Source organism: Cetorhinus maximus, chromosome 17 (genome assembly GCF_964194155.1).
Source record: "Cetorhinus maximus chromosome 17, sCetMax3.hap1.1, whole genome shotgun sequence".
Taxonomy (NCBI): domain Eukaryota; kingdom Metazoa; phylum Chordata; class Chondrichthyes; order Lamniformes; family Cetorhinidae; genus Cetorhinus; species Cetorhinus maximus.
Window position 1 is genome coordinate 43941944 of NC_135895.1, and position 144179 is coordinate 44086122.

The following is a 144179-nucleotide window of genomic DNA, read 5'->3' on the forward strand; positions in this document are numbered from 1 at the left end:
GGTTACGTTCTGAAATCGTTGAACTCAATGTCGAGTTCAGAAGGCAGGAAAGTAAGTGCCTGGTGGAAAAACGAGATGCTGTTCCTCCAGCTTAAGTTCAGTTTCATTGGGACAGTGCAGGAGGCCGAGGACAGTGGGGTCGGAGTGGGGACAGGCGCTTGGAAGTTTGGTGGTGGGTGGGAGCGGCCTCAGGCTAGCAGGTGTGCGGAGCTGTTGCACCTTTTAACATGTGTATAATTCCACATAGGAGGCTTCTTCCTTCCGGGGATTGGGGGGGGGGGGGGAACGACACAATCTAGAAACGTCTCAACCTAACATGATAGTCACGGACGATGATTGACATACGGCGGAACCGTACAGAATCGTCGCTGTGTAGAAAAGCACCAATCAGAATTAAGCGGGCGGGGTGGCTCAACCCCCGCGGAGCAGGCGGTTTGGTGGAAGCGCGCGGACGGTTTGCTGATTCCCACCCCCCCCTTCCTCGCGCCGTGGGCTGTGTGTCAGTGGCCTAGTGCTCCAATTGTCATCCCCTCATAGCGAAAGGAACAGGCCGCAACACCCCATTCATCTAACTGGGTGGCCCTTGTTTGTTTATTTATTCACATTACGACGGACCCTGATTACGTTTTTTAAACGGTCCGTTGCAGCATTTAAACCGTTTGCAAGTTTAACCGGCTGGACGGTGTGGTCGAGGCCTTCATCAGCCGGCGGAGGTGCTGGCATCTGCCGCTGCCCGCAGGTCGCGTTAGCCCGATCGGCCGCGTTGCGCTTGTCGCCTCCTCGGGCTGTTTGGCGGGGCCTGGCCATGCCTGTGAGGAACAAGTCTAAATTGTCGAGCAGAGATACGGCTCAGAGTGCGGATAACTACACGGCGGCGACGGAGGCAACAACAGCAGCGGACACCTTGGAGCAGGAGGAGAAATTTCAACCCGAGAAAAACAGAAGCGATCCGGACATTGTCAAATCTCCCAGTGACCCTAAAGAGTACAGGTAAAATCAACCTGGCGAACCCCCGCCCAGGCTGCTCATCCAGAGGTTCATTACTTCTCTCCTCCAGAAGAGTATTCTTATTAATCATTTTTTTTTTGTCGTTGATTTAAAAGCATCTGAAGAAGGAATTATGTCCCCCAACCATTCATGCTGGGGATGGGGGAACTGAGAGGAGGAAGGAGAAATAATCGAAGAGAGATGCAACGACGAAAATCTGGGAGCAAGTTGCTAACTTGCTTTCAGTTGGGGTAGATTGCATTTAGTAGCATTTTTTAAATCGCATCTCAAAGCGTTTCACATTCAATAAATCACATGGAAATGTAGTAGATGTACAGGCAGATGCAGCCGCCTACAACGGAATTCCACAAACAGCAAGCAATCCGGAGCTGTTCTTTCAGCCAGGGTAGAAAACCGGTTACTTTTCACTCGCAAAAAAAAAACAATTGTATTGGTGGAAAAATAAATAGTTGGCACCTCCGGAACCTTGAGTTCCGGAATGTAGAACATTTTTCGAGGTATTTAAATGATATACTGGTCTCCAAATAACTTGTATCAGCTTTACGATAAGATTTATTCAAAGATACTTTGTGTGAAGAAATAACTGTGGAAATTAGAATGTTTCTAACATATGATCAGTATCTTCAAAAGTTCATGACTGACAATTTGTTTGTAACGAGTTCGGTTGTCTCTTGGCTTATGATATGTAGTGATGGGATGTTGAGCTGGGATACGATCTGCACATCTCCCATGTTACAGTGAAACACTATACTCTGATAAATTGACTCCCACTATTCCTCCACGTTTAATTTACTTAAAGTATAGATCAAGTAAAATTAAAAGGATAAAAAAAGTTTTAATATTTAAACATGACTTAAATTGAAACATGCATTTCAGAGTGGTTGCCAATGATGTCAGTATGGAATGTTGTGTGCCACATTATCACCTATTTTGTGCCAGCCCTGGCTCAGTGCTTACACTTTTTCCCTCTGTCAGAGGGTTTTGGGTTCAATGCCAACTTCTGAGAATGGAGCATATATTGTAACCTGACATTTCAGTACAGTACTGAAAGAGTGCTGTTGTCAGAGATGCCACCTTCTAGATTAGATGTTAAACCAAGAGCCCATCTGCTTTCTTAAATGGCTCTAAATTATCCCATGGTACTAATCGGAGAACAGCAGAAGAGTTCTCCCAATACCCTGGCCAACGTTTATCCCTTGACCAACACCAATAAAACAAATTGCCTGGTGATTTATTATGTTGTTTCTGGGCCCCTGTGGCTTATTTTCTTATATAGGCACCATGACTTCACATCAAAATTACTTAATTAGCTGTGAAGTGCTTTGGGATTTCCTCAAGATGTAAAATGTGCTATATAAATGCAAGTTTTTTTTCTTAATTGTGATTTTTATCTGCATAAAAACATATTTTTATGGAGTTTGTTATTCTGACATATACTCCAATAATATAGGATCAATAGTGTAGCGGTTATGTTACTGGACTAGTAATCCAAGGAGCTGTTCGAAAAGAAAATGGGGGATCAAATCCCACCTTGGCAGTTTAAGAATTTTAACTCTGTTTAAAGTTTTAGAAATCTGATACCAGTAAAAGTGACCATAAAGCTGCAGGATTGCCAACCCAATTGACTCACTAATATCCTTAATTGAGGGAAGGAGATATGGTGTTCTTGTATGTGATTGTTAAAGCTCCCTGAAGTAACCTAGCCATATTGTCACAATGGTGAATATTCCAGGTGAATATATAAATTTATACTGTTACAATGCAGTTTTTCCCTTTAGTGTTTAAGATACATATAAGTGTAATAGATCCATATCCTTAAGAATTGTTACTCCATGTGAGTATGACAGCTCTGTTTTGTTACCATATTACTTGACAGAAATGCAATAGATCCATGCAAGGTCTAGCAGCGTCTGTGGAGTTCACATTAACTGTTTCTCTCTCCAGATGTGTAGCCAGACCTGCTGAGCATTTCCAGCATTTTCAATATTTTAGATTCTAGCATCTGTGGTATTTTGTTCATGCGGTAGTTTATATTGTTAGTGCTGTTACTGAATGCCTATAAATATTCCTTCAGTGATGATACTCTCCCATGTGACTGTGATCTATATTGTTAAAATGCTGTTAACCCACTGTAGTGTGAGTCATACCTTTACAAAGCTTTGTACATAAATGTGACCCATATTGTTAAAGTGCTATTGTCCCAATTGAGTGTAATAGGTCTATATTATAATTTTTCTTAAACTACAGAATTTTGGTCAGATTTCTTTTAGCCTCAAGATGTGCCACAGGAAAGATATTGAAATGATGAAAGTGGATTGTCCTGCAAATTTTTTAATGATGTTACAAACTGTAAGCAAAGCTCGAGCAGTTTGCCAGCCTAGAATCCTCTGACTGTGGAATCGAAACTTGTTTATATATGATAGGCTGATCTTTTGATCCAAATTGACAGAATTAACATGATGGGATTCAGTGTCCTTAGGCAGTGCATGCTTTAACCTATACCCCTGATGAGCTAGTTTGTTTAGGTGGCTTTGTATTGCCCTCTGTGTCCCTATGTTATTTGGGCACCTGTCTGATTTAAAGTTCCAAATATCAGACTGTTTAAATATAATGATTTGAATTGGTGATTCTCAAGCAATGGTGTTCTGTTTCCTGGTTAGCAAACAATGGCTACCATCATGGGCTGCTAAAAACCTGGGTGGTATAAAGGTAATCTGCTAAATGCATTTGACCTTTTTCTAAATGGTGAGTTTCTAAATTATTGAATCCTGAAAGTACTGGGGATATGGTTTGGAGGGACCCGGGCTTGCACTAGAAATTGGAAGGAACTGAAAGAAAACTGGAAGCGATGGTTACACAAAAACTGGGCTTGTGAGAGCGATGCGCCCTCTCCATTCTGAGTAAGAACCTGGTCATCAAGCGTGAGGTGCTCCCGGTTTTGCTGTACGTGGTGCTGGTCTGGCCCATTCCTCAGTCCTGCACTGTGGCTATCACCTGAGCCATCGTCCGCTTTATCTGGATGTTGAAAATGGACAGTCTTCGCAAGGACAGGATGTAAATACTTCTGGATAAAGGGGGAAAAAATGTGCCCAACATCACCATCATCCTGATGGCCTTTTCCCCTCCCTCACTGCGATGCTATCAGCTCACACTTGGCAATTTGCGATGCAAAACATCATTGTAATTAAACAGACAAGTGAAGTCTAACTAACAGTGGATGCCATGTTTCCCTACTAAAGAAAATTATGGCCCACTGTGGGTGAGAGGACGGGGTGGGGACGAAGTCTCATCTTGCAAACAATGCTCGACCGATGAAAGTGGACCAAATCACAGGGGAAAAGCACCTGAAATATAACCAAAGAAATAAGAATATGAAAATACATGAACATAAAATCTCAGCGTATGAATTAAAAAAAATGTCAAACAATTACAAAATGACATTGGGTTAGGAACAAACATCACACTAGATTTAATAATGATTGATAATATTTTTGTAGAACCCTTTTGGTATGAAATACAGTTTTTGTATGAAAAGATATTTCATTTAAGATACGCTTTCAAAATATATTTCAGATATATCAAACTGGAAAATGGTTTAAGCGCGCTTTTAATCTCCGACATGTCCACTGAACGGGGAGCAAAGTCTGACTCGGCTATGCAGATTGAGGAAGAGGAAAGTGATGATGGCAGTTCTGAGAACTTGTCGGATGAAGATGATGATGATGATGATGATTCTATAGAAGAAACCGTAGAGGATTATGATGAGGATGAATTTGGATTTTTAACATGCGCTGGAAACAAAAAAAATTCAGAAAAACAGGTAAAGATTTTTTTTACATTGAACTAAGCTATTAAATCTTCACTTGTAATTAACTTCTAGTGTCATTGGATTGTGGAAATTCACATCCATGACCATAAAGAGTAGCACTAGTACAATTATAATCTGATGTGCAGCAAGAAGTAGTGGAGATAATTATGATGTCATTATGAAAAAAATTCAAATTCAATTCACGTAAATAATATATAAATTTTACACTGCCCATGCAGTTTTAAAGCACAAAGCGTTGTGATAGTGAGTAATTAAGAACTGTGTAAATAATAAATTTGGGACATTAAAAGGATTACCTGTCAATTCTATGGAATACATTTCCTGTTTAAATTGATGCTGGTTACCTTGGTGTGTTGTCCCCATTTGCAAATAAGAGTGCATTTATGTATAATTTTGCTTTGCGCTAGAACAGTTATAGTGTAATTGCAATCCAATCTGCCACTGGAACAAAGTGAATTGAAATTCCCTTAGGGACAGAGTCGCACACTCCTTCACTCCAGGGTCAGTGTGTGCCTTAACTCTGCATTAACTCTTCACAAGTTTAGCAGTGGTGCAAAATGAAATCTGTTTTACATCTTCGCTAAACTTGCATTGTAAATGTACCCTAAGATGACCAATTAACCTGACCTTATGGACTTAGCTAGCTGCTTAGCTATCACCGCCCCTCTCCATCTTCCTTCAGAGTGTCCGTTCACTTGTGAACAAGGCCCTTGACATCCATGAGCTTGTTGTGGATGATTCTGTAGATACCAGGAAACCTGACTGAGTTGTGATGACACTTTTCCCCCTAAATAAAGCCTTCCCTTCTGGCTATACTTTCCACTACTTTCCCTACCTAGAATGTTGCAGTGGAGGTGTGGCTCTTGTCACCAAATCACACTTCGGTCTGTCTGCCTGCTACTCTGGTACTTTCTTCTTCTTTTGCATCTCACATTGTTCCACCCCTCTTGTCTCTTGCCTAAAATCCTTGTTCTTTATTGCTCACCCCAATACCATTTAAAAAGTTTTGTATCAAGGTAGTTTTGCTGTTTTTCTCCCTCGGCCTCTGCACCAAGCAACTTCCCGTCGTCCGGTGATTTCAACCTCCGCCTCAATTTGTTATGTTCTCTTTTCTTGAATTCACTGCCTTCCCATCCACCATTAATCTGACCCTCCAAGTAAGGACCCCAATCCATATTCATTGCCACCCTCTTGATGTGCGATCTCATATGGCCTCACTACTCCCATTGCGTCAATCACAGATAAGGCCATTTCTGCTCACTTCCTTGTGTTGCTCTTCACCCATGTACCACATACCTCTCAACTCTACTTCCTTCTATGTCTTCCCCTGGACAAAAACTCCCTCCCGGTCCACTTAAAGCCACACTTTAAAAATCCCAACTGTCTAACCTTTGGCCCTTGATACATCACAACATTGCTGCAGCTACAGATCTGCTCAATCATAGTCTCACTTCTCTTCATTAAAACCATTACTCTCTCATCCTGGCTGTTCCCCTGGGTGTGGCTCTCATCTCTGCTCCCTTAAGTTCAGGGGACGCCGTCTTGGATAGAAATGGCCACTTAACACCAGATCTGGCTGAACTACAAAAGTCATTATCTAGTGTTGCTCTTATCTTTTATTTTTCATTCCTGGAATATGGGTGTCACCCATTCATACTTACCTTTTGAGAAAGTGGTGGTGAGCTGCCATTTTGAACTTCAGCAGAATGGTACTATTAGATAGGGAGTTCCATAATTTTGATCCATTGACTGAAGGAATGGCAAACTGTTTCGAAATCAAGATGCTGGGTGTGACTTTGGAGGAGAACATGGAAATGTTGGTGTTTCCATGCTGCCCTTGTCCTTCTAGATGATAGAGCTCATGGTTTTGAAGAAACCTCAGTGAGTTGCTGCAGTGCATCATGTAATTGATACACATTGTTGCCACTTTGCAATGGTGGTGAAGGGAGTGAATATTTAAGGCGGTGGATGGGCTGCCACTCAAATGGGGTGCTTTGTCCTGGACGCTGTCGAGCGTTCTGAGCATTGTTGGAGTTGCATTCATCCAGTTAAGTGGAAATATTCCATCATTCTCCTGACTTGTGCCTTGTAGATGTTGGAGAAACTTTGAGGAGTTAGGAAGTGAGTCAGTCACACAGAATGCCCAGCCTCTGACCTGCTTTTGCAGCCACAGCTTTTTTTGGTGGCTGATGTATTTAAGTTTCTGGCTAATTGTGGAGAATTTGATGATGGTAATCCCATTGAATGTCGAGGGAAGGTGGTTAGACTTTTCTGTTGGAGACCATGATAGCTTGGCACTTGTGGAGCAAATGTTACTTGCCACTTTTCAGCTCAAGCCAGACTTGTTGTCCAGGTCTTGCTGCACACAGGCACAGACTGCTTTAGTATTTGGGGAGATGAGAATGGAATGGAGCACTGTTTGATCATCAGTGAATATCCCTACTTGTGACTTTATGATGGGGGAAAGGTAATTGATGAAGCCATGAGAATCTCCTGCTGCAATGTCCTCGGCTGTGATATTAGCCCCCTTGAAGCACAAATATCTTAATTGCAGCCAATAGGGAGTTTTCCTCTGATTTTAATTCCATTCCCACTGACTTGAATTTTGATAGGGCTCATTGATGCCACATTTGATCGAATGTTGCCTTGCTGTCCGGGCCAGTCACTTTCATCTCATCTCCAGAATTCAACTCTTTTGTCCATGTTTGACCCAAGGTCTGTAATGAGGTCTGGAGCAGGGGTCAAAATTATTTTTTTTATCAAGGGCTCTTTTTGAGATTTTCTTGAGGGCTACCTTTTGGTTTTCAGGGGCTTCTTGAAGGTGTAAAGCCTCCATTTAAGGATATTAAAGAAACAAGGGTCGTGGTGCTGGGCAGGCAGCCAAGAATGCAACAAAAATGAAACAGTTTTCCTTCATTCAACCCTAAGCCCTCGTCCAGTGGCTGATATTAAACGCACAAGGACAGCCAAAAGAAAGCTTATATACATAAGCCAGAACTGCTTTACCTGCAATGGATCTGTTGCCATCCTGATTTTCCTCCCTCCTCTAGATCCGTTGACGGTGGTGCCAAGATCCCAATCTTTTCTTTTTCTTTTATGTTGAGACAGTAGGGTTGTGAAGAGGTCTTGTGGCACAGTGGGTAATGCCCCTGCCTCTAAGCCAGAAGCTCCGATTTAAGTCCCACTCCAGGACTTAATGGTCAAGGACGGTGTGTTCATAATGTGAACAAGTTGGGTATCAATTTGTAAATCCTTCCAACATACACCAATGGTAGGCAGTAAGAGCAGGAGAGCTAGCTACTGACTCTGTCCATCATCCTGGCAGCTGAGGCTGAACTGGACTGTTCACAACCTTGATGTCACCTTTGACCCCGAGGTAAGCTTCTGACCATGCCTGTGCCATCACAAAGATCGCCCATGCCCACCCATCTCTGTCTTGCTTTAGCTCATTTGCTGAATCCTGCCTTCATCCATACCTTTATTATCTCTCTAGTTGACTATTATAGCATGCTCCTAGCCAGCTTCCCTGTTCTACCCTCTATAAACTTGAGGTCATTGAAACCTCTGTTGCCTCTGTCCTAATTTACTACAAGTCCTGTTCACCCATCATCCCTGTGCTCACTGACTGACATTGGTTCCCAGTTAAGCAACGCCTCAATGTTATAATTCTTACCCATGTTTTCAAGCTCCTTCATGGCCTCACCTCTCCTTATATCTGTAATCCCCTCCTGCCCCACAACCTTCTGAGATATCTTGCTTCTCCAATTCCCTCAATTGCCCCTGAGCATCCCTGATTATAAACACTCTACCATTTGCAGGCGTGCCTTCAGCTGCTAAGATCCTAAACTCTGAGATTCCCTCCCTAAACCTCTCCCTTCCCTCCTTTTAAGACACTTCTTAAAGCCTATCTCTGACAAGCTTTTGGTTATCGGCCCTAATTCCACCTTGTACGCCTGGGTGTCATATTTTGATTATGTTCCTGTGAAGCACCTTGGTATGTTTTACTACTTTAAAGGTAGCATGTAAATACAAGTTGTTGTTGTGAAACAAAACCCAGCATACAGATTGCACTTTGCTACAGATGTTTAAGCCTCAAAAGGTGAGGAATTATTTATTTTGTAATGCACTCAAAATGCAGAATTGTATAGCACTCTATGTAGGGTAAAGCTGATTTCCAAACACTGAAGACATACTTTGAGGTGCATTATTTTATATTTTTACAGTTTGGACTTCCTCCTGTACCAAAATGTAAGATTGAAATAAAATTATTTCCATGTTTGTGATTTTTCTCTTCTTTATGTGGTGTATAGTAATTACCAATAACCTGTTGCCTGGGCTCAGCTTGTTATAGTTTTGAACCAACAGTTATGAGATGTGAGTCAGTGGTGGTAATGTGAAGAGTCTGTCTAATATTTTTTCTCCTCTGCCTAGTATCTTTCCAACTTTTCACCTCCATGCTCGAAATTACATGGATAAGATTGTTAATGATGAGGCTTTAGTTTCAGGAATAAGAAATAGAGGAGCTACTTGTAAATTTTTAAATACAACAGGTACATTTATATCCCAAGGACTAGTTTTGATTGTCTAGGGTAGGGGTGTGGGGTGGTCAGAGAGGTGGGTTGGTGTAGATATTGTGGGTCCAGCTGGATGGATGGATAAAAGGGTATTTTCCTGACTGTCAACAGTTTTATATAACAATTAATGTCCCAGCTCACTTGCTACATGCCTTCCTCCAATTAGAATTATGATTGGCAAAGAAAAGGTATACATTGTTGTGATGTACGATTTGTCCTTCTCCAGTTACTCCACAAAATGGAACACTTTAGAAATGGATCACTGCATTAAAATAATTACAGGAGATATTGTACTACCCAATTTTTGTGTGTTGAATATTTGTAACTATTTTAAGAGAGAAATGCAGGACCAATTTCTTATTGTTTTTAAGTGGTTAAGTATTACTTTCTGGTGAAAAATGTGTTGAGTGGACTCCTCCTGTGCTGTAAATTTATATGATTCTATAAAATCTGTGGCTTCTATGCAATGAAGGAGGGAGAGGTTTATTGATCTTTCACTTGGTATTGTCCACACTGCTGCAGGGAAGTTTCTACATATGGGGAAGGGAAAATTGTGCATGCATTTCACACCATCTTGCAGCTGGTTTCAGAGCACCATAGGCAGATGCCTATCAGCAAGTTATCTGTCACCTCTAGTGTGAAGGGAAGGAGAAAATTAATTTATTCTTACAACTAATGATTTTCTAATGACATTCATTGTTTGTAGTCAGCAGCTGCTCTTTGTGTTGGGATTGGAAGTTTTAGTGATCCTGATGATCTTCCAGGACTGGCACATTTTTTGGAACACAGTGAGTTAAGTCTGTTTACAATTCAACTTTAATATGTTTGAGACTAAATCCTTAAATATACCCAGACTGTATTAGTGTGCTAATGCTATCATAGTTTCTGATGTAGGACTTTGGAAAGGATACTATTTAATGAGCTAGTTAAGTTCAATGTAATGTTTCTCGTGCAATACTTGTGTTGACAAGTTGACCTCAGATTTCTTTTGCATAAGATATTCCTCAGATTTGTTTTAATCTGCAGGAATCTTACTGGTATGTTTGGGAAATTAAGGTAAATGCAATTTTAAAATATTTGGTTAAATGTAGAGTCACCAATGTGGGCTTTCCTGCTATAAAGTATCTTTAAAATTCTATGTCCTCAATCAATTCTTTCCTGCCTTCTCCTGAAGTTGTTGACTGCTTGCTAGGGTTTAAGGTGCCAACACAAAGTCTGCTAACCATCATCTACCAGTACAAGCACATGTTTTTGCTGATCAGCCAACTCCAATCTCTATCCATCTTGCCACAGGGATGCATTCAACTTGTTCAATAACTCCATTGCATCTCCCTTCAATGACCTCATCCTTCCCTAGTTTCTGTGTTACAGCATGCACCCTCTGCTCCCTGACTCTGGCGTCCTTTTCAACTGTACCTCCCCTACTTCACCGTTGGCTGCAAAGATGGCACACTTTGGAATACTATCCTGAGTCTTCTCTGGTACTTCCTCACAATATACTTTGATCTTGATTACCACCTTTCCTTCCATCACTACTGCTATTTTCTGCTCCATGAAGCACCTTAGGACATTTTATTATTATGAAAACACCATATTAATGGAAGCTAGTGTAAAATGCAGAAGTTAAAAGCAACATTACAGATGTAATTGTGGGAACATATATTTTGATCAGTTAAGTATTTGATATCGCTGTCCTACAAATTATTACATGGAGGTTTGACCTTATAACTGCTGGCCTACAACAGTTGCCATTTCTGACATGCAATGTTGATTTTTGACATATCGCATAAAGACTCTGCAACAAAGCAATAATTTAATTTTGAATTGCATACATAGCTATGTAGAATATAAAGTACAGATCAGGCCATTCGGCCCAGATAGTCTGTGTTGGTGTTTCTTGTAAGTCTCTTATTCCATTGAGGTTATACAGCAAGAGTGCAATTTTAACTAGAGAGAATTTATTTTTACTTAATAAAATATTACTTTTTATAATTTGAGTTAAATTCACCACTATTAATCTTGGGCATTCTATCATCTCAGTACTTTTTTACCTGTATGAATTTGATTCTTCTTGCAGTGGTCTTTATGGGGAGTGAAAGATTTCCTGATGAGAATGGATTTGATGCCTTCCTGAAAAAGCATGGTGGCAGTGATAATGCATCAACTGATTGTGAGCACACGGTATTCCAGTTTGACATCCAGAGAAAATATTTCAAGGAGGCCCTTGATAGGTAAGTATGTATTCAGTAACCCCTAGACTTTTGATGCATAATGCTATTATTAGGGATTACGTTTATCATTTTAACCCAGAGAGCATGCTGCTGATAATTCTTGGGTCACTAGGGTTTTGTGTGGTGTAATAATCAAATGTGAACATAATACCACAAGTGTGGTGTGACTAGCCTTAACTTTTGTAGACCTGCATTCTGCTTAGTTTTTTATTTGTTTCTCCATAATGTCTTTATCAGCTATAATTCACAGATTCCTTTTTAAACCATCCTGTGGTATTTTAATTCCACTTGTTGCATATTTTTGACATGTTTTATGGCCTTTGTGTAACAAGATACATCTAACAGTGTTAAATTTCATTTACTTAGTCAATCCAGTTTCATCTATATCGGATGTCAATTTATATGTTGGGCCTGATCCAAACATCCTGAGGTTTAACATGTCTCTTGGACATACTGGGGTAGAAATTGGAATGAGTTTCTCCTGTTTTTGGGTGTAAAACGGGCACAATGGAAGCCATTATCTGGGTCCAGCACCTAATCTGTGCCACTGCTGCCATATTGGCCTTCATTGTTTTTGGGCATATCCTGGCAGCTGCCTGAAATTCGTGTTGGATCAATTGAAATATCCAATGATGATCTTGCACCTATTTCAGGATCCTGCTGCAAAGTGTGTAGAAAACCAGAGGGACCATGTGCCTTGCAAGCTCCAACTAGTTTTGAAGTTATACATGCATTTCCTAGAGAACCAGGAGCAGCTGCAAGTAGGTGGTGAATGATAGTGGCACTGAGAGAAGAGCAGTGTCATGTCTAGTATAGGCATGGAAGATATTAAAAAATTTTAAGCTATATTTTAAAAAAATAGGCACAAACCTAAGGCCACTGTATACCCTGTGAATTATTTGGCATTTGAATTGGTAAGACAGTAGAGTCTGCAGCCAATACCTGATTAAATATGCACCTGAGTGAAGGAATCTTGCAACCACCTGTGAGATTCACACATCTCATTGTTTAAGAAGGAACCAAAACCTACAGGCAGTGAGGTTTGCAGACAACTGATTTCCATGTTCCATGGCTGGTAGATGAATATGAAATGGATCTCATCGACCTTTCAGTGTATTGTGATGGCTCCTCATTTTAAACATAAAGACCTTGGCTGTCTGAAACTCAGTGTAAAAACAACATGGGTTGTTTACTGGCCTAATACACCACCTTATCACATGGATAAGACAGGTTGGTTACCTGTTCTTTTTAATAGTAACAGCAGAAGCTATTCTGATCAGAATCACCGTGGCAGATACCACATGAAACACCATCTGAAAAGCCATCAAACCAGTTGCAAGGCTACCATGCAGCCTATACCTTGCAAGTGGGAGAAAAATTCTTCCCCAACCTATTCCATCTTCAAATTTACCTGAAAGCCTTGCCGCTTACTAAGAATCGTCTGCTTTACAAGACCTCCATTCCAACCAAAGCATTAATTCATTGAAGAAACTACAGGCCTGCTATGAAAGAGACTGAAATAATTACTACTTGTAAATGTACTTTTTTTCTTCATCTCTGTGTATGGTGGTGTGTATGAGATATATTTAAACCTCTGGGACAAGTATGAGATAATAAATAATCTTTATTTTTAAATGTATAAAAGCTTGCTGCTGGAAATTGTTTAAACTGGGAAAATCATTTTGAGTGTAAGAAAACACAAAATATCACACTTAAAAACACTTTGATCATGGGGAATAAATAAACGCATTAGCTCTGTGTGACAACAGTCAGAAAAGGAGTTAGTGAAACATGGAGATCTTACTGTAGGTAAATATTAAAAGATTATTTTCATTGGTAGCCAAATGGAGAACTAGGGAATGGGAAACATGGATTTTCACTGGAAGAAGCAAGAGGGAAAAGAGGAGGAATGTTCTTGAACTGAAGACTATTAAGACCATTGGATACTTCACATGGCGATTTCATTTGAAAGGGAATTGTGTATTTGAAAATGCAAAAATATGAAAAGATTTTGAGGGAAATGGGGTTACTGGAGAGCAGCAGCATCGGGATGAGTAGCGTTCTCCTATTCTGAAATTTCTGTGATTTTATGAAACCTTCCATTATTGTGTCCAAGCTCAGGGATGGTTTTGGAGTGTTGGTGCTGAACTGAATTTAGACTGATATTCCATGATAAACACTGAGCTCACTGCCCTGTGTGTGATCTCTTGGTTTGATTCAGCTTAGTCTGTTGCTTGGTTTTGACATGGGAAGTCCAACTCAGATACTGAGCTTCCTAGTTCAGAGTTATCATCTTCACATGAACTGGAGTCCAAATTAAAGAGCAAAGAGATAGGGAGAGAGATTTTGCCTGTTAAAAGTGACATCGGCTGGGGAGCTTGACCATGCCTTTTGCAGTGTAGGGTGATTTGGGCTAGGGCTTCAGGGTGAATATCAGCAAGTTATAGGATTACAGGTTAGTTATAGGTAGGATATCGAGGCCTTACTCCTATTAATACCAGTTACATGTAGACAGTAAGTGAATTATTGGTTATGATGGGAATCTGAATTTTACTACTGTTACTATTAATCTTGCAACTTGCGAGCTACCATTGCGTATCAGTAAAGTCAAAGATCCATCCTCTCATGCCTTCAGAGTTTTTGATTCCTCACCATTGGTTTCCCCATTTGCTCACCCTTGATTTTTTTTTTTCCCTGCTTTCCCACCCTCATTAAATTGCTCTATTAATATTTCTTCTTCAGTTTTGCTGTGAAATATCATGAAGTAGTTTTAGGCTTTGATCACCAGATGGCACAAATTTCTGATTTATTCCTCCCAATTCCATTGTTATCTTGTATAATATGGAAAAAAATCATAGATTTATCTGATTGAGCAGTGACACAGAAAATTTAGTAGAAACCAATACAAATTGTTTTATATATTTTTCATCGTCTGTCTGTGCTACACTTTCAGCAAATATGATCAGCTTGCAGGTTTTGGTCTTGATCATCTATGTAGATGAGAAATGGCAATCCTGATCCTTACAGGGCTGTACTCAAAAGCTTTCTTTATGTCACTTTCCTTTTTTTGACATTATGCCTCTTGCAAATAATCTCTCCTTTTATAATGGGGAAAATATAATGGCATCAGTAAGTTTTTAAAACTGAACTTTGATGTTTGCCTGTGAATGTACTGACAGCAGACACATTTCATACTAAGAAAAAAGTATTACTGTGCATTTCTTCCAGATGGGCACAGTTTTTCATTGGTCCCTTAATGATTCAAGACACCATTGACCGAGAAGTAGAGGCAGTGGATAGTGGTAATGTGCAATTTCAGCATCTATAATTATTTTTCTCTACTAGTGCTTTATATCAATTCATAGAGTTAAAAATGACCATTAACCGTAATTTACTGTTTCATCTGTTTGAACTTGTGGGCATCACAGTCTAATCCATTATAATTTCTAGCAGTCTTTGTTAAAGGTTCAGTGAAGAGTGCAGGGGGGCATGTCAGACATCCCTAAAAATTATGTGTCAATCTAGTAAAGCTACAACAAAGGACTTTGTATGTCAAGCAGCATGCGATAGCCAGAACTAAGCAATCCCACAACCAATAGATCACATCTCAGCCCTGCCACATCCAGTTGTGAATGGTGGTGGATGGTTAAACAACTAACAGGAGAAGGAGGTTCCACAAATATCCCCATTCTCAATGATGGGGGAACCCAGCACATTAGTGCAAAAGACAGTGTTTAAGCATTTGCAACCATCTTCAGTCTTCACAACTGGATATGGCAGGGCTGCAGGGCTTAGATATGATCTGTTGGATATGGGATTGCTTAGCTCTGTCTATCGCTTGCTGCTTGACATACAAACAGTCCTTTATTGTAGCTTTACCAGGTTGACACACAATTTTTAGGTATGTTTGACATGACCCCCTGCGCTCTTCATTCCGAGTGGATGATCCATCTCGGCCTCCTCCTGAGGTTCCCAGCATCACATATGCCAGCCTTCAGCCAATTCGATTCACTCCATGTGATATCACGAAATGCCTGAAGGCACTGGATACTGCAAAAGCTATGGGCCCTAACAACATTCTGGCAAAAGCACTGAAGATGTGCTCCAAAAATAGCTGTGCCCTTAGCCAATCCGTTCCAGTTCAGCTACAACACTGGCATCTACTCACCAATGTGGAAAATTGCCCAGGAAAAGCCCACAAAAAGCAGGGCAAATTCAATCTGGCCAATTACCAGTCCATCAGTCTACTCTTATTCATCAGCAAAGCAATTGAAGGTATCCTACCAAGGGGCACTTAGTCAGTAATAACCTGCTCACGGACACCCAGTTTGGGTTCTGCCAGGGCCATTTAGCTCGCAACCTCATTACAGTCTTGGTCATGGGCAATAGAGCTGAATTCGAGGTGAGGTGGGAATGACTGCCCTTGACATCAAGGCAGCATTTGACCGAGCATGGCATCAAGGAGCCCATCAAAACTGAAGTCAGTTTGAATCGGGTGAAAACCTCTCCACTGGTTGGAGTCGTATCTAGCACAAAGGAAGATGGCTGTGGTTGATGGAGGCCAGTCACCTCAGTCCCGGGATATTGCTGCATGAGTTCCTAGGAGTGCCCTGGACCCAACTATCTTCAGCTGCTTCTTCAATGACCTTCGCTCGATCATAAGATCAGAAGTGCAGATGTTTGCTGATGACTGCACAATATTGAGCACCATTTGTGACTCCTCATATACTGAAGCAGTCTGTGTCCATATGCAGCAAGACCTGGACAACATTCAGGCTTGGACTGATAGGTGCCAAATAACATTTATGCTACACAAGTGCCAGACAAGACCATCTTCAACAAGAGAGAATATAAACATCGCCCCATGACATTCAACGGTATTACCATCGCTGAGTCCCCCCACCATCAACATCCTGAGGGTTACCGTTGACCAGAAACTGAACTGGAACAGCCCTATAAATACTGTGGCTACAAGAGCATGTCAGTGGCTAGGAATTCTGTGGCAAGTAATTCATCTCCCCAAAGCCTATCCTCCACCTACAAGGCACAAGTCAGGAGTGTACTGGAATACTCCCCACTTGCCTGGATGAGTGCAGCTCCAACAACACTCCAGAAGCTTGACACTGTCCAGGACAAAGAAGCCTGCTTGGTTGGCACCCCATGCACCACCTCAAACATTTACTCCCTCCGCCACCGACACATGGTGGTAACAGTGTGTAGCAGATACAAGTTGCACTGCAGCAACTCACCAAGGCTGCTTTAACAGTACCTTCCAAACCCATGACCTTTACTGCCTGGAAGAACAAGGGTGCAGATGAATGTGTACACCATCCCTGCAGTTACTGCCACACCCCCCAAGTCAGGATGGGGGGACCTGACTTGGAACTATATCCTGACTTGGAACTATATTGCCTTTCCTCCACTGTCGCTGGGTCAAAATTCTGGAACTCCCTACCTAACAGCATTGTAGGTGTACCAACACCAGAAGGACTGCAGCAGTTCAAGACAGCAGGTCACTGCCACCTTCTCGAGCAATTAGGGATGGGCAATAAATGCTGGCTTAGCCAGCAATGCCCACATCCTGTGAAAGAATAAAAAAAAGACTAAGAAACTAATACTTAACAAACGCTTCACACTTTTTCTGTTGGGCAGAGTTTCAGCTTGCATCGCCATCTGATTCTAGCAGGAAAGAATTGTTATTTGGAAGCCTTGCTAGGCCTGGTCATCCGATGGGAAAATTCTTTTGGGGTAAGTTCTGTTTCTCTTTTGCCTTCCTGGCCTATCTTAAATGTTTTTGTTTTGTCTTTTCATAGTGTAGATTCATATTTATTTGTAATATCAATAGGAAATTCTCAGACTCTGAAACATATGCCAAAAGAGAAGAACATCGACACTTACGCAAGACTTAAAGAGTTTTGTAAACGACATTACTCTGCTCATTACATGACTCTGGCTGTCCAGTCCAAAGGTGAATATTGAATGCTAACTTTGGTGAATAGAATCTTTTATATTTAATTTTAGGTCATACAGTACTGCTTATTATGCTGTGTGGTTTACAAAGCTATTCAACAAATGACCAATGTAAATTGTAATGCAAACTGCCTATGTAAACTTGTTACTCTGTAGTTGTACACTTGCACCAGCGTTAGATAGCATTGTAAGGCCTCCACCAGTGAGACAGTGTAATTCCAGTGTGATGGGTTTACGTAGGCGGTTTCAATAATAAATGTGGCCACATGTATTTATAATGGAAAAGTTGATGGGAAGTGTGCACAGATATAGATGGGTGATCAGAAATTATACTGAACATTTGTTGAACAGCTTTCGACATGATAATTTATAATTGAAATGTAGACATAAGGACAAAATATGTTGCTAGCTGTAAGATGTGTACTGAATTGTACCTATCTGCCCTGGCTCAATTACCCCTTAAGCCTCTCATCCTGCCTCACCTAAAGACTACACTTGGCCTTTTCTGTCTACCTGCAATGCCTATAAGCAATCAACTATTAGGAAAGATTCAAGAAATATTGAGATTAATTTAGGCTATAGTTAACTGTAAATTTCATGCTTAGTTGTGCAATTTATTTTTTCCTCAGCAAATCTTTTATAATAGAGATTCTTAATGATTTTGTCAGGTTTGTGTATTGTGTTGCACTAAGGATTCAAAAATTGATTTGTAGAATGAACTGTAGCTCAATAGGAATGTACAGAATTCATAATTCATAAAGTTTAAAAAAATCCCTATTTTTAAAAAAGTGGATTCAATCAAATGTGTCAGAAGGCAATACACTAGTATACATACAAGATATTCAAGGGTATACCTATGATTTCTATATATAGGTAATTAGTCCACAAAGGTCCATTGGCATCTCTCTCCATTTGATAGAGACAGTTGGTTATAATTAGCTTGAAGGGAACCATTCCTCATTAAGTACAGGGCAAGGCGAGGAGGCAGGCCTCCAAAATTATCAAAGCCAGAATGGGGGTTGAACCCATGCTGTTGGTGTCATTTTGCACCATTCAGTCAACTGAGCTACTGACCATCCCCATGATTTCTGTAAGTCAACTTTAATTCCCAAAATTTTAGCAATAGTTTTAGTGAAACTATGATGTAATTGATCTATGACTAATTCCTTCTGAACAATTGTAGAAACCTTGGACACCTTGGAAGCTTGGGTGAAGGAGATTTTTTCTCAAATACCAAACAAGTAAGACCTCTTATGTGTATTATAAAATCTCATGCAAAAATAAATACTAGTAAAAATTCTACTTTAACATTTTAAGAACATCTGTGCTTTTTTCAATATTTTTCTTCTTGGTCTTTTCCTGAGGTGTTGACTTGTTGCTTGAATGTGGTCCCATGTGTAGTAGTCCCCTTTATAATACTTTAATCAGGTGGCTAACGCTCATGCATGAGTATTTGCAGTGACATTTAACAAGCCACTTGATTCTGAGGGCTTTCTTGGTGAGCATACACCTCCCCTGGCCTGATATCCCCCATGCATGGACTAAAGGTGTGGATCATTGGGTAGTGATCAGGACTGGAACACTGGCTATTTTCCCTCCTAATCCACTCCATCCCAACTTTTCCTCCTCAATACAGGGAGCTGAGATCTCTTGTAATAACCTTACTACCATCCTGGCTGAGATTAGCAAACTCGGTATAGACTAAGGACTGAATCTGAGATTTCTCTGGTCTGCATAATTCAGTCCTCCACTGGAGTAAATTTGCTGAGTTGTCAAAGGAAGCCCAAGAACACCTGTATGCTAATTTAAAGAATGCCTAGACTCTGCAAGTCAAACATGTTTAAAATTTGTCTTTTTTCATAACCAGCTTTGTTTTTTAAAAATTTGTTCTTGGGTTGTGTGTGTGGCTGGCAAGCCCAGCATTTAATGCCCATTCCTAATTGTGATTGAGAAGGGGATGGTGAGCTGCCACCATGAACCACTAAACCCATGTGGTGTAGGTGCACCCACAGTGCTGTTAGGGAGGGAATTCTGGGATTTTGACCCAGTGATGAAGGGATGGTGATACATTTCCAAATCAGGATGATTTATGACTTGGGAGGAAACTTGTAGGTGGTGGTGTTCCCATGCCTATGTTGTTCTTGGCCTTGGTAGAGATCACAGGTGTAGACTTGCTGCAGTGCATCTTGTATGTGATACATTGTGGCCACTGTGCACCGGTTGTGGATGTGTGGTGGAGGGAGTCGCCTATCAGGTTGGTTATTTGTATTGGATTGTGTTGAGCTTCTTGTGTGTAACCAGGTGAATGTGATCACTAGCTGCATATTGGTAGAGCAAATTAATTATTGGCTTTAAATTGTTCTTCTCAAACAGTGAGATGTGAACCTTAATGATGATTTATGAAAAACTTACAAAATAAACCTTTATTTTCTCCTAATGTCTCATGTATGAAGTGGCCTACCAAAACCAGACTTCTCTGATGCCAGGGATCCTTTTGATACACCTGCTTTTAACAGACTTTATAGAGGTATGTGTACACTAAATTCCAATAATACCATGTTTTCTTAAAATGACTTAATAGCTCAATGTAAAAATGTGACTTGGTCAATTGAGCTTGTACAGGTTGTATATGATCTGTAAACTTCAGTATTCATAAATGTGGAGTTTGCTTCTCAACTGCAAGACTGGGCTAAATAAAGGGAAAAGAAACAGCTATCATTTAAGCCCCAGTTGGGGATCTCCTGTACACAAATTAGCTAAGATTAAAAAAAAAAGACGTTTGAATGGCCATTTTTTGGGGAAAAACAACTTCAAGCCTTTTTCAAGCTTTCTTTTGGAATATCGATATCTATCCCATTTCTGACAGACAAGAGTTATTTTGAAAGCTTTCCCTGCATCTCCATTCAAAATTCATTTAATATTCTTTCACTTAAAAACATTCCAATATTTAAAATTAATGTCATGAAATAGTTGTCAATCACAAGAGTAACTGGAGAATAATAAATTTTATGTGCAACAAATTTGATATGACTGTAATGGAGCTTTTTAAACTTGCATGTTTAATAAAGATTTTTTCACAAATTGTCTAACCATTTTATCTTGCAGTTGTTCCTGTGAAGAAAGTTCATTCTCTGAATATAACTTGGGGCCTTCCACCCCAGAAGCAGTATTACAGGTACAATATTTGTTACTGTATATGAGCAAGATACTTGGATTTTGTAAGGCATTTAATTATAAAATAATGAGACCCATTTTTCAAGGATTTACCTGCACCCTTCTCATGATTTATCAATCTGAAATGTCATAATTTCTCTTTTCTCTTTACTGTTGCTAACTGACCTGCTGTGTATTTCTAGCTTGTTCTACTTTTATTTCCAATTTCTAGCATTTGCAGTTTTTCTTTTTGTTTTACTTGTTTCTTATTTTCTTTGTTCATGTGAACATCTTTGCAATAAGTTTGTTGAATTCTAGCTTGTACCTGTATTGTATATTTTGGGCTATATTGAATTTGTCCAATATGCATGGCTTCTAAGTTAAGAGCTTTGTGATTTATTCTTGCATCTCACTGAAAGCAAAAGGTTCATTGCCAGCCATCAAATGGGGGGTTGAGGCAACAATACTGCTGTTTTCTCGCAGAAGGCGTTTTTGTATGTTGTCTAATTAGTCATTCCACTCTTGTCTGTCAATAATTCTGCTTTCCAACGCTTTTTGCAAAGAGGAAATATACTGATTTTTTTTGAATTTTTAAAAGGGCTACAAAATTTTTACCTACTATATGAGGCATGGCTATGATTGCATTAATTTTGATCAGCCCTTTAATAGCTACATGTTCTTGACTCAGCAGGGTCCCCTTCATCATATGTCTGTGCAGTTTCAAGATCCACAGGGAGCACATACAAGTTCTTAAAAAAACTGAACGATCTAGTTGAATGTGGAAGATGTAATTTAATGTAAATGCATGAGTGTGTTCGCCTGTGCTGATCCAGGGACCATTTTTCCCAGGATTACTGAATAAGTCATATGGTTTTCTCTGTTTTACTATGCAAGTATTAGTAAGTCAAAATCAGCACCAACAGTCCTATAATACGATTTAACCAAGTGTCACCAAAAAAGGATTGAAAATCAGCATCATTTCCATGATTTTTGACATCATTGATATATGTTAGCAACACTTTATTTAACTTCTTCCAACAAATTGAAGTGAAGCTGAATGCTAATATATACTAGTTTTAAACTATTTATAGTTATTCTTAAAGCTGCCTTTTGCCCTAATGAATAAAAGTTTTCCTCTCCTTTTCCCTCCTTAATATCATAGGCTGCTGTTGTACTGTGGACAGGGACCTCAGGCTAGTATCTATATAGTGTAATGCACAATGGTATGCTCAAGTTAAATTTGTTAGTTGTGCTATGCTGCAGGTCACACTACCTGCTAACTTAAGCATTGTACATATGTTCTTGGATTCATGCTCCAGATCTCTGCTTCCTATGTGGGTAGGAGCAGAGCTTCTCTTATGACATTAGGAAAAGACACAGTAAGTCTTTAAACTTCTCAGGAAGTCCTTTTGAGCAAGTGACAACATTCAAAAATGGCTTCAAGCTGGTTGGAATTGTACCATGCCCTTTAGAAGATTTAAACAGTACAAGACCATGGTGTAGTCTCTCAACTTTTGCTGTTTAATGCACAATCAGAATCAGACTGTCATTTTTGATCGAAGTGCATCTGAAAATGGCTTCTCATTGATACAGTAGTAATTTAATGGCGGCCTTGGTTAACTTAGAATAAAGTTTATTTTGTTTTAATGCTGATGTGAAAACTGAAAAATGTTGATTTATATTTTTTAAAAATCTATTGTCAGGATTAAACCGCTCCACTATATATCGTGGCTAATTGGACATGAAGGTAAAGGCAGTATCCTGTCTCTGCTTCGGACGAAGTAAGTGCTAGGCATGATGAAGGTTGAATATTATAAATGTGGCAAAGATACTTTATGATGCATACTAGCTGATTAATTTTTATTGTTGACCGTGTTCATATTAATGCACTGAACATGGATATGGCAAAGGAAGAAGCTGGAGCCAGTGTGTCTTCAACAGAGGTCTATTCACAAAATCCAGTGTAATATAAGTGCACTACTTTACTCTTCCACACAGTTCTCCCCAAACACAGGTGGAAATTGGTTCTTATATGTGTGCCCTAACCTTTCCCCAATTAGTATCAGTTGCTCTTAATCACAGGAACATGCACTCAATTGTCATAGCATTTGCAACATCAGCTCAAGTTTACTGTGTTGAAAAGGAAAATTTAGCAACACATAACGTGGTCTAATGCACTTTTGGTTTCCATGTCCAAATTAAGAAGCCATTGTTTTCCATCACAAAGCACTATGGCATAAAAAAGTACATTTTCACCTCTTGTGTCACTAAAGTAGCATAGATGATGTCATTTTAAATAAAAATCTTCAATTCTGTAACTTAAAAAAAGACAATTTAAATCAGGGCTAAGAGACTATTCATAAACTGTTAAGATTTTGTTTTGCAATTATACATAATGACCTGCATTTGTATAGTATCTTTAAAGTAGCAAAACATCCCAAGGTGCTTAATGAGCATTATTAATAAAAATATTTTTGATACCAAGCTGCAGAAGGAGGTATTGGGATAGATGATCAAAACCTTGGTCAAAAAGGTAGATTTTAGAGGAGAAGAGAGGAATAGAGGGACAGAGAGGTTTAGGGTGGGAATTCGAGCTTGGGGGCATGGTTTAAATTGCTACCATGCTACATTTGGAAGCTAGTGAATTTTTATTTTTTTTTATTCCCCCCCCCCTGTTTTCAACATGCTCCAGTCTAATTCTGTATTAATTTTTTTCCCACTCCAAAGCACTAATTATTTTTTAAGTATAGTGGGCATGAAATTGGGCTAGATAACACTTGTTGTTTGGGCACTGCCAGTGCCATTTGGGGATCAAAATGGCATTCAATGTGTGTGTGCATACTTTTGCGAGTCCTGCCAAGCCTCATATTGATGAAGGCATTTGCTTGCTGGAAATGTGCATAGCAGGCAGATCATGAAGTCACTGCTGATTTGATGCCAACATTGTCATTTTTGAGCTCCTCACTCCAGTGATGCACTCTTAACCTCATTCAGCTGAATGTAGGTTAGGCAGCAGGAAGGAACCCCGCCTCCTCTCCGCCCCCCCCAACCCGCCACATGCAGTGCTATTTAAAGGGATCATCAACCGCTTTCAGGTTAGTTGATGTTTGATTTCTTCAGGCATTTGATGAGATTCTACATGTGCTTGGTGCTTTCCATATTTGTTTCAAATTGCAAAAGGCTATAGGGAGTGTTGTGGCAAGCACTGATGGACTTTGGGGAGTCGGGAGATGAGTTACTCGTCGCAGAATTCCTATCCCCTGACCTGTTCTTGTAGCCACAGTATTTATACAGCTAGTCCAGTTCAGTTTCTGGTCAATGGTAACCCCAGGATGTTGATAGTGGGGGATTTAGCGATGTGAATACCATTGAATGTCAAGGGGCGATGATTAGGTTCTCTCTTGCTGGAGATGGTCTTTGCCTGGCACTTGTGTGGTGTTATTGTTACTTGCCACTTGTTAGCCCAAGCCTGGATGTTGTCCAGGTCTTGTTGCATTTGGACACTTCAGTATCTGTGGAGTCACGAATGGTGCTGAACATTGTGCAACCATTGGTGAGCACCCTCATTTCTAACCTTATGATGGAAGGAAGGTCATTGATGAAGCAACTGAAGATGGTTCGGCCGAGGAGACTACCCTGAGGAACTCCTGCAGTGATGTCCTGGAACTGTGATGATTGACTTCCAACAACCACAACCATCTTTCTTTATGCTATGTATGACTCTGACCAGCATTTTCCCCCTGATTCCCATTGACTCCAGTTTTGCTAGGGCTCCTTGATGACATTAAGGCAGCATTTGACTGTGTATGGCAAGGGCAGTCACTCTCACCTCACCTTTGGAGTCCAGCTCTTTTGTCTATGTTTGAACCAAGGCTGTAATGGGGTGAGGAACTGAATGGCTCTGGCAGAACCCAAACTGAGTGTCCATCCACTGCTGGGTTGGTAATTAAATCTGGCTCATTACTAAATCTCATATGCTCTATCTCCTTGTTGGTTCCAAGACATATTATTGCAGAAAGCTATCTTGAATACACTCAAGAAATTCAAAGTCTTTTTGCTATGTGCTAATCTGCTTATCCCAACCTATATGGAAGTTAAAATCTCTCATTAAAACCACTGTGCTTTTGCTACATACTTGTCTGATCTCTGCATTTGTACAATCTTCAACTTCACAGTTGCTACCGGGTGGGGAGAACCTATAGTCAACTTCCACTGCAGTATTACACCCTTTCCTATTTCTTAATTCTGTCCATAGTCTTCACTGCTTGTTTGCCTCTCATTATACCCTCTTATCATTTAAGTGATACCTCCTTAATCACTAAGGCTAGTCCTCCTCCTCTACAATTTTCCCTTTCTTTCCTCTCGACCTTATAATCTTGTATATTTAGCTCCCAGTTCTGATCATCCTGCTACCATCACCATGTCATATCCTCCAAATTGAATTGCACCTGCAAATTATTCAATTTGTTATATGCTCTCTGCGTTTGTATAAAGAATGCTTATTTGGGCCACACACTTTCACTGGCCTTCTGCTCTAACGTTTTATTAACATGCTTCTTATTTCTTTCTCCTGATTTAATTGGTTTACACCTTTTAGTTTTTCTTTTTACTTGCAGTGCCAGAAGCATTCTTTCTGGCAGTTGTTCTATTCTCCCCTCTCATTTGTTTTCAAGTTTTTCCAGGTATTTTTGTTTTTGTTTTGGATTTCCAGCATCTGCAGTTTTTTGCTTTTATCTTATTATTTATACTACTTTTCCCACTTGAGTCCTCCCCCCATTTGCTAATTTAAATTTCTTTTGACGGGCCTATTTATCCTTTCTTCTCAGGTTCAGGTAGAGTTTGTCCTAATAGTACAGGTCCTTCCTATTTCAGCACTAGTGCCAATGATCCATGACATGGAATATCTCTTCTTCAGTTATGTGTTCATCTCCCAAATCTGCTTTATTGCTACATCAATTTGCACATGGCTTGGGTAGTAATCCTGGGATTATAACCCTTGAGGTCTTTTATCCTCTGGTTCTCAATACTCTCTAAACAGAATCTCTTACTCTTCACAAAGTTGTTGATTGTAACATGAATCACAGCTGGATCATCCCCTTCCCTCTCCAATATCCTTTCAAGCCGGTTCGCGTTGTACCTTTATTCTAATACTAGGTAGGCATTATACCATGTGGAACTTTCCATTCTGCTTATAAAGGATGCTCTTCATCCTCTAATTATTGCATCTCCCTACAACTTCCACTTTGTACTTCTCTTCCTCACTGTTTCACACAGTCTTCTGATCCAAGTTGTCATAGTCAGCATTCTGGCTGTCCTTTAACGATTATTGTCACAGGTAACAAGTACATTGTACTTCTTGGATAGGATCAGTTTCTGTGGATCTTTGGCTGGAATTTTCCAGCCCTCCCGTGGAAGATCCTGCTGTGAAGGGCTGGAAAATTCTGGCCTTTGTTTTTTATCTTCTCTGTGTTTCCCGTACTTGGTACACTGTGTAAGCCACGCAAAGTCCATTTTGATCCTGCACCTCCACAAGATGTGACTGAGATTTGGAGTAGACCATCCTCGTGTCAAGAGTATTTTCAATTCACACTCCAGCTTAATAGCTAAGTGGGAGAGATTCAAGACAGAGACATCAACAGGTGTGTTTGCTTGGGACAGTCTCGCTTTCCACAAACTCCCACATGTTGCAGTCTAGACACATAGGGCGGAATTGTCCCAGATTCACACTTAGTGCGGTAGCAGGCAGGTAAAAAGATGCTTTTACATCTCATTGAGTGTTCATTCACCCGCCACGCCATCACCTCGCCACTTCATCATGTCAGGCGCCATATTTAAAGTCTAGCCGCACACATACCTCTGTGCTTTCAGCCCACGACTACTACAAAGAAGGCCCTGAAAGGCAAAGAGATTGCAGGCCCCAGGTTCAATGATGCATCTGTTGAGCGCCTTTTGGATGCAGTGGTGGCTCGTCATGATGTCCTCTACCCCTAATCTGGCCGCAGGATGGCCAGTGGTGTGAGCAACTAGGCGTGGCAGCGGTGGTCAACGCCAACACCCTTTAAAAGAGGACAGCCACCCAGTACTGCAAGAGGATGAATGATCTTTTCCGTTCTGCCAGGATAACTCACTCGTCTCATCACACTCAACTCACACACTTACAAACCCATCACACATCCACTGCCGGTTCAAGAGACATCAGCATTCACACTCTCACACACACCTTCATTGTCCTCATCCCATCCATGGGACCCCTCACCACCCACACATGCCAGACATACTATCACCTGGCCTTGCAGGCATCCTGCTAACACTCTCTCCATCTCTATTCATGCAAGACAAGCTGGCATACGAGGGAGAGGTCGCAGACCGGTGGAGGAATGCTTGAAATCAAGGTCCTCACGGACTTCAGAACCATCCAGCTGGCTGGCGACGATCTGGACCGTTCTTGTGCTGATGGTGAGGTCGGTGGTGTTCTATCGAGTGAGGATCTAGCAGTGAAACATCCATCAGACAACCATGCTGTGACTAGTGTGTCCTGCTTCACAGGCCACTGCCATGCACTAATTATCTTTCCTTGCTTTTGCAGGCACACCTGCCAAACAGCTTACGGAGTCCATGACCCAGGGCCTCCAATCAAGACCCAAAGAAACCTCTGAAGAGGAATCTGGAGGCACCCTCCTTGAAGTCCAGTCACAGCGCTCACCCACACCCTCCACCAGCACAGATACACACACCTTGGTGGGACCTAGCTTTACAGTAGCCTGGGGATCACAATCTGATGAGCACATCATACTGTCTGATCCATAGCAGTTGCCAGCGGGGACTTCCCAGGTGTCTGGCACTCAGAGGACTGCTGGAGGCCAGAAATTTGCTGAGCCCGAGTCAGATGATGAGTCTGGACTTGGTCATGTCACAGTTGCTGGAGCTGCAAAAGGCAAGCTCGGGAACATCACCAAGGGATGTCCGCTGCACTCCTCAGATTGCAAAGCACGTTGGAAGAGTCTGTCTGCCTTCATGCCGAGGAGATAGTGCCAGCATGCCAATGAGCCGACCTCAACACTGGTAGGATGGCGGCCATCGTGGAGACCTTGGTCCAGGATGTTGCTCCTGCACTGTTGCGCAGGCTTAACTTCATCGCTGACGCCATAGTTGGCCTCCAGTGTGTACGTGAGAGGGGTGTGGGGCAGCTCGATCTCACTCCAGCTATCCCCCTTCTCCTCAAGTAGTCAGCCAGAGTCCCTTGAGCACCCATATGGAGGAAGATCACCAAGTGCACCCCCTAGGGCCACCCATCCAGATGACTCCATGAGTGTCCAGCCTATCCGAATCCCCTCTTCCTGTGACCTCTGCAACTCCAGCTTCACAGGCCGAGAAGGGTGCCACTGCTACACAGCAGAACCCCGAAAGCAGGCTGGGGCCTTCCAGGTTTTGGCCCTCCAGAGGATGCCTGCTCAAATGTGAAACCTTTCTGCATAAGATCAAGATAGGTGTCTCAGTCCAAGGCCTCTTCCCTATGCTTTGTGCGGCCTTCAGACCAAAGTGATGGTCCGGCCTCACATACCCTGGACACATTACAGATGCCTGCACCTCGATGGTGGTTGTCATTGCTACCAGAATGTTGTGGGCAGGCATCACAGAGTACTGTTATTCTCTGTTGTGTGCTCTCAGCAGCTTTAAAGTGGGACTGGCCCCCACCTCTTCAGCACTGTGCTCCTGAAGGGGTCCGGTGCTGAAGGCGGACAAAGGAACAGATGCTTTTAAAGTTTCATGGTTGCGTCTCAATGACATGACCCTGATCACAGAACACAAGTGAGCTGCCCTCGGCCAGATAGGAGTCAGACATTCTCAGAGGCTATGTGAAGATCGATGGTGTGACCTCACTCCATGTCGTCATCATCATCATCCTCCTGCAATCGAGCAACTATTAGGACCTCCACTGCATCTCCATGACAGGAGCATTATCACAGAGGGTATGTGCGCTGCCATAAGCCAGACTGGAGTCAAATGTTCATGGATGCAATGTGAGGATTTATGGCGTCTCCTCACTGCATGTTGTCATCATACTCCACAAATCTAGCAGCTATGAGGGCCTCCTGAGCTGGCCTACCTAGTCTGACCTGTGCGAGGGCTTCATCCCCGTCATTGTTGCCTTTGAGGACCTCCTCACCCTCATCCCCGTTGGCATCCTCCTCATCAGAGGAGACCTCCAGCTCTTCCGTCTCCTCAGCTAGCTCCTCTCCCTGTTGCCAGGTTGTAAAGGGCGCAGCAGACGACGACGATGCATGACACACTCTGTGGACTATATTGCAGGGCTTCACCAGACAGGTCCAGGCACCGGAACCTCATTTTTAGCATCCCGATGGTCTTCTCCACCAAGATGCGAGTTGCAGCATGAGCCTTGTTATACCGTCGCTCTGCTGCAGTCTGAGGCCGCTGCACAGGTGTCATCAGCCGTGTCCTCTGTGGGTAGCCCTCCCTGAGGAGCCATCCCTGCAGCCTCTGTGGACCCTGGAAAACTTCAAGGATCTGTGACCGACTGAGAATGTAGGAGTCATGCACACTCCCTGGAAACCGTGTGCAGACCTGCTGGATGCGTTTGTGGTGATCGCATACCTGTTACACATTCAGCGAATGGAATCCCTTGTGGTTGACATAGTTGACCGCATGTTGCGATGGAGATCAGAGAGCCACCTGAGTGCAGTCGATAGCACTCTGCACCTGTGGGAAACCTGAGATCTGGGCAAATCTGGATGCTCTTGCATCCTGGCTGTCGTGGTCGCGGGCGGAATGCACAAAGTTGTGTGCCCTCGTGAAGATGGCATCTGTGACTTTATGGTTGAGGCTTGTGATGTCCCACAAATGTCACCTGTGGAGCCCTGAAAAGAACCACTGGCGTAGAAATTGAGCACCGCGGTCACTTTCTCAGCCACTGGCAGTGGATGCCCTCCATGCACCCGTGGGGCCAAATCCTGCAATAACTGGCAGATGTGACCGACCAGTGCCCTCGACATGCATAGTCTTCAGCAACACCAGTTCTCGGACATCTGCAGGAATGAAAGGCGGCATCTGTAGACCCAGGATCTAGCTAGGCACTGACCAGCGATGGTTCCCTGTGGCTGTTCGGCGGTGTGTGCGGGAGCCCCAGCTGCCCCTTCTTCCAGAGGATGCTGCTCCTCCCTCTGCACAGCAGGTGCCTCAGTTGCTCTTTTCTCCGTCATCTTCACACTCTGTAAGCCATGAGGCATGCAGCTAGGTTACCAGACTCCATGATCCTGATGTTGTACTCCTGCAGGATGAAACGCAGACACACGTGGGTTAGCATAGGTGTATTAAGAACCTGTTTTGGTTAAGCCTGAAGACCCCTTAATGCATCCTGGATAGTGCTGGCCACCACTTGGATTAGTATGCTGCATGTCTGCCTGAAACCCTACCCACCTCCGCCGTACTCCACCTGACCGATTTAGCAGCAGCTTTGCCCATTGGACAGCATGCTGTGCATTCCACTAAAATGCTCATTAGTTTGCAGCCTGTGCCCAAGGGGTGAACAGCTCTGGAGCACCTGGTGGCATTTTGATGCCTCTGCGTTGCTTGAGTAGGCAGAGAAGCTAGAGGCCCAACTCCAATCATATCAGTGTGGCTGCATCTGAACTGTCTCAGCTGCAGCGAAATGGTCACTTTAGGGAAACCTTGTATGATGTGTGGCCACCCACCCGCGCCCCCACTCTGCCCGTGCATGTGTGTTGCCTTCAACTGCAGGGCAGCCCTTAACCCCCCCACCCCGCCCCCCCAACATTGCTCTATACTTGCCTCTGAGCTCCCCTCAAAGTGTAGCCCGCCAAGTGGATGCCTTTTATATGCTGTTGTAAAACACATGGGCGGACGATCTAGCGGAGTGGATGATTCCGCCAGGCTGGCCTTGTAATGATATGCATAATAACCAATGGTGGGCTGAGCAGACGATCGCAAACTGGTTTCATGATGTTGTGAAAACTGATTTTTGGACTTCTTGCCATTTCGTCCACTCATGCCACCGAACACACCCAACGTCAGCGGGCACGGAAAATCCCGGCCATAGTCTTCTCTGCTATAGCTTATTGTCGATCATTTATATCCGTCTTTTAATTTGGTTTTTTCTCACAGTAACTTGCATTAAGCACTAAAACAGTGTTAATTTTAAATATTTACTGCCCCAAGCTTCCACGTAATGGAGGCAAAAAGCCGCACCTCCTCCCCATCTGAACTGAAACCAAATTCCAACTTTTACACTCTCTTACAATGCACTCCATTTACTGTTTAGTTTTATACATTTTTTTGAACCACGTCCAAGTCACAAGTACCGCCTTCTTCACAGTCCACATGAAGAAGTCCATTCTAGGGCAAACATGCCAAGCATGCTAGCGCTAATCAAACAAAGATGGTTTCGCTGGCTTGGGCATGTGCACAGGATGGATGATGGTCGTATCTCCAGGATATGCCACTTGGAGAGGTAGTTTGTTCCGAGAGACCAGGGTACCATTTTTCCACTTCAAAGATGCTGTCAAAAGAGCATGAAAGCCCGTAACGTCAATCACTACAAGTAGGGAAACTCTAAATGACAATTGATGCAAATGGTGATACCAGGGCGCCAGGGAGAGAAATTTTGGTTCCTGGTGTGCTTCTCCCTTTTCTGGGCCCCTTACCCACCATTTTGGCCCCCCCCCCCACCCGACTTTCAATCCTTTCTCTCACATCCTTCTGGTGTTCAGAAGTGTGAACCACAGTCATAGTGGGATCGAACTATTTTATATAGGTTTAGTGGAACTTCCTGGCTTTTGTATTCTATGCTTCTATTTAGAAAGCCCATCAAAAGCTTACATTTCAGCGTGATATGCTTTACAATCACTGCTTTATTAGATTATTAAACACAACTTGGTCGTTCATATTATGTAACCAACTCTGCTTCTTTGAACATGGCCCTATGCCGTATCAGGGCAGCAACATCCAAAAGACTTGAACCTCAAAGCACTGCAAAAAACAATCCCACATACATATGAGAATACCTTGAACTAACAGTAACATATTCTATTGGTGCATGACTCCTGGTTTCACTTACAATTTAAAAATGCCAAAAACTTCCAGTAAATTAGCCCCAACCAATTCACCCGCAATAATGTGCTATTTCTATCCACAAAAGTGGGCTTTGTTAACAGTAAAATTACACTTTGCATGGAGTGATAAATATTTTCTCATTTTAAATTGAAACTAACCACACTTGCAGATGCCCAGCATGGAACATATAATAGGAGAGCAAAGTACTGCAGATGTTGGAAATCTGAAATATAAACAGAAAATGCTGGTAATACTCAGCAAACCAGGCAGCATCTTTGGAGAGAGAAACAGTCAATGCTTCAGGTCAATGACCTGCACTAGTTCTGACAAAGGGTCACTGACCTCTTTCTGCACAGCTGCCACCAGACATGTTGAGCATTTCCGACAGTTCCCATTTTTATTGGAGCAAAAATAACCCCTTTTGCCAGCTCTTTTAAAAAAACAATCGGACTTCTTGTGAGCCTTTCATTTCCCTTTAACGAGAATGTCAAAGCAACACATTGATAATTTTAAAAAGATGAGTAATTAATACAAATGACCATTAAAAAGTGCCAAGCACCTGAGTTAACTAATAAAACCTTTTGTGCCTTTTCGCTTTAGAAGCAGAGCTGGAGAGAGATGAGGCCCCAAGTCCCAGGGAAAGTGGGAGGGGACCAGGGTCAAGCTAAGGAATCGGGTGTAACTAACACTGACCTTAAATTCGCTACTGGTGGCACACACTCTGAGCTGGTCTCGGCAAATTCATACGAATTTAGGGGTCGAAAGCTGCTTGTCTTTCAGCCTGGGTTTTCCTCATCACCTGGCCTGATGTGTGGTTGGGTTTTTGGGGAGTGGGGGAGGAAGAGAAGGTTGGGGAAGCGGGTGCGCGCGCGTGTGTGTGTACACACGTGTACCTGGCTCGCTCGCAGTCCCCAGGATCTCTCACTCATTTGCACGCACGCGCATGCACACACACACACCCCCCTCGTCCTTACTCACTCTCTTACATGCACACGGTCGCTCATGCACCCTCAAGCTTCCCTACCTAACTCTGCTTCCTCATCCTTCTTCATATCCTGGTGAACCTAAAAAGCCCCTTTTCTATGACTTTGATATCCTTTCTATTTGAGAGTTCTCAAATGCTCTCCGTCTTGCCCTTCGCCCCACTCTCCCTGCGCTCTCTCTTGCTCACTCACATGCTCCCTCTGTCTTGTGCTTTCCTTGGCTCATTTCCTTGCAGCTCATACTCCTACTGGGAAAGCCTGCTGCTCATGCCGTGGTCATTGGCTACTTTTCTTTGTATGTGAAAAAACCTTGCACATCATCTCTGCTCTGGTGGGTAATATACTGGGGTTCCCAATCTCCTGGAATGACCCAGAGTTTCCCAGAATCAGGGGGTTCCTCCCCGTGTACTCTCTCCAATGGCCCAGAAGATCAGCGATATGTTTCTTGCCAAACTGCATCCCAAATCTGCACTCCTACCCACTGTCTGATGGCATCCCATGACCATCGCTGCATGGAGTTGAAACCATGTGGAGTACATGGGTAGGAGAACCAGGAATTTAGGGCAAGGAGAGGGGGGTGCACTGCCACTGGTGCATCTGTCGGGTAGATCTCCATGGAGGGAGCCAGTTAGGATGTCGGTCCAAGAGCTCTGTATAAACAGAAGAATGGGAAGACTGGGCAGTATTTACCACCTAGAGGAGCAGGGGATAAGAAGACCTGGAGGCAGTCAGCAGCACTCAGAAGAGTTGGTAAAAAGAGGACCTGGAAACAGTAACCACCAGCCAGAAGAGCAACCCAATCCAGTCCAGTCTGTGGCTCTAGAGTGGAGCAGCCATGTTCTGAGAGAAATCAAAGTGTAACATCACAGGAAAACAAATAAATGATTGGTTGGTGAATATTTTGATCATTTATCTTTAAAACCCATGTAATTTATTAGTAATTGTAACATTTTAATTAGTTGTAGTGAAGTATACTAGCAGTAGTAAAGGTTATTGGGGATAGCAGTGTTTAGCTATTATAAATTACTTAAGAATAAATTAACACACAATAAAAATGGCAGGGCAGGTCATGTGTTGTGATTGCAGGATGTCTCACATTCTTGGACACGGGGTGATCCGGGGCAAACACGCCAGCTGTAAGTGTCTGTGGCATGAGGATCTTTGACTCAGAGTCATTGAGCTAGAAGCTGAGCTGCAAACACTATGATGCATCAGGGGAGGGAAAAGTTACCTGGACGTTCTGTACTAGGAGGCAGTAACATCCCTTAGGATAGGGTCTTCTGTTTTGGTCAGTGGTCAGGGACAGGAGGGTGTGACTGTGAGTGAGGCAGGTAAAGGGGCCCAGAAAGTAGAAGTGGAGGAGCCTCAGCCTTTGCAATTGTCCAACAGGTTTGAAGTTCTTGCAACCTGTATGGATGAAAGTGGTGGCTGCAGGGTGGTTGAGCAAACTGACTATGGCACCATGGTACAGGAAGCCAGTCGAGGGAGTGGGAGTTAATAGGAATGTAGTGGTAGTTGGAGACAATATAGTCAGGGGGTAGACACCATTCTCTACAGCCGAGAGCAGGATTCCAGATGGCTGTGTTGCCTGCCCAATGCCAGGATTCAGGAAATCTGCTCTGGGCTTGGGAGGAACTTGTATTGGTAGGGGGAGGCCCACGAAGGTACCAACAACATAAGTAGAACTAGGAAAGAAGTTCTGCTGAGGGAGCATATGCAGCTAGGGGCTGAATTAAAAAGCAGAACCTCAAAGTAATCTCTGTATTACCATAGGACGAGGGAGTGGGCAAAAAATTGGCAGATGGAGTGTAGTGTGGGAAAATGTGAACTTGCCCATTTTGACAGGAAGAATAGAAAAGCAGCATATTATTTAAATGGAGAGAGATTGCAAAACTCTGAGGTACAGAGGGATCTGGGTGCCCTGGTACATCAGGAAAAGTTAGCATGCAAGTACAGAAAGTGATTAGGAAGGCAAATGAAATGTTGATGCTTATTGCACGGGGAATGGAATATAAAAGGGATGTTTTGCTGCAGTTGTACAGGGCATTGGTGAGGCCACATCTAGATTACTGTGTACAGTTTTGGTCTCCTTATTTAAGAAAGGATATAAATGCGTTAGAAGCAGTTCAGAGAAGGTTTGCCTGACTGATACCTGGGATAGGGGGTTTATCTTATGAGGAAAGGTTGGACAGGCTGGGCTTGTATCCATTGGAGTTTAGAAGATTGAGAGGGGATCTTTTGAAACATATAAGATCCTGAAGGGACATGACAGGGTGGATGCTGAAAGTATGTTTCCGCTTGTGTGAGAGACTATAACTAGGGGACACCGTTTAAAAATAAGTGGTCTCCTATTTAAGATGGAGATGAGAAGAAATTTTTTCATGAGTGTCATGAATCTTTGGAACTCTCTTCCTCAGAGAGTGGTGCAGGTAGGGTCAATTAATATTTTTAAAGTAGAGTTAGATAGATTCTTGATTAACAAGGGAGCCAAAGGTTACTGGGGGCAGGCAGATTGTGGAGTTGAAGCCATAATCAGATCAGCTGTGATCTCATTGAATGACGGAGCAGGCTTGAAGGGCTGAATGGCCTACTCCTGCTCTTAATTCGTATGTTTGTATGTTTCGGGAACAATGGTGGCCACGTTACAGAATTGGGATGTTCAATACTGCCTGTGGATATGGCTGTCTCCCACCTGTGCAGTGGATCAGTGCTGCCAATAGCAAAAGCTGCGAGTTGAGCCCATCCCTGCCCCCAAGGGCATGCAGCACTCACTCACTATCTCTGGGGTGTGAGACAGCCACTTGAGACAGAGGAGGTACTGTTCAAGACTGCATCCCCCCCTCCCCCAGAAGGCATGAATCCTGGTGATTAACACCATCTGCACCTCTCCCAGACCCTGGGTGGCATCACTTGTGGGCAGGGATTTGCCACTGTGATGACATGTGGTTTCAGAAGCTCCAAAGCATTCGCCAGCTCTGCAAGAAAGGTGTCAGCAGAGATCATCCTGCACCACTGGCAAGGGACAATTCATGTGCGGCACTTGTGGCAGACTTTGCCTTTCCACAATTGGCTTGTTCAGAGATCAAAAGAAGTGCAGCAAATGATCTCATTTGACCTCACCAAAGTTCTGAAGCTGCACTCCCATCATCTCCTGCAGTTGAAAGGATACCAGTTATCCTCTTCACAGTAATTAGCCCCTATTCAGGCAATCCCTTGCATGACATGCAGTTTCTTTTAAAGTTTTAAGTTAAATTCAAGATGTGAAATTAAATTTCATTTTGATATGTACTCGCCCACTGCTCACCAGAGAAGTCCACTCTCAGCTATACTCTGCTAATGTTAGCACTCCATTTATTATGACTCTGTGCATCAACAGATACTGTTTACTTTTCTACATCTTGTTGAGTCACTTAACTGAGCAAATGGCGCAGTTGATATTTATTTGAAAATTGTGTGACTTCCTTGAGCATTATGGACAACCAATAAAGAAATTTGCAACATTTGTATTGAGCTTGTGACAATATTCTAACAGTAATTAGTTTTTTAAAAAACAATTGACTAGTGACTGAATTAAAGAAACCTCTACAAAACTAAAACAAAGTAGAACTGCATTTTTGTCTCTGTTAAACTGGTATAAAGGCCAGAGAAAGATGCAGGAGGTATTATGATTCCATTTTGTCATTTAATTATTAATTTTGCTGCTTCCATTTTCCAGCAATTAGGCCTAATGGGAACAAATTGAAACCCAAGATTTCCCAGACCTCCGTTCATAGTGTATTGTGTCCTGTGAGCTGGTTCACACAGAGCACCTCTGGCATACATATTTGCCTCATTGTGTACTAAGTTTCCTTCATGAAAATGTCTTGTTACATATTTATTTATTCACACAAGTAAAGTAAATATTTTTTCCAGATGCTTAGCTCTTGCCTTATTCGGAGGAAATGGTGAAACTGGATTTGAACAAAATTCAACATATTCTGTGTTTAACATTTCCATTACATTAACTGATGGTGGCTATCAGCAGTTCTATGAGGTAAAGTCAATCACTAGTGATTTTTTATTCATCTATATTCATTTTCAGTAATGCTCCCAGAATGTTTTATTCTTTGACCTACGAAATACTAATTACTAGTAAATTACTGAAATTCAAAACAAATTATTCTTCTTGCTTATTTATGGGCAGTAAGTGCCAATCAAAAATGTTCACTGCATAACGACTATTGTTTTGTTTTTAATATAGGTTGCACATATTGTGTTTCAGTATATGAAAATGCTACAAAAGCTTGGCCCTCAGGAAAGGTAATTTTTTTTATTTGTATGCTGTTTATATATTTGGTCATAAAATATACACAGAAAACCTTACTTGCCATTGTGATTTACTCAGATATGTAAACTGCTAGTGAAATTGAAAAAAGTGTACTGTATGTGAGTTTCCGCTAACCTTTTGCCACCTTCCTTTATACCATTTACTCAGGCTGGGGTATCATTCACAATTGCTGGCAACCCTCTGATACCTACCCCAGTGGACCCTTCATATAACAGTCTTGGTGACTAGCATTGGTGGGATACTCAATCATGGAGGAGGGGAAGGGAATCACGAGATGGTTACAAATGAGGAATCCCACTCGCACATCTTACTTCACCCATCCAAAAGGAACGGTTGTCTTTCCCGACCACACCTTCCCCCCCCCCCCCCCCCCCCCCCCCCCCCCCCCTAATCCAACCACACCACATCAGAATGTAGCTGTTCTTAAGAAATTTCAGCGTTTTTTGTTTCTACTAGCCTACTCAGAAATCTGAAGAGCAATGGTCACTTTTTTTTTTGAAGGAAGAGCTACTTGCAATGGAACCTAGATTTGACATTTGTTAGTTTGACCATATTATATTCGTGGTTTAGACGTAAAATTCTAGATTTATACTTTCTATGTATTGTATACACATGAGGTTCATTCTTGGTTGCTTTTCAATGGAAAATAGCCAGAATTCCTCATAATTCAAGCTTCTGATGTTGGGCATTATATTCAAGCCCAATTTTGTACTCATTGGAAATCCACACGTGTGCTTTTCAGCAGAGGGTAGCAATTAAGAATGAAAGTGATGACGGTTTTATCTTTTCCCTGGTCTAGTGGCACTATGACCATATGTAGTTATCTAATTCAGCCTCACACAGAAGATTGAGCCTTGAACTTCCCGGTCAATATTGTTTTGTATCATATTAGGAACTGCTATATCTACTAAGCCATTAGGGCTGCTTTATTTTCTGTTCTAAGGAGTAATTAATAAATACGTTTACATATAATGGTATAATTTAACACATTTATTTACATAATTTTCCCCTAGAATTTATAGAGAGATTCAGAAGATTGAAGACAATGAATTCCATTACCAGGAACAGGTATACACTGTTCTACTTCCCTTCCTTCACCAGTTCTATAATTTTCTACCAATTGATTAGCAAGGTATTAAAACAGAGCTATGATCCTGACCTTCTGATATTCTTTCCTTAGACCGATCCCATTGATTTTGTAGAAAATGTTTGTGAAAATATGCAGCTTTTCAAAAAGGAAGACTTCCTTACTGGAGACCAGTTACTGTTTGAGTACAAACCAGAGGTAAATTATATGGAGTTAATTGTTACCTCTATATAATAAAAAATGCACTGAAATTTGCTTACATTTGGGAGAATTTGCCTTCATTAGATTTGTGTCATAAAGTCTCAATATTATTTGTTTGTGTGATTCAAGCATATCTTAAATGTGCTGCTGGAAAGCATGCCTTGAATTCAACGCTGTTGTGCTATGAGGTGAGGCAATTGTTCCACCCTCCCAAGCAGCAGTAGTGTCAGTAACTTTGGAAATGTTTTCAGATGAATTCCATGTACATATAGAGCAATGATTCCTAAAACCTTTTGCTTAAAGGACCCCTTTTCAAATGAATTAGTAATCACAGACCTGCCATCTAAATTATAGTACTCATAATAAAGTTCTGCATGTAAAGGTTGTTTAATAATAATTTTAAGAAAAAAGATGTTTACTTACAGATATCAGTGAGATTGGGTGTGCCTGCTTCTCACTGCAGAGTCTATCTGTCCTTAATGTGGTGATTGACAGTGACACCATTCTCCACTTGCCAACGTTAGGGAAGAGCTTATGTTTTGCCACCCTTTCTTTGATTTTAGGTATGTAGTACCTAAATATTCAAAAACCTCCCTTCTCTTGAACAAGGCTGAACTCTCCTGGTGTCCACCACCAGCCTTCATAACTCCGGGTCTGCCTAGCAATCTTTGTGCCATTCTCAGCACCCCTCCATGCACCTTCCCCTCTTAGGTGAGATAACCAGCCAATCTGTGTTGCACATGTGTCAGCTGCTTGCTGCTCCCACCTCTTGGCTCACAAATTACCGCCTGTGAGGCTGGCCCTGATCGATAAGAGCTTTCAGATTATTTTGCAGACTCCCTGGAAAGTCTATTTATAGAGATGCTGTTCTTGAGATTGGAGAAGTTTCAGATTTGTTCTGAAAGAATTCTACCTGAAAACTAACTTTTTCTTGAGAACAAGAGCTAGCTTCAAACAAAGTGTTCCTCTGGCTTATTCATCTCCTATCTGTTGACAAACAACTTAAGCAAAAGTCCTCACTTTATAGAGGTGGCATGATTTTGCTTTGCAATCAATTACTTAGATTGTTACAACTTCATGCGCTACACGTCATGTAGCATCTCAATTATCATTATTTGGAGCTTGTACGTGAGAACCCATTTGGAGCGCCTGACCTAGTAATTCAGCAATTTTACTGCTCTTGATTGTTCTGGGGTTAGTGGCTGGTTGATGTGAAGCGAAAGAGAGAGAGACTGGGGTATTTGCACTGAAAACATTTCATTGAACCTTTCTTTCACCTCCTGGTGATACAGAAGTAGCTGGTCTTTGCTTGGTGTTTACCCACAGCTATACAGCCAAGATTGGAAACTGTGTGGATTTGGAGGCATCAGACCTCTTGTGTTTGATTTTGTGACACAGTATGTTGGTGCTCCAGAGTGCTGATTGCTATTCTAAACCTTTCAAACATTTTTAAATTTGAATGTATTTGTGAATTTTGTTATGGAATAATGCTTAGTGGTATTTATACACAAGTTACAATGGCGGTGGTTTTCTAATTGAAGAGTTAGCTGAAGGTATGGAACACATGTCAATTATTTTGTGATAGTTTTACAATAAGTTGTTGAATGCTGGAAGAAAGGAATTGAAGTATCTTATACCTCTCGGGAACATCCCAGATACTTCAGTTAATTACTTAAAAATGCTATAATGTTTCTATGTAGATGAAATCTCTCTTTAAATATAAAGTAGGTTTTCTCTTTTTGACAGTTCAGTGAAAGAGCATTTAGATTTGTTCATTTTTGTTTACAGGTGATTGCTGCTGCTTCTTCGCTCCTCACTCCACAAAAGGCAAATTTGATTCTCCTTTCACCCAATAATGAAGGGAAGTGTACGCTAAAAGAGCGGTGGTTTAGGACTTCATATGATGTTGAAGGTAAAGTGGCCAGTGAAAGGGGTAACTTTACAGCAAGTGTTGAACTGTGTCTGAGCAAAGAGTCAATGATTTTAAGAGGGTATAGAAATAAAGGAAATGGACAAGCTTCTTACTGTATATGGAGTTGGAGACATTGGATTTGAACAAATGTAGGCTGGAGATGCGAAGGTGTTAGAACAAAATGTTTCGAATGTGGTTTTACAATACAGATTTTAGTGAGATTTTTCATAAGATCAAAAGATAATTTTCGATGAGGAAGACCATTCAATTGAAGTCTTGCACTGAAGCATCCAATTGTTCAAGGCTTCTTTTTTGTAAATTTGTATAGAGTATTGCATGTAGATCTTTATGCCCTAAAGATGGTCCCAGAACTAACTTGGTATCCATGAAATGTGATAACGTGCAGAACTTCATGTTGCCTGGCGGTTTGTTTATATGCTTGACTTGAGACTATATATTTTCTCACCAGTTTACCAAATTACTGACAGAATTACTTTACCTTCGTGAATGAGAACATTTGTGTAACTGAGCAAATTTAAAGAATCAAATGTATATGTGCCCATTTTGTTTCGAAATAACCTTAATGGACTTCATTGCATGTGGCTTAAAGTCTGCTACTTGTGCATAATTTCTTTTTTCCATTTCCCCATGGATGAGTGTTAGTATCCTGTCTATTCTGTCTCATTTAAGAACCAAAATACATCACAATGGGTTTCCTCTGGAGCTTATTTATTCACAGGATATTTTCATATTTCTGTTGCTGATAGACGTTGACAAATATTGGGCTGACACATGGGCAAGTGACTTTCAATTGAACCCTGCTCTTCATCTGCCAGAAGAAAACAAGTATATAGGTGAGTCGTGTATTAAAGTTTGTTTTACAGCTAACTAAAAATCACAAAATAAAACCTCAAGAAAAACATTGAGCAAGAGAAAGTTGGTAAGAGAAATTTAATTTGTTCATTTATTGTCAACAATAAAATTAATGGCTCCCTTTTTTTCCCCAGCAACTGATTTTACACTGAAGAGCTCGGATTGTACTGATACCACATATCCTGTGAAAGTTTTAGATAACAAAAATGGTCGCCTATGGTACAAAAAAGATACTAAGTTTCAAATTCCTAAAGGTAGGTTACTTGATATTCTTTTCTCTACTTGATTTACTGCAAATGAAAGGGGCAGCAGCAATTCATTCACTTGTACAGTTCTAAGGGTGCTGATTGCCATGCTGTAACACGAACAAGTGACCATTACTGATTTGAAACATCACAATAAGTGCCAGTAGGCTATTTCACTTGAAAGCTTCACAGCCAAGTGTCTGAAATCCACGTTTGTGCTCTAGTGACTGTTTTCTGAATCAGAAGCAGAGGTGCCAGTTAATTTTCACTTCCTTAACTAACATGTTGAGGTCAATTGTAGTCTCTTACTGCTGCAAACCTACTAGCATAGCCTGAGACTGAACCTAGAAGATAATTGGTTTTAAGATTCAACTATTCATTAAAGGAACTCACTGAAACAGTGAGGGATTAAGATTCTTTGTCAGAGGTACTGGAAATCAGATAATTTAAGTCACTTTTGGTCTATTTATTCCTCTCCAATTATAGGGCAGATTATCATTTTAAATTCCTATTCTGTTGAGGGAGCAACTTCCTTTCCCCTCTCATTTCTGTTTCTTTTTCTCTTTGACCTCTAGTTCTCTAATGTCATACAGCATTCCTTCCTGAGCAGGTGTTATGGTTTTGGGTTGTTTCACTATTTTCAATGGTTTGATGGCAGTTTTGATGGGCACATTTCTTGCATTCTAATGTCTGTGTTCTTTCTGCCTCTGCAGAGCACTTGTCACCAAGGATTATCCTACTTGGAATATTGTTACCATGTGAAATGCAGTGTTGCAAAATCAATTGCTATATATTTGATTTTTAAAATTTATTTTGGTAAATGTGTAATCCCCGTGGGAAACATTATGCCACAAAGGGGAAGCACATAATTGTTTATATTTAAATAATCTAGGATAATGTTTAGTGTTTCACAGTATACATTTTTAGTTTTTTATATCTGGGGTATAAGTAAATATTTTCAGCAAATTAGGTACAATGTTACTTTTTATAATGTTCATAGAAATTTTTGCTTTACAGGTTACATTCGATTCCACTTGATATCGCCTTACATTCATAAATCTCCAGAAAAGTAAGCATTTGTATAAGAACTTGTATAATTATATAACCAGAGAAATTATAAATGTATCACAGATTAGGTCAATTGAAGCTTAGAATTACTGCATTTTTAAGTAAACTAAAGTGGGGTGATCAGGTGAAAGATTTAAAAATCAAGAGAAATGTTGAGGTAATGGAGCAGTGTTGTGATTTGAGTAACACAAGTAGAGTGGGACAGGAAGGGACAGAGAGTTTAATGCTAACAGTGATTTGCTAACAGCAAATTAAGTGCATGCATAGAATAGTAGTAAAAAAATATAATTAAAGACTCATTATTTGAATGTACAAAGCATTTGTATTAAGATAGATGAACTAGGAATACAGGACTTCGGAGCAGGAGTAGGCCATTCAGGCTTTTGAGCGTGCTCTTACATTCAGTAAAATCTTGGTTGATCTGGCTATGGTCTCAATTCCACTTTCCTCTCTCTCCTCCATAGCCCTGGACTCCCTTTTCTGTCAAAAATCTGTCTAACTCTACCTTGAATAAATTCAATGATCCAGCCTTCACTGCTCTCTGGGAAAGAGTTCCACATACTAATGACCCTCTGAGAGAAAACATTTTCTCCTCATCTCAGTCTTAAAAGGGAGACCTCTTATTCTTAAGATGTGGCCCCTACTTCTAATTCCCCCACAAGTGGAAATATCCTCAGGATAGATACCCTATCAGGTCCCCTCAGAATCTTATATGTTTCAGTGAGATCACCTCCCATTCTTCTTAACTCCAATGGGTATAGGCCCAACCTGTTCAACCTTTCTTCATCCCAGGAATGAACCTTTCATCCCATGAATGAGTTGATTGAACCTTCCCTGTATTACTAGTAGCACAGTTAGATTTTTTTAAAATAAGGAGATTTGTTCTCCAGATATAGTCTCACCAATGCCCTGTATAACTCATGACAGTGATAAATGGTTTTGATCTAATTGCCATTACATGGTCAGGATTTTCACTCCCAGATGGAGATGAGCATGGAGGTGGGTGGGCATGAAAATTAGCACCCGTCAGCCATCTTCATGGCCTTTCTGATCACTGGTGATTTTTCTCAGGGGGAAGGTAGGACCCAGCAACCTGCCTAATCCAGATAATAGGCAAATTGACCTTGTTAGCAGGCTTGTTGTCAGCACATCAAGGGCTAGTTTTGTATTATTGGAGCAGAAGCAGTCCTAGTGGAAGGAGGCATTAACACAGCAGAGAGCCACTCTCTGTGCCATTCAATTAGATGGGCCCATAAAAGGGTGCATGGCTGAGAGAGACACTCATTCATTTAGTGAGCGCAGTCAGGGGAGCAAACAGTCATGAGGATCATGGATTATGGGGAAATGTGGGGGTCGGGGGGTGGAAAAGGTGGAATCTGTAAACTTTCAGAGTGCAGCTGATTGCAAGCAAGGCAGCAGTTGGACATGGGATTAAAGGTACTCGAAGATAGGGATGAGTCATGATGAGGATCACCATTCTCCAAAACAAATGCAAAGCTCTGATCATGAGGAGAGGAATGAGAGGCAGAAAGGCAAGGGGGGCTATACCCTCAGCATTGAATATATCACCAAAGAAGAAGCTACCTAGACATTTCAGAATCAGTGCTGCAGGAGACTACCTATCTAGGCAGAAGGTCACTGAGATTTGTGTCCTCGTTGAGGAAGACTTCAGACTCTCAGCACTGCTTGCCATGTCCTGGCAGTAGCTCTGAAACTCTGTGGCCTTGAACTTCTTTGTCTCTAGCTCATTCTAAGGATCTGCAGTGATCCTTTGGTGTCTCACAAGCAGCAGCATACCATTGCTTTTGCAAGCCACTGATGTCCTATTTGAGAGAACTGGGCAGTTAATACAATTTCAGGCATATAGGGCCTCGCAGGCACAAAAGGCAGCGGGATTTGCCTCCATTGCTGGATTCCCGCAGGTGTAGGGCATCATCGTTTTCACCCATGTGGCCATCAAGGTGTCAAGTAAGAGGCCAATGAGATTCATCAGCAAGAAGGACTTGCACTCCTTCAACATTCAACTGGTCTGTGACCACAACTAGAGCTTTATGTATTTGTGCACTCAGTATCATGGCAGCTGCAATGCTACCTTTACCCTCTGGCAGTCCAGGGTGTCGCAGCTCTTAATGCCATCATCCAAACTTTGTGAATGGATTCTAGGGGACAAGGGGTATCCCTTTAAAGAATTGTTTTCCCACCCCTGTATGTGACCCTGAAACGGAGTGTCAGAGGTGCTACAACTGAAGCCATCTAATTGCAAGGATCACAACCAAGGAGGTTGTTGGACTTCTGAAGATCTAGTTCTGGTGCCTGGACCATTGGGTGGTGCCTGTGAGACCTTAGAGAGTCTTGCGCATTGTGGTAATCTGCTGCGCTCTCCTTAACATGGCCCTTGGAGTGTTAGGCACTAGGTTGACACAACTTATCAGGTGAAAAGATGGGAGGAAGAGACGGCTGAGGGGTGAAAAATGCAGAGCAGAGATGTGCCCACACAGAACAGGGAAGTAGCCCAGGCCAGCCAAGCATCTAAGCCCTCATAAGGATGGTAAGGATGACATGAATGCTAGGGGATATCTGATCTGTTCCAGGCACATTTCATGTGAGTGCTTCTCATCCAGCAGGACTGCATGCTCAAGAAATCACTTTGATCTGCCTATGAAAACACTTCCATTGAAGACACAATTTTGAATAGGTCCACTCTTAATGCCTATGCATGGTGCATATCTGTCTAACAGTCTCACTATCAAAGACTGTATTTTGTGCATGTCGGCACATTGTTCCTTCACCCAATTTCCTTTTGAAAACCATGATTGAATCTGCCTCCACCACCCTTTCAGACAATGCTTTTCAGATGCTAATCACTCATTGCATAAAAATAGTTTTTCCTCGTGTCGCCTTTGGTTCTTTTGTCAGTTTAAATCTATGTTCTCTGGTTCTAGACCCTTCTGCCAACGCAACAGGTTTTTCTCTATCTGCTTTGTGTAGACCCTTTGATTTTTTTAACACCTCCATTAAATCTTCTCTGCTCTAAGGAGAACAACTCCAGCTTCTCCAGTCTAGTCGTGTAACTAAAGTCGATCATCCCTGGAACCATTCTTATAAATCTTCACATCCTTCTCAAAGTGCAAAGTCCAGAATTGAACACAATACTCTACTTGAAGCCAAGAAGTGGCTTCCATTTGCTTTTTAATCACTTTCTCAACCAGTTCTGTCACCTTCAATGATTTGTGCACATATACCCTCAGGTCTTTCTGTTCCTGTACCCTAATGCTTTTAAGAACAAAGCATAAGGGTATGGCAGCTTTGCAGGGCAGCTATTTAGGTAATGATACCCAGAGTGTGACAGGTAGGGACAGAGTGTACAAACATTAAAAGTATACAGCAAATAGGGTCAAAGGGGGAAAAAATGGTAAAAATGCAAAATTAATGGCTCTTTACTTAAATGCATGTAGTATTTGGAACAAAATAAATGAATTAACGGCACAGAGGTTAATGGGTATGATCTTATAGCCATTACGGAGACGTGGTTACAAGGAGATCAGAGCTGGGAACTAAATATTCAGGGGTATATGGCTTTTTGAAAGGACAGGCAGGAAGTAAAGGGTGGAGGGGTAGATTTCTTAGTACAGGATGGAATAAGTACGATAGCAAGAAATGATCTTGGATCGGAAGATGTAGAATCTATAAGGGTGAAGGTAAGAAATAACAAGGGGAAGAAGACACTGGTGGGAGTAGTCTATAGGCCCTTTAACAGTAGCTATATTATACAGTAGACAGACAAATCAGGAGATGATGAGGGTATGTAAAAAATCATGGTGACTTTATAATCTTCATGTAGATTGGGAAAATCAGATTGGTAGAGGAAGCCACCGGCAAGATTTCATAGTGTATTCGGGACCGTTTCCTAGAACAATATGTTGTGGACCCAAGCAGGGATCAAGCTATCTTGGATCTGGTAATGTGTAATGAGGCAGGTTTAATAAATGATCTCAGAGTAAAAAAAACCCCTAGGAAACAGTGACCATATCATGGTAAAATTTAGCATTCAGTTTGAGCGTGAGAAACTTTTTAAAATTCATCCACAGAATGTGGGCTTCGCTGGCTGGGCCAGCATTTATTGCTCATCCCTAGTTGCCCTTGAGAAGGTGGTGGTGAGCTGCCTTCTTGAGCTGCTGCAGTCCATGGGTCGAAAACAACTATGTTAAACTTAAATAAGGGTAATTACAAAGGAATGAAGGCAGAGTTGGCTGGACTGGACTGGGAAAGGAGTTGAGCAGAAAGGACAGTTGATGAATAATGGCAGATGTTTAAGAAAATAGTTCATGACTCACAACAAAGATGTATCCCAGTGAGGAAGAAGGATACTAGGAAGGGGGTAAACCAACCATGGTTAACCAGGGAAGTTAAGGATAGTATCAAATTGAAAGAAAAAACATACAATGTGGCAAAGATTAGTGGTAAGCCAGAGGATTGGGAAAGTTTTAAAAACCAACAAAAGATGATTAAACAAACAATAAAGAAGGAGAAAAATTCCGAACTCCGTTGTCGGTCTGAAATATCGCCCAGGGTCCAGGCTCGGTGGGAAACTCAGTTGCAGGCTCAGAGTCTAAGCCCTGGCCTCTGTGAAATGGCTAGCCAAAAAAAGGGAATTGGTCGTTGGCTGAGACACTAAGTGCTGGCCTCTTGAAATGGTTAACCAAGAGGACTTGGCTGCTGGCTGAGAGAGCAGTCAACGATGGTGATATAATGGTGAGTATAGCTGCCTTCCAAGTAGTTGACCTGGGTTCGATTCCGGTCTATTGCAGGTTGCTGGCTTTTAAACCCCTCAAATCAGGAACCCCAGCTCGGAGCTGAATTTGATGTATTTAGCAGGGAGGTTATGTTTGAACTATATAAAATGCTGGTTAGGCCACAGCTAGAGTGTTATGTACAGTTCTGGAATCCGCATTATAGGAAGTATGTCATTGTGCTAGACAGAGTGCAGAGGAGATTTACCAGGATGTTGCCTGGGCTGGAGAGTTATAGTTATGAGGAGAGATTGGATAGACTGGGGTTATTTTCCCTGGAGCAGAGGAGATTGAGGGGGGATATGATTGAGGTGTATAAAATTGAGGGGCATGGATAGGGTAGACAGGAAGGAACTTTTCCCCTTGGTGGAGGGATCAATAACTGGGGGCATAGATTTAAGATAAGGGGCTGGAGGTTTATAGGGGATGTGAGGAAGATTTTTTTCACCCAGAAGGTGTTGGGAATCGGAAAATCACTACCTGAAAGGGTGGTAGAGGCAGATACCCTCATAATATTTAAGTATTTGGATATGCACTTGCAATGCCATGGCATACGAGGCTATGGGCCTAGTGCTAGAAAATGGGATTAGAATAGTTAGGTACTTGTTTGACCTGCGCAGACTCGATGGGTCTTTTTCTGTGCTGTAGACCTCTAGAAAATAAACTTTGAGGGTAAACTCACAAAAGTACTATAAAAACGGACAGTAAGAACTTCTTTAAATATATAAAAAGGAAGAGAGAGGTCAAAGTGAACATAGGCCCCTTAAGAGAATGAGGCTGGGGAAATGGCAGAGGAGTTGAATAAATGCTTTGCCTCAGTCTTCATGGTAGAAGACAAAAGCATTCCAAAAATACTAAATAATCAAGTGGCAAAAGGCAGGGAGGAAATAACTACAATAAGAATCACTATAGAAAAAGTATTAGGGAAACTAATGGGGCTAAGGGCCGCTAATTCCCCTGGACCTGATGAGTTGCATCCTAGGATATTGAAGGAAGCAGTTACAGAGATAGTGGATGTACTGGTAGTAATCTTCCAAGAATCCTTAGATTCTGGAAAAGTCCCAGAAGATTGGAAAACTGCCAATGTAACACCTTTATTCAAAAAGGGAGGGAGACAAAGAACAAGTAACTATAGGCCAATAAGCTTAACATCTGTCATTGGGAAATTGTTAGTCTATTGTAAAGGATGTAATAGAGCATTTAGAAATGCATAATATAATCAAGCAGAGTCAGCATGGCTTCATGAAGGGGAAATGATGCCTGACAAATTGATTAGAACTCGTTGAGGTAACAAGCAGGATAGATAAATATATACAAATATATTTGTATTTCAAAAAGGCATTTGATAAGGTGCCACACATAAGGCTATTTAACAAGATAAGAGCCCATGATGTTGGGGGTAGTATATTAGCATGGATAGAGGACTGGCTAACTAAAAGACAGAGTTTGGATACAGGGGGCATTTTCAGGATGGCCACAGGGATCAGTGTTGGGGCCACAATTACTTACAATATATATTAATGACTTGGATGATGGAAATGAATGCACTATTGCCAAGTTTGCGGATGACATAAAATAGGTGGGAAGGCAAGTGGTGAGGATAACAGCGTCTACAGAGGGATATAGACAGGTTAATGAGTGGGCAAAAATGTGGCATATGGAATATAATATGGGAAAATGTGAGGTTATGCACTTTGGCAGGAAGACTAGAGGAACTAAACATTTTTTTAAATGGAAAAAGACTGCAGAAAGCTACAGCACAGAGATTTGGGGGTCCTCGTGCATGAATGCCAAATAGCTAGCATACAAGTTCAGCAGGTAATCGGTAAGGCAAATGGAATGTTGGCCTTTATTTCAGAGGGAATGGAATATAAAAATAGGGAAGTCTTGCTAAAACAATACAAGGCACCAGTTAGACCGCACCAAGAATACTGTGAACAGTTTTGGTCCCCTTATCTAAGGAAAGATATACTGGCATTGGAGGCAGTCCAGAGAAGGTTCGCTAGGTTGATCCCAGGTATGGAAGGATTTTCTTAAGAGGAGAGGTTGAGTAGGTTGGACCTGTACTCATTGGAGTTTAGGAGAATGAGAGGTGACCTTATTGAAACATATAAGATTCTTAGGGGGCTTGACAAGATAGATGCTGAGAGGTTGTTTCCCCTTGTGGGAAAGTTGAGGACCAGAGGGCATAATCTCAGAGTAAGGGGTTGCCAATTTAAGACAGAGATGAGGAGGAATTTCTTCTGAGGATGATTAATCTGTGGAATTCTTTACCGCAGAGAGCTGTAGAGGCTGGGTTGTTAAGTATATTCAAAGCTGGGATAGACAGATTTTTAATCAGTAACGGAATCAAGGGCTATGGGGAAAAGGCAGGAAAGTGCAGTTGAGGATTCAGATCAGCTATGATCTCATTGAATGGTGGAGCAGACTCGATGGGCCGAATGGCCTACTTCTGCTCTTATGTCTTATAAGGAAACAGGTATTTACTTAACAGATATTTGTGAGCTGGATATGCCTGTTTCTCTCACACAGCAGAGTTTGTTTATCCTGTGTGTAACGTTTACCGCTTCCAGATTGCACCAAGCCTGGCACAATAATACTTTCATGTTGTTTTGTGGATCCCCTGTAAAGTGTCTATGGAACCTAGTTTGAGGAATGTTGCACTAGATGATGTGGGTATAATTTGGCTACGGTGCACAGGGATAATTCAGTCCCCTATCTAAAGGCATGCATTTTGTTTCTTATTTTTATACAGTCCTTTGATTTTGTATTACTTTTAGTTAATTAGTAAAGCTTAACAGCAAAATAGGGAGTAGAATTGGACTGAGTTTTTCTGTAGTACATGCTGGGGAGCTGAGAAATGCAAAAAAAACTGTGGCACAACAGGCCCATTGCCCAGGCAAGGCGTGATTACAGCGTAATAAGGAACTTATTGACCTGGATTATCCGATGTCCAGAGAAGCAAACTCTGGACATAGATTAGTGTTGCGCGTTGGGATCCTGCAAAAGTCCCGTTGCACCCACATGCACTGAAATTGCCCGGGGAGTTTAAACTTCCAATGGGCAAATCAGCTCTGCCCCGGACCCTCCGTGAATGACTCTGACACTGAGCTCAGTATCAGAGACTTGGGTCAGATATGTGGGACTTATCTGAATTTTACCCAGAAAATGTTATGTTGGTTAATACCTGATGACTAGCCACCGTAACTGAACTGATCACCACAATCACCCCTTCCCCGATCTGACCAGACTTTCATCCACCACCACCCCATCTGACCTGATCTGATTTTTCTCCCACCACGGCCCTGACCTATCTCCCACCACTACCATCACTCCCTCTGACCTCTTCTGACTACCTGCCCGACCCAACTACTTGTACCCATCCTGCCCACCAGCTCACTCACCCACACATTAAAAAACTTTAGGCCTTTAAAAACTCATCTGAATATGGCAGCTAATGTCATAAAAAGGGGGCATGTCCTCTTTGCCTGTCTTCTCCTGTGCTCGTTGGCCTTCCAATGTCGGGGATGTCGGCACTGGCCCGTTGCTGTTACAGCCGGAATCGCAAGTCCCAGCTGAAATAACGCAATGTGATCTCGGTGCAGAACCTTCGCGGGCAGTGGAAATGTGCACAGCCTTGACGCTGACTGGAAGATTTGGGCCATATGAACGTATGAAATAGGAAAATGAATAGAACATTCAGCTGATCGAGCCTGCTTTGCCATTTGATAAGATCATGGCTGATCTGATTAAGGCCTCTTTCTGGTCTACCCCCGTACCCTCCAAGAATCTATCTAACTCAGCCTTAAAAATATTCAATGACCCAGCCTCTTCTGCTCCCTGAGGACGAGAATTCCACAGACTGACGAACCTTTTGAGGGAAAATAAATTTTCCTCATCTTCATCTTAAATGGGAGACCTCTTATTTTTAAACTGTGTCTGTGGTTCTAGTCTCTCCCATAAGGGGCAACATCCTTTCAGCATTCACTCTGTCAAGTCCCCTCAGCATCTTGTATGTTTCAATAAGATTACCTTTCATTCTTCTAAGCTCCAATGGATACAGGACCAACTTATCTAACCTTTCCTCATAAGACAATCCCTTCGTTACAGGAAGCAGCTAAATAAACCTCCTGCTTTGAATGCAATTATACCCTTTCTTAAATAAGGACCCCAAAACTGAACTTCCAGGTGTGGTCTCACCAACACCCTGTACAACTTTCACAAAACTTCCCTATTTTTACATTCCATTCCCCTTGCAATAAACAACAACATTCCATTTGTCCTCCTAATCACTTGCTGTACCTGCATACCAACTTTTTCTGATTCGTGTACAAGAACACTCAGATCCCTCTGTACGCAGAGTTCTGCAATCTCTCTCCATTTAAATAATATGCTGCATATTCTATGTCCTCTCGACAACTTCTCCTACCTATCTTTGTGTCATCAACAAACTTAGCAACCATACTGGTCCTTTCATCCAAGTCATTGGTCTAGATTGTAAATAGTTGGGACCCCAGCACTGATCCCTGTGATACTCCATTGGTTACTTCTTGCCAATCTGAAAATGACCCATTTACTCCTACACTCTATTTCCTGTTAGCTAACCAATCTTTTACACAAAAACTGATAATTCTGAAGAAGGGTCATACGGACTTGAAACGTTAACTCAGTTTCTCTCTCCACTTATGCTGCTAGACCTGCTGAGTTTTTCCAGCATTTTCTGTTTTCATTTCAGATTTCCAGCATCCGCAGTATTTTGCTTTTAACCAGCCTTTTATCCTTGCTTATGTGCTACCTCCTACACCATTAGCTCTTATTTTGTGTAGTAACCTTTGATGTGGCGCCTTGTCAAATGCCTCTTGGGAAATCCAAGTACACCACATCTACAGGTTTCCCTTTATCCACATTTCCATGGGCCATTATATATAACCTAGCAGAACTAATGTTAATTTCAAAGAAGAAAAGGTTGAAAGGCATTCATAATGCAGACTATTTAACTTATATTGAGAACAGAGCTAAAGGATTAGCTCAAGTTTTTTTTTAAAAAAACGTGGAAATATATTGCTGTTCTTTCACTGTTGCTGGGTCAAAATCCTGGAACTCCCTCTCTAACACCACTATTGATATACCTCCACCACAGGGACTACAGCGTTTCAGGAAGGCAGCTCACCACCAACTTCAAGGGCAATTAGGGATGGGCAATAAATCCTGGCCTAGCCAGCAATACCCAAATCCCTTAAATGAATAAAAAAAAAAGCAGATTCTTTGAGGCCTGCAGCAGAAGTGAATTTCATGGACTAAAGCAGCTGTTTCTTCTGTTTTCATCCTTATGTTCTTGCACTATTAGTCCATGAGGTCTATTTGAAACAGCTATGAGTAATAGCAGCTCTAGTAACATTTTTAGTGTTACAGAGGGTTTCGATGTTGCATTCAGTAATATGTAACCTTTTTTGCCCCTAGCTTGGTGCTGTTTGACTTATTCGTCAATATTGTGGCTCACAACTTAGCTGAACCTGCTTATGAGGCCGATGTTGCTCAATTAGAGTACAAATTAGTGGCTGAAGAGCATGGGCTAGTCGTCAAAGTGAAAGGATTTAACCACAAACTTGGGGTAAGTAGGTGTCGATTTGAATTCTATTATACTACTTGTGTGTATACTTCAGTATATATTTAAGTATAGGACTGATGCAGAGTGAATGCCCCCTTTAATGTACCTCAGCATAACCTTTGAGCACTCCTTACAGCAGAATTGAGATTTTTTACAATTTCTAATGCCCAATTATCCTTTGGCCTTACTAAAAAGATTTATTTTCAATGAGAAGCTAGAGTGCTGGGTCAGTGATCTAGTGAGGACACTATTTTTCCTTAGTTCTGTTGAAGAGTCACACGGACTCGAAACGTTAACTGTATTCCTCTCCGCAGATGCTGTCAGACCTGCTGAGTTTTTCCAGGTATTTTTATTTTTGTTTTTGCTATGCACTTCCTATAGCTTTAACTTCTTTTCAATAATGTGTTGCCCAAAACTGCACAGTATTCCAGCTATGACTTAACCAATGTTTTCTATAAATCTGACATGATTTCTTTATGTGCCCCTTTTATAACATCTAAAATGCTACTAACATTTTTAGAACTCTTTCTGTACTTTTCCTTTCAGGAAATTATGTATTTGAACCCTCTATTCATTCGCACCCCACAATGTCTTCTGCTGAGTATATATTCACATTCACTATTTTCCCTCTGAAAATGTATTGCCTCGCCCTTTTTCACAGCAAATTGCACCTACCACTTGGTTGCCTATTCCATGAACCTGTTTGTATATTCCTGAAGTCTTTTACAGTTCTCCTCTCTGTTCATCAAAACCTCGACTTTTGCAAATAAAAAGCAAAAAACTGCAGATAATAGAAATCTGAAACAAAAACAAAAGATTCAGAAACATAACAGATCAAACAGCCCCTGTGGAAAGAACTGATGAGTTAACATTTTTTTGTCATTGGCAAATTTTGAGATTGTGCTCCTTATGCCCAAAATCAAATAATCTGTTTATGTCAAGAACAAAAATGGACCAAATATTAACAACTTAACCTTTCTCCAGTCCAATTAATACTCCCAATTTACTCTAACTCTTGGAAAAACTCAGCAGGTCTGGCAGCATCTGCAGAGAGGAACACAGTTAACGTTTCGAGTCCGTATGACTCTTCAACTGTTGAAGAGTCACATGGACTCGAAACGTTAACTGTGTTCCTCTCCGCAGATGCTGCCAGACCTGCTGAGTTTTTCCAGGTATTTTTATTTTTGTTTTGGATTTCCAGCATCTGCAGTTTTTTGCTTTTACTCTAACTCTTGTCTGCCATTAACTTTTTTTCATATTGTTACAGTTTTTTCATACCGTAAACTTGAATTTTTCTAACAAGTTTGAGATACTTTAGAGTCTTTTGCAAAAATTTGTATGTATCACATCTATTGCTTTCACTTTAATCTATCATTTATATCAAAAAACTTGCGATTGATTTGAACCCTCAAAAATGACATGCCTTTCACTGCCATGCTGCTGTTCTTGATTAATCTATATATGTGTAAATGTTAGCTAACTTTATGCAATCATAGTCATTTACAGCACAAGGAGGCCATTCTGCCCATCAAGTCCATGCTAGTTCTCCCATGGAGCATTCAAGTCAGTCTGACTCCCCTGCTCAATTCCGTAATCCTTCGTAAAGTTCATTTCCTTCACGTGTCTGTCCAATTTCCTTCTGAAATTATTAATGTTTCAGCTTCTTCCACCCTCGTAGGTAGCAAGTTCCAGTTTATGACCACTCCCTACGCGGGAGGGGGGGGAAACAAAAGTTCTTACTCACATTCCCCCTGCATCTCTTGCTCAAAATCTTAAAACACTATTCCGTGTTCCTTATACCATCAGCTAATCTAGGCTGTCATAATTTTGCACATTTCTTATCAAATCTCCCCTCGATCTTCTTTACTCCAAGGAGAACAAGCCCAGCTGTTCCAATCTAACCTGATAATTAAAACTCATCATCTCTGGAACCATTCTAGTAAATCTCCTTTGCACCCTCTCAAGGACCTTCACATCTTTCTGAAAGTGCGGTGAACAGAACTGGACATAATACTCTAGCTGGAACCTAACCAAGAGTTTTATTAAGATTCAGCATGACTGCCCTGCTTTTGTACTCAATGCCTCTATTTATGAAACCAAGATCCCATATTCTTTGTTAACCACTCTCTCAATATATCCTGCCACTTTCAAAGATCGATGTACATGCATCCCTAGGTCTCTGTTCCTGCACACTTTAGAATTGTGCCATTAAGTTTATATTGCGTCTTCCTATCTCTTCTCCCAAAATGTATCACCTCACGCTTCTCTGTATTAACTTCTATCTGCCACTTGTCTGCCTATTCTGCTAGCCAATTTATGTCCTGTGCAGGCAATTCGTATCGCCCTCACTGTTTGCCACTCTTCCAAATTTGATATTATTGGCAAATTTTGAAATTTTACTTCTTATTCCAAGATCCAAATCATTTATATATAGCAAAATAAGCAGTGGTCCTAGCACTGACCCTTGGGGAATACCACTGTCTACCATCCTCCAGTCTAAAAAGCAACCATCTGTCATGACAGGTTTACTGTCCTTCAGCCATTTTTTTTCTCCATTTGGACACTGATCCTCCTATTCCATAAGCTTCAAACCAGCTTTTTATGTGGTACTTTGTCAAAGGCTTTGAAATCTACATAGATACCATCCACTACATTCTCCGAAATCAATCTCTGTTACTTCATCAAAAAAATCAAATCGATTAATTGAGCACGATCCACCTTTTACAAACCTGCGCTGGCTCTCCTTCATTAACTCAAACTTCTCCAAGTGCCTGATGATATTTATCCCCCTGATTATGGATTCCAAAACCTTTCTGTAGAAACACTCTCGGAGGCTTCTTAGTCAAACAAAATTGATTTTATTTACACGAGAGTTTCTGTGGCTGCTTGTATCCAGCCAGCCCCTCATAACAGCCATCTTTTCCTAGGAAACCCCCCTTCTTAGAATTTATTCCTGTACTAGCCACAAATTGGTTGAACAAATCACGTGACACCCTACCCAGCTGAACTGATCTTAGTGACAGTCATCACATCCCTTCACCCCCCTTAACAGCTTTGTACATCTTTTCAGTTAACAATTGCTATATACAATTGAACCAAGAATTTTCTGAATTCTAGAAATAATTACATATGTTGTTAGCTTGGACTTCAACTACACAATACATACAACAGACCCCCATATTATAAATTAAGTCTTTGGGGTGGTTTTCGAATTCGCGTTGAGTGGCGGAATTCGACAGGTTGTGAGGCTTCTACTGGATCGACGTTTTCTGGAATTGTACTAACTGGTACATCTTGGAGGACCACCAGCTCCTGCTCTGTCCTGGCCCTTTTGAGTGGGCCTGCGGGCTCTGCTCCCCCCTGCCCTGAACTCCTTTCGTGGGAACAGGGACAGGTTGCCTCTTACTCCATGGCAATCCTTCGCTCCAACTGCCCTGGGCTTACAGCCACATTTGGTACGGATAATTCATTATCATTAACTTCCACAGGGATGTCCTTGATGTTTACTACAGGTCAACCAAAATCTTTGGTGTACACAGGTTCACCAACACTTGGTGGTATCACTGACTGCGAGAGTGCCTCGCTACCCCTGAAATGGTCAATGTGCTTCTGAATGATCCGTCCCTCTATCCTTGATACGAAAGAGGTCCAGTCTCAGACTATCCTTCTGGGAATCCACCTAGGACTGCTACCGAAGTTTTTCACGTACACATTTTCATTAGTCAAGAACTTCCAAGCTCTGTGAGAATCATGACTTGTCTTCTGGTTGCACTGACTTGACTCTACCCTCCCCTCAAAAATTTCTTCCACTTAGAGTGTGCATCAATTACGAAGAGAAACATTGTACCCATAAATGGTTCTACCTAATCGACATGGACGCAGACCCATGGCTGCCCAGGCCATTCCCAAGGGTGTAGTGGAGCAGTGACTGGCAGTTTTTGCTGCAGCTGGCACTGTTGGTAGTGCCTTACAATGTTCTCAATATCAGTGTCGATTCCGGGCCACTATACATAACTCCTGGCTAACATTTTCATTTGAGGTACCAGTGTGGCCACTGTGTAGTTCCATCAGGAATAGCTTCCAGCCCAGCACAGGAATGACCACTTATGCTCCCATAGCACAATACTATCTTGACAAGTAAGTTCATGTTTATGGATGGAGTAGGGTTTCATGTCCCCTGAAACTGCCTCATTCCCCCATCCCGTGAAGATTTTATCTCAACTCCAGATAACAGTGGATCCCAAGTGGTCCAGGTTTTGATTTGTTTCGCACAGACTGGTAGCATATCCAAACAGTTTAAGGCCAAGACAATTTCTTGAGGAATAGGTGTACATGTAATACTTTCTCTCAAGGGCAAGTGACTTGTGTCCGCACTCGCAATATGGTCGGTGTTTGAATGTATGCAGCCAGGATCATTGCCCATCTCTGAATCCTCGCAGAGACTATTAGTGGAATAGCCTCGTTCTCCTTAAAAAGGCCCTACAGTGGTTTGTGGTTTGAAACAATAGTGAAGTCAATGTAGATATTGATGAAACTTTTTGATGCCGAAAACTAAAGATAGGCCCTCTTTTCGATTTGTGAATAGCTTTTTTCAGCTACTGATAGGATATGTGTGAAGAACACTATCGGCCTTTCCGAGCTGTCAGCCAATTCATGGGGCAACATTGCCCCAACGCCATATGGAGAGGTGTCACACATCGGTATTAGTTCCTTCGATAGGTTGAAGTGTACAAGTAGGTTTGAAGCCTGCAGCAATTGCTTCACCTTGTTGAAATCCTTTTCCTGAGGAATTCCCCAAAACCAACGGTAGTGCTTCTTTAGTAAGGCATGGAAGGGGGTCAGCACAGTGGATAAATTTGGCAAAAAATCGCCCATAAATAATTGATAGGGATAGTCAATTATTAAGTTCAGTCGCATTCGTGGGGGAAGGTGCTTCTTTTATAGCCCTGACTTTCTCCTCTGCAGGGTGTAGCCTTGAACTGTGTCCCAGGTAAGTCACCTTCCTGACTTGAAAAGTGCATTTTTCTTTCTTGAGGCGAACTCCAGCCTCCTGAAATCTTTTTAACACCTCCTCTAAATTTGCCAGATGTTTGGCCTCCATGGCCCCCGTGATGAGTATATCATTGAGGTATACCACAACCTGTGGCAATCCCTGTAGTAGGTTCTCCATTGTGTGTTGGAATATTGCGCATGCCGACGAGACACCAAAAGGCAGGCACATGTACTGAAAAAGCCTTTTTGGGTGTCTATCATGACATATCCTCGGGAACCGCCATCTAACTTGAGCTGTTGATGAGCGTGACTCATGTCCAGCTTGGTATTTGACTGGTTCCCGGCAGTTTTGTATAAAGATCTTTGATTCATGGAAGAGGATACTTGTCCAGCTTTGCGGCCTGATTGACGGTTTGTTTGTAATCACTGCAAATGTGGACAGTATTGTCGGGCTTCAAAACGGGGACGATGGGTGCAGCCCATTCTGAAAACCAAACTGGCTGGATAATACCTAGTTCTGCTAACCTCTTTAGTTCAGCTCCCACTTTCTCATGTAAGACATATGGTACGGGTCTTGCTCTGAAAAATAGAGGGGTGACATCCAGATTCACGTAAACTTTGGCTTGTAAGCCTTTAATTTTGCCTAACTAATCCGAGAAGAGACTGTCATATTTTCTTAACAGTTCTGACAATCCCCGTGTCCTCATCTGAAAAATGTCAGCCCAATTTAACTTTATTTTTTTGAGCCAGTCACGGCCCAGAAGGCTTGGTCTTTCATCCATTACTACTGCAATAGGTCGCTGGGCAGACTGTTATCCATTGCTTACAGGTACAACGGTGGTAACCCTCACCTTTACAACTTCTCCAGTGTATGTTTCCAGTTTGGCTGAAGTGCTCTCTAAACTTAAAGGCTGGGCACCCCCTCTCAAATATTGGAATGTGTGCTCACCCATCACAGTGACTGATGCACCTATATCTATTTTAGAGGCTTCCCATTTACACAGTGTTACAGTGAGTGGGTCTGACTTAACATCCTTGAGGTGGGAAAGAGAGTAAATATCCGACTTACTGGCACCAGGGTCTTCCACACTGTACATGTAACATCTTGTTGGACTGGCTGTTTGACTGCCTGGACCTAGCCCTGCATTGTCTTTCCAGGTGTCCTTTTTTCCCCCCACAATAATGGCACTCAGCTTCCTTAAATTGACAAGATCCAGGAGTGTGGTCACTCCCGCATCGATTACATTGGACCTTAGGAATCACTGCCTGACTGCCTCCACTGTATCTTTTAGTTCTATTTTTCCAGTGGCTTCTGCCGATTTGGCACCACAGCTGGCTGCCAGTTCCCACCTCAACTGGTGCACAGCGCCACTTTGCGTGCTCTATAGTTCCAATGCATCTGCCTCAGTGCTTTCCATAATGAGTGCAAACTCCATCATGCATTTGAAATCTATATGAACTTCCGCTAACAACTGATGTTATATGGTATTGTTACACGCCACAGACTAATTGATCCTGCAGCATATCACTTAGGGCCATGCCAAAATTGCAATACTCTGATAATTGTTTGAGTTTCACAATGTACGACTACCCGGGGCTGTCACTTGCGAATTAAACTTAAAACATTGCATTATGACTGAAGGTTTCGGTTGGAAATGACCCCATTCCTCTGTGGAGGTGTCTAATCGGTCTATCCAGCCAAAAAGTGGCATCTCAGTGAGTAATATAATTTCCTATTCACAGTTGTCGCTTAAATACGATACTCACAGATGCAGGCGGGAGACAGTGGCAGGATAGTTTTTTCTCCTCATTGCCAAATGTAGAAATATACTCTGGGAGGCTTCTTAGTCAAACAAAATGAACCTTATTTACACAAGAGCTCCCATGGCTGCTTGTATCCAGCCAGCCCCTAATACAGCCATCTTTTACTAGGAAACCCCTCCTCAGAATTTATTCCCCTGCGTTAGCCACAGATTGATTGAACAAGTCATGTGACCCCTACTCAGTTAAACTGATCTTAAAGTGACAATCATCAGACTGATCCACCATTAATGTTAAACTAATGACCTGTAGCTGCTAGTTTCTTGAATAAGGGTGTCACATTTGCCACTCTCTAGCACATACCCCACACCTAGGGAACATTGAAAAATTAAGGCAAGCCCTTCTGCTCTCTCCCACTTCCTTTAGCAACCTGGATGTAAGCCATCTGGACCAGGAGACTTATCTGCCTTAACCTTAGCCTAACTTTCCAGTACCACCACCTTTTCAATTCTGTCCATTGCCTCCACTGTCTATTGATATTTTGTAGGGTTCCTCTTCTTTAGTAAACACCGATACAAAGAGCTCTTACGTATTTTAGCCTTGTTCTGCATCTCGAAGCTTGTAACACCCTCTTTGTCTCTAATAAGAGCCACTCCACCACTTAACTACCCGCTTACTATTTACATGCCAGTTGAAGATTTTTGGGTTCTCTTTTATGTCGACTGCCATTCTATTCTCATACTTTCTCTTTGCCAGTCTTATTTTCCTCTTCACCTCCCTTCTCAACTTGTTGTATTTGACCTGGTTGTCACTTGAAGAATCCACCGGACATGCATCATACTCCCACATTTTTGCTGGTTCATCATAATCTCTATCCCTCGTTACCCAAGCAGCCCTGTTTTTGGCTTCCTTACCTTTTGCCCTTGTACTTAGCCTGTACCACCTGTGCATTATGGATTCTAAGGAGAGGCAGCTTTAATTTGAAGACTCGCTGCAAGAACTCCCTGGTGTCTTAGCTGGCCTAGCAAGCCTCTCCTCTACTACATTATAGCAGTTACACTATTTCAAAAGTACTTCAAGTAAAGCGTTTGAGGATGTCCTGGGATTGTGAAAAGCGCTATCTAAATATAATTCTTTCTTTATGTATTTGTTTTTAAAAAATGGGATGTCAGAGGAAATACTGTTGAAAATACAATATTTGCAAGATACAAATGACTTTTACGGCAAGATGAGATTATTCACTTCTGAGCAGAGAAAGTTAAGGGGGATTTAACATGAATGTTCAAAATTAAGATGGGCTTTGATAGAGTTAATTAGCAGAATGGTTTCTGCCATTCTGTAGATTACCAGGGGTCATATTTTTATAATTTGCAAATTAAGTAGGAAGGGGTTAATTTTTTTAACTCAGCGAGTTGTTATGATCTGCCTAAGAGGGTGATGGCTTTGCTGCAAGGAAAGTAACTGGGCTTTTCCCTTACTGAACACAATAAGCAGAATAACTTGAGCTCCATGGAGGTGGAGTTGGAGTGGGACTGGGAGGGAAATCAGAATGGTTCATAAAAGCAAAATACTGCGGGGATGTTGGAAATTTGAAACTAAAACAGAAAATGCTGGAAAAACTCAGCAGGTCAAACAGCACCTGTGGAGAGAAAGACAGAGTTAACGTTTTGAGTCTGTAAGACTTCTTCAGAGCTAAAGAAAAGTACTGTCACTTGTTCATGTTTTCTTTCCGGAGTGCTTACCCTTGCCCTGCTATTACCACATTCTGCTTTCTGACCTTAATGCCACCACCAGCACCTACTTTAGCCCCCACCTCTACCGTTAACACACCTTTGTCCTTTTGTTCATGACACCTTTGTCAATCTCTCCTTTGCCTCCACCTATCGCTGGCCATCTATCCAGCTTCACCTGCTCCACCCCCCTTAAACAGTATAAATTTGATCACATTTTTACTTCTCTTTAGCTCTGAAGAAGAGTCATATGGTCTCGATGTTAACCCTGTCTTTCTCTCCACAGATGCTGTCAGACCTGCTGAGTTTTTCCAGAATTTTTTGTTTTTGTTTCAGAATGGTTTGTGTCAGACTGACTGACTCCCCAGTGCATTCCTGCCTCCGAGCAAACCTGTCATTGGGAGGGTGAGACCAGCATCACCTATCCACTCCTTCTAGGCGAGTAGTTAATCATCAGCAATTAGGTGCCTGCTTAAAGACAAATTGGTAATGTTACTAGAATGCAGAGAAACCCCTCAGAGGCCAAAGTTTGGCTGGTGACCGGAGGCAGCTTCCCAGCAGAAGGCCGAGGCCCAGCGAGGCCACCTCCCCCCACACCACCACCACCACCATCCCCAGAGCCACAGGTTCAAGAGGATCTCTGCTACGGATGCAACCTCTAGCTGTAGCTGCAGTTCATTTCAAGTTTTTTATTCCACCTTTGGACAGCTTCTTCATCTTTAGGCTCCCTCAGCATCCCCCGTCTATCCTAGTGGCGCTGTCAGCTGCTTGGGGCCTCAGGCCCTCCCATTGGCCCTCCCGGCTCCCAGAACCACTTGCAGCCCTGACTTGGATAGTGAACACAGATTGGTAATTGGCCGCCTCCCGGAAGAACTCCTCTGCCAGCGTGCCACATGGTCAGGACCTGGAAACACTACCGACACCTGAACTGTTTAGGTCCTGCCCAATGTTTCATCTCACTGGCGTGACACCTGATTAAACTGTCCAACTATTAATATGGCTTGAGGTACTTTAGGTAGCTCAACCTGGGGAGAAAAATTACTTGGATTAAGCAGGAGAAATTCTTTAAGAGCTGGCCTCAAGCACTGTCATACCTCCACCTGCAGCAAGAGAACTTATATCACTGATACTTTGTTGCAAAACTAAACTAGAAATGCTCAAAGCAGTTACTTCAATTTAAAGAAATGGACAAGAGCTCAGTAAGAGGCCTGAAGAACCCTCACAAGACTCTTTTTCCAAAACCCTCCAAGCCCCAGCAAAGATGGGAAATGTCAACCTAACAATGCTTAGGACCAGTCTTTTCCTGAGTCCCAAGAGGAACCATTGGAGGCAACACAATCTGTGGCTTCTTTCTGGCAAGTAAAGGGAAGGATGTGAGTAGCAGTTTGAGATCATTAGTTTCTCTACAGCTCTGCTATCTCAGCACTGCCTCAGCATCAAATACTAAAACAGCTACAAGCCGTTAGGGTTGTCTATATATCACCTGTAATTGTACATTGTCTGTCAACTGTTCTTCATATATCACCAAGAGCACTGTTTTGCAGTAACAAATTAAGCCTAATTTAATTTCATTTCATGAAGTTCTGGAATTGTTACCTGTTTTTCAGGGATTGATTTGTGTAATTCTATTAGTTTATAATTAGGTGACTGATTTATGGTGACAGAATAAATCAAATTCCATTTCTATTACATGTAATTGAAGGTTTTCTGGGATTTTACGGTATTTTGAGGATAGTATTCCACAATTCTAATTTTCTGTCAGCATTTACACTGTGCATAATGTATGTATGTTATGAATATAATAACAATGATAACTTGCTCTTGTATAGAAACTTAATTGTGGGAAAACATTCCAAGGAAATACAGATTTTAAATTGGAGAGGGGCCAGGAAGGTCAACAGTTTAATTGGAGCATATGCACTAATTGACCAATTCCATAAGAACTGCATCACTGGCTCAAAGCCTGCGATTTCCCGTGGCGTAAACCCTATAAGCATGATCTTATTGAATGGTGGAGCAGGCTCAAGAATGGTCTACTCCTTCTATTTCTTTTGTTCTTATGAGTGTGGTGCCTCACTGGAAGCATGGGATCATGGAATAGGTATTTACATACTGCCTCAAAACATTAGAAAGAATAAAATTACTTACGCTCATTGATAAAACAAAATAAATGCTTATTGTATGAAGCCCTAGGGGTTTAAATGCATTAAAATGCATTATTCAGGCTATTCAAACTTAGAAGGCAAGTTACTTTGGGATTGCCATGACAAGCCATGATTGTGTAAGCTACATAGGTGGAGAGGTTGGTGCAGTGGTAATGTCAATAAACGCGTGAGGCTAAGGGGTATGGATTCAAACCCCACCATAGTAGATGGTGTAATTTGAGTCTAATTTAATTAATAATTCTGGAATTGAAAATTAGCCTGCCATTGATTGTTGTAAAAACCCATTTGGTTCACTAATGTCCCTTAGGGAAGGAAATCTGTCATCCTTACCTGGCCCGCCCTACATGTGACTGCAGACCCACAGCAATGTGGTTGACTCTTTACTGCCCTCCGAAATGGCTGAACAAGCCACACAGTTCTAGTATTTAGGGATGGATAACAAATCTTGGCCTTGCCAGTGACACATCCCATGAAAGAATTTAAAAAAAAGTTAAACATTTATTTAGGCCACATTTGATTGATTAAAAAAATGCATTTTGATATATTATGTCACATAACAGTAAATCTGTAGCTAGTGGAAGTATCAACCAAGGCTATCTTATAGAACTCTACTTTTTGTTTGGTTTTGCTTGGGTTTTTGGCTATTTAATATTGAGAAATAACTTGAATTAAAACTTTAGAATGCGTAATTTATTTCAGAATATTTTGAATGCAGCTTCCATCATTTTTTTGTTCGATGATCTTTTAATTAAGAGCCTATTCAGAGTTTGCAGGAGGTCAATAGTGATTCAATTAAGCAAAATAAAGAATTATTTAATCAATTTAGATGAGTATTCCTTTCCCTAGTACTAATTTGAGCAAAGACTCAGCAACACTAGATGCTAAACTAAAGTTGTGATGCTGCTTTATATTTCAGTATTAAGGATAACTTACATGTTTAATTTATAAACTTGTTAGATGTGTGTTTTGGGGCCTTCCTTTATTTGTGTTGTCCAATCCATTAACCACTCGTCATATGTGGTTAATTGGGAATCTAGAAGTAGCTAATTGCATTTCTAATGAGTAAATAAAAACAAGTAACTGTTCCTGTTGTAGAGTTCGTATTCTCAATCCTCATATTTGCATGCCGTCTGCATGTGCACTTTAACCTTTCTGTGTGTTTATTGGCAAAATGGTAAGGCAGAACACAGAGTATGCATGTGTTTTCTAATCGTTGCGATTGCTTTACTTCCTTTGCCACTGACAAAGGTAGATGTTAAGTAAATATACAGATGTGAGATATATTTACCTGTATTGAGTGAGCAAGGTGTTTTCTACTGAAATTAGTGGCTAAAACTGTATCACTAATAACCGTACCTATAACTAGTAAGAAATTTCTATTGGACAACACTACCATTTAATATGAAATAATAAGCTATACTGTGCATTTTTCCACCACTGTTGAACCACACAGTATCATTTTGATTGTTATAGCATATTGAGAAATAGATGCTTAAAGAAACAGGCTTAAGGGATCATCATTGCAATGTAAAGGATTTAGAATTTGTGTACATTTCCAAGTGCAATTTCTGTAGAGAGACATGTCAAAATGATAATATTATTTAATCATACAAATTAGTTATAATTATTATTCAGCCTTAATACAAAATGACCCTAATAATACATCCATAGTAACAGATCCACAGTGCGATGCAACATATAACTAACCATAATTGAATTCTTATTGAAAATATATTATCAGTCTCACAAAAAGGACGTAATCTGTGTGGAAAATGGGGGAAAAAAAATCACAGTTCCTTACTTGGGATTTAAAGGATACTTCTGGGAATAGACCAATGAGAGTTTCATGTCCTGTAGCCAAGCTATGGTTTAACTTACCTGGGATCTTGATGCTAATACCAGGTGCTATAATTATGGAAAGTGCTCTATTTCCCAACAGTAACAAATTCACCTTGAGCACAATAATAGTTTTGTAAAATCTACTGGAACTGATAGAAATCAGACTGTCAACTTGTTCTTCAGACTCCCTGTTATCCTGTGTGTCCTGTTACATTACAGTTTGGGCCTGATATTCAGCAGTTATTTGTTATCAGAATTTTTAAAAATTGTGAGTCTTCATTTAATTTGTCTTATCAATGAGGGGATGGTATTCAGTGTGGCAGCCCACAGATATGACCTGTTCTCCTCAATTTTCTTTAAATCTGCCATTAATTGTCAATTTTAATTTATACATTTTTCTCTCTAACTTTCTCTTACACCCTGCTCTCCTGATGACTTTGCTTTCTACGGTAGGGTACGGTTTCATAGAATCATAGCAAATTTATGACACAGATGGAAGCCATTCAGCCCATCATGTCTGTGCCAGTGAAAGCATTAATGAATCATATGAATTTTCGTAACAATCCAGTAGAAACATAGAAACTAGGAACAGGAGTAGGCCATTTGGCCCTTCGAGACTGATCCGCCATTCAATATGATCATGGTTGGTCCTCTATCTCAATGCCATATTCCAGCTTTCTCTCCATACCCCTTGATGCCCCTAATATCCAAAAAATTATCAATTTCTTTCTTGAATATACTCAGTGATCCAGCCTCCACAGCCTTCTGTGATACAGAATTCCACAGGTTAACCACCCTCTGAGTAAAGAAATCTTTCCTCATCTCAGTCCTAAATGCCTGCCTCATATCTTGAGACTGTGGCCCCTGGTTCTAGACTCCCCAACCAGGGGAAACATCCTCCCTGCATCTAGTCTGTCTAGCCCTGTTAGAATTTTATATGTTTCAATCAGATTCCCTCTCATTCTTCTAAACTCTAGTGAATACAGGACCAGTCGAACCAATCTCTCCTCATATGACAGTCCTGCCATCTCCAGTATCAGCCTAGTGAACCTTCGCTGCACTCCCTCTATGGCAAGTATATCCTTTCTTAGGTAGGGAGACCAAGGCCAGGGTATTGAGGTCGGGGAGCGGGGCCCGCTCGCCGACACGTAAAATGACGCGGGATGACGGCGGGCAGAACTCCTGACGTCACCCCGCATCATTTCAATTTTCAGGTCGGTGGGGGGGCAGCCGAATCAGCTGTATGCCTGCCAATCTGTCAATGGCCTATTGAGGCCATTTAAAAAGTAATTCAAGTAATTAATGGACCTGCTCGTCCAACCTTAAGTTCGTGGGCAGGCTGGGAGCCCTGGCGGGCTTCAGAGAAAGCATGAAACCTCATCCATGGGCGGGATGAGATTTCATGATGGTTTTTAAAAATTGAATAAGAGTTTGATTAAAAGTGATGGACATGCCCCAACTCGTGTGACAGGGAAATTTCATTTCTGTACATTGACCATTTTAAAATTTGGCATCAATCTCCCTGGCAGCACTTAGTCTCAGGGAGATGAGTGCGCTCTTCTGTGCGCATGCGTGAAAGAGTGCACTCTCGGTTGAGGGAATCATCCCCCCCCAGCCTGCACAGGGAGCGCATAGTGCTTCCTGGTGGACATCACTCTGGGCGGGCCTTAATTGGCCCGCCCACGTAAAATGGCGGCACGCCCTCGATTGGGGGTGCTGATCAGAGGTGCGCCTGCACGCTCCCGCTCCTGCACTCTCTCCTCCTCTCCACCGCCCCCCACGACTGGGGGGAAATTCTTCACCAGAACTGCATGGAGTACTCCAGGTGTGATCTCACCAAGGCCTTGTATAACTGCAGTAAGTCATCCCTACTTCTGAACTCAAATCCTCTTGCAATGAAGACCAACATTTGCATCCCTGATTGCTTGCTGCACCTGCCTGTTTACTTTCATTGACTGGTGTACAAGGACACCCAGATCCCGTTGTACATCCTCATTTCCCAATATATCGCCGTTTAAATAATACTCTGCCTTCCTGTTTCTCACACCGAAACGTATATCTTCACATTTATCCATGTTATACTGCATCTGCCATGTGTTTACTCACACACACAACTTGTCTAAATCGCCCTGAAGCCTCCCTGCATCCTCCTCACAACTCACAACCCCGCCCAGTTTTATGGTCACCATCACTAATACTAGCATTTTGTTTCAAATTTTATTTAATTGAATTTTAATTTCTCCAGCTGCTGTGGTGGGGATTTGAACTCTTTTCTCTGTGGATTATTAGCCTAGATCTTTGGATTAGGAAAAAGTAAAGCCATTGCCCTCAAGCACCCCCTATCCGTGACAATTCATTGAATGCCTAAAGGCTGTTTTACCACGGAAAACATCGCAACATAATATTCAGACAATTTATATGTTTCTACCCATAGCCTGTTTAATTTCTTTCTGCACTTTATAACTTAAAATGTTTTTTCTTTAAATGAGCCATAGCACCCTCAAAAGGAATTGACCAACTGCACCCTTCAGAGAATTAATTCTGCATAAAGTACAAATGGCTAATTACTTAACAAAATACCTATCTCAAAAACAACCCACCAGGCACACCCAAGAGTTAGAATGAGTAGTCTGTCACTGATCATTGAATCAATGATATAACCTGATCAGAACAGCCCTAGAATAGTCAACATTTGTCAAACAATGCTTGCTTTACTGAATACATCCTAGAACTTGCCTATTGATGAGAGTGTCCCTATCTCAGGCTAAATTCTCAAAGGCGCAATGTGGAGTGGAGACGGGGTGGGGTGTGGAAAACCCGGAAGTTGGTGCAGCGTGCCTGGTAGCGGCTTTTTAATCCAGCATTTTTATCTGCCTTCCGGTTTCCTGACCAATTAAATTAAATGGGCATGGTGACAACCTGCATGAGTTGATTTCAACTCCTGTACTTAATGGAGCACTGCAAAGATAGAGAAGTTATGCTGAACCTTTATAAAGTTCTGATTATGCCCCAACTGGAATGTTGTGTTCAGTTCTGGTCACCACACTTTAGGAAGGATGTGAGATTACAGAAGAGATTTAAACAGATTATTACAGGTTTGGATAAGGTAGACAAGGAAAAATTGTTCCCATTGCCTGATAGTATAAGGACAAGGGGACACTGATTTAAGGTTTTGGGTAGGAGATGCAGGGAGGTGTGAGGAAGAACTTTTCTATCCAGCAAGTAGTAATGGCCTGGAACTCACTGCCTATGAGGGTGATGGGAGTCGAAACTATCAAAGATTTCAGAAGGAAATTAGATGGGCACTTGAAGGAAATTAACCTGCAGAGTGATGGGTATTACGTGGGGGAGTGGGACTGACTGAATTGCTCTGGCGAGAGCTGGCATGGACTTGATGGGGCAAATTCCCTCCTGTGCATTAAATGGCTCTATGACAGTTGATGGATTCTGGAGTTAGAACAAAAGAGGGAACTATCGGAATGGAGTCCTAATGTTCTAAGTCTGTACCTCATTTAGTGATGTCCCACTAGATGCAATGCTGAGAGCTGGAAAGGTCTGCAGAGAGATATTGTTCCTTAATGATGGGAGCAAGAAGCATGCACTGAAAATGAGAAAGTGTGGTTTCAGGTTGCTCAGGAAGTGAGCAACGGAAGTGTGGTGCCATGCTCATCAATTCAGTGCCAGAAGTGGCATGATACATCAGTATCAAACCAACCCCCTCACTTGGACTTTTTAAACCTACTTCTGCACATCAGTCCTCACACACCACCTTATGTTGTAGGCACATCCATTCCTCGGTCTTTGCACTTCTTCACATCCCCATCTGTCTATTCACCACTAACACTTGCCCTCATCAATGCTATGCTTTTTCTCTCATAGTCACCCTCAAATACTGTTCATTCTTCTGTTCAACACATTGCTCTCACTCACAGCAGAGGAAGAAAACAGAAGTGGTCCTCCATTAATCTTGCCATTAACATCTACAGAGAAGGCTGTGGGGACCAGTGAAGTCTCAGCGTGTCTGGCTGTTGGAGATTGGAGTGTTATAGCTATCTGGTAGCAGAATTAAATAGCACACAGCCACATGGCTTGCAACAATTACTCATGTTTACTTGATGTCAGCAGCCAATGTAATATGATTATGCATAGTAATCCGTTAAAACATCCTTACCTTGACAGTTCTGCTTCATGCTTTTAATCTTTCACGGGGCCTTCAAGCATTCTGCAGCAGCTGATCCAGGAGAAAGATGATAACTTCTCAGAGGTGATCACACACTCTGGGTGCACCATTACAGGATTTATGCAGACTATACACCAGCTCTGATGCTCACAATTTGGTGGGACCCATGAGGAAGGTAGATGGGTTTTCACCTGTTGACTTACATATCACAAGTAAGAAAGAGCAGATGGCGGAGATAAGGACAGCAGTAAAGAGTCTGTGCTGGAGACCAAACAACTCCAAGATCTGCTCCTGTGGACCTTGGAGACCATCGACAAAGGATACATTTGGAACAGCAGCAAAGGATGTGTGATGTACTGGCACTGTGCACGCTTGCAGATAGATTGACAGAGTCTGTCTCAAGAATGTGTGGCATGATGACACAGGCATTTGTGATGATGTCTTTTTCTATGGAAAGAGGGCCACCTGCATATAGAATCAGACATGGCTATGAAGTGTGCATGTAGGTTGTCACCAATGGCTAGCACACAATGAATGCCTTCTTAAATAGGTTTGATGAAATCATAGCCATTAATTGCCCCATTGATCTAAAGCAAAGCACTCTGCAGCACATTGCTAACAGGGAAGTGCCAGTGGGCAATGAGAGAGATAATGACAAGAGGACATGAAAGAAGGGACTCTGCTCAAAGTGCTTCCACTTTTCATCCATTGACCCTCCCTTCCATCTATTTCGTGTCCCAGTGGTGAGTCTGATTCCTCACAGATGCAGGTGCAGAAGGCTTTGGCATGGCCTGGACGTACTTCAAAACCCAGATGACATTAGCCAAGAGTACCGCAGCAGTTGGAGTAGGGATCTAAGCTGCCTGCCTCTACCTCTGCTGATAGAAGTCACAGGTTTGGCAGGTACTATCATCTAGAAGAACAAAGGCAACACCCCATGGAAAAACCACTACCTGCAATCCCCCCTCCAAGTCATACACCATCCTGTCTTGGAACTACATTGCCTTCATTCGCTGCTCTGTGTCTTGCTCTTCATGCAGATCCACTGCTATGTAATGTTGTGCAGTGCACAGCGCAGTATGACTATTTTGGAAACCCTGGCTGGTGTGCATTGAAGGGCATCCCCAGATCTGTCAAGGCACCTGAAGCACATCTTTAGCGTGCTGATTGCTTGCTCAATGACATATCGGGTTTTATATGACTTTCATTGTCCTGGCTTCATTGAATTGATTCCTCACAGGTGAATTCAGCCATGATTTAAGTGGGTATCCCTTGTCTCCAACCAGCCAATTGTAAGTATGTTTCGAGTGGCAAAGAAATCAGGGAGGGTCTTTTTCAACTCTTTCGAGTACATTCACAGTTCTTGGTTTCCGGGAGTGGGACATGAACCCACAACCTTCTGATTCAAAGGCGAGGGTGCTATGAACTGAGCCACAGCTGATATCTCAAGAAATCAGGGAGGGTGGACTGCTGCAGGACAAAAGCATCATAGCGTACACCTGCATAATCATCTTTTGTGATTAAGCACCAGCTGTACATCGATGGAGTGGAAATTCTTGTGGTTCACGAGCACTCCAAGTTGATTTGGGGATGTCTGATTATCATATAGAAGGTAATCAGTTGGTGACACCCTGCACTTGTGGGAAGCCAGCCAGAGTTCCAAACCTGATTGTTCATTAATTCTGACTAGCACAGTGTACGTAATTGCCTGTCCAAGCAAGTATCGCATTAGTCACCTGTGTAATGCATTTGCCTGCAGCCAACTAAGATCCTGCAAATGTCATAAGCAGATCCCCAGAAGACTCAGGCAAAGAAGTCAAGAACTTTGACAGCCATTGGAAAAGCTTGTCTACTTGGCTGCAGGTGATCTTCAAACAGGTTGCAAATGGCTGTAACCCCTTGATATAACTCCTAGCAAATAATGATATGGAATAAATTATCACAAAGTGTACTTGGAGCATGGACTTTCAAAGTTTGGAGTCTTGATCTTGGCTGCCGCAATCTATAAGCTCCTAGACTGAGGTTGGATGGGTATCTTTCCATAAGGGAAGGAAATGGAATAGAGTACTGAGTACTTTCTGGTGTTTAGCTGAAGAAGGAAGTATTCTGAAAAATTACATATATGAGAATGAGTTATTCTGAATGCCTTTACTTTAATGTACCAAATGATAAAAAGCACTTTATAACAATAACAAATATGGATGGGTTGTCTTCCCAGTATCCAGTTGATGGGTGTTTTGCAAAATTTTACACTTGAATCATTTAAGCAATTTTTTTTTTCTCCAGCTTCTGTTCCAACTCATCATTGATCATCTGGCTGAGTTTGCAACTACTCCTGATGTGTTTGGAATGATTGTGGAACAATTAAAAAAGAGTTACTTCAATGTTCTAATCAAACCTGAAAAACTGGGAAAGTAAGTGAAGAATTCATGGATGCTTTATTAACACTTGGATCAATTTGTGAGCTTAGACAAGGAACACTTGTGACTTTTTTGCTTTTTAATTTAATTTCTTTTGTTCATTTGGTCAGTTGATTTCACTGTTTCAGCCATGTCTTCTGCAAGATCTCATATAGCATCTAATAAATAGGTTTAGATCTGCTGTTCGTAATATATGTAAATTTTGTGCGACTAGTTTTAGATCATTGCTTTCTTTCTGAATAGTTGACCCTGCTGATCTGTTCTCCCGAATAAAACTATAATTAAAATTAGTGGTCACATCAAGAAACTACAGGTATTAAATACTGTACTCTAGTGTTTGCTAAAGCAAAGCCAGCCATTTTTCTGTCTGTCATCTGGCGCTTCCCAGCTCCAATATGACAAAGATTTTCATTAGAACTATATATTTTCCTTTCCGCTATTTTTAGCAAAATGTAGATGCATACATTTCTGATGGGTGTAAGTGCTCCCAGAATTGCCTCTTCAATTGGTCCTTGATGGAACTGCACAGTAACTGTAGAAAAATGAATATAGCCAATCAAGAGAACAACACAGAAGTCACTCATTTTCAGAGCTACCACTAAAAAGTAATCAGCACCCTGATAGACAAATGAAGAAATGCTTTGCTTGTAGGTTCTCTGTAAATTATTTATTTTTTATTTAATGTCATCCCGCCATCATAAGGTCAGAAGTGGAGATGTTTGCTGATGATTGCTGTTTCAATACCATTTGTAACTCCTCAGATACTGAAGTAGACTATGCCCAGGACATTCTTAAGTGGCAAGGAACATGCGTACCACACATTGTCAGGCAATGACCATCACCAATAAGAAAAAATCTGACCATCTCCTCATGACATTCAACAGCATTATTACTGCTGAATCTGCCACCATCAACATCCTAGAATCAGAGGATGGTTAAAGCACAGAAGAAGGCTATTTAACCCTTCATGTCCTTGCCAGCTCTCTCAGAGCAGCTCAGCTAGCCCCACACCTCTGGCTTTTCCCCATAGCTCTGAAGATCTTCTCAGATAATTATCCAGTTCTCTTTTGAAGGCCACAATTAAATCTGTCTCCAGTAGACATCATGCAGTGCATTCCAGATCCTAACCGCTTGATGTGTAAAAATGTTTTTCTTAATGTTGCCGCTGCTGCTTTTACCAAGTACCTTAAATCAGTGTCCTCTGGTTCTCAATCCTTCTGCTAATGGGAACAGTTTCTCCTGATGCACTCTGTCTAGACCCCTCATGATTTTGAACACCCCTATCAAATCTCTTAATTTTCTCTCCTCCAAGGAGAACAGCCTCAGCTTCCCCAACCTATCCATGTAACTGAAGCTCTTCATCCCTGGATTATTCTTGTGAATCTTTTCTGTGCCCTCTCCAATACCTTCCCATCATTCCTGAAGTGTGGCACTCAGAACTGGACACAGTACTCCAGTTGAGCATGACCCAGTTTTTTTTTTACAGGTTTATCATAACTTCCTTGCCCCAATTTATGAAACCCATATACTTCATTAACCGCTTTCTAAAACAGCTTTGCCACCTTCAGTGATTTGTGGCCCCACATATCAGGGTCTCATGCTCTTGTACACTTGTAGAATTGTACTCTTTTAAGTTATATTGCCTCTCATTGTTCTTCCTACCAAAATGATCACTTCACACTTCTCTGCATTAAGTTTCATCAGCCAGTTGTCTGCCCTTTCCAACATCCTGTCTATGTCCTCTTGAAGTTTATCACTATCTTCCTCCCAGTTCACAATACTTCCAAGTTGTGTCATCTGCAAATTTTAACTTTGTGTCCTGTATACACCCAAGTCTAGGTCATTAATATAAATCAAGAAAAGCGGGAGTCCTAATACTGACCCCTGTGGGAACCCCACTAGGCACGTACCATCCTCCAAAGCAACTGTTTCCTGTCACTAAGTCAACTTTGTATTCATGCTGCCACTGACTCTCATTCCATTTTGCTGACAAGTCTGTTACATGGCACTTTATCGAACACTTTTTGGAAGTCCATGTCTATCAACAGCATTACCCTCATCAACTCTTTATATTATCTTGTCAAAAAACTGAATCAAATTAGTTAAACATGATTTACCCTTAACAAATCTCTACTGACTTTCCTTAATTAATATAGATGTTGGAGTTTTAAGTTGACCGTTGAAGCCTAAAAAAAACCTTCCAAAAACAGGGGACAGCTTATAGTCCAAGTATAAAAGTGAACTGTGGATGTAGTGTGGGTGGCCACCTTTTTGAAATATCATTGGCTCCTGACGCAGAGTGGGCATGTCTTAAACTCCCATGCAAATTCGCTACACAGCCCTATTCTCTATCTTTTTATTCATGCATGGTATGTGGACATTGCCGACTAGGCTAGCATTTATTGCCCATATCTAATTGCCCTTGAGAAGGTGGTGGTGAGCTGCATCCTTGAACTGCTGCAATCCATGCAGTGTAGGGACACCCACAGTGCTGTTAGGGAGGGAGGTCCAGGATTTTGACCCAGCGACTGAAGAACGGCAATAAATTTCAAAGTCAGGATGGGGAGTGACTTGGAGGGGAACTTCCAGGTGGTGGTGTTCCCATCTGTCTGCTGCCCTTGTCCTTCTAGTTGGTAGTGGTCTTGGGTTTGGAAGGTGCTGTGGAAGGAGCCTTGGTGAATTCCTGCAGTGCATCTTGTAGATGGAACACACTGCTGTTACTGTGTATCAGTGGTGGAGGGAGTGAATGTTTGTGGATGTGGTGCCAATCAAGTGCATCGCCTTACTCTCTATCTCTTTTGTCATCCAGGGAGCTCTGGCTTTTTTGTCCCCCCCTTTCCCCTACATGGAATGTACCTCGTATGTACCCAAACTTTCTCCTCTTTAAAGCCCTCCCTCTTGCACTGTCTCTCTGGGCATCAGGGTTTGAATCTCACCATGGCAGATGGTGAAATTTGAATTTGATAAAAAATCTGAAACTAATGACGACCATGAAACCATTGTTGATTGTCATAAAAACCAATCTGGTTCACTAATGCTCTTTGGAGAAAGGAATCTGCTGTCCTTACCTGGTCGAGCCTACATGTGACTCCAGACCCACAGCAATGGAGTTGACTCTTAACTGCCCTCTGAAGTGGCCTAGCAAGCCACTCAGTTTTCAAGGACATTTAGGGATGGGCAATAAATGCTAGCCCAGCCAGCAACACTTACATCCAATGAACGAATAAAAAAAAATGTGAAATTGTACTCTAGCATATTGTAGTGTTGACAAATGCTTAAAGGAAAGGAGGGAAACACCCAATGTATCCTAGACCTGGTTGTAATCATATCAGAGATTTTCATTTAAGATAGTAAATTTGAAATATATGTATCATTAAGTAGATTTTCTGTTGTGTTGTCTCTTTGCAGAGATGTACGTCTATTAATTCTAGAGCATGGACGGTGGTCTTTGATGCAGAAGCACCAAACTTTGATGAAAGATGGATCTACAATTGAGGCATTGATGTCATTTGTGAAGAACTTCAAATCTCAACTTTTTGTGGAAGGATTAGTGCAAGGAAATTTCACAAGCCAAGTAAATGTTTTATTGTGACATTGTCAACCAGCTAGAAGTTGTTCCTATTAGCTTTGAGTATGTATCAGCATTTTGAAGACCAAAGCAAAAATGTAACAATGTGAGGGAAGTCTTCAATCTAAGAATATTAATATTCTTGATGAAGACCTGTTTCAGTACTCTACATTTACATAGGATATATGGCACAGAAACAGGCCATTTGGCCTAACAAATTCATGCTAGTGCTTATGACCCACTCGAGCCACCTCCCATTCTTCCACATGTAAATCTATCATTGTAACCATCTATCCACTTCCCCTCATGCTTGTCTAGATTCCCTTTAAATGCATTTCTCCAATTTGCTTCAACCACTCTCTGTAGTAGTGAGTTTCACATTCTCACAGTTCTTTTAGGTAAAAAAAATTCTTCTGAATTCACTATTAGATTTCTTGGTATCTGATATTGATGGGCTCTAGTTATGCTTTTGCCCACAATTGGAAATATTCTTCCTCTATTCACTCTATCAAAACCTTTTATAATTTTAAAGACCAGAGGACATAATCTCAAAGGGGCCACCCACTTAAGACAGAGATGAGGAGGAATTTCTTCTCTGAGGGTAGTGAATCTGTGGGATTCTTTACCACAGAGGGCTGTAGAGGCTGGGTTGTTAAGGATATTCAAGAGTGAGATAGACAGATTTTTAATCAGTAAGGGAATCAAGGGTTATGGGGAAAAGACGGGAAAGTGGAGGTGAGGATTATCAGATCAGCCATGATCTCATTGAATGGCGGAGCAGACTCGACGGGTCAAATGGCCTACTTCTCCTACGTCTTATGGTCTTATTCTCAGCCTCTCAAAATCAGCCTTTCTCCAATCTAATAACCTAGTTTTATCATATGGATGTCCTCCTTTATCATCATCTTAAAGTGTAATATATTATGGTCATAGTTGTCTAAATGTTCCCCCTACTTTTACTTCTCTTATTTCCTCCGGTTCAATCTCCATTACTAAATCCAATAGAGAAACTTCTTTTGTTGGGCTTTCTGCATATTGGTTAGAAAGGAGTCTTGTATCCATTGTAGGAACTCCATTCCCTAATCCCCATTACCTACCTCTTCTGTCCATTTAATATCCGATGAAATTCCCCATCACTATCATTTGATGTTTTTTACTCAATTCCCTAATTTATCTAATTATATCTTCCTTCACTTCCCTTCCACTACTTGGTAGTCTCATCTATTAGTGTGATTGATCCTTTATTCTCTATTAACTCTATTCATGTGGATTCTATTTTTATGTTGTTGTTAGCTGCAGCTCTTTTTTCAATTGCCATTATGTTATCCTGAGCATAAAAGCTAAAGAGAAAGCATACAATGTGGCGAAGAGCAGTGGGAAACCAGGGGATTGGGAAGCCTACAAAGACCAACAGAGGACAACTAAAAAAGAAATAAGGAGGGAGAAGATTAAATATGAGGGTAAACTATCCAGTAATATAAAAGAAGATTGCTAGAGTTTTTTTTAGATATATAAAGGGTAAGAGAGAGGCAAAAGTGGACATTGGGCCGCTGGAAAATGACTCTGGAGAAGTAGTAGTGGGGAACAAAGAAATGGCGGAGGAACTGAATAGGTACTTTGCGTCAGTCTTCACGGTGGAAGATACGAGTAACATCCCCAAAGTTCAAGAGAGTCGGGGTGCAGAGGTGAGTATGGTGGCCATTACCAAGGAGAAGGTGCTAGAAAAACTGAAAGGTCTGAAGGTGGATAAATCACCTGGACCAGATGGATTACACCCCAGAATTCTGAAGGAGATAGCTGAAGAGATAGTGGAGGCGTTAGTGGTGATCTTTCAGGAATCACTGGAGTCAGGGAGGGTCCAAGATGACTGGAAAATCGTTAATGTAAGCCCCCTGTTTAAGAAGGGAGTGAGGCAAAAGACGGGAAATTACAGGCCGATTAGCCTGACCTCGGTCGTTGGTAAGATTTTAGAGTCCATTATTAAGGATGAGATTTCAGAATACTTGGAAGTGCATGGCAATATCGGGCAAAGTCAGCATGGTTTCATCAAGGGGAGGTCATGCCTGACAAATCTGTTAGAATTCTTTGAGGAGGCAACGAGTAGGTTAGACAAAGGAGAGCCAATGGATGTTATCTACTTGGACTTCCAGAAGGCCTTTGACAAGGTGCCGCACAGGAGGCTGCTCAGTAAGATAAGAGCCCATGGTGTTAGAGGCAAGGTACTAGCATGGATAGAAGACTGGCTGTCTGGCAGGAGGCAGAGAGTGGGGATAAGGGGGTCCTTCTCAGGATGGCGGCCGGTGACTAGTGGAGTTCCACAGGGGTCAGTGTTGGGACCACAACTTTTCACTTTATACATTAATGATCTAGATGAAGGAACTGAGGGCATCCTGGCTAAGTTTGCAGATGATACAAAGGTAGATGGAGGTACAGGTAGTATTGAGGAGGCAGGGAGGCTGCAGAAGGATTTGGACAGGTTAGGAGAATGGGCTAAGAAGTGGCAGATGGAATACAACGTGGGGAAGTGTGAGTTCATGCACTTTGGTAGGAAGAATAGAGGCATAGACTATTTTCTAAGTGGGGAGAGAATTCATAAGTCTGGAGTGCAAAGGGACTTGGGAGTCCTAGTCCAGGATTCTCTTAAGGTTAACTTGCAGGTTGAGTCGGTAGTTAGGAAGGCAAATGCAATGTTGGCATTTATTTCGAAAGGACTAGTATATAAAAGCAGGGATGTGCTGCTGAGGCTTTATAAGGCTCTGGTCAGACCACATTTAGAATATTGTGAGCAATTTTGGGCCCCGTATCTCAGGAAGGATGTTCTGGCCCTGGAGAGGGTCTAGAGGAGGTTCACGAGAATGATCCCAGGAATGAAAGGCTTAACATATGAGGAACATTTGAGGACTCTGGGTCTATACTCGATGGAGTTTAGAAGGATGAGGGGAGAATCTGATTGAAACTTACAGAATACTGAAAGGCCTGGATAGAGTGGATGTGGGGAAGATGTTTCCATTAGTAGGAGAGACTAGGACCGGAGGGCATAGCCTCAGAGTAAAGGGAAGACCTTTTAGAACAGAGATGAGGAGAAACTTCTTTAGCCAGAGAGTGGTGAATCTATGGAATTTATTGCCACAGAAGGCTGTGGAGGCCAGGTCATTGAGTGTATTTAAGACCGAGATAGATAGGTTCTTGATTGGTAAGGGGATCAAAGGTTACGGGGAGAAGGCGGGAGAATGGGTTGAGAAGTTTATCAGCCATGATTGAATGGCGGAGCAGACTCGATGGGCCGAATGACCTAATTTCTGCTCCTATGTCTTATGGAGTAAGTACAGATATTCCACCTCACCTTTCCACCCCCCCACTCTATCTTTTCCAAATATTTATATCCTACAATGTTTAATTCCCAGTCCTGATTTCTCTGTAGCCATGTAGTATGTCTTGTTCCTCCAATGCATCATTGCCTCCAACTTTCCTGTTTGATTATGGACAGTATGTCCATTGCTGTGTACACACATCTTAGCTCAATTTTAATAGGATTCCCTCTCACTTTATGCTTAATCATCTTTTTAGACTCTTGTTCTTGAACTATTAATTGCCTTGCTTTCAATGTCCTCCCTTACTTTATTCTTTCCTATGCTCTCCTTACCTGTTTTGTCTACATCTAGGCTGCTTTATGTTTCTTGTAGATCCCTTCACCATTTTACCAGATTCAAGCCTTTGCCAACTCCCTATTCACCTTTTCCCCTACCTCATTGGGACAGGTCTTTCCTGACCGAGAGCTTGTGCCAATGTCCCATGATAGCGAGTCCCTCTTTTCCATACCAGTCCTTTAGGCACATGTTAATTCTCCTGAACTATCTGCTCCTATTCCAATTTGCATTTGACTCGAACAATAATCCAGAGATTATTACCCTTGAGGCCCTGCTTTTTAATTTAGAGCCTAACTCCTGACTGTCTTTCAGCAGAACCTCCTCCCTGTTCCTGCCTATGTTGTTTGTTCCAATATGGACAGCACCAATTGGATTTAACCCTCCCTTTCCAAGTTCCCTCCAGTCACCATGAGACATTCCTTATCTTGCTGCCAGGTAGGCAACACACTTTTTGGGATTCTTGTCCTTGGCTGCAGAGGATGCTATCTATCCTCCTCATTGTGGAGTCGCCTATTATTACCATATTTATATTCTGCTCTTTGCCACCACAACCCCCTTTGGAAAGCTATCTGAGCTACAATTTTCACAATTCTAACAGAATCACAGAATCTAACAGTGCAGAAGAGGCCCTTCGGCCCATCGAGTCTGCACCGACACGTGAGAAACACCTGATCTACTTACCTACCTAATTCCATTTACCAGTGCTTGGCTCATAACATTCAAGGCTAAGTGCTAATCCAGGTACTTTTTGAAGGATGTGAGGCAAGCCGCCTCCACCACCCTCCCAGGCAGTGCATTCCAGACCATCACCACCCTCTGGGTAAAAAAGTTTTTCCTCACATCCCCCCTAAACCTCCTGTCCCTCACCTTGAACCTATGTCCCCTTGTGACTGACCCTTCAACTATCCACCCTGTCCATGCCCCTCATAATCTTGTACACCTCGATCAGGTCGCCCCTCAGTCTTCTCTGCTCCAACGAAAACAACCCAAGTCTATCCAATCTCTCTTCATAACTTAAATGTTTCATCCCAGGCAACATCCTGGTGAATCTTCTTTGCACCCCCTCTAGTGCAATCACATCCTTCTTATAATGTGGCGACCAGAACTGCACACAGTACTCCAGCTGTGGCCTCACCAAGGTTCTATACAACTCCAACATGACCTCCCTACTTTTGTAATCTATGCCTCGATTGATAAAGGCAAGTGTCCCATAGGCCTTTTTCACCACCCCACCAACATGCCCCTCCACCTTCAGAGATCTATGGACACACACGCCAAGGCCCCTTTGTTCCTCAGAACTTCCTAGTGCCGTTCATTGAATACTTCCTTGTCAAATTACTCCTTCCAAAGTGTATCACCATACACTTTTCAGGGTTAAATTCCATCTGCCACTTATCTGCCCATTTGACCATCCCTTCTATATCTTCCTGTAGCCCAAGACACTCAACCTCACTGTTAACCACCCAGCCAATCTTTGTGTCATCCGCAAACTTACTAACCCTACCCCCCACATAGTCATCTATGTCGTTTATATAAATGACAAATAATAGGGGACCCAGCACATCCCTGTGGTACGCCACTGGACACTGGCTTCCAGTCACTAAAGCATCCTCCTCTGCCTCCTACAACTAAGCCAATTTTGAATCCACCTTATCAAATTACCCTGTATCCCATGTGCCTTTGCCTTCTTTAGGAGTCTCCCATGTGGGACCTTGTCAAAGGCTTTGCTGAAATCCATATAAACTACATCCACTGCACGACCCTCATCTACACACCTGGTCACCTCCTCAAAATATTCAATCAAATTTGTTAGGCATGACCTCCCTCTGACAAAGCCATGCTGACTATCCCTAATCAAACCTTGCCTTTCCAAGTGGAGATAGATTCTCTCCTTCAGAATTTTCTCCAATAGTTTCCCTACTACTGATGTGAGACTCACTGGCCTGTAGTTCCCTGGCTTATCTCTACAGCCCTTCTTAAATAACAGAACCACATTAGCTGTTCTCCAGTCCTCTGGCACCTCCCCTGTGGCTAGAGAGGAATTAAAAATTTGGGTGAGAGCCCCTGCGATCTCCTCCCTTGCCTCCCTCAGCAATCTGGGATACAAATCATCCGGACCTGGAGATTTGTCCACTTTTAAGCCTGCCAACACCCCCAATACCTTGTCACTCCCTATATCAATTTGCTCAAGAACCTTGCAGTCTCTCTCCCCGAGTTCAATACCTTCATCCTCATTCTCTTGGGTGAAGACGGATGTGAAGTATTCGTTCAACACTCTACCGATGACCTCTGGCTCCACCCATAGATTGCCCCCTTGGTCCCTACTCTTTCCCTGGTTATCCTCTTCCCATTGATATACTTATAGAATGTCTTGGGATTTTCCCTACTTTTACCAGCCAGAGCTTTCTCATATCCCCTCTTTGCTCTCCTAATTGCTTTCTTAAGCTCCACCCTGCACTTTCTGTACTCCACTAATGCCTCCGCTGATTTGCTCCCCTTGTACCTGCTAAAAGCCTCTCTATTCCTTCTCATCGTATCCTGAATTTCCCTGGTTATCCATGGTTCTCTGGGCTTGTTACTCCTTCCTATCACCCTAGAGGGAATATGTTGAGCCTGTACCCTCCCCATTTATTTTTTGAACACCCTCCACTGCTCCTCTGTAGATTTCTCCATATGTGGCTGTTCCCAGTCTACCTTGGCAAGATCCTGCCTTATTTAACTAAAATCCGCTCTCCTCCAATCCAAAACATTTTTATGCAACTTGTCTATTTCTTTGTCCATAACGAGCTTTAATTGAACCATGTTGTGTTCGCTATCATAAATGCTGCCCCACCACCACCTTGGCCACCTGTCGAGCTTCATTCCCCAGAATTAGGTCCAGCAATGCGCCGTCCCTTGTTGGACCCTCTACATATTGACCTAAAAAGTTCTCCTGTACACATTTCAAGAAATCCACTCCATCCAAGCCCTTAACACTATGGGCAGAATCTTCTGGGTGGCGGAGCCCGCACGCCAGCGCTTAAAATGTCGCGCGAGAGTCCTGACATCAGCGCGCAGCATCGTGATATTTTGGTCGGTGGGCGCGCAATGCAGCGGGACACACGTCCATCATTAATTAAAGGCCTCGTTAAGGCCCTTAACTTGCCAATCGTCGACTATTTTGAGGGGCCCGTGCGAACTTTGGCTCGGTGCATGGGCCCAATGGGCAGGCGGGTAGGTGATTTTTTTTTTTTTTACAAACCTCATCCAGTGGCGGGATGAGGTTTGATAGCGGTTTTAAAAATGTTTAATAAAGTTTTTGTTTATTTCATTAACATGTCCCATCTCGTGTGACATTTTCACATCAGGGGGACATGTTAATGAATTTTTTATTCTATTTTTTATATTTGCCAGCCTTTCAGTGATCTCCCTGAGGCAGCACTTTGCCTCAGGGAGATGTGTGCTCTTTCGGGCGCATGCGTGAAAGAGCGCACTCTGACAGTTGGGGAATCCCCCTCCGCCCCCCGTACAGGAAGTGCATAGCGCTTCCCGTTGGGCGGCCCGCTGGGCAGGCCTTAATTGGCTCGCCCACTTAAAATGGAGGCGGGGCCTGTTTTGGTGGCGGTGATCGGCTGCCCGCCCACCACCGAGCCGGTGGGGCCTGCCCGCCCACCACCGAGCCGGTGGGGCCCGCCCGTCCATCAAGGGCAAAATTCTGCCCTCTGTCTATCCCAATTAATGTTGGGAAAGTTGAAATCACCTAATATAATTACCCTATTGTTTTTGTTTTTACACACCTCCACAAATTGTGCACATATTTGCTCCTCAATTTCCCGCTGACTATCTGGGGGTCTATAGTAAACACCTAACAATGTGGCTGCCCCTTTTTTATTCCTAAGCTCTACCCGCAAAGCTTCATTCAGTGCCCCCCTCCAAGATGTTATCTCTCCTTACTGCAATAACTGACTCCTTAACTAATAATGCAATGCCTCCTCCTCTTTTACCCCCTCCCCTGTCTCGCCTGAAGATTCTATATCCTGGAATGTTGAGCTGCCAATCCTGCCCCTCCCTCAACCACGCCTCAGTGATAGCTACTAGATCACAATTCCACGTGTCAATCCTCACCCTTAACTCATCTGTTTTGCCTGTAATACTCTTGGCATTAAATTAGAGGTCATCCAGCCTTGCCTCACTGCCTTGAAACTTAATGCAGCTGTACTCCATCTGACTTGATTGTTTTAATGTATTATAATGTGTCCCTGTTCTGTTAATATTGTCCCCTCCCCCTGCTGAATTAGTTTAAACTCCTCCCAACAGCACTAGCAAACCCGCCTGCAAGGATGTTAGTCCCACTCTGGTTCAGATGTAGACCGTCCCGCTTGTACAGGTCCCACCTTCCCTATTGCGTAAAGTTGGTGTGCAAGTTTCTTTTGCCCATCAGAAGCTCCTGGGTTCAATTCCCAAGCTGTACTGAGTTAGCTCATCTCAGCTAGGGTAGCAATAAGATTCTGAACTAAAATTGAGCTTGTTTCCCTTGATAGGAGGGTGTGCAAATAGCCATGGGCTCCTGCTTTTGATTGCTGCTGGAAAGTGTGCATGTATCAATATTGGCTGAGGACATGATTGAACTTAACTGTTGACAGAGTGCACAACAGCTACTCTCTAGACTCATATATGAAGGATGGCCATTGGGTGTGATACCAGAAGCTTATGTAGTGGTAATCCATAAGGACAGTTGATTCCTTCTGGAAAGGAAGAGGAGAGAAAACCATAAAAAAAAACAAGTTAAATGCATGGTAATGTATTGATCGAGATTATAGGAAAAGAATGATTTGTATTTATATAGCATTTATCACATTCACCAGAATATCCAAAAGTGTTTTCCAATCAATAGATTACTTCTGAATTGCAGTCACTATTGTTATGTGGGCAACAGTTGCTCCTAATGCTGTTTTGTAGCAGTATCATCACATGTTATTGTGAAATTTGTATTGTGATCATGGTGTGAGTCCAATAGAATTGAGCTGTTTTTACTTTTTCTATTTTTTTCTATTCTGTCTTGGGATGTGGGCGTTGCTGGCTAGACCAGCATTTATTGCCCATCCCTAATTACCCTTGAGAAGGTGGCGATGGGCTGCCTTCTTAAACTACCGCAGTCCATGGCTGGATTTTTATGGCCCCGTTGCGACAGGAATGGGCCTGTAAAATACGGCGAGCCATCTAAACTCCATTGACCTCGCTGTCGTAAAATTCCGCCCCATGTATGGTAGGAACACCCACAGTGCTGGTAGGAAGGGAGTTCCAGGATTTTGACCCAGCAACAGTGAAGGAACAGTGATATATTTCAAAGTCAGGATGGGGAGTGACTTGGAGGAGAACTTCCAGGTGGTGGTGTTCCCATTTATCTGCTGCCCTTGTCCTTCGAGATGGTAGTGGTCTTGGGTTTGGAAGGTGCTTTCAAAGGAGTCTTGGTGAATTCCTGCAGTGTATCTTGTAGATGTGCGCACTGCTGCTACTGTGCATCGATGGTGGAGGGAGTGAATAATTGTGGATGTGGTGCCAATCAAGTGGGCTGCTTTGTCCTGGACGGTGTCAAGTTTCTTGAGTGTCGTGGGAGTTGCACTCATCCAGGCAAGTGGGGAGTATTCCATCACACTTCTGACTTGTGCCTTGTAGATGGCTTCAGGGAGTCAGGAGGTGAGTTACTTGCTGCAGGATTCCTAGCCTCTGACCTGCTCTTGTAGCCACAGTATTTATATGGCTAGTCCAGTTCAGTTTCCAGTTCAGTTTATGGTCAATGGTAACCCCCAGGATGTTGATAGTGATGGTAATGCCATTGAACGTCAAGGGGCGATGGATGCTCTCTTGTTGGAGATCGTCAATGCCTGACACTTGTGTGGCGCGAATGTTACTTGCCACTTGTCAGCCCAAGCCCGGATATTGTCTGGGTCTTGCTGCATTTGGACGTGGACTGCTTCAGTATCTCAGGAGTCATGAATGGTGCTGAACATTGTGCAATCATCAGCGAACATCCCCACTTCTGTCCTTGTGATGGAAGGAAGGTCATTGCTGAAGCAGTTGAAGATGGTTGGGCCGAGGACACTACCCTGAAGAACTCCTGCAGTGATGTCCTGGAGCTGAGATGATTGAGCTCCAACAACCACAACCATCTTTCTTTGTGCTAGGTGTGACTCCAACCAGTGGAGAGTTTTCCCCCCTGATCCCCATTGACTACAGTTTTGCTTGGGCTACTTGATGCCACACTCGGCCAAATGTGGCCTCGATGTCAAGGGCATTCAGCCTCGCCTCACCTCGGGAGTTCAGCTCTTTTGTCCATGTTTCAACGAAGGCTGTAATGAGGTCAGGGGTTGAGTGGCTCTGGTGGAACCCAAACTGGACGCCAGTGAACAGGTTATTGCTAAGCGGTTGCTGCTTGATAGCACTGTTGATGACCCCTTCCATTACTGTACTGATGATCAAGAGTAGACTGGTGGGTCAGTAATTGGCCGGGTTGGATTTGTCCTGCTTTTTGTGTACAGGACATACCTGAGCAATTTTCCACATAGCCAGGTATATGCCAATGTTCTTGCTGTACTGGAACAGTTTGGATAGAGGCACGGCAAGTTCTGGAGCACAAGTCTTCAGTACTATTGCTGGAATATTTTCAGGCCTCATAGCCTTTGTACGATTCAGTGCCTTCGGCTGTTTCTTGATATCACGTGGAGTGAATCGAAGTGGTTGAAGACTGGCATCTGTGATGCTGGGGACCTCTGGAGGAGGCCGAGATGGATCATCCATTCGGCACTTGTGGCTGAAGATTGTAGCAAATACTTCAGCCTTATCTTTTGCACTGATGTGTTGGGCTCCCCCATCATTGAGGATGGGGATATTTGTGGAGCCTCCTCCAGTGAGTTGCTTAATTGCCCACCACTATTCACGACTGGATATGGCAGGACTGCAGAGCTTAGATCTGATCCATTGGTTGTGGGATCGCTTAGCTCTATCACTTGCTGGTTATGCTGGATGGCACAAAAGTAGTCCTGTGTTATAGCTTCACCAGGTTGACACCTCATTTTTAGGTATGCCTGGTGCTGCTCCTGGCATACCCTCTTGCACTCTTCATTGAGCCAGGGTTGATCCCCTGGCTTGTTGGTAATGGTAGAGTGGGGGATATGTCAGGCCATGACGTTACAGATTGTGGTTGAGTAATAAAATTCTGCTGCTGCTGATGGCTTAGAGTGCCTCACGGATGCCTGGTATAGAGTTGCTAGATCTGTTTGAAACCATTTAGCACAGTGGTAGTGCCACACAACACGATGGAGGGCATTCTCATTCTGAAGGCGGGACTTCGCCTCCAAGGACTGTGCAGTGGTCATTCCTACTGACACTGTCATGGACAGATGCATCTGTGGCAGGTAGATTGGTGAGGATGAGGTCAAGTATGTTTTTCCCTCCTTTTGGTTCCCTCACCACCTGCCGCAGACCCCGTCTGGCAGCAATGCCCTTTAGGACTCGACTAGCTTAATCAGTAGTGGCGCTACCGAGCTACTCTTGGTGATGGACATTGAAGTTCCCCACTCGCCAGAGTTCATTCTGCGCCCTTGCTTCCCTCAGTGCTCCCTCCAAGTGATGTTCAACATGGAGGAGCACTGATTCATCAGCTGAGGGAGGGCAGAATGTGGTAATCAGCTGGAGGTTTCCTTGCCCACTGTTCCCCTGTTGCTTGACTCTCCTGCATTGGCACATATGCCCTTTCTTCCTCCACCCAGTCTTCTGTTATTGGTGTTTTTTCTTCTCCCTGAACCATCCATGATACCCCTTTTCTTCCTCGTCTGTGTGCTATCCCTGGCAGCATCATCCACAAACACTGACTAGGTTTCTACGTAAATGCTGAATACACTCAACTCTGTCTCTCCACTGCCTCTGTGCTGTTAGGCTGCTTCGTCAACTTCTAGTTTTGAATGAGCAGCAATTTCCTTCAGCGAATCAGGAGTATACAAGCTGTCGTCTTAGTGCTCACCACAGACTCTAAACCCTTATTCACCCCATCCCCTTCCTAGCTTGTGACCTTGGGGGTGCCTCCTTCCACCTCTAATTATCACCCACCTCCACCCCCTGTTTCACATCTGCTCAAATCCTTACCCATCCCTTTGACACTTTTGGACTTAATTACTCCATTGCTCTTCAGGCTGGCTTCCCATCTTCTGTCCCCCATAAAGTTCACCTCATTAAAACTGTTGCTTGTACCTGTCCTTGCAGATGCACTAGGGCTCTCAGACCCCCATTGCCAGATTTAAACTATCTTCCTATCCCAACTTCTCCAATGCTACATACCTTCACCTCGCGCAGACTCTGCATTTCTCTTACTCTGATTGCTCGTACATTCCCCTGTTCTCTTCTGATTAGCTTTGGTGGCCATGCCATTTCCAGTTAGATCCCCATGCTCTGAAATTCCCTTACTATTTCTTTACCTCTCCAACCTTGCTCTATAAGGCTCTTCTCCAATCCTTTAACCAAACTTTTAATTACAGCCTCCTAACATTCTTTGGTTTGGCATTCATTTTCTTCCTTCAACCTCTGTGTAGTACTTTGGGAGGTTCTTCTATGTCAAAGATGCTAAATAATACAAGTTCTGGTTATTGCTGGTCTGTACTTTTATTCCCTTAACTCCAGCATCTGACACAAGTGGACATGTGATCTAACCCCAGACTGTTGCTGATACCACCTGGGACCTGGCTGGCAGAAGCCAAATGAGGCAAAAATGTAGTGGTTTTCCAACTTCATTGTGTGGGAAACTGCAAGTGTTAACATAAATATATTTCACTCAGAAGAAAACCAACTCTGACATTGAACCATATTAAAAATCCATTCTGGCAGAGGATATTTAATATATAAATATCTTAGTGCTTTGTATGTGCAGTAAATCTCCTTTGTTCATGTAATCAAATTACTTGATTACTTCTTGATTAATAATCATGAGTTTTTTTTATATGAAACTAACAATTTTTTTCTCTCCCAAGGAGTCTGTTGAGTTTCTAAACTATGTTGTGAAGTAAGTACTTTGTTTCTTCTCGCCATTTTAAGTATTTAGTGTGTAAAAACTAAATTCATAATGATCCTTTGCTATATTATTCCAATGAATAGCATAATATTGTTTTTGTTAAACAAAATTTAACTATATTACCCAGTCCTTGTACCCTCTTCTAACAGGGAAAAGCTACCTTATCTAAACCTGTCATAATCTTATACACCTCTATCATATCTCCCCTCAACCTCCTTTGCTCCAAGGAGAACAGCCCCAGCTTCTCCAGCCTAACCTTGTAGCTAATTTCCCTCATCCTTTGAACCATTCTGTTAGACCTCCTCTGCAACCTCTCTAGGACTTTTACATCCTTCCTAAAATGTGGTGACCAGCACTAGACACAATACTCTAGTTATGGCCCAACCAGATCTTTATAAAGGTTCAGTATAACTTCTCTGCTTCTGTACTTTATACTTCTACTTATGAAGCCCAAGGTCCCATATGCTTTGCTAACTACTCTCAATATGTGTTGCGACCTTTGAAGATATATGCATGTGAACCCCCAGGTCCTTCTGTCTCTGCACACTCTTAGAACTGTGTAGTTAAGCATATATCACCTCTCCCTATTCCTCTGCCAAAATGCATCACCTCACACTTCTCTATATTAAATTCTATCAGCCACTTGTATGCCCATTCTGCTAGCCTATTTATGTCCTGTTGCAATATATTGGTATCAGCCACACTGTTGGTGACACCTCCAAGTTCAGTATCATTGACAGTTTTTGAATTTTTACTCTGTACTCCATTTGTACATATCAAAAAAAAGCAGTGCCCCTAGCACTGATGCTTGGGGAACACCACTATCTACCATCCTCCAGCCTGAAAAACAACTATTTACTACAACCTGCCGTTATCTGTCCTTAAGCCTTCCATAAAAAAATTCTTTTTTAACCAGCCTTTTAAAATCCAAATAGATACCACCCATTGCATTCTCTTCATCAACTTTCCCTGTTACTTCATCAAAAAATTCAGTTTGATTAGTCAAACATGATCTGCCTTTTACAAATCTGTGCTGACTCTCCTTAATTAACTTAAACCTCTCCAAGTGCCTGTAAACCTCTCCAAGTGCCTGTTAATATTTTCCTTGATTACTATTTCTAAAACTACCCACCACTGATCTTAAATTGACTTGCCTCTACTTACTAGGAATGATTTATATTTATTAATATGTATTTACTTATTTCCATCTCGCTTAGCATTTTTAAAAAATGTGACTGATTACTGTGCTTTTGTTCAGTGAATAAGAAATATGTTAATTATATAACAGAAAGCTGCAGTGCAAGCCACTGGCGAAGCCAGGACCTGTCCAATTCAAGGTAGTGGAATTACCAAATAAACCACACGTGTGCAAAGTAAGGTCTTTCAACAAAAATGATGCAAATTCAGAGGTCACTGTTTATTACCAGGTAGGTCACTAATAGTTATCCATTTGTTTTTCACTCAATTTTAGTTCTTTTAGCTCTCCAATGTGACTGAATTGTACCTGTCATGAGCAACATTTTGATGATGTTAACATTCATTTAGCACCTCCACATATAACATGTCTGAGATAGCAAACACACATTGTTGACATTGAAAAGTGTAACTGCATTTTGTTTTCAATATAACTTTTATTGGAGCATTTTTGTTATAACACTCATTTTTACACTTGCAATGTTCCAGTCATAATTGTAGCAAAGTCAAAAAGGCTTTGCATATCATAAAATTTATTTGTGCCTATCAAAGCAGTGGCGCTACTATCCAAACTGCATGCAACTTGTGTGTTCAAAAGATCACTGCAGCACAGGTTTATGATCTTCACATTCTATGATAATATTTCCCTGTATTTCTTAGTAACTATGGTAAATTTTTATGGAGAATATTTTTAATGTGAATTTCATTTTGACATTAACTTTATAACTTTGCCAAATGGAAAGTTGACCACATAGCTGGATGATGTATTATGAATGAACTTTATTAAATACATAAATATATTAACATAGAAACAGATTCCAACTTTCAGCATACTTGATTTCATGGGCCTGTTGCCCTTTCATTTTAAAGTTCTGTTGCTTATCTTAATGTGGTCATTAATAATTAACTGTTCGTTCTTAAAAGAAACTCTTAATTTTCAATTTACTTTTCAGTCAGGTCCTCGGAAAGTAAAGGATTATGCACTCATGGAACTACTTATTGTAAGTGAATTATACTAAGCTATGCATAAGGTTTTCTGTTTGGTTTTAGAATTTTAAAAGTATACCAGTTTTTGAAAGAATTATTGAGACAGCCAGTGTATTCTTGCCAGTAGGTCTTTAGAATGTTGAATCTTGGTGAAATTTTCCTCATTATTTTCCCTCGTCCTTTTGATGGTATTTGCAAATTTAGGAGATGTTGCTTATGTCACATTAGGTTTTGTAGAAATTATAGCACAAATATAGTTCATTTGGTCTCTTGAATCTCTACCATTCCTAGCTCTTAATTTGGAACTGTCAGTTTTAATCCCATTTGAAGACCATCAATACCTTTCCAATTCCCCATTTAACTTTTTTAGAATTTCTGCTTCAATAAACACCTGTAGTAGAAATTGTTCACTGTCCTAATAACTGTGTTTTTAAAAAAAACAATTCCTGTAACATTCCCTTTTGTTCCAGTGATCATTGTAGATCACAAACATAATATAGTGTCTATGGTTGTAATTTTCCCATCTCGCCCATGGTGGGTTTCGTGGCAGACGGGAGTGAAGAATCCAGTGGCAGGCAAAAAGTCGCAAGTCCGCCGTCTTAAAAGCATATCGCAATTCTCCCAATGGTGTGTTCATGGCGGGTCGGTTATCCCACTGACTAGTGGCGCGAATGCCATTTGCATTCCTTAGCATGTCATGAATGCTCATTAAAACAGCTGCTCACTGGAATCTTGCCATGCCTTCCAATCTTCCGTCACACCAGCGGGAAATTATGTCAGCCTCAAACCCGTTTGACAAAGGGTCACTTGCACAAGTCGGATCTCAGTTCACAGGTAACTTCAAGGTGAGTGGAACATATCTGACATAGGTCTTGTTGCAATGAAAGCCACTCTGTTGGGGTGTAGGGTTGGATTGCTTCTTCTCTTTGCTTTCATTGCCCTGAGGAACACCACTGTGCTGTGGTGCTAATGCAGGCCTACTTTCAGAGACTAGCACTTCAACTGGGGGTGGGTTGTAAGGCGAGAGTCACCTTGATGAACATGAAGGGGGGGCAACAGGGAGGGAAGGCAGTGGAATGGCAGTGAGAGGGAAGGACAAACATGATTGGGGCAAGGTGAGAGTGACTGCCCTTGACATCAAGGCCGCATTTGACTGAGTGTGGCATCAAGGAGTCCTAGCAAAACTGCAGTCAATGGGAATCGGGGGGAAAACTCTCCACTGATTGGAGTCATACCTAACACAAAGGAAGATGGTTGTGGTTGTTGGAGGTCAGTCATCTCAGCTCCAGGACATCACTGCAGGAGTTCCTCAGGGTAGTGTCCTCAGCCCAACCATCTTCAACTGCTTCATCAATGACCTTCCTTCTATCATAAGGTCAGAAGTGGGGATGTTCGCTGATGATTGCACAATGTTCAGCATCATTCATGACTCCTCCGATGCTGAAGCAGTCCATGTCTAAATGCAGCAAGACCTGGACAATATCCAGGCTTGGGCTGACAATGGGCAAGTAACATTCGTGCCACACAAGTGCCAGGCAATGGCCATCTCCAACAAGAGAGAATCCAACCATCTCCCCTTGATGTACAGTGGTATTACCATCACTGAACCCCCCAGTATCAACATCCTGGGAGTTACCATTGACCAAAAACTGAACTGGACTAGCCAGGTAAATACTGTGGCGATAAGAGCAGGTCAGAGGCTAGGAATCGTGCGACGATTAACTCGCCTCCTGACTCCCCAAAGCCTATCCACCACCTACAAGACACAAGTCAGGAGTGTGATGGTATACTCCCCACTTGCCTGGATGAGCGCAGCTCCCACAACACTCAAGAAGCTTGACACCGTCCAGGACAAAGCAACCCACTTGATTGGCACCACATCCACAAATATTCACTCTCTCCACCACCGATGCACAGTAGCAGCAGTGTGTAGATCACAAGATGCACTGCAGGAATGTACCAAGGCTCCTTTGACAGCACCTTCCAAACCCACGACCACTACCATTTCAAAGGACAAGGGCAGCAGATGGATGGGAACACCACCACCTGGAAGTTCCCCTCCAAGTCACTCACCATCCTGACTTGGAAATGTATCACCGTTCCTTCATTGTCACTGGGTCAAAATCCTGGAACTCCCTTCCGAACAGCACTATGGGTGTACCTACACCACATGGACTGCAGTAGTTTAAGAAGGCAGCTCACCACCACCTTCTCAAGGACAACCAGGGATGGGCAATAAATGCTGGCCTAGCCAGTGAAGCCCACATTCCATGAATGAATAAAAAAAACAGGGAGATTTGGGGGAATGGCAGAGAGAGGGAAGGGCAAACACGATGGGGGCAATGGGGAGGGAAGGTCGTGGAATGGCAGAGAGAGGGGGTTGGAGGCCTTTCCAGGGTTGTCCTCTAACCTCTCTTTGCCGCAGAGGTCTGCTTAGAAGAAAAGGAAGACCACCTCCTTGTGATGAAAGCCAATGGCTTCATTAGCACTGTTAAAGGGCTACTCAGAATCACAGTCGTTGCATCTCAAGAGTAACACATAGGAATGCAGAATATGGGAATGCAGGCAATAGTGAAGGAGGCACAGCTGTATCATATATGGCATTTCATCAGTGAAAGCCTGTCGTGTTCATCAGATGTGACACTCCTAAAGGGCCAAAGGGCATCCACTCATTGACCATGAGCACCTGAATGGTCATTAATATGCCACATCGGAGATTGGAGCACAGAGCTAGGTTGGGTCACTCAACTCATTTAAATTTTAGCATCCCACGCAAGGCTCAAGATGTTACATCTGCAATGCCATCTTGGTCACCTCAATGTGTGTGCTAGTGTTTCAGGGACAAGGTGACATCAGCATGCAAGTAGGGCAGGGAAAACTGGACCCTTACAGTCTCCAAACATGTCATCTTCTGAGCTTTGTTTTCTTGCCCCTTGGGTCATTAATGTCTTCAATGTTTCTTTACAGAGAGAAGGCCTCCTGAGTCACTCCCAGGTGCCTGAGATTTTTGAGGGGCCATTAAATCTGCAGGGATGGCTGCTTGGGAATAAGGGGTACCCACTGAAATGCTGGCTGATGACACTAGTGCGTTGCCCTCAGAGTCATTCAGAGGAGAGGTACAATGCTGCTCACAGCTCCACACGCTCCCTTATAGAGCAGACCATAGGGCTTCTGAAGTACGTTTCAGATGCTTGGACCACTCAGGTGACTCACTCCAATACAATCCCAACAGGGTTTCCCGCACCATTGCTAGTGTGTGGCACCCTTCACAACCTGGCAATGCAAAGAGGTGACCCCCTGCCAGAGGATGACTTGGAGGAGGATGAGAGCTCATTGGAGGAAGAAGATCTGCAGGGCCAAGAACCTCTGGAGACTGCTGAGGGTCAGTATGAGTGTGATTATGCCATGGAGGATGGAAGACATGCGAGATGTGCCTGTGATATTTTAATCGCTGACAGGTTCCAGGAAGAGTGAAGTCAAGTGAAGGAATATGGCAACATCTCTCTAGCCCTTGATGCCACGTTTTTTCAACTCGGGGCATGTCCACCCACTTGCAGCGAGAATGAATCCCACATTCACACTTGACTCATGAATCGCCAGGTTATGATCTTTGCTTTGGTCCCTGGGGCCCCGTGAATGAGCTCACTCTGGGAACTGAGAGCCCACTTAGGAACAAGAGCGATGCGAGAGTAGACTTGAAACCTTCCTTGCCATCTAATTATGGAAATACTGCTGTGACTGAGATGTGGACATGCCTAGAGATCTCCCCTTTCCGTGCATGTCTTTTCTTCTGCCACTACCACTGAGTAGACTCAAATGCCGCTAGAATATGAGTGCTGATGAGCCACTCTCGCTCAATGGTATTCTTTGAGGAAGAAGGATTAGAAACGCTTACATCACACACTTCCAATAAAGATTTAAACACATCCCCCTGACATCACACAAGTGTGCGGAGACTAGTTCAACTAAAGTTGACATCACAGGAATGTGAATCTCTCAGTGGGACACTATCACTGTGTGGAGGAAGGCTAAACCTCGAAATAAGACGATTCCAAAGTACAAAATCGCAACACCTTCAGTTGACAGGAACATTCACATAACTATCAATGTATTAACAAAAGTACAATTGATTTACATAGCACACCCGTGACCCAAAAGTGACATCAATTTTTCAACTTTCCTAGTGTTACACCTGGGTGCAGCCCCTGACATCAGCAGAGGTGGAGGCAGCCTGCTGACTTCTACATCCTACATCCTGATGTCTGTGATTACCTTGGCAGACGTCCTCTGGTGACCAGTGAACTGGGGGGGCTCTGGCCTGATGAGGGTCACCTGCTCAGGGGCAGAAGTGCCCTTTGTGGCCTGAGAAGCTGGAGTAGCTGGGGTCACGGGCAGAGAGGGCTGTGAGCAGCTGCACACCCTTGGAGTGTCCTGAGAGGAGGCCCCCAGGGTGTTCGGCTGATGCTTATTCCCCCTGTGGGTGCCCGAGGGCCCTGGGCTGACTCCTGCAGGAGATGGTGCACCTGGAAGGGGGTCAAGGTGTCTCATTCCCCATGTCGTCTACATCCTGATGGTGCCCACCAGGGTGTGTGGCCATGGAGTGCAGGGCCGAGTGCAAATTGGCAAGAGCTCCTGGACCAAGTTCTCCATAGTGATCACCAGCCTTCCCATGGCGACCTCGAGGCGTTTGCATGTCGGAGCCATGACATCAGACAGAAAGCGGCAGACTCCTCCGTCGTTCTCTCTAGTCTGTTGAGCGACTGCCGAATCTCTGCCTGATGTTCTGCTGCCTGTCATTGCATCTACAGCATAGATTTGGCGGCCGCTTCCAGAGGCTCATCATCTGACTCAGACCGAGTGGGTGGCTGGTCTCCAGCAGCCCTCTGAGTGCTGGAGACCTGGACTGTCCCTGCCTCCGACTGCTGCGGGAATGTATCAGGGAGGTGTTCCCCAGAAAGTGAGCATAAACCTAGCCTACATCTGCACCCCACTGTTGTGTGTCACTCTGAGCTGGTGGAGGGTGTGTAAGCGTGCCTTGACGGTCCTTCTGGAGCTTCCTCCTCTGATGAAGTCTTGGGGCTTGCACTGGTGGTGCTGGACTGGCTAGGGTGTCTCGATCTGCTAGTGTCTAGAAAATAAAGCTTCAGCTAATGAGCATGAGCTAGATAAGACTGCACGTGACTCACTGTGAATGTCAGGATTTGATGAGGTAATGGAGCTGTGATCCGTACTGGGTTGGTGAGAGAGGCTGATCTCCCCTTCCCCACAGGAGTGATCCCTGTCCTCCCTAGCCAGCTCGGCTGCAGCCTCCTCGAACTCAGTGAGGGCAATGACGTCAGCCGTCCCTCCCCCGGGTGCACTCGCTCACGCCTGTTGTGTGCCAGCTTGGCCTGTATGAAGAAGAAAGAAAGGCATCTGATAAGGGATGGAGCAGAGGTTGGGTAAGATTCATGTCCCTTGTGGGTGGTGAGCACTCCCCAGAAGGGCCAAAGGATGGAGCATGAGCAGCATGACAGATGAGATGGTGGTGATGCGAAAGTCTCAGTGAGAGAACGAGTGTTGATATGTGTCCTCTGCTAATAGCCATTTGAGTGCACGATGCCATGATGAGAGTTTGACATTGGAAGGTGTTGAAGAATGACTTACCCTGGCAGATCATTCATCTCTTCCTGCACTGGGTGGCACTTCAGGCGTGGGTGCCAGCCGCACTTACTTGCTCTGTGACTACCTCCCAGGCTGCTGTGCTCCCTACAGCCATTCCTGGGATAGAGCACTTGCCTGTGCGCCTGCACCCCTCTGATCAAGACCTGGAGGGCCTGGTGTGTGAAGTGGGGTGCTGCCTTCCTGTTCACGCTCTCAGCCTTTCTCTTCTGGCTGCCAGACATCACTGGTGGGCTGGAGGGAGTGAGATTGTGTGTTGGACTGTCGTTTAAATATGGCTCCCGGACCTTAGAACCTGCCAGCCTCTGCATAATTAATGAGGCTCCAAGTGCAGAATCAGGTACGCGTTGCTGCCATTACAGACAGTGGGCTGGGCGCTGCTGAAACCACCTTCCATCGCACTTAGTTTCATTATGGGAAAATTCCACCCTGTGTATCTTTTTTGGGCGAGACCCACTCGCTACCGGGAACGTCTAGTTCCACCAAAAGTCAATGGACTTTTTCCTGTGCTGCCGCATCCTCCACAGTGGGTCCTACCACGGTGGGGCTGGAAATCTTGGCATGGATATGTATACACAGGAATGCTTGGATACATAAGGTCGCAAGACGAAAATAGTGGTTCAAGAGAAGGCACACTACCAGCTTTTTAGGGTAACTTGGGATAAATGCAACCTTGCTAGCACTACCTGCTTTGCAAGGACAGTTTTTTTTTTAAAGAAAAAAAAGTTCCTTCTTAAAATATTTCCAACCTGAACCATTTATTTCATGGAACTCTTCTATTTCCTGTTCTGAAATCAATTTTCTGTCCAACAACTTACTTTCTGTTTCCTGATCTATATATTTAGCCATTAATTTCTCTTGTGGGATCCTGTCAAATGCTTTTGAAAAAACAAATGTGTCAACTGCATTTCACCTGTTCACTATTCAGTATTGTCATAGAAAAAATTGGGTTGTTTATACAAGACATTCCTTTCCTGAATTAATGCTCATAGTCCTTTCAGCAAGTTAAAATTTTCCAACTGTCCATTGTTAACGTCTTTGGCCAGACCCCCAAGTTGTTGGTAGGATCTGGTTAGGGACCAATGATCTTTTGGTTTAAAGTAGATAAAGTTTTGAGATTCAAAACACTTGCTCTGTGAAGAAAGCCACAAGATTCCATGGGTTTTGAAAAACAGAAGTAAATTTTACTATACAAGGTCAGAAAGATAAAACAATTTACAATCTCTATCTTATAATCTAACGTTCAAGATTAATATGAGGTACGTGTAAATGAACAGGCAAACTGTGGCCGACCACACCAAAATGCATAATAAACACCAAAACAGATTCCACAGATTTCTCAACAATCCACCCAAATTTGGGGTTGAGTAACACTGAGTTAACCAATCTCAGTGAAAGAGATGAAGTTTCAGGAGAGATTCCAATACTCACCTTTTGAAGATCTCACTTTGGGAATTTTCTCCAAAAGTTGCTCCAACTTGGCTGGCTTCATTGACAGCCGACCTTGCAGGAACTCGTGTTCCCAGATTCCATTCTCCTGGATTCCCAAGTACACTCAAACATCAACTGACAAGCACGATGTCAACTCTTTGGCTGCGCCAAGCCGAACACTACTGCTCCAAAGGGGTAACTTTGCCCCAGTGGCCCACAGCACGGAGTTACCAAACTTCAGCTGCCTTCTTGAATCTTTAGGACTCTTCAATTTCCTCTTCAATTACTAGACTCGGATGGCATCAACAATGGCTCACCTCGCAGGCTTTCATAACATCACCAATTTGATCTCTTGTCATCTAAAACATTTTCCCCAAAATTTATGTGATACTGATCTACAATTTATTTTTAAATCTATTTTTGAGAGATGCAAGTCTCATGAAGCAAATGAAGTACAGATTCATTACATTGGCCTCATCCAATTGCCCTCGCGTCACATGTAAAGATCGTGACATCTCGACACATCTGCGATTTCCAGTATGTGTCACTGGTTAGCAAACAGGAATAGCAATGCTAGTTGATTTTATTTACTCTCCTCCCTAATCAGGGTAACTGAGGCTTGTTTTATCAGCTAATTCAGCCCCAAGCTAGAATTCAAATTTGGGACCTTTTGTCTGCATCTAATTAACAAGAATTGCACTTCAAATCAGTCGTCTTATGTTTATGCTGACATATAGCCAAACCTCCATCCGTGAGGTAGATTTTACAATGCAAGGATTTGCAGCTGTTCAAGAGGGAAATGCACTGTAACTTTCTAAGGCAACTAGGAATGGGCAGTAACTGTGTCCTTGCCAGTAACACTTGCATCCCAAGAACAAAAAAATGAATAAATCCGCACCAATTTGGTATACTCATTTCAGTCATATTTGCTGAAATAGAAGTCGAATTTTAGGTCCAACCCAAGTAAACATTTATCCCGATTAGTTGTGTGAAAGTAATAAAAAATGAGTGTAAAGGGACCTGAAGTCATTTATATACTTCATAGGGTATTTTTCTTTTGCTGAGATTTTTCTGCTTTGATTTCAGATGCACATGGAAGAGCCTTGCTTTGATTTTCTAAGGACAAAAGAAACTCTTGGGTAAGTATTTTTCTCCTCCTGCTTAATAATGTGCATTTTATCTGGGTTTCTGCTGGCCAAGAGAGTCACAAAATACTTAATACTGTAGAAAGCCTAGAGGAATATAGAAAATACAGGATGAAGTAAAAATGGAAATTAGGAAAGCAAAGAGTGGATACTAAAAAATCTTGACAGGTAAAATCAAAGAAAACACAAAGATGTTTTACCAGTACATTAAGTGCAAGAGAATAACTAAGGAAAGGGTAGGGCCTATCAGAGATGTACATGGTAAATCTCTGATGCTGAAGGTGTGGGCAAGGTTCTCGATGAATACTTTGTCTCCGTCTTCACTAAGGAGAGGGCTGATGTTGATATTCTAGTTAATGAGGAAGAGTGTGAAACAGTAGATACAATAAGCTTAGTGAGAGAGGAAGTACTGGAGGGACTAACATCCTTGAAGGTGGATAAGTCACCAGGGCCGGATGGATTGTATCCCAGGCTGTTAAAGGAAGCTAGGAAGGATGCTCTGAGGATCATTTTCCAATCCTCACTAGATACAGGCAAGGTTTCAGAGGATTGGAGGTCTGCAAATGTTGTAGTATTTAAAAAGGGTGCAAGGGATAGGTTAGAAAATTATAGACTGGTCAGTCTGACTTCGGTGTTGGGCAACTTATTGGAATCAATTCTGAGGGACAGGATAAACTGTCACTTAGAAAGGCATGGGTTGATCAGGGACACTCAGCATAGATTTGTTAGGGGAAGATTGTGTCTTACTAACTTAATGGAATTTTTTGAGGAAGTAACCAGGAGGATTGATGGGCGTATGTTGTCTGCATGGATTTCTGTAAGGGCATTTGACAAGGTTCTACATGGCAGACTGGTCAGAAAAGTGAGATCCCATGGGATACAGGGGAAGGTGGCAAGTTGGATGCAAAATTTGCTCAGCCCCAGGAAATGGGGTAATGGTCGATGGATGTATTTGCGAATAGAAAACGGTTTCCCGTGGTGTTGCACAGGGCTCAGTGTTGGTGCCCTTGATGTTTATTCTATATATTAATGACTTGGACATGAATGTGGAAGGTATGATTGGGAAATTTGCAGATGACACAAAAATTGGCCGTGTATTGGATAGTGAAGAGGATAGCTGTTGTCTCCAGAATGATATCAATGGTTTGGTTGAGTGGGCAGAAAAGTGGCAAATGGAATTCAATCCGGAAAAGTGTGAGGTAATGCATTTGGGGAGGGTAGACAAAGCAAGGGAATACTCAATAAACGGGAGGATATTGAGAGTAGTCGAGGAAGTGAGAGACCTTGGAGTGCATGTCCACAGGTCCCTGAAGGTGGCAGGACGGATGGATAAGATGGTAAAGAAAGCATATGGAATGCTTTCCTTTATTGGATGAGGTATTGAATACAAAAGCAGGGATGTAATGATGGAACTGTATAAAACACTGGTTAGGCCACAGCTGGAGTTTTACGCACTGTTCTGGTCACCACGTTATAGGAAGGACATAATTGCTCTGGAAAGAGTACAGAGAAGATTTACAAGAATGCTGCCATGGCTTGAAAATTGTGGCTATGAGGAAAGATTGGATAGGCTAGGGTTGTTTTTCTTAGAACAGAGGGGGCTGAAGGGTGACCTAATTGAGGAATACAAAATTATGAGGGGCCTAGATAGGTAGACAGTAAGGGCTTGTTTCCCCTAGCTGAGGGGGTCAATTACCAGGGGGCATAGATTTAAGGTGATTGGCAGAAGGATAAGAGAGGACATGAGGAAAAACTTTTTCACCCAGAGGATGGTGGGCGTCTGGAATTCACTGCCTAAATCGGTGGTTGAAACACTCAACTCATTTAAAAGGTACTTGGATCTGCATCTCAAGCACTGTAACCTGCAAGGCTACAGACCAGGTGCTGGAAGTGGGATTGAAATGAGCAGCTAGTTTCTTTTTCATCTTTTTCTGGCCAGCACAGACATGTTGGGCTGAATGGCCTCTTTCTGCGCCATAACTTTTCTATGGTTCTAAGATTTTTTTTGAACTTATTGAGAAAATAAGATGAAAGAAGTAGTCCAGTTTGCCATGAAAGCTGAAAAGAGTAAATGAGAAGTCTAGATGAAGTAGAAAATAATGGTTAAATGATGTCAAACTCAGGTTTTAAAAGGAAAACTTGATAAATGTAAGGTGTTTCACAGGGAATGGGAAATTATGTAGTTAATTCTTGATCCTAAAACATTGGGAATATAGGGGTATACAAACGTGTCTGGGATGGTGTAACTGGAGCTTAAAGGAACAAGAGAAGAATGTTGAGTGGAGCACTGAACATAGTAGTAAGGAATCACCTTCCTGTACCTAAACTTTCTTAATGTGGGTCCCAGCTTCCATTTGATGCTGGAAAGTTAGATGCGTGTAGTGTAGTTGAAGCACAAAACTTTCCTGTGCTGGTTATAAACTGTAAATTAGAAAAATGAGAATCAAGAATTTAAAATGAAAGGCAAACTGAGTAGAACTAAGATTTTTGTTAACAAAGATTCTTTTAAAAATGCATGAAACTATTGCACTAGTAAAGAAAGCATTGATTAATAAAGGAACACTGAAGAATTTCAAGCCTTTGTGCATTCCTTGTTGCTATACAATCAGGAGATACCAGTTCATTGGATTTGTTGATTTCAAGTCGTCTGGAAAGGTTTTGAAGTATTTTTGACAAGTTTCTGGTTGAGAGAATTTGGTAGTAAGTTTCAGCTCTTTAAGAACTTCTACTCATGCTCATAACACTGCTGTATCTATCCTCAGGTTTATATATCTCAGGTTAGTGACTGTATAGGTATAGAGGTACAAACTAAATAATTGTACTTGAATAAAATTATCTTATTGAATCAATTTCAGTCAAGACTAACATGATGCTACATGGGTTACTTAAGACTTGTGGCCTCTGGCTTATACCTTAATAAAAGCCTAACATTGCATCAATGTTCCTCACCATTAGAACAAGCAGCTGAGGAGTATTTATTGGCTTGTTTATTTTATTATTTTAAAAGAGTGGCTTTCTTCATATAGTTTTATGTCCTGCACTTCAGGTACCATGTGTATCCTTCTTGCCGAAATACCTCTGGAATCTTGGGATTTTCTATAACAGTGGAAACACAGGCAACAAAGTTTAGGTGAGTTTATACTGTGCATTATCATTAAATCTTTGGGTCACTGAAGATTACACTGACTTTGAATATTAATTTTGGTCCAAGTAGTGTCAGATGAAATGACCACCCCACACCACAATCACAAATTTGAATTAGGAGGGACTGAAAGGAAGGATGTGATTGCACTGGAGGGAGTGCAGAGGAGATTCACCAGGATGTTGCCTGGGATGAAGCATTTAAGTTACGAAGAGAGGTTGGATAGACTTGGGTTGTTTTCGTTGGAGCAGAGAAGACTGAGGGGCGACCTGATTGAGGTGTACAAGATTATGAGGGGCATGGATAGGCTGCATAGGGAGCAGCTGTTCCCCTTAGTTGAAGGGTCAATCACGAGGGGACATAAGTTCAAGGTGAGGGGCAGGAGGTTTAAGGGGGATGTGAGGAAAAACTTTTTACCCAGAGGGTGGTGACGGTCTGGCATGCACTGCCTGGGAGGGTGGTGGAGGCGGGTTGCCTCACATCCTTTAAAAAGTACCTGGATGAGCACTTGGTACATCATAACATTCAAGGCTATGTGCCAAGTGCAGGTAAATGGGATTAGGTAGGTAGGTCAGATGTTTCTCACGTGTCGGTGCAGACTCAATGGGCCGAAGAGCCTCTTCTGCATTGTGATATTCTGTGATTCTGTGAAAGGCCTTTTTCAATCTTCTGCCCCCTGTCACTGTCTCTTCCATTCCAAATTTCCATCTAGCTTCTGTATTCAGTTTTTCTTGCTCAATTTTTCATTTTTATATTTTAGTGAGAGAAAAATTGAAGCAGGCACAGAATAGGTTGTCCCTGCTGGAGGTGTGCCCAAGCAAGAGGACATTGGGGAGGATTCATGTAGTGTTTATGGGCATTTTCTATTGTCTATAGGTTGCATTGGGTCACCCTAAACGTCTGACTGAAGAGATGAATAGGCAATATGCTCGCACACCTCTACCAATATTGTTCTTGCTTCAGTGCCTGTACAATTGTAGTAGGGCTGAGGTTGTATAGGAAATTTTAATCATCGTCCTACCACTCCTGACAGTGTGTTTAGTATCAATGCATGACATCTCTTGGGGAGATAATTTCTTTTAAGTAAATGCTTTACTTGCTATGGTGAAAAGGATCATTGCAGCAGAGCAGAGCACTTCTTCCAATTATTAACCCAGTGTTGGCAGCAAGTAGTCCCAGGTCAGATAGAGCACAACCAGATGCAAACTAAGATGCCGTTTTACTGTGCTCAGCAATGCATCTATGCTCCCACTTCAGAAGAGCACCCACTATTTCACCAGCATGAATTTTTCCCACTCTCTGAAATTAAATCTTGTTTTAATATATTGTTGAAAAGATAGTATTGGTTTTATATTAAAATTAGATTTAAAGTGTAGTGCTTTGTTTTACATTCAATACAGCGTGAAGCCTTAATTTATTTTTCAGGTAGTCTAGATTTTATTTAGCAATATTGAAATATAAAAGTAATCATTATTACCTAGCTGAATCATTTTACTTTTTAGATGAAATATATTCTAATGCAGATCAAATGTTGTCTAATCTTTGTTTTTATATTGAATTATCTCTTTGAGATCTGCCAGTTTAACGTCTTTGCAAGCCAAAAATTAACTTATGCCAATGCATAAAATAGCAGTGTAAATTTAAAGTGAAGGCTCAGCCTGAATCCAAAGTGAAGAAGTGTGAGGGGTGAGTTCCCATCGCTTTGTGACACTGCACCGAGTGTCAAACCTCATTTACAATACACTTGGGGGCTGTTGGACTCCTTGACGTTTTGTAAAATCATCTTGTATTAATTCAAATAAATTGTTAATTTCATAGAAACTTCCTCTTCCCCACTCTCAACTGTTACGTTTTAATGGAATTTTATATTTTCATATACTGCATCCTAATTTTTTGAATACCATTGTGATTTAGTGATATTAATTGTATTTAAAACCTTAAACAGCACTGAATTGGTAGACAAGAAAATTGAAGAATTTCTTAACGGCTTTTATACAAAGCTAACAACAATGAGTCAAGATTCCTTCTCTACTCAGGTGAGGAATGTTAACTATATTACAAAGAGTTCAGACAAAACTTTATATGACCTTGAATGAAGGTCAATTTTTCTGCTTGGATCTCATCCATTCAATAAATCTTTTTTAATGAAAAAAAATGATTGCAACTGTTACAGAAAAATGACAGAATAAATGTATCTTCAGTTTTATACTATTTCTCATCCATATGCTTTCCCTCCGCGATATCATCCAAAGACACAACATCTAGTTCCATGACACCCAGTTCTACCTCACCACAACCTCTTTCAACCGCATCACTGCCTCTGTTGTTTGACTGCTTGCCTACATCCAATCCTGCCTGAGACACAAATTCTTCCAATTAATTATTGGGAAAATTGAAACAATTGTCTTCTCCCCATGCCACATACTCTGTCTCCTAGCCAATGATTCTGTCCTTTTTCCCTGGGCTGCTTGAGGCTGAACCAGATTGTTCGCAACTTTGCTGTCCTATTTGATCTGGAGCTGAGATTCCAACGCTAAAACTACCTGCTTTCACCTCATTTAATCACCGTCGCTGCCTCTCCCTTAGCCCTTCTGCCATTGAAACCCTCGTTTTTGCTGCTGTTACCTCCACACTCAAGGATTCCAGCTGGCTTCCCATTGTCCAACCTCCAGGAACTTAAGCTCATCCAAAGCTCTGCTGCTGTAACCTAACTTGCACCAAGTCACCTGAGTTTATAGACCTACATTGGCTTCTGGTCCGCCAATGCCTTGATTTTAAAATTCTCACTCTGGTGTTCAAATCCTTCTATGGCCTTGCCTCTCTATCCCTGTAGCCTTCTTCAGTTCTGCCATCTTCTGGGAATTCTGTGTTCCTCCAACTATGGCCTCTTGTGCATACACTCACCATGAGCTCTGGAATTTCCTCCCTATAACTCTGCCTCAGCAACTCTCTTGGTCATTTGTCCTAATATGTCCTCCATTGACTCAATGTCAACATTTGTCTGATTACGTGCCTTCGAATGTTTTCCTATGTTAAAGATGCTAATATAAATGCAAGTTGTTGATTCACTCAACTTTGAGTTGATCCTCCAGTGATGGCTGAAAATTTTAAATACTCCTTTTGTGGGTCACTTGAGGATCATTCTTTAGAACTATATTACTAAAGACTTTTAAGTTTGTATTATTAGCTTTCATGAATTCTGAGTTTGTGTAGATTTTCATCATTGCTGTTTGTAACTTGAACAATGGATATAGTTTTATTAGGGTTTGAAAATAAGCCTGAATTACAGTAGCTAAAAATATATTAACAGAATCCAGCATTTGGCCATTGTTATTGAAACTGAAAATGCACCGGAACACACTACAATGGTACAAATCTTACAAAAATTCCTCACTACTTGACAATTTTAAAATTTCCCACCCAAGATAAAGCATCTTTTCTCAAAATATACTCCCTCAGATCCCAATTGTCATGAGGTAAAATTCAATCACCATGAGACAAGAACTTCCCCACACCCTCTCTTGCCTTAGTCAAAGTATTTGAGACTGCTGTCTATTGTGGTTTCAGGGAATTTGATGAAGTCAGAAGATTTATCAGCAAATCTTGGAAGAGAGGGAATTTTTCTTTGCCAGCTTAGGTTCTGACCCGGGCTTCTTGGTCCTTCATCTGAGGTTCATCCTGTCTTTAAAGGATTTGAAGTTAATGTAACAAATTTGCATCTAGTACTAGGGCACCATCTTGATTCAGCAAGAATTATTGAGAGCCAAGCTAAAGATACAGCTTTCTCATCCATTTGGAATACCATTAATCATAAAATAATTAAAAGATTCCCACTGTATATGGTTGTGAATGACCTTAGTGTTTTTCCAGTTGTCCTGGAGCTTAGATTTGATCTTTGGCAATAAACCCTGGAGCCAGTCCAAGTTCTCTTCTCTGAAATAGATCAGATATATCCTGGATGGTATTCTGGGCTTTTTGGTCATAATCAGGGTCACATGGAAAAGTAATAGTGTCCTTGCTTTAAAACTAATTAAAATTGTTTGAAGCAACAGAATGATCCTTTTTACCAGGTTTGAGTTTTGCTATTCATATCCAAGTTCAGACACCAGCTGTAATAAGGATAGTTATTCAATTATTTTCCTTCATTGTTTTGGGGAAAACAAAATAATTTTGCTTCCATCTTTTAATTATTCCATTACACCGATCCTTTAGAATTCCAACTTTCTTACAAACCATGTTTTTTTTTTTCATTTGTTCTTGCAATGTGGGTGTTGTTGGCAAGGCCATTATTTATTACATATGCCTAATTACCCTTGAGAAGGTGCTGGTGAGCTGCCTTCTTGAACCCTTGAGTTCATGTGGTGCAGATATACCCACAGTGCTGCTAGGGAGGGAGTTCCAGGATTTTGACTCAGCAACAGTAAGGGAATGACGATATATAGTTCCAAATCAGGATGGTTTATGGCTTGGAGGGGAACTTGCAGGTGGTGATGTTCCCATGCATCTGCTGCCCTTGTCCTTCTAGTTGTAGAGGGCATGGATTTGGAAAATGCTGTTGAAGTAGCCTCGGTGAGTTGCTGCAGTGCATCCTGTGTCTGGTACATACTATTGCCACAATGCACCACTGATTGAGGGAATGAATGTTTAAAGTGGTGGATGGGGTGCCAATCAAGCAGGCTGCTTTGTCCTGGATGGTGTCAAGCTTCTTGAGTGTTGTGGGAGCTGCACTCATCCAGGCAAGTGGGGAGTATTCCATCACACTTCTGACTTGTGCCTTGTAGATGGTGGACAGACTGGGGAGTCAGGAGGTGAGTTACTCGCTGCAAGATTCCTAGCCTCTGACCTGCTCTTGTAGCCACAGTATTTAAATGTCGAGTCCAGTTCAGTTTCTTGGCAGTGGTAACCCCTAGGATGTTGATGATGGGAGGTTCAGTGACGTTAATGCCATTGAATGTCAAAGGGAGATGGTTAGATTCTACTTGTTGGAGATGATTATTGCCTGGCACTTGTGGCGTGAATATCATTTTGCCATTTATCAGCCCAAGCCTGAATGTTGTCCAGGTCTTGTTGCATGCAGGGACGGATTGCTTCAGTATCTGAGGAGTTATGAATGATACTGAACATTGTGCAATCATTAGCAATTATCCCCACTTTTAGGAAGGTCATTGATGAAGTGGCTGAAAATGGTTGGGCCTAGGACACTACCATAAGGGACTCCTGCAGTAATATCCTGGGACTGAGATTATTAACATCCAACAACCACAACCATCTTCCTTTGTGCGAGAAATGACTCCAACTAGCGGAAATTTTTCCCTTGATTTGCACTGACTTCAGTTTTGCTCGGGCTCCATGGTTCCACACTTGGCCAAATGCTTCCTCGATGTCAAGAGCAGTCCTCTCACCTCACTTTTGGAATTCAGCTCTTTTTTGTGCATGCTTGAACCAAGGCTGTAAGAGGTCTAAGGTTGAATGGTCCTGGCAGAACCCAGACTGAGTATCGGTGAGCAGGTAATTGCTGTGTAAGTGCCACTTGATAGCACTGAAGATGACATCTTCTCTTACTTTTCTAATGATTGAGAATAGTCTGATAGGGTGGTAATTGTCCAGGTTGGATTTATCCTGCTTTTTGTGGACAGGACGTAGCTGGGCAATTTTTCACATTGTCCTGTCGATCCCTGTATTGTAGCTGTACTGCAACAGCTTAGCTAAGAGCTTGGCTATTTCTGGAGCACAAGTCTTCAGTATTACAGCCCATGTCCTTTGCTGTATCCAGTGCCTTCAATCATTTCTTGATATTGTGTGGAGTGAATTGAATTGTCTGAAGACTGGCATCTATGATGATGGGGACCTCAGGAGGAGGCCAAGTTAAATCATCCATTCGGCATTTCTGGCTGAAAATGGTTTGGCCTTGTCATTAGGCGCCCCATCATTGAGGGTGGGGATGCTTTTGGAGCCTCCTCCTCAGATTAGTTGTTTAATTGGTCCACCACTATTCATGACTGGATGTAGCAGAATTGCAGAACTTTGATCTGATGAATTCTAAGATTTTTAGGGAAGGCTAGTGAACCTTTAGAAAACACTAGCCACAATTCATAATAAATGCTGATTATATAATGCCCAAGTCAAATGTTCAAGCTGCAAATTATTAAAGGGAAAGGTATATTCCAGTGGTTATCCTTCCTTCCCTCTTTCCCCTTTAATTTGAGGATAGCTCAAATTGAGAAGTACTATACTTAGTGAGTAAACAAAGATTTCAGACGACCTGCGTTCAAAATTAAATATTTCATGATCACAAACTCTCTTTTTTTGTATTTTAACAGGTTACAGCTTTGATAAAGCTTAAACTGTGTGAAGATACACATCTAGGAGAAGAAGTAGACAGAAACTGGGATGAAGTTTTTACACAACAGTATCTCTTTGACAGGCTTAACCACGAGGTAATAAAATAAAATATTTAGCATGAATAAGAAATTTAAGAAAGAGTCAAGCTAATTAAGTGTACTTGACTCGACAGAGAATCATATTCTAAATTACTTCCAGTTTGTGCATTAAATTTTGTTACTTAAGAAATTAGAATAAGTATTATGAAAACATGCCATCATCTTAGTAGTAGACCACACCACCTTCATTTTACAGAATTTAGAAATGGAAAGGCTATTGACTATTGCTTATAGATGTTAGATTTTAATTCAGGAGAGAATTAATAGGACGGGTATTGGAGAATGCTTTAAACTTCCCTATTTCTTTTGTGCTTTTTATTCGTTGTTCAGTTTTTTTCCATTTAACTGGTGACATTCTGCTCCTTACTTACTGCAACTGCCCCGCTGGCCATACTTTTAAATATGTCTCCTTCGAAACCACCACAATGGCAGTTTGGCCTTTATCACCAAAACACAGCTTGTTCTTTCCCCCTAATCCTCTGGCACCTTCTACTTATTGCATCTCACTTTGTTCCAACACACTCACATCTGCTTTAAATTCCTTGTTTTCAATTGGCATCCTTTGTTTCTACCTGTATTATTTGTCCTTGGGCCTCCACATGGAGCAAAATCTGATCCTTAATGATTTCAATCTCTGTCTCAACTCACTAACCTCTTCCACCTCATCCTTCATATTAACTTCCCTGCCAAAACCTTCCCATCTCATGAGGCTTCTCTACTCACATAGTCTCAATCACAAAAAAAATCTGACCACTTCCTCTCTCTCCCTTTTATCCTTCTATCCCTTCTAACCCAGCTTCCCTTTGTGTACATTTCTGAGGTGGAGGTTGGTAGGATGGGTGGGATTCTCTCCGAAGTCAATTAGAACTGCACTTTTAAACTCCTAATTGTGCAGCCTTTGATCTTCCATTTGTCATAATACTTCTGCAGCTGTAGATCTGCTCAGCAATTCATTCACTGTCTGCCTTTGATACCCATGTCCTGAGTACAAACTGTACACACACTCATCTTGGTTATCTCACTCTTCTCTCCCATATGTCTTAGGAGCACAGACTAGAATGCACTAGCATACAAGTGGCTTAACCATCCATCATCAGACCTGGCTTAATTACATCAAACCTCATCTGCCAAAACCACTCACTCCAGGATTATCCTGGATGGCAAAGATAATCCCTAGTTTCTTCTCTCCATTATCATGTATCTTTAGATTCAAGCACAGTACTTTAGATGTGGCCTTACAGAGCAAATGTACAATTCCTTTAGATTTGTACAGTATTCTCCCTTTACTGCAGTCCAGTACCTTACTTGCTCTTACTGCACATAAACACTATTGATGGTTTCATAAATTTATCCATGGTAATCCTTGTATATTAGCAGCATGCTTTACTACTGTTCCATTCAGTATATGCTCACTTCTCTGATTCCTTACTCCTGTACTAATTATTTTACACATATCCCAGACTCTGAGCTTATTTTAACATGGTGACTCAAAAAAATAAGGCTAAGGATGATTTGCTCAAAGTTTTCAAAATATTAAGGGAACAGGTCAGATAAGGGAGGAACTATTTTCTATTTCCACTCGTTGGAAAGTCTAGGACAAAGTGGGGCATTGTCTAAAAATTAGAGCCAGACCTTTCAGGAGTGGAATTAGAAAACACTTCTTCATGCAAACAGTGGTAGAAGTTTGGAACTCTTCCACAAACGGCAATTGATACTAAATCAGGTGTCAATTTTAAAACTGAGATTGATAACTTTTTGTTAGCTGAAGGTATTAAGCGATATGGGACAAGCACAGGTACATGGAGTTAGGTCACAGATCAGCCATGATCTCTTTGAATAGAACACGCTTGAGGGGCTAAATGGCTTACTGCCCATTCCTATATTCCTAATTATTTGTCCAGCAACATGGAACCTTCCTCTAACAGGCTCTCCCCAGCAAAAAAAAACTTCTGCTCCTGTGCAAGAAAATAGCATTGAATCTTCTCTGTGCCCTCTGGCATAGAGTGGATTCTGAACTTCATTCCTGGGGCTATGCAACTACCTTAAGGAAGATGATTTTAGCAGGTTAATAGTGGAATTGTTGGGATCTGTTAAAAATCACAAGCACAAGCCAAATTTACATTCAGTAAAAAGGATGACCAATGAGCCACAACAAAACTGAACAGCAGCCTTTTCATGGCACTGTCCAAGTATATCCAAAGCCATCCCACTGCTTTCCAGCAATTGTTTGCAATTAAGAAGCTCTTAAAGAGGACAAACTCCCATCCATACCTGAGATTATCTTTGCCCATCTGATCCTATGTGTAAACCAAAAAATAAAACCAGTAGAAGCAAAAATTATCCTGCATTTCCATTAGTAGCTTGCAAGTGTGATTTGTGGAAATCCTGGTAATAAGCAGGGACATGATCCCATTGAGTTAGGTGAGCTGATCCCTCAAAAGTTGGGGTCTCATATATGGCATTTGAAGTTGGGAGATGTCTTAGTTCGTAACTTGGTTATTGATCCTGGACTAGACTCTCAAGGTTTTGGTATGATCCGGACCAGTAACCTTTGTTTAAAGTAGACAAAGTTTGAGATACAAGACGCTTGCTAAAAGAATAAGGCCACAAGATTCCACGGGTTTTAAACAAGCAAAATAAACTTTACGATACAAGGTCAGAAAGATAAAAACAAATTACAATATCTATCTTCTACTCTAACATTCAGGGTTCATATGAAGTACACATGAATTAATAGGCATATGTGGTCGAACATGCCACACTGCACACTAAATAGCAAATATGTCCAAGACAGATCCCACGGATTTCTCAGCTACCCATCCAGGCGTCAGTAACCACTATGAGTCAACTAAAGTCGTTGGAACACTGTCTGTCTCTCTCTCACATGAGGGATTCCACTCTTCACCTTTGAAGATCTCGCCTTGGAATTCTCTCCAAAAGTCACTCCAACTCGGACGGCCTCAACAATTGCCCACCTCGCAGGGTTTCAATCTTGTCTCCCGAGGCTCTGTTCCCCTGGATTCCTGAGTCTGCACTCCAGCACCAACTCACAAGTGCAACTTCAGCTCTTTGGCTGTGCCGAGCAGAGCACTACTGCTGCAAAGGGTTACCTTCATCTCAGTGGCCCACAGCACGGAATCACCAACCTTCTGTTGCCTTCTCAAGACCTCAAAGGTTTTTCCTGAGCTCTCACAACTTAAAGCCTGGTAACCATAGCACTTTTACTGACTGGAACCTCTTTCTTTGCTCCTCTCCCCAGGGGTTCCTACCAGTGGGTGGCTCCTTACCCGGTTCTCTCTCTCTCTCTTTCTCTGTGGGACCTCTCCATGTTCCTTCTCTGGGATCTCTACCTGTACCCTGTCTGGGGCTCCTCTCTGACTAAAAAAGAACTGACTGCCTCTGAACTGTTGCTTACTGACCCTTGAACTTATCTGAGTGACCTATCAAAACACTCCCAGAGGGGTCCTGCCCTTGTTACTAGGCAGGAACAAATGTAACAAGCATTCAAGTATTAGAACATCCTGTACTTAAAGTTACAATCTCTACAGGCTGCTACCGTATACAGCTCACACGAATACAGAACAGGGCTGCTTTGAATAGAGTTTCTCCGCTTTACTGATGGATGCCTTGATTAGTTTCTGTAAATGCAATACTTAGTGTTGTTGCTGTTCTAATACAAAAAATCACAGCAGCCAGTTTGAACAATTTTTTCTGTATGTTTTGATACAATATGCAAATTCTATTATATTTTTGCATTATCCAAATTTTGTATATCGAAATGGTTGAGTGCAGGCCTCCCTCCCTGAATCTTTCCTGCTACCATTTGGTAATTGATCACTAAGATATGTGAGAAAATGTGGACTTGCACCAACACACACCATCCAATGTGTGTCGGAGCACTAACCACTTCCATAGTACAATAGTTCTAGAAGAAATTGCAGACTGCAGGCAAGTGCGGAGAAAATTTTCTTAGTTGATTTTTCTTTATTAATATTGATTCAGAATTGCCCTATCAAATTTACGATTGTATTAAAAAGAGCAATAAATGTGTTACTATCCTGATATCTTTTTTTTTCTCACAGATTCAAGCTCTTAAGTCATTTACCAAATCAGACTTGGTCAATTGGTTCAAAGCCCACCAAGGACACAAGAGTAAAAAACTTAGTATTCATGTAAGTCAGTGCACATATTAGATTTGGTCTTAACTTTAAATGATCTCTAATGTATAATACCTCATGTGTAGGAAGGTATTTCTTGAAATTTGTTTTAGGTTGAATGAGATGCCATAATAGCAAAGTGCAAACATTTTTATTATTACTAAAAAAAAGGCCCACTTTTCAATGATTTAGTGCATTTCCTCAAATGCACTGGTAGTTGAACCATGCAATTAGAAGAATTTCAGTTTTAATCAATGGAAAGATATCCTCCTGTGCTATCCAGACTATTCCAATCACAACTGTAAATCAATGTTGAAAGGATTTGACGGAAATTCACACACTTGTAAAATATAGTCCACAAAAATTATTTTTATGTATTATGAGCATTATGGACCTTTTTCTATGTTCGTTCCTGAGATGTGGATGTTGCTGGCTAGGCCAGCATTTATAGTCCACCCCCTAATTGCCCTTGAGAAGGTGTGTGGTGAGCTGCCTTCATGAACCATTGCAGTCCGCACCCAAAGTGCTGTTAAGTGACCCAGTGACAGTGAAGGAACAGCGATATAGTTCCAAAAGGTGGTGTGTGACTTGGAGGGGAACTTGTATGTGGTGGTATTCTCATGCATCTGCTGTCTTCGATGTTGTTGCTATTGTTCAAAGTAGGGGCCACTGTGATTTTTTAAAAAATCACATTTTGTTTTGTAAATGAATTGTTCACTGCACAGTAGTGTTCTAACAAGATTAAAGATAGAAAACCCTCAACACAATGCTTTTCCAAATCTCATTCCTCTCCCAGGAATGTATCCTCCATTTCCATTTTATTTCTGTACTGTAAATTCAACCATACAGATTACAATTAATGAACACTACTGCTAAGATTAGCTTTTAAATTCAGTTTTAAGAACTTGAAGTCTGTTCCAAGATTTCCATCCTCTTCATATGCAGCTTTACTGAAATCAGAAAATGCGGACGATACAATGTTGTGATTTCCATTGATTGTAGAGGATGAGTAAGTGCTGTAAGATGCCAGCAATAGATTGAAATTTGTTTTTTGATATTTGAGTAACTTTATTGGAGGAGATCTTACTGTACTAATTCCTGTTGCTTTGGTGTTTCACAGGTGATTGGACAAGGGCAACATGAACCAGATTTAACTCCTGCCGACTCAACCTGTGAATCCAAGTTCACCCGTGGGGAAGCGTGTCAGCTTATTTTTGTACCTGTGTCCCCTCAGATGGAACATGCAACCCCCATTAATAATATAACTGCTTTCACTTCAAAACTCAAACTTTACCCTTTTCATAAAATTTTGAAATGATGTTTGTCTATTGGAAAAGGTCACAGGAAGAATATGCAAGTGTTTGAGAATATGCAGTTTACATGTAAAATTAAATCCTGATTCTTGGTGTTTTGCTTTGAGAAAAAGGAGTTCCACCATAAATTGGTGGAATTTCAGGCGTAAGTGTGTCAATATAACTAGCTAATTTAAGAGTGTATTTTGAGGTCTCTGTACTTCACTGATCACCTAATAATGATGCAGTTGCATCAAGATTTATTGAGGCAAAATGCTGTAATTATTTGGATGATAGTGCAGTTTGGTTTATTACCTCACTTTTTGAAAAGTCACTGAAACACTTTGGCAAAGCATTCTTTTGAAGTAGGAGGATGTATTTTATAAGTGCTGAATGTGTTTGGCAGGCTTGTTTTTAACTAGTGGGTTTTGGTTGAGAGGAATATGGAACTTATACCAGATGGTTGCCTATTTTGTTCAAACCTGCCTATTTAGATCTCACCAGTTTTGAATAGGAAGCAATCATTGGTTTATTCAGCTGTGATGAATTCTCCAACTAGTTGGTGTTTTCAAAGACCAAACTGATGCATTTGCAAAAAAAAAATCCATTAAACAGAACTTTAAGTGAATTGTTTTGGACCTGTATTGTTTGTTTTAATGCTTTATAATTTTGGTGGGGGGGAGCACGAGAGTTTTAGTTTTCATGTATTAATTACTGGTTCTGTAACTGGAATAAATATGTCCCATACAGTAAAGGCAGTTGGTATGTTTTATTTAAATTAATAACTGGTCTGTCTTTTCTAAACATCAGTCTAAAACTAGATCCCAGCAAGAATCAACTTGAACATTTTTTTGGTGGGGTGGGGGGGGGGAGGTGAAGGGAAAGATTTAAACACATTGAAGAACAGCTGATAAGTGTACACAAATATGGATGTGATTTCTTTAGGATAAAAGATTTTGGATTCTGACATTTTTAAGGTTCGTTTTGAGCTGCTGGAAGTTCAGGGTATCAAACGGAATTATTTTATCATGGATAAGGGAGTATCTTTTCATGACGACAATTTTTATTACAAGGCTGCAAAGTTTTTGTCCCACTCTGCACATACAAAACAAATTCTATCAAAAAGGTTCTGGAATGGAGTCAGATTCACGATTGTATAAATGTCCTGCACTTGCCAATTTGCATTGTCACTGCTGCAAAATGACTTCATTCATCCTGTAGTTAACACTGCTCTGTTTTCTTTTCATGATTTTTCAAAACCTTTTCAGATTCATCCATCTCATATTGTCTTTTCCCAACAGCCTCTGATCAAGTGCTATCTATATACAGTTGAAAAATAAAGCTCTGCAAGGTTTTGCTTTGTGGTGCTCTATTACCTGGCTGTGGAGCTGGGCTACGAGAAATTGGTTCAAAAAAGTAGCTGGCATTTCTGAGCAAGATGGGAAAATAAAAGCAAAACACTGCAGATGTGGGAAATCTAGAACAAAAACAAAAATACCTGGAAAAACTCAGCAGGTCTGACAGCATCTGTGGAGAGGGATACAGTTGACGTTCCGAGTCCGTATGACCTTTCATCAGAACTAAGACATATAGAAATGATTTGAAATATAAGCTAGTAGAAGGGGGTGGGACAGGAGAGCTTGATAGGGCCAGTGATAGGTGGAGGCCAGGAAGAGACTGCCATTGATGTCATAGACAAAAGGACAAAGGGGTGTTGATGGTGGTGATATTAGCTAAAGGATGTGCTAATGGGACATTAAGGGAAGCAAGCTAGTAGCAGATGGCCCTGGTGTGGGTTGGGGGGGAAGGGATCGAAATGGGCTAAAAGGTGGGGATGAAACAATAGATCGAAATAAATTTAGTAGGAGGGAAGAGAAAAATAGTTGTAAAAAAAAATTATAAATTATTGGAAAAAGGGGGATCGGAAAGGGGGTGGGGATGGCGGAGAGAGTTCATAATATTGAGTTCAATAATTTCAGATCAAGTCCGGAAAGCTGTAGAGTGCCTGGTCGGAAGATGAGGTGCTGTTCCTCCAGTTTGCGTTGAGCTTCACTGGAACTTTGCAGCAGGCCAAGGACGGACACGTGGGCATGAGAGCAGGGTGGTCTGTCTGCAAGCATGACCCAGACTTCCCTGTCGCTTGCCATTTCAATACACCACCCTGCTCTCATGACCACATGTCCGTCCTTGGCCTGCTGCATTGTTCCAGTGAAGCTCAATGCAAACTGGAGGAACAGCACCTCATCTTCCAACTAGGCACTCTACAGCCTTCCGTACTTAATATTGAGTTCAATAATTTCAGATCATGAACTCTCTCCTCCATCTCCACCCCCTTTCCAATCCCCCTTTTTCCAATAATTTATAATTTTTTTTTTTACAACTATTTTTTTCTCTTCCCTGCTATTTTTAAATTTATTTTGATCTATTGTTTCATCTCCACCTTTTAACACATTTCAATCCCCACCCCACCTGCACAGGGCCATCTGCCACTAGCTTGCTTCCCTTAATGTCTCCATTAGCACATCTTTTAGATAATATCACCACCACCCCTTTGTCCTTTTGTCTATGACATCTTTGGCAGTCTCTTCTTGGCCTCCACCTATCACTGGCCCCCTGCTGAGCTCTCCTGTCCCACCCCCTTCTACTAGCTTATATTTCATCTCATTTCTATATGTCTTAGTTCTGATGAAAGGTCATACGGACTCGAAACGTCAGCTGTATCCCTCTGTGCAGATGCTGTCAGACCTGCTGTGTTTTTCCAGGTATTTTTGGGAAAATAAATTATTGGGCATACTCCTGGAGAGGGTTATTCCGCTCCCTTGATCTTGTGTTTCACTGAAATTCAGTTGTTACAAGAGAGCCACCAATTTAGTACTTTTCTTATGACAAACCTATATAACTTGGAATAGGTAACTTGTGTCATTTGTGAGGATCCTTGCAATAGATTATTCTTAGCTGTAAATGAAATTGCTGCGCTGTAGTGGTACATCAGTGTCCTTTGGTATTCTTTTTAATTTTCTCTCTCTCATTCAAGGTGTTTGTTGGAAGTTAATTTTGGAACATTTGAGAACAGAAACCTGCATTTTATCTTAACGACCACTGTAGACATTTTCAGTGACACTGTAATGGAATGGCAGATGATCAAAACCTTCCTCCCCTGCTGTAGTAGTTAATCAGTGTAGGTCACAGGTATAAGTGACCAGGCAGCATCTAGGTTTGATCCTGTTGTGAGCTGAACTAGCTGATGCTCAGCTGGGACAGCAGCCAGGACCGGAGGGGACTTGAAGACACTTAGCAAAGGAGAAAAATTGGACTTGGTTCCATTGTCCATGGTCATTTACTGAGAACAGGACTGTTTTATAACTGCGAACACTTCCCTAGCCCCAGTTAAGTAGCTTACCAGCACTCAGTCTAGGCTTGAGTCTCAGGGGGAGAAAAGGTAATTGATAAGTTATCAGAGTATGATGCTCATGAAACTGTTTCTTGGAGAAGGGTAAATAAAAACATACTATTTGCAAAATGTATGCAATGCCATTCTTCCCTACTCATCTACAAACAAATATTAAATATTAATTTACAAGGCAGCAGAATTGAGACAGCACAGCTTCAAGAAAAATGTGGAATGGAATTTGCGTTAGGGTAGTATGTACTGTACTTGGATTTCCAGAAGGCATTTGATAAAGTGCCACATCAAAGGTAATTGTGGAAAATAAAAGCTCATGGTATAGGGGGTAACATTGGCATAGGTAGAAAATTGACTGGCTAACAGGAAGCAGAGAATAGGCATAAATGGGTCTTTTTCAAGTAGGCAAGATGTAATGAGTGGTGTGCCACAGGCATCAGTGCTGGGACCTCAATTGCTTACAAATATATAAATGACTTGGATGAAGGAATGGTTGCCAAATTTGCTGATGACAAAGATAGGAAAGTAAGTTGTGAAGAGGACATAAGGAGGTTACAAAGTGACATAGGTTAAGTGACTGGGTAAAGATCTAGCAAATGGGAGAACGTGAAATTGTCCATTTTGGCAGGAAGAAAAGGGAAGCATAATATCTAAATGATGAGGGATTGCAGAGCTCTGACGTGCAGAGGGATCTGTGTGCCCTAGTGCATGAATCACAAAAGGCTAATATGCAGGTACAGCTAGTAACTAGGAACGCTAATAGAATGCTATCATTGAATACATAAGTAAGGAAGTTATGCTTCAATTGGACAGGGCACTAGTGAGACCACATTGGAGTACTGTTTACAGTATTGGTCACCTTATTTAAGGAAGGATGTAAATGTGTTGGAAGCAGTTCAGAGAAGGTTTACCAGGCTAGTAGCTGGAATGGGTGGATTGTCTTATGAGGAAAGGTTGGACAGACTAGGCTTGTATCCACTGAAGTTTAGAGGAGTAAGGGGTAACTTGATTGAAACATACCTGAGGGGTCTTGACAGGGTGGATGCGGAGAGGATGTTTCCTCTTGTGGATGAATCTAGAAGTCGGGGTCACTGTTTAAGAATAAGTGATTGCTTATTTAAAACAGATGAGTGAAATTTTTTCACTCAGAGGATCGGGAGTCTTTGGAACTCTGTTCCTGAAAAGGTAGTGGAAGCAGAGTCTTTGAATATTTTTAAGGCCGAGGTGGATAGGTTCTTGGTAAGCAAGGAGGTGATAGGTGATCATGGGTAGGTGGGATGTAGATTTCAGGATACTATCAGATCAGCCATGATCATATTAAATGGTGGAGCAGGCTCAAGGAACTCAGTGGCCTACTCCTGCTCCTTGTTCATATGTTTGTAGTAGAAACAAACATCCTGGATTCAGTTTAAAAAGGATTGAATGCCAGATATCCATCACAACTGTCTTTGGGTTACTATGTGGCAACCCAAATGTTAATGATCTTTAGCAATAAAGAGAGGCATTCCATACTATACGAGGCTGAAACTCTAAAAAAAAATATACTGCTGAATATCTGAAATTAGAGAAGGTAATCCTGAACAATACATGTAGGCAAGTTGTTTTTGCATTCATTCTAGGGTTTATGGGTGGTATTAGCAAGACCAACCTTTATTGCTAATTCCCCTTAAGAAGGTGATGATGATCTGCCTTCTTGAACTGCTAAGGTACATATGGTGAACGTACTCCCACAATGTGGTTAGACATTGACAAGATTTTGATCCAGTGAACTTGAAGGAACTGCGATATGTCCAAGTCAGGTGTGCTCAGAGGGGAACTTGGAGGTAATGGTGGGCCCATGCACCTGCTGCCTTTGTCCTCCTTGGTAGTGGGACATCATGGTTTGGGAGGTGCTGTTGAAATGGTAAATATATATAAACAAGCAGCAATGATTAGATGAATATGACTTTTACAACAGCTCGACCAGAGGGTCTGCACAAGGTTTTGCCTCTCCGGCATGAAGGTACAGGATATAATGAAGCAGATAAAAACATTGTAAAAGGAAGAGAAAAGTAGTCAATGCTTCTGTAGCAAGCTAATACAGTAGTAATTAGAGACCTAACTGCAGCCCGAGCAAGACTGGAAGTTTACTTTCCAAAATCCTGTATTTTGGCATATTAAGAGAAAATAGAAAAAGGATGTATTATCTATAGTAGAAAGACGGGATGTAAAAGTATCACTGAATATAGCTATAATATTTTCCATCCCTTCCTATTCCAAAGGGTAGGAGATCCATTAAACAGGAAAAGGAAATCATATGGGCAGTATCCAATCAAATGTTTTAAGTCTATGTCTTTGACAATCTCCCCTTATTGACATTTGGATTAATCTACAAAATACAAAAATATATATCTTTGCCTCCACAGAACTAATGACTATCCCTTTAAATGTATTTCAGGTCAGGATTATGCCCTTTCATTTGATTATTGCATGTCCACAAGCACTTCATATTATAATTAAAGTACTCAAGGCAAATTCATTATGACAACTGCAAAATGTATTTTATGAAGGTTTATTTTGTTGCTACAATAAACAGAAGAATGAAAACTAGCTGCAATCACATATTACATATTCCAGTTAGGTATCATTCTTGGAATAAAATTCTATACAGACTTCAATCAAATGTAACACTCTGAAATTAATAAGGCCTCAAAGTGTTAAATTATAAAGCAAAATCATTGGCTTCATTTTCATTTTACATTTATATATAAACATTAATGCATCAGTACACTAATAAACACTGTTCATATTAATGAAATTCTCTCTCTATATATATATATATATGTACACATGTCTATGAAAAGAGATTCAAGCAGTAATGAAACATTCTAGTAAAGCCCTACATTTGTGCATGTAGGACTTAACACAATGTATGAAAGTGTTACCATTTTTTACATCTAAAATGGCATTACAGAGAGTGCACTTAGTTGTACAGATATCCAAGACTTTTTTCCTTAGGCTGATTTCTTGAGATTATTTTCAATGTATACACAAATTTTGGCAGGTGAACTTGTATATCTAACTTGGAGATCTACAACTAACATTACAAATTTCTGATGTGGAGCAGGAGCAAAACATTCCCAACAGCCATTCTACAGCACTAAAAGAAGGAATCTTTTCACAACTCTTGCAAGATGTTAATCGTTCCACCACACCTTTTTAAAGTACAATTTCCCTGAGAAAGGAACCACTTAAAATATTACCAGATGAAACCTGGACAATGCATTTCTTCACAATGCATTTATGTAACCACAAAGCTACTATATAATATTAAATTTTAAGAATCTTGATACAAAATTTTCTGTCAGGTGAAAGGGAGTCTTTTTCAGTTGAAGGCTTTAAATGGTGTTCTGTTCAGCCATTTTTGAACATCCTAATATCTATTGCCACCTAACCTCTTTAGTAGTGGATCATCATATATCCAGCATTCTCCATCTTCATGAAACACCTAGAGAGATCAAAAGCAGTTTCCAATTTCATTTCAAGTTCCTTAAAGCTTATCAATTAAATTACTACAATATAATACAAATGAAAAAAATATGACTCTACTGATCTGTAGAGGAGAAGAAATACAGTGAGCCAATAATTGTTGAAAGGTTAAAGGCACTGACCAGTGTAGCACAAAGCCATGCAAACCAGAAGATCCTATGTTTGATTCCTGGGGCGTGCTGGGTTAGTGCCTTTCAGCCAGGGTAGCAGCTGGGGAACCACAATTGGCGTTAGCATTCTTTGAATTTTGGTGGGCGGTGGAGAGAGAAATCTGAATTTCTGCTTCAAGTCACCATTTAGTTGAACCTTGTGTGGAAGACGGGGTGGGCGGGGAAATTGGACAAGGACATCATCTTAGATAAGAGCAAAATACTGTGGATGCTGGAAATATGAAATAAAAACAAAATTCTGGAAAAACTCATCAGGTCTGGCAGCATCTGTGGAGAGAGAAACAGTTCATGTTTTGAGTCGGTTTGACTCTTCTTGCTTGGTCATGATGTTTTCCCTAATTTAGTAGCCTATAAAAACTCACTATCGGGCTGACAAATGAATCACCACTTGGGTGTGATATCTGAAGAGAAGGAAGCTGATGTATTAGCATTAAAGAACCTGTATAGAAAAGATTGTTTTTGCAGTAAGGAAGCTAAACTTACAGGCATAATAAACATTACACTGTAAAGACTTTATAAATCACTGTTTAAACTTCAGCTAGTGTGTGTGTCCAATTTTGGGAACCATACTTTAGAAAGGATGTCAAGGCAGAGATCTAACAGTGATTATGAAGAATACCATACTTTCTCTGCTCTTGTACTCTATGCCTTGATCTAAAAAGCCAATCATCCCATATGCTTCTATTTAAAACTGCTTTTTCAACTGGTTCTGCCACCTTTAAAAATTTTGTGCATGAGAACCCTCAGGTCTCTGTTCTTGCACCCAAATTTTACCGTTTATACTGCATCTCCTCATTTTTCATTCCAAAATGCATCAACTCACACTTATCAGCACTGCATTTACCCACTTTCACCAGTCTGTCCAGCACACCTGAAGTCTGCTACTATCCTCCTCAGTTTCCTACATTTCCAAGCTTTGCAATCTGCGAACGTTGTACCTAGAGTTAAGTCATTAATATGTCACATGAACACAGTGACACCACTGTATTCTTCCCTTCAGTCTGAAAAACAATTGTTCACAACTACTGTTTATTTTTGTCTCTCAGCCAATTTCATATCCTTGCTGCCACGACCCCTTTAATTTCATGTGCATCTCTTTTCCTAACATGTCTATTAAATGGTATTTTTTTCAAACACCATCTGAAAAGTTCACATACACATCATCAACCACACACCCCTCATCAATGCTCTTACTATTTCATCGAAGACTCAGGCATTATTTGCCTTCAACAAATCTATTGGCTGTTATTTATTAACCCATATTCTTCCAAGTGACAATGTTGCCTCTGATTATTGTCTGTAGAAGTTATCCCACCATTGAGGTTAGGTTGGCTGGCTTACCTGTTTTCCTTTTTTGAACGGTGGTGAAACATTTACAACCCTCTAATCCTCTAGCATCACCCCATATCTAAGAAGGATTGGAAGACTATGACCAGAAACTCTGCCTTTCCACCCTTACCTCCCTCGGCAACCTAGGATACAAGCCATCTGGATCACCTGCCCCCTTATTACAACACTGGCAACTTCCTTTTCTTTACTGAAGTCAGATGTTACTTTTCACTTGTATGTTTCTTCAGTTCTCACCAGCTTATTCGATATATAAAATAACTAATAAGTCACAACTAAATACTGAAGTCACTGAATCTGAGAAAAGTAGTTACAATGAAGCATGTGGTCTCATACCCGTGTTTCCCATTGAACTTCATTCTCTTTTCTCTCCCTTGCTTCAGCCCTTTGTCTTTCCTCAAGTCTATGCTTTGCATCTGTGGCAGCGTCGATATCCTTTACCTTCAAGTTATGCGTTACGTCCTTCCAAAGTCTGAATAAAAGAACAAATGGAAGTCTTGGAAATTGATTCAATAATTTAGACAAATAGGCAATATTGCATGCTTTGGCGTTAAAGATATTCCAACATGCTTTCCCTTGTTCTATGGAATTCAGGGTATTCTCCGCAGCTTTACAACACTATTAACACAAAACTCCCAAAATTTTAATACAGATGTATTTTAAGAGATCTAAAATGTTGTGCAATTTAGAAGGATGACATGAAGTTTGTCTAAAAATGTAGGTTTTGAGGGCAGTATTAAAAGAAAAGAGGGAGGTGGTGAGGCAGAGAGGTTTGGGGAGCCAATTCCAGAACTGAGGACCTACAAGACAGAATGCACAGCTGCCAATGGCTAGGACAAAAGGGAGTGCGCGATGTACACAAGGACAGAGTTGTGTGAAAGATGGGCATAAGTGCTTTCATGAGGAAGCTGGACCGACTCTTGACTGGTGTTAAGATGATATAACATAGAAAGTAAGTGTCCATCTCAGAATAAGGAGTTGACCATTTAGGACTGAGATTAGAACTTTCTTCAACTAAAGGGTTGTAGATCTTTGGAATTCTCTACACTAGAGGATGCCCATCGTTGAGTATATTCAGGACAGATCATTAGATTTTTGGATACTAATGAAATTAAGGGATATATGGGTATAGTGCGGCAAGGTAAAGTTGAGGTAAGACATTAGCCATTATCGTATTGAATGGTGGAGCAGGGACCAAGGGCTAACTGACTTACTCCTGCTCTTATTTATTGTGTTTGCGTGTGTCCTGGACTGGTTTCATTCACTTTATGGGATCAGGAATTTTCCATGGTATCCATTTTTCTCTTTTTAAAATCTCTTCAGGAAAATTACATGGCTTGGGGAAAAGTCTCTCATCAGAATACTAGAACAATCAAGTTTGGGGTAGGCTTGATGGATCAGCTAGTCTCTTCCTGCCTGCTGGTTTTTTTATATTTGTATGAATTTTGGGGCAATACTTCAAAAGGACAGAGGTCAAGGGTAGATTTTTTTGGGGGTAGCGGGTGTGACGATCAGAGTTTTGAAAGGCAGAAGTGAGTACTTGAGAGAAAACTATTCACAATGTCAGCTATTATGGTGGTCAGGAACAGAAGGTGGGTGGCCAGCAGTACACTGGGATTGAAGTCAAGGGACAAGCATAAGATCATCATGAAGTTGATAAAGAGACTGTGTGCTCAGTCAACCTTGTTCAGAGGATGACAGCAATATTTTATGCTGTATTTATATATCTAAGCTGACTGAACAAGAAAATAATAATTTATCAGCCACACCAACTTTCTCCAATGCCTCTTCTCCATTCTCTAGCTCAGAGGTATTTCCCTTGCTTGGTTACACTCTTATTTGTCAAATCTCAGGCAAAGCATCTCTGACAATGGCTTCTTGCCCCACACTGCCCTCACTGTTATATAACTAAGGGACAAAAGGCAGCCTTTTCCCAAAGGTTTAAAATAGTAGGTTGCTCAGTACTATTTTACTCAATAACATATGGTCCAGAAAGTTATTTAATGCTATCTGTTATAAATAAAGCCCAAATAGGCAGCCTTTTTACTTTATTATGTAATAATATGCGCAGTTCAGATTTTTAAAAAAAATCATTCATTTATTGCCCATCCCTAATTACCCTTGAGAAGGTAGTGGTGAACTGCCTTCATGAACTGCTGCAGTCCATGTGGTGTAGGTACGCCCACGGTGCTGTTAGGGAGGGAGTTCCAGGATTTTGGCCCAGTGATAGTGAAGGAATGGAGATATATTTCCAAGTCAGGATGGTGAGTGGCTTTGAGGGGAACTTCCAGGTAGTGGTATTCCCATGTGTCTGCTGCCCTTGTCCTTCTCGATGGTAGTGGTCGTGGGTTTGGAAGGTGCTGTCTAAGGAGGCTTGGTGAGTTCCTGCTGTGCATCTTGTAGATGGTACACACTGCTGCCACCGTGCGCTGGTGGTGAAGGGAGTGAATATTTGTGGATGGGGTGCCAATCAAGAAGGTTCCTTTGTCCTGGATGGTGTCAAGCTTCTTGAGCGTTGTTGGAGTTGCACTCATTCAGGCAAGTGGAGAATATTCCATCACAGTCCTGACTTGTGCCTTCTAGATGATGGGCAGGCTTTGGGGAGTCAGAAGGTGAGTTACTTGCCACAGGATTCCCAGCCTCTGACCTGCTCGTGTAGCCACAGTATTTATGTGGCTAGTCCAGTTCAGTTTCTGGTCAATGGTAACCCCCAGAATGTTGATAGTGGATGATTTAGATGTGAATAAAGGAACCAATTCAAACTCTTCTGAATCCAGATGAAGATAATATGTGAACAAATCAATTATACTTCCAACTTAGATTTATTTGGAACAACTCAGAGCCACAATGTATGCAACAGCCTATACTTTGTCCAACGTTCCTTTCAGGTTTATGAGCCATCTTCACAAACATTAATATGATGGTTAACAAAAGAAATCACAGGATATTTATTGCCTTGTCCTTATTTCAAGAACATTGCTAAGTTCTTATCCATTTTTTAACATATAGATTTGCTAAGTAAAAAACAGGAATTGTGATAGCTTCTCCCAGACCATTGTTTCAATGCATTGCATTATTGGTTATTATTATAATTATTCTCCCATCTAATGTTTCCCAGAGTATAATAATTATTAAATGTAACTTTAGTTTGGCAATGCATTGTATTTCAAAGCTGAAGGAGGAAAACAAAATGTATACAGAACATGCCTCCTATGAACATTCATTATGTGCACAACTTAAAAAAAAATCATGAAGACAGGGTTCTACTTGATTAGAACAATTAAAAGGGAAGGAAAATCTTGGAGAGTACTTTTTATTTGTGAATTGGGAACCCTTCTGCAGCCTCCCAAAACCTGGAAACTAATCTAAGGGCTGGCTGATTTGCCTATAAGAAGCAGGTGTACTTTGAATACATGGTTGTAACTTTCTTCTCTTTTTAAGCACAAAAAACTAAGTTTCTCTCCTCATGACTGTAGTAAAGGGATGGTGAATCATTACCTTCTTGATTCAAAGTCCTCCTGATCTTCCAATTTTCTTACTTTTTTCTTGATAATAGGCAATTTCTTTGTATCTATAAACATGCTGCTCTCCTGCGTTAAGTACAAACCATAAAGTCATCAGTTTTATCAGACAAACATTTTAAATCTTGCACTATATATATTTAGAAAGATACTTGTGCTAATTTATTTTGAAATCACAAAACAAAAAATAAACATTGACCATGTTGGAACAAAATAATTTCTGCTGTATTTATTTTTAAAACAAATTTCATTGTGAATTTAGTATTTAATTTTATATCCTTCCCTCTTCTCTTTCAGTGACGATATTGGGTAGGATTTTCTGCCCGAGTTACACCTATTTCCCCAACCACTTAGGAACCCACACTCATCATCCAACAGCACTTCTACCCAACACCATTTAGTGCCTGGCCAAATCCTGATAGATGCATTCAGAAAAGGTGGTAATAATGGTGTGACATCACATCGCATTTCTAATCATTACCAATGCTGAATGCCTGTCACAAAATAGCATCCTATTGGCATTTAGTGTCGCTAGAGGTGACATATTTAAATGGCCTATCCATTGGCTGAAATCAATCACAGGATGATCGATGCACTGTCCCACACCATGAGATTTTGGCAAGGACCAAAAAGGCTTTCCACTTCTAGCACTGTAGTGGGGTGGACTTCCTGGCACAGGAATGATCACTGGCAGAAACCTCCAAAATAATTTGCTCGACTGATCCAAATTAACCGGAACCAATCCTGCCACATCTCAGGCAGCACTGCCACTGCAGCTGAAACACTCACCTATTGACTTCACAATGGCACAGTTTCATGGAAGTCAGTTGCCCTTTGATTATCTTGCACTTGGCTGTTATTCAGCTCTGAACTTTGTCACTGAGCCCATATAGGCTATATTGACAGCAGATGGCATCTCAGCTAAGTTGGGTTCACATATGCACTTACAGGATGGGTCACTGGATGGCAAACAGTTGTGGAAAGCTCAGATGATTTTCACTTCCCTAACCTAGGGGTGCCCAGGTGAACTTCAATACTCCAACTAGCACCTCATCTTAAGGAAGCTAAAGTTCAGACCAGCAAATTAATCTGTGACTTCCTTGGTCTATATGGCACAGCCACTCAAAAACCAACGGACAATGGCCAGGATTTTCCCCTCAGCGATTTGGGGATGGGGCCCGCTCGCCAAGGGGAAAATACTGTGGGATGATGTCGGGAGGAACCCCCGACATCATCCCAGTCCCTTTAAATATTCACAAAGGCGGGTGGACAGTGAAATCAGCTGTCCGCCCGCCGACCTGTCAATGGCCAATTAAAGCAATTGACAGGCTAATTAACCTTATTCTAGACCATTCGTGGCTGACCTTAAGGCTGGTAGGCCAGCCAGGAGCCCCAGCGGGCTGCAGATTATTAATGAAACTTCATCCACTGGCGGGATGAAGTTTCATGTTCGTTTTTTAAAAATGTAATAAATGTTATGTGTTTATTATTAACATGTCCCATCTCGTGTGACATTGTCACATGAGGGGGACATGTTAATAATTTTAATATTTCTCTATTTTTAGAGTTTACTTACCTCTCACGAATCTCCCTGAGACAGGACTTTGCCTCAGGGAGCAGTGTGCACTTTGACAGATGGGGATTCCCTCCACTTCCTGTCGGGCAGGCCGCTGGGCAGGCCTTAACTGGCCCGCCCACTCAAAATGGAGGCGAGCCCTGTTTCGGCGGCGGGGTTCAGCTGCCCGCCCGCCGCCGAGCCGGTGGGGCCCGCCCGCCAGCCAAGGGCTAAATTCTACCCAATGTCTGAGGAAATGGGAAAACTAGTTGTATGACATGGTTATTACTTCAAGCACTTTCAAGTATCCCCACTGATGCTCATGGACCGAATTTCTCACTGGCCAGAATTTTTCTCTCGTCAGGAGCGGCTGGGAAGGTGACCGCCGCCTGCAATCAGCTCCGCACCGCGATTTCATGCAGGCGGGCCTGCGTGGATCGCGAGCGGCAGTGCTGAGTGCTACCTGCGCAGGCGGGGGGAGGAGGGAGAGCCAGGCCTCAGGTGAAAGAGCGCTTCAATCGCCCTAAGGCACAGAGCTGCCTCAGGGCGATTGAAGTGCTTTTTTAAAAAATTAATAAATGCAATAAAAATTTAATGAAACATGTACCCTCATGTGACTGTGTCACATGAGATGGGACATGTTTTTAATTTCAAAATAAACGTTTTATTTAATTTGTATTAACTTTAGGGAACCCCATCCTGCTCGTGAATGAGGTTTCCTAAAAAATGTAAAGGCCACTTGGCCTTTTTGCCTGCCCGCCAACTGTTAGGTTGGACAGGCAGCATAAATTTCAAGTTAATTAGTTCATTAATGACCTTAATAGGCCTTTCAATTATCAGCGGGCGCGCCCGCTAAACGAAATATTGAGTGCGCGCCGATGACGTCGGGACACACACCCGATGTCATCGCGCGTCATATTACGCTCGTGTGTGTCGGGCCGTATGCCAAACCTAAAATTCTGGCCATTATTTCAAGCCTGGGTTGCTTGGAGGGGAGGACAACAAAACAGAAGCTTTTAAAAAACGTAAAACAAGAAATGAAAAGAAGTTTTAGTTTCAGCTATATTAAAAATAATCAGTGATTTGGTAACCAGTTACACTTTGCAACTATATGAACATTAATCATTTTTTTTTTAAGCGTGGTTTGTTTTACCAGAATAGCAGCACATTATGAAAAGTGACTGGCACCTTTGATTTAAAAAACTTACCCCTGTACTCCATTTAACATACATAACTCCATTCCACTCTCCTTCAATTGAGATAAAGCACTTCTTGTCATTTGGAGAACTAAAATAGCAAACAAATTAAGTGTATTTATTTCTTTGTAAGTTATTATTTATCACTAAAAATCAACATATTCAAATATTTGATGTGAACCTACAAGATTTCAGCAGTAATTCTGTGTTTCTTGCCTCCATAGAAGGGCTTGGTGTGAAATGTAATGTTGGCAGTATATCCTGTTTTTGCACAAGTAATGTTACACTCGCCTCCTAGTTCCACCCACGGAACTGTTAGAATAGACCTGTTAAATCAATTGAAAAAGCTAAAATTAGCATAGTTTTCAAAAAGAACTACAAACTGTATTTATATAATGCCTTTAATGTAATAAAGCATCCGAAGGTGCTGCAAGAGGTTATAAAGCAAAATTAGACAATGAGCCACATAAGGAGATATTACAGTAGATGACAAAAAACTTGGTCATGGAAGCAGGTTTTAAGGAGTATTGTGAAGGAGGAAAGTGAGGTCAGAGGCAGAGAGATGTAAGGAGGGTAATTCCAGAATTTAGGGTTCAGACAGCTGAAGGCACAACCATTAATGATGGAGCAATTAAAGTAAGGGATGCACAAGAGACCAGAATTGGAGGAGAGCTGTGGGGTTGGAGGAGATTACAGAGATAGGGAGGGGCAAGGCCAAGGGAAGACTGAAAACAAGGATGAGAATTTTAAAATCAAGCACAGGAAAAGCATTGCTTAATCAGGCGCCCATGTAGGTTGGCATCCACAAGGGTGATGTGTGAAGGGAACTTGGTGTGAGTAAGGACATGGGCAGCAGAATTTTGGATGTCCTCAGTTTCCAGAGGGTAGAATGTAGGAGATCAGCCAGGGGAAAGATGAAATAGTCAAGTTTAGACATAACAAAGGCTTGGATGAGCGTTTCAGCAGCAAATGAGCTTAGGCAGGGGTGGAGTCAGCTGACGTTGGGGATGGAAATAGACGGTCTTAGTAATGGCACGGATATGAAGTCAAAAGTTCAATTCTGGGTCAAATGCAACACCAAGCTTGCGAACAGTCTATTTCAGCCTTAAACAGTTGCCAAGGGGAGGGATGGAGTTGGTAGCTAGGGAGTGGAGTTTGTGGTAGGGACTGTAGACAATAGCTTCAGTCCTCCTAATATTTAACTGGAGGAAATTTTTGCTCATCCAGTACTAGATGTCTGACAAGTAGTTCAATAATTTAGAGACAGTGGAGGGGGCGAGAGATGGTGAGGTAGAGTTGGTTGTTATCAGTGTAGATGTGAAATCTGACACTATGTTTTCAGATGATGTCACCGAGGTGTAGCATGTAAATAAAAAACAGGAGGAGACCAAAGACAGATCCTTGAGAGACACCAGAGGTAACCTTGTGAGTGAGGAAGAGAAGATATTACAGGTGATAATAAACACAAACTGGTTATTCTTAATGTGTACTGAAGGGCAATAAGATAAGAACATTTAAAGTGGTAACGTATAGGGTAATACTTGCCTTCCATAGCCATTTGGAAAAGTGAGAATATAATGCTCATCGTAATCAAGCAGAGAGACACATCCTGTCAAGTGAAAGAAATAAACTTTAACTGGATAAGCGGAACTTGGAAAGTTCTAAAGGTGAAGGAAAAACACAGATAAACTGAAAATTAATTAAGGTAAAATAAAAATAAAGCTCTTAAGCTAATAGCAAATGACACATTGTTGGCATTCTTCCATCTACATAAGATGCTGGGCATGCAGCAAATTCATTGGGGACGGGATAGTTTCACACTTGCTGATGGCTGAACAGATCAATCCATGAGAAACAGGTTCTGCCACAAGTGCCACATATGAAGTGGTTATCTGTGCCATTGTGGGTTCTTGTTTTTGGTGGACAAAAACCCACAACGACATCAGATAACCAGAATATGTGGCACCTGCTGTCAAGCCTTTGTAGCCACTGATCGTCATGGGGGCATACACTGGCCCAAAGACGACGTTGCCATTTCCTTCTGTCTTGGCCAGTGTCTCCCAGGTGTGAAAAATCACTGTTTAGGGCCTTCATGTCAGACTTGCAAACATTTTTGAAACAGAGCTTTGACATCATTCTGTTCTTTTGGCTCCGGCTATTTTGCCAAACAGAAAATGCTTGGGATGGCATCAGTCTTTCATCCTGCAAACATGCCCAAGCCAAAGAAGTTGCCTCTGCTGGATGAGTGCTAACATACTTGGGAACTTTGAGAGGAGTGTTGCACTCATGATTGTGTCCTTCCATGAGATGTTGAGAATACACCGAAAACACAAAGATGAAAATTGTTGAGTTTCCTTTCTTTGTAGCTGTAAGTCATCCATGCTTCACAACACAATGCTGAGAACACAGGCCTCATGAAACAGCATCTTGGTACTAAGAGTCAGCTTGATTATTTTTCCATGCATGTTTCGTGAGTTTGCCAAAGGTGGTAGTTGCTTTCCCTATGCATATATCAAGTTCTGCAATAAAAAGGCACTGTCACCATGGACCCAAGGTAGCAGAATTTGCTAACCACTTCCAGCAGGGTGTCATTTAGTGTCAGTAAGGGCAGAGATGTGTCACCCTGTCCCACAACCATGATTTTCTTGACGTTTATAGTCAGGGAGAACAAGTTATAGGCATGGGAGAGAAAATCCATGAGCCCTTGTAACAGAGCTTCCGTGTGAACGACTAGCACTGCATCATCCGCATTGGGGAGTTCTCTGATCAAGCAAGATGTTTTGTATTTTTGTCTTCACTTTAGTCTGAACAGATTGTGGAGCTTGCCGCCTGACCTAGTATGCAGGTAAACTTCTTTCAAATCTGCAGGGAAGGCAAAGGTCAGGAACAACACAACTGATTTCCTTTTACCTAAAATGTTACTCAGAATAAAAAGTTGGATTTTGGATGTGTGTAAAATAAGGAAATTACAAAAACATAGGGACTAAAAAAATCATGGCTCAGGTCAGCAGTTCTGAGTAAAATCAGTATGCAAGAGTTTAGGTTGCTCAGGACAGAAAGCAATGAGAACAGACAAGGAGGAGAAGGAGTTTTCATATGTTGAAGGATAATTTCAATGATAAGGAGGTTGAAACAGGGAGGCAAAAATGAGAGTCTGCCTTGAATTCATAAGGAAGCAAAGGACAGGTCCCCAGAAAAGGTGAAAAAAAAATGACAGCATTTTACAGAATGAGATTAGGAACATAGGAGCAAAAGTAGCCATTCGGCCTGTCATGCCTGCTGCACCGTTCAAACAGATCATGGCTGATCATCTACCTCTTACGTCATTTTTCCCAATATCCCCATGCCCCTTGATGTCATTAGTATCCAGGAATTATCAATTTCTGTCCTGAACATGCTCAACGACTGAACTTCCACAGCCCTCTGGAGTAAAGAATTCCAAAGATTCACCACCCTCTGAGTGAAGAAATTCTTCCTCATCTCAGTCTTAAGTGGCCTGCCCCTTATTCTGAGAGTGTTTCCCCTGGTTCTAGGCTCACCAGCAAGGGGAAACAGCCTATCCACATCTACCCTGTCATGGCCTGTAAGAACTTTGTAAGTTTCAATGAGATCACCTCTCATTCTTTGAAACATTGGAGAATACAGGTCCTGCTTCCTCAATCTCTCATCATAAGACAATCCTGCCATCAAGGATTAGTCTGGTGAACCTCCATTGCACTCCCTCTATAGGAAATACATCCTTCCTCAGGTAGGGAGACCAAAACAGCACACAATACTCCAGGTGCGGTCTCACCAAGGCTCTATATAATTGCAGCAAGACATCTTTACTTCTGTACTCAAATCCCCTTGCGATGAAGTCCAATATAATATTTCCCTTCCTAATTGCTTGGTTTACCTGCAAACTAACTTTTAATCACTCATGAAGAAGGACACCCAGATCCCTTTGGACATCAACACTTCCCAATCTCTCACCATTTAAGGAATCCTCTGCCTTTCTGTTTTTCTACCAAAGTGGATAACTTCACAGTTATTCATATTATATTCCATCTGCCGTGTTCTTGCCCATTCACTTAGTCTGTCCAGATCCCTTTGAAGCCTCCTTGCATCCTCCTCACAACTCACATTCCCACCTAGGTTTTGCGTCATTGGCAAATTTGGAAATATTACATTTCATCCCCACATTCAAATCATTTATGTAGATTGTGAACAGCTGTGGCCCAAGCACTGATCCTTGCGGTACCCCACTAGTAACAGCCTGCCTGTTCATTCTTGAGAATGACCCATTTATAACTATTTTGTTCTCTGTTAATCAATTCTCAAGCCACAGCAGTATATTACCTCCAATCCTAGGTGCTCTAATTTTGTTTACTAACCACCTGTGAGGGACCTTATCAAAAGTCTTCTGAAAATCCAAATACACCACATCCACTGGGTCTCCTTTATCTATGCTGTAAGTAACATAGTAACATCCTCAAAACTCTCCAAAAGGTTTGTTAAACATGACTTCCCTTTCATATATTCATGTTGTCTCAGCCCAATTGTATCATTATTTTCCAAGTGTCCAGTATCACATCTTTTATAATAGATTCTAACATTTTCCCTTCTACTGACGTCAAACTAACTGGTCTGCAGTTCTCAACTTTCTCTCTCCCTCCCTTCTTAAATAATGGGGTTCCATTTGCTACTTTCCAATCAGCAGGAACCTTTCCATAATCTACAGAATTTTGAAAGATAATCACCAATGCATCCACTATCTCTATAACCACCATCTTCAACACTCTGGAATTCAGCTCATCTGGCCCAGTGATTTATAAACCTTTAATCCAATTAATTTTTCAAGTACTGCCTCTTTATTAATGCTAATTTCTTTTAGTTCCTCATTTTCACTAGTCCCTTGGTTCCCTACTATTTCTGGGAAATTTTCTGTATCTTCCTTTGTGAAGACAGACAGAAGAGGCCAGAAACTTCCAGCGCCCATCAGGCGGCAGGGCCGGCGAGCCATTGAAATAGACTCATAGGCGTTTACAGTACAGAAGGAGGCCATTCAGCCCATCGTACCTGTGCCAGTCAATAAAGATCTGACTACAATAATCCCATTTTCCAGCACTTGGCCCGTAGCCTTGGAGGCTATGGCAACGCAATTTCAGTTCACACTAGCGGGACCAGAAGATGCTGCCAGCATGAGGGGCTGGGAAATTCTGGCCAAAGTAATTGTTTAGTTTCTCTGCCATTTCCCTATTCTCCATTATAAATTCTCCCATCTCCGCCTGCAATGGACCCTAATTTGTCCTTGCTAATCTTAGAAGGGTATGTTTAGATGATAATGGGTGATTTCAACAACCAAATCTTGTTTGAAAACTACTAATGTTGAGGTAGTGCTGCAGAAGGTGCTTGAGAGGAGGGTTGCACACTCCCATTCCAAGATACTATACTTAAAGGTCAACTCTGCAGTGTGCTTGCAAGGAGAAGCAGCCAAGGTTAGGCCATAGCCAACTATAACTGTCTTAACATGTCATTTCTAGTGCTCTGTTGCATGGTAGGTGCAGCAGTCTTTACAGAAGCTTTCCATTTGTTTCTATGCCACCTCAGATCCAGAAAAAAACACAGGTCCCCAGTGAGATACAAAAAGTATGCACAGACGATAATGCATAACTTATCGATTTTTCTACTCCACTCACTCATTCTAAGCTGCCTTCATCACTCTTAAGCTGTCTTCCCTGAACTTGCAGCACTCTGCTCTCTCAGATCCAACCCTACCATTGTCATTAAGCCTGCTGAAAAGGGTCACGATGTTGTTTGGCAAACTGATCTCTATCTTATGGAGCCCGAATAGCAACTCTCTTGCATTTCTTCCCCCTTCCCCTGAACCATGACCCGACCAATGAACAACAAGCCATCATTTCCAAGACTGTCACTAACCTAATTCATCTCCTTTAGAGATCTTCCTTCCACAGCCTCCAACCTCATTGTCTGCCAGCCCTGCACACCCTGTTTCTACCTCCTTCTCATATTCACAAATAGAAAAAAAATCTATCATGTTTTTGCTTTCAGGCCTTTATTCTGCTATTAACACCCACTCTGGATCAATGTTTTTTTTCTTTACTACTACCATTACCACTCCCTTTGCCTTTTGTGTCATGACATCTTTGTCATTTAATTTTTGCCATCCTCCAACCCATCCCTGATCTTCTCTTTTGCTCCATCTGACCGTCCCCACTTTTTTCAACGGCATAAAGTCCATCACATTTCAACCTCTTCGATTCTGAAGAAGAGTCATATAGGACTCAAAACTTTAACACTGATTCTCTCTCCACAGATGTTGCCAGACCTGAGATTTTTCCAGCACCATCTCTTTTTATTATAAAGGGTGACATGCTTTGATGGGGGTGTACTTACAAAGAGCTATACAGTGTAATGGTCAATGAAGCGAATATTCAATTACAGTAGAGAAGCCACCAAGGCTCCGCTGGCACAAATTCCTTCTGGAGGAGGAACCTCTGCCAGCACAACAGTTGCCAAAGCAAGGCAATTTTATCTCTGCAAGCAAGTGGGTACATGGATTGATAGGAAGGGACACACCACTTCTTGAGCAGCTGGACCAGCTCAACATCCCTCCCAGTGTCCTCTTCTTCTATACATGTCAGCTCAAAGATTCAGACTAGCAAAACCATAGGTGCCAGGAGAGAAAACTGGGCGCCAGGAGGAAATAAACAAATGTTACTGAAAATATGAACTATTGTACATTAGGCAGAAAAATGAACAAAGGTAAATAATAAATGGACAAAAATGGTGGGAACCAAAGAGGCCTGGGAGTAACAAACAGTAAGCATGGCATTTCTAATATCAAGACAACATAAGGAAGCAATTAAAATAGAAGTAGATTGTTGGGACATGTAGACAGCACAATGGAGTATTAAGCTATAGAGCTTATGCCAATGTTTCACAATCAACTGGTCAGATGGCAAGGGCAGTAATGTACAATTTGGCTACCAAAATACAGAAGTGATACATTTGCGTTAGAGATGGTGAAGAAAGCAAGAATGAAATCATGTAAAGGAGATAAGCTATAAAGAAAAGATTTGAAAAGCTTCAGCTTTGGATAGTTGATGGTTTTGGAGAGAGCTCCCTGAAAACAAGTATTAAATAGTGTAAACTAAGCTCATAAAACAAGTTCAACATAAGTCATGCTAATAGGATCAAAGGACATAAATTTAACTCAGTGATAACAAATTGAATTTAAAAAAATATTACCAAGAGTCATAGCCAATGAGGGAATTTAAAAAAACAGCTGAATTCAAGGCCCTTATGGATCAAATTGCCTTTGCTCATTCATTCTTAAAAATACTGTGGTTTTCCCAATAACTCAGAGGTAAAGTCATCGTCTCCGAATCAGAGACCAGGCAAGACCTAAGTTTAAGTCTCTGGTCTGTATTGAGTCAGCCCATCTCAAAAGCAACAGTAGAGAGTCTCCATTGGTTGCAGTGCCCTTAGTTCATGGAGGTGAAAGTCAGCAATTGCTCCTGCACCTGGTCCATCTGTGGAAACCTCAACTGGGAATACATAAATATAGATGACAGGAGAGGAAGCCACAATTGTAACTGTGATGCCTAATGTGGTCAAAGGCTCATGCATAGTAGTCATTTAGGCAAGATAAGGGAGAATGACTGCTGCCTATGAAATCGTGGAGTCAAAATCCCCAGGAAAGGGAAGAAGAAAAAATTGAGCAGGACAAAAAAAATAAAAAATACAAAAAATGCAGGCAGCTTGTTTACAGTGAAAATACATGTTATTAGTGCATACATTTTGTGAAAAAAAAACTTACCCTGTCCTATGTTATGCACCCCTATAGACATTCCAAGAAACTTAGATTTAGTCCAAATGTGTGCATTGAACTGGATCCTTTTTGAGAGACATTCAGCATAAAATGCAGAAACTATAAAGGAAAAAAAAATTAGGAGAAAGCATGACAATTATACTTTTCTCTTATTGGAACACTAATTACAATATGCTGCACACTGGATTGGATGAATATAGAAATAAATAAAAGTTATGGCATGGAAACAGGCAATTCTGCCTGTACAATACAGGTCCGTATTTTCTCCCCACATGAGCAAATAATTTCACTCACATTTACCCACCCTGTTCCCATATCCTTTCAATCCCTTTTCCTTCAGCCACCGGCAGGTGGGAGCACAATATTGCTCATATCAAATTTCCTATCACACTGGAACATGGCAGGATATTGCTCAGCACAATAGCTTATAAAAAATAAAAGCAGGGAAAGCAAACTGCTCCTACACACCTCTCAAACAATTTTCCCTCTAAGATGCATAGCCAGAGCAACTTGATACTTCCTGCACAGGCCAAGCATGAGTCAGCCTTCAAGTTGCTGCACAAAAAAAAAAGGCACGTGCATTTCAACAAATTTTCTGTGCACTGCAAAAGAAAAATTTGAGGGTACGTTACTCACGGCAAGTAATCACAGGAGTAGGACTGCATGGGCCCCAGCTATGCCTGTCTCTTTATGGGGTATGTGGAACATTCCTTGTTCCAGTCCTACTCCGGCCCCCTCCCACAACTCTTTCTCCGGTACATCGATGATTACTTCGGTGCTGCTTTATGCTCTCGTCTGGACCTGGGAAAATTTATTAATTTTGCTTCCAATTTCCACCCCTCCATCATTTTCACATGGTCCATCTCTGACACTTCCCTTCCCTTCCTTGACCTCTCTGTCTCAACTTCTGGTGATAGACTGTCCACCAATATCCATTACAAGCCTACCGACTCCCACAGCTACCTCGACTACAGCTCCTCACACCCTGCTTCCTGGACTCCATCCCATTCTCTCAGTTCCTTCGCCTCTGTCGCATCTGTTCTGATGATGCCACTTTCAAAACAGTTCCTCTGACATGACCTCCTTCTTCCTTAACCGAGGTTTTCCACCCACGGTGGTTGACAGGGCCCTCAACCGAGTCCGGCCCATCTCCCGCGCATCCGCCCTCACACCACCTTCTCCCTCCCAGAAACATGATAGGGTCCCCCTTGTCCTCACTTATCACCCCACCAGCCTCCGCATTCAAAGGATCGTCCTCCGCCATTTCCGCCAACTCCAGCATGATGCCACCACCAAACACATCTTCCCTTCACCCCCCCTGGCGGCATTCCGTAGGGATCATTCCCTTTGTGACACCCTGGTCCACTCTTCCATCACCCCCTACACCTCAACCCCCTCCCACGGCACCTTCCCATGCAACCGCAGAAGATGCAACACCTGCCCCTTTACTTCCCCTCTCCTCACCGTCCAAGGGCCTAAACACTCATTTCAAGTGAAGCAACATTTCACTTGCACTTCCCTCAACTTAGTCTACTGCATTCGCTGCTCCCAATGCGGTTTCCTCTACATTAGAGAGACCAAACGCAGACTGGGTGACCGCTTTGCAGAACTCCTTCGGTCTGTCCGCAAGCATTACCCAGACCTCCCTGTCGCTTGCCATTTCAACACACCACCCTGCTTTCATGCCCACATGTCCGTCCTTGGCTTGCTGCATTGTTCCAGTGAAGCTCAACGCAAACTGGAGGAACAGCACCTCATCTTCCGACTAGTCACTTTACAGCCTTCCGGACTGAATATCAAGTTCAACAATTTTAGATCATGAACTCTCTCCTCCATCCCCACCCCCTTTCCGATTTTCCACCCCCCAATATTTTTGTTTTTTCCAATAATTTATATAGATTTTTCTTTTCCCACCTATTTCCATTATTTTTAAATGTATTTCCATCCATTGTTTTATCTCTACTTTTTAGCCTTTTTCCATTCCTTCACCCCACCCCACCCCTACTAGGGCTATCTGTACCTTGCTCGTCCTGCTTTCTATCCTTAATTAGCACATTCCTTTAGATAATATCACCACCTTCAACACCTCTTTGTCCTTTTGTCTGTGACATCTTTTGGTTATCTCCACCTCTATCCAGCTCTTCTTGTCCCAGCCTCCCCTTAAACCAGCTTATATTTCACCCCTTTTCTATTTTTCCTTAGTTCTGTTGAAGAGTCATGTGGACTCGAAACGTTAACTGTGCTCCTCTCCACAGATGCTGCCAGACCTGCTGAGTTTTTCCAGGTATTTTTGTTTTTGTTTTGGAGTTCCAGCATCCACAGTTTTTTGCTTTTATCTTAGTATTAAATAAGCATCTGTCTTTACGAAGGAAGAAGATGCTGAGGTAAAAGAGGAGGTAACTGGTACACTAGAAGAATTTACAATTGAGAAGGAGGTGGTTTTAGAAAGGCTATCTTTACTTAAAACAGATAAGGTACCAGGATCAGATGAGATGCATCCAAGGGTACTGAGGGAAGTGAGAGTGGAAATTGCAGAGACACTAGTGATAATCTCCCAGTCCTCCTGAGACACAGGGGTGGTGCCAGAAGACTGGAGAATTGTGAATGTTACACCCTTATTCAAAAAGGGGTGCAAGGATAAAGCCGGCAACTACAGGCCAGTCAGTTTGACTTCAGTGGTAGGGAAACTTCTGGAAACTATAGTTAGGGATAAAATCAATAGTCACTTAGACATGTGCAGAATAACTAAGGAAAGCTAGCATGGATTCATTAAGGGAAAATCATGTTTAACTAACTTGGAGTTTCTTGAGGAGGTAACAGAGAAGATTGATAAGGGCAAAGCTGTTGATGTGGTGTATATTAATTTTCAAAAGGCATTTGATACAGTGCCACACAGCAGAGTGGTGATCAAAATTCTAGCTCATGGAATAAAAGGGAAAGTAGGCATTTGGATAAGAAATTGGCTGAGTGACAGGAAACAGTAGCAATAAATGGTTGTTTTTCAAATTGGAGGAAGATTTGTTGTGGAGTTCCCCAGCGGTCAGTGTTGGGACCCTTTCTCTTCCTGATATATATATTAATGACCTAAACTGTGGTGTTCAAGGCATGATTTCAAAATTTGCAGATGATACGAAGATTAGAAACGCTGTCAACTGTGATGAGGATAGTCATGAACTTCAAAAGGGCATAGACATTTTGGTGGATTGGGCAGACAAGTGGCAGGTGAAGTTCAGTGCAGAGAAGTGTGAGGTGATTCACTTTGGCAGGAAGAATATAGAGAGACAGTATAAAATAAAGGGAGAAACTCTGAAGGAGGTGCAGGAACGGAGGGACCTTGATGTATATGTACATACATCATTGAAGATGGCAGGGCATATTGAGAGAACAGTTGATAAAGCATATGGAATCTTAGCATTTATTAATAGGGACATTGAGTACAAGAGTAAGGAGGTCATGTTGAACTTGTATAAGACACTAGTCAGGCCTCATGTGGAGTACTATGTCTAGTTCTAGGCACAATACTTGAGGAAGGATGTGAAGGCATTAGAGGGAGTACAGAGGAGATTCAGAAGAATGATTCCAGGGATAAAGAACTGTAGCTTTGAGGATAGATTGAAGAGGTTGGGACTGTTTTCCTTGGAGAAAAGAAGGCTGAGAGGAGGCTCGATAGAGGTATTCAAGATCCTGAGGGGTATGGACTAAGTGAGCAGTGAGAAAATGTTCCCACTCAAGAGAATATAAAGAACTAGAGGTCACTGATTCAAAATAATTGGCAAAAGGAGTAAAAGTGACGTGAGGAAAAGCTTTTTCACCCAGAGGGTGGTTGGTGTCTGGGACAAACTTCCAGAGAGGGTGGCGGAGGCAGGTTCGATCAAGGTCTTCAAAAGGGAATTGGATTGCTATTGGAAAAGAGAGAACGTGCAAGGTTGCGGGTATAAGGTGGGACTAAGTAGAATGCTTTTTCAGAGAGCCAGCGCAGAGTCAATGAGCCAAATGGCCTCCTTCTGCCCTGTAAGGATTCTGTGATTCTATGATCAACGCCAGCTGCATTCTAGATAGCGGCGGATAAAGGGGGTACCTAGATTGAGAAATTATAACTGATAGAAAGAAAACATATTTGGAGCCGTTAAGAAATTAGTTGTTAACGAGCATAAAAGTAGCTATTTCTACTCCAATATAAAACATAGGATAGGAATTTTTCCAGTTTCTTTAGAGAATGTCGTAACATTCTGAAGTCTCGAGAGGTTACTTAGGTTTCAGTCGTGACAACTAAACCAAAAATTACGAAGTAGTTCAAATGGTATTGAAAACAAACTGAAACTACTTCATAGCTAGAATCATCACTTCCAGGGATAAATATTTAGTAGGTGATGAACACTGCTAGGTCTTTGCTTCCATTTCTACTGAGCTGTGAACAAATGCCCTTTTGATGAAGAGAGAGACATGCTGTCAAAACTTTTTGTCTTGCACTTAGCAGGACAGACGCAAGACGCAACAAGCGAGATCCCTTTGGAATTTGTATTTTTGTACTCTTCCATTTGTCCTGATGAGTGCAAGACAAAAAGCTTCGAAAGCATGTCTCTTTTGCCAGCGATAGCCTTACTACTAAGTGACTAAATGCCTTTTTCTTTATGCATTGTAAATGTGAAAATCATCAGCTGCAAACTGGTATGAAAACATGAGCTCTGTAAATGGGTGAGGTAGGTGGAAGAAGAAAATGTGATGTGTCACCCAATTCCCTGGATTCCTGTCTATTTATGCCACTGTCTTAGTTTCTGTTGGAAGTGATTGCCAGAAGCACTTTCCCAAATATGAGTGGGCATTTTCAAATGAAGCAACAATGACAGATTGGTGTCATGTGTCACATTTCACACCATTATCACCCCAACTTAGATTTGCATTCAACAGGTACCAGTGTCATTAGAAAAGGTGCAGTGGTAACAATTTAAATGTCCAAAGAAGGATCTACGATCAAATGAATTTCAATGAATAGGAGTAGAACAGGTCTGCACGCTGGAGACAGCAAAACTTTTCAAAGCTCCTAGAGTGCCTGACTTATTAAGCTGCTGTAGGTGTCCCTCCCCTCCACCTCCATGTTAAGCTGCTAAGCACAGGTACAGGCACCACCAGCAGGCCTCTAAACTTAAATGTGTTTGAAACTGGGAATTTCATCAGGGTCAGGGTTGGATCAGTTGGGAAAGTGCTGGGGAAGCAGGGTGAATTCTGGCTACACAATACAGAGATCATAGAATTATACACCCAAAAGGAGGCTATTCTGTCCATCATGGCTGTGCCAGCTCTTTGAAAAAGCTATATAATTAGTTCTTTGCTTTGTCCACATAGCCCTGCAATTATTTTTCCTTCGAGTATTTATCTAATTTGTTTTTGAAAGTTTTTACTGAATTGGTTTCCACTGCCCCTTCAGTTGTGTATCCAGATCATAACTCACTGTTCAAAAAAAATTCTCATCTCCCCAACAGTTCTTTCGCAAATTACCTCAACTTTATGTTCTCTGGTTACTAACTTTCCAGCCAGTGGAAACAATTTCTCCCTATTTCCTCTTATCAAAACCTCATAATTTTGAACACCTCTTTTAATTCCCATAACCTTCTCTGCTCTCAGGAGAACAATCCCACCATCTCCTGTCTCGCCACAAAACTGAACTCCCTCATCCCTGGTACCATTCCAGCAAATCTCCTCTGTAGACTCACTGAGGCTTTGACATTCTTATTCCAGTTCTAAATGGCAGAAAGCACTGGTAGCCAGGAGAAAGGGAGTGTGGAGTGGGTGAGAAAGGGGTAAAAAAAACCCTCTGGTCAGATGGTGTACTCCCATTGGGCTTGAATGGCTGGTTCCACAGCATTATTTGGAGAATTTGGAAGCAAGTCACCTGTCTGAGATTTGATATATAACAAAGGTACAAAGATGGCCACATAATAAAAGGAATACTATTTTGCAGTTGGATAGCCTTAACGAGATTATTGAAATAAACTTGCTTGGTGGGTGATGTGACACCTGCTCTGCTACAAATGTTACGCTGTTCTGGCTAGCCTCTGGAACTGGACCTTCAGCAACAGATTCCTGTGGCAAAAGAGGGAACATGTAACATATAAAAATGTATTTAAATATGCAGAAAGCTCTGAAATTACTGATATCTATACAGTACAATAATACATTTCTGAACATTTTAATGCTGCTAATGGATTCAGCAATTATTTGTACATTATCTGGATAGTGGAACCTTAGTGAACCTGGCATTTACTTTGAACATAAAAAGTTTGGTAGCCTAATTGCAGAGAAAACATGACCTCCTGTTCTCACAAAAACTGACACTTTTTCTGCCATTTTCACGATTGTGAATTGAGTTTCAACACAGACAGGTCTGCCAATAAACGTTATCCAAGATCAGTTGCATAAATCAGACCAGATTATAAATTACTGCTGAAATCAACCATTCTTAGACTGATCGAGTAACCTACTGAAACTTTGAAAGTTTATAAAAGGAAAAAAGGTATTTCCTTCTCTGTTTTAGAATTGCTCTTTCCCTTTTACCTTTTCTCTTCCACTGCTGGTAGCTTTGCCAACTCAAGTTGGAAGCATTTTTGGAGGTTCAAGTATGTGATGGCTGACCATGTGATATCTGCAAACCTTATTCCGTTTACCTTATAAAAGATGGGTCCCTTGTAGGTGAGCATCTTTGCTCATGGTTTCACACCAGCAATTGTTGTGCAAGATGCTCAAAAGGAAAAGGCGTTTTTCTACATTAAAAGGAAATATAGATGCAAGGAAGCTGGTTAGCTCAGTTGGCTGGGCAGCTAGCATGTGGTTCAGAATGACACCAACAGCAAGACTTCGATTCCCGTTCCAGCTGAGATAGACTTGTGGCCTTGCCCTGTCCCTGAGAGTGACAGGTATTGGCAAACCATCACCGACAAAAACTGAAAAAAATACAGATCAGGATGAAGCATCAGCAGACAATGAGCCAAGGATCTGCCTTCGGGCAGAGCACACTTACCACCTGCCATATTTGTGCAAGCTCTTTGTGAAAATTACAGGCATTCTTGGGAAAAATAAGATGTTCTAAATTGTGTGTATTTCATGACATAGCAAAATCAGCTGAGAATTTGTAATTTTGAGAGATTTTGTAACTGGGGGTGTGACATTTGAAATGCTTTTGGAGCAGCAAAACTGAAAATTGTAGGCTGATTCATTCTTCATATTTTGACGAAAGCTGATCAAAAAGTATTTCTTTTAATCTCTCACCGAGCATCATTCACTGGTGAAATTCAAAACATTTTGCATCTTGACATATGAAACCATTGTCTACATTGGAAATATGTGCAAACAGGTCATGGTTTGACATTTTAATCAATATTTTGGGTAGAAAACAATTTATCTTTTCATGTATTTGTGCAATTATTTCTCATTCGCCTATTTTTAGCCTGACTGAGCCACTAGAGCGAGTTTCGGAGTGGTGGAGTTAGTGTAAGTGCTGCCACATGCAAGACAACGCTGTACTGGGCTCCCAACAAGCTGATTTGATTCAAACAGGGAGCATCATTGCTACTACCAACACAAGCATAAAATTCAGTGGTTTGTCTTCTGCAGCAAGATAGAAGCCAATGATGTTTCCTGACATGAAAGAGCGACTGAGATAAAGAACCACTACTGACAAATGTGTGACGTGGGGTTAATGAGAAAGTGATGGAGCATCTTCATAAAATAAGAAAAGGAATTAGGAAAAGGAAAAGTGATAACAAACAAACAAAAAAGGGCAGGAAATGAGAGACAGGGAGAAGGAATGACCGACGAGTGAAAGGATGAAAGGAGAAAAGAGTAGTCTCCAGGGAGGAAAACTGAAAGGACCTTGGTCGTATTTTTTGTCTA

At 41.8% G+C, this 144179-nt stretch overlaps 2 protein-coding genes across 12 annotated transcripts in view; one reads left to right on the plus strand and one right to left on the minus strand.

Annotated features, from left to right (window-relative positions):
- Positions 1 to 428: 428 nt before the first annotated feature.
- LOC144692360 (nardilysin-like) lies at positions 429 to 114492 on the plus strand. 2 transcript variants are annotated; one of them, XM_078561110.1, is made up of 31 exons: positions 429 to 990; positions 4582 to 4828; positions 10118 to 10199; positions 11489 to 11642; positions 14871 to 14944; positions 17295 to 17390; positions 17488 to 17610; positions 18796 to 18853; positions 20066 to 20139; positions 20718 to 20787; positions 22469 to 22546; positions 36749 to 36869; positions 37077 to 37135; positions 38177 to 38231; positions 38344 to 38448; positions 40240 to 40363; positions 41131 to 41217; positions 41371 to 41490; positions 42499 to 42550; positions 52800 to 52950; positions 71901 to 72028; positions 75443 to 75608; positions 88249 to 88280; positions 89578 to 89716; positions 90437 to 90484; positions 98649 to 98701; positions 101754 to 101837; positions 103795 to 103885; positions 108170 to 108286; positions 112372 to 112461; positions 113567 to 114492. In XM_078561110.1, exons 1-31 carry the CDS (start codon positions 806 to 808, stop codon positions 113762 to 113764), a joined length of 3261 nt encoding a protein of 1086 aa, XP_078417236.1. In that variant the 5' UTR covers positions 429 to 805; the 3' UTR covers positions 113765 to 114492. The 2 variants fall into 2 exon arrangements, with proteins under 2 accessions (XP_078417236.1, XP_078417237.1); XM_078561111.1 differs by lacking the exons at positions 429 to 990; positions 4582 to 4828; positions 10118 to 10199 and adding an exon at positions 10783 to 10892.
- A 5184-nt stretch (positions 114493 to 119676) lies between these two features.
- The window catches only part of osbpl9 (oxysterol binding protein-like 9), a 279318-nt gene continuing 254815 nt past the window's right edge, over positions 119677 to 144179 (minus strand). For all 10 annotated transcript variants that reach the window (XM_078561122.1, XM_078561121.1, XM_078561120.1 and 7 more), the window contains 8 exons: positions 142289 to 142373; positions 136281 to 136391; positions 130004 to 130067; positions 128644 to 128784; positions 128471 to 128549; positions 125685 to 125776; positions 122523 to 122658; positions 119677 to 120628 (listed from right to left, as the gene is read on the minus strand). In XM_078561122.1, coding sequence (XP_078417248.1) covers positions 120554 to 120628; positions 122523 to 122658; positions 125685 to 125776; positions 128471 to 128549; positions 128644 to 128784; positions 130004 to 130067; positions 136281 to 136391; positions 142289 to 142373 — 783 coding nt within the window. In that variant the 3' untranslated portion in view covers positions 119677 to 120553. The remainder of the gene's footprint in view (positions 120629 to 122522; positions 122659 to 125684; positions 125777 to 128470; positions 128550 to 128643; positions 128785 to 130003; positions 130068 to 136280; positions 136392 to 142288; positions 142374 to 144179) is intronic.

What these genes read in the sequence shown, in the direction of transcription:
- LOC144692360 (XM_078561110.1), top strand. Translation starts at nt 806, where the DNA reads ATGCCTGTGAGGAACAAGTCTAAATTGTCGAGCAGAGATACGGCTCAG. An exon ending in AGTGACCCTAAAGAGTACAG is followed by an intron (nt 991 to 4,581) that starts GTAAAATCAACC and finishes AATATATTTCAG; the next exon opens with ATATATCAAACTGGAAAATG. An exon ending in GGCACATTTTTTGGAACACA is followed by an intron (nt 10,200 to 11,488) that starts GTGAGTTAAGTC and finishes TTCTTCTTGCAG; the next exon opens with TGGTCTTTATGGGGAGTGAA.